This window comes from Abramis brama (genome assembly GCF_963993115.1).
Source record: "Abramis brama genome assembly, chromosome: 22".
NCBI lineage: Eukaryota > Metazoa > Chordata > Actinopteri > Cypriniformes > Leuciscidae > Abramis > Abramis brama.
The window spans coordinates 15,632,840-15,735,215 of NC_139984.1; the positions used below are offsets into that span (position 1 = coordinate 15,632,840).

Below are 102,376 nucleotides of genomic sequence, written 5' to 3' on the forward strand. Positions count from 1 at the left end.
AAGAGTCAAATGGTTACTCAACACAGTCAATAATGCCTCAGAGGTTATCGGACATTTACACAACTCGGGGTCAATAAAGTTGACAGAAGAGTGGTCGTTTATCCACCTGTTTCTGTCATTGAGTCGGAGGAGGTGAATATGGGCCCTTCACAGTTCACACTAAGGAGTGCGGGGTCAGTTGTAACATTGCCAGGTGATCCAATCAGCAACAAGCTACAGTGATGTCACTCACTTTGAAGTCTTTCTCTGCGAAACAGCTGTACATTTTGAAGCCTTAACGTGCTATTGGAATTATCGTAAATATGAGTTTCCTAGTAGGAAATTGGGCATGAACGCCCTCTCAAGTCGTATTTACTGGGAATCTCTGAGAATGGCGGAGAAGAGAACAATTGCTGCTGTGACTGCTATTCTTTATTATCTTTATTTAACATCGACCTTGATGTTAAAGTTGTGCACATGTACATATATGAATAACCACTTGAAGCATATTGTATGTTTTATAGACAGAGAGAGATGAGATTTACAACAAAATGTGAAACAAGTTACAACGGACCCAATCCCCTAACCCAAAAATGCAACATCAAAAGGCCAAAATGTGCTTGTGTTGAAAAATGAACACTTTTCACCAATGAAAAGTGTACAGAAGTTATTTTTCATAATATTGCTGACTCGGTTTATAGCCTAATATTACATAATATTATTATTAATGAGCTACATGCATCATTATTTTGAGGAGCACTTTGTATTTATAATAGTTATAACATTAAGATAGGCCTATGCTGCTTGTATAACACGTAAAGAGTTCGAGATTATTTTTACCACTCTCTTTTAGAGATATTTTAGAGAATTTCTCAACTTTTATTTGATCTCACGTCTGTTATGTCGTTTTCGCGGCTTCCCCATAAACTTTCTTAAAACCCTCCCTTTTCATATTTTGTTACCTTACCGTTGCTAGAAGTAAGTATCTCGGCTAAATCAATGTGCGGACTCCAGCTGGGTGGGCGCCTTTCGGGGGCAGTGGAACTCGAGCGCGAGCAGGAGAGCGCGTCGCTGATTGGATAACAGAGCTGTATAAATTGCCGCAGTGCCGTATTTCTCTATTTCGTGGTGATTTAGTCCAAACCCCAATGCGGTCTGAACAAACTGCCCAGGGCCGTCATACGAGAGAGCCAACGCGCACAGAACCGTCTTATTTACAATGAAGGAGAGAAGAATCAGTCAGCCTTTAGTAATGCGTTGTAAACTGGTTTTAGTAGGAGACGTGCAGTGCGGGAAAACTGCAATGTTGCAAGTCTTGGCCAAAGACTGTTATCCTGAGGTATGTCCTACTCTCTCTCATGTATTCCTTCAGCGGATAATGATGTGTAGGCTATTTCTATAGTAATGCACTTGGATGCTTGCCTATGACATTATGTAACAATATACTGTGAAATATATTACGCTTCTCCTGGATGTTCATTCATCAAGGTGATACTCCATGTGTCTTTCTCATGTGAGTTGTGTGCTGTGCACGTGTTGACGCTGGAAAAAAAAAAAAAATCGACACATTTGCAACAAACCATAACCAAGGATATGGCGTTTTATGCGACATGAACGAATTGGTTTTTATACAAATGTTAAATGATTAAGTCATTATGTAACGTTTTATTTCGTTCCCAACCACACAGACTTACGTCCCAACAGTGTTTGAGAACTACACAGCTGGACTGGATTTAGAGGAGCAGCGCGTGGAGCTCAGTTTATGGGACACGTCAGGTGAGAGAGAGAAGACAGCGGTGATGCTGGTGTGCATAACAGCGCATTTAAACTGATGAACACATTTGCACTCAATCATTTTTGCTAATTAATAAAGTTTTACACATGAGACAGCACTTTTGAGAAATATCGTTAAATGGACCCTAAATTGAAAACAATGTAATCATTTACTCGTTCCAAACCTTCTGTGGAACACAAGATATGCTATTCTGAGAAGAAAAAGAAAAAAAATATCAGTGTTGTTTTGGACCCCATTTACATTCACTGTCTGGACAAGATTAAAATGAATAAAACAATCATAAACCGCTTCACTGTGAAATGGAAGAAAATAGTGTAACCCGAGTCCCTGATTGACTATAAATTGAACTTGTTTTGTTCAGTGATATTTTAATTCAAGGCATCATATGTTGCATTATTAACATCTTTATCCTGTTAATGACTTTCAGTTAGAAAAAAATTCTATTTTAAAGTAGATTCAGAATAGATTTGGATTTGATTTGACTATGTTTTGCTGGATAGCATTACAATAACAAACTTTCAGTTTACAAAATTACTTTCTGTAAATCATCCACATGCATTTGTTTGTGTGCATTCTCGGCTGTTGTGTTGACTGTTATTGGGCTAGTAGGTCAGTCAGACGTTACAGGAAAGACACACCATCAGCACCTGAGCCCTGAGCTAGGGAATGCAAGCAGACATGTGAAGCTGCAGTAAGTGCGCCAGAGGATCTGGCATCTGCTACACCTGAGACCTGTCCTCAGGCGTCAGACGCTGCAATGTGATGCCTTCACCTTCTGTCTGCCTCTGGATCAGACAAGATCTCTGATTTGGTTATTAAAATAACCAGGGCTGTGTATATTTTGTATGTTTTGGAATGTCTCACTGTGACACGCAAAGCCTTTTTGATGACGCTTTTTAGAGTTACAGTCTCTCTGAAGTGGATTACAGAGATCAGCTCCTATTTCAGTGCCTGTGATTCAATATAGTATCAAGGTATTTGGTCAGGGAATGTTTAGTCTGTGTGTTTGCCTGTGTATCTGATTAAGTGTAATCTGTGCCTGTGTATCTTATTAAGATTAGGCTAGTAGTAGAAAGCTGTGGTTCAATGACTGATAGCTATAGCTCTTATCTAGTAAAAAGACATGGAATGTTCTTCTGATAATTCTTCTGTCTAATTTCTTTAGTCTATGTTTGGATTCACAGAGCTTTACGTGAAAAAAGACATATCTTAAAGAGATAGTTCCCCTCAAAAAGAAAACTGTCATCATTTACTCACCGTAAAAAAAAGAACCTATAAACAAAAACAGTTGAAACAATGAAAGTCAATGGGGTCCAAAACAACATTATGGGCGTGAATTAGTGTTTTTTGGGGGGTACTAGTGAACTATTTCTTTAAATAGGATTTAGGTTTCTTCCCTTAAAATTAATATTACTGCTATCATACCAATTATGTACCCAACAATCTATCTGGCTCTAAAGTTCTCTTTTAGTCCCATCTTTACTTCATATATCATTATCTTTCTATTCTACTATCTGCTCGAGTATCACTGGATCTTGTTTTGGATGGATGTGTCATGCCCTCCCCAAATGTCCTTATTTTATAACTGATATTTCAACTGAGATTAATCTTAGCAAGTGTATAGGTTTAATATTTTTAAATCCCATGCTGTCATATTGCATGCCGAGTGAAAAGCGGAGTCCTTTAGGGTCATGTTGCGTGGCACGTTGTGTTACGTGATGCCTGATGGATCTGAATCTGTTAATTGTCATGCCTGACTGCTTGACCGAGTGCCTACTTTTAGGATGAGTGGATGGGACATTGCTTTTCTATAATAGGTGCCTGATTAGGGAGATTATTAGTTTTTCTCTAATTTTGTTGTTTGCTATACAGAACCTCGCAATGTGAGACAACTAAGTTATTTTTTTTTCATTGGTACGAATTTTTTAATTTGTTCACATTAGAAATAGACGGACTTAGCAGCTGATAAAATACAAATTATTGTTATATACAGAACTAATTAATAATTATTGTTTCAATTTAGCTTTTTAAAATAAAACAATAATAAAACAATTTTCATTATTAAAATGTAAATAGTTTATTAGTAGTAGTAGTAGTGGTACTTTGATAATAAACATTATATATTTATATAATTATATATCTTAATCATTTAATTGTTGTGGTCATTAATACTACTAGTAATTATATATACCAGTGTAATATATATATATATATATATATATATATATATATATATATATATATATATATATATATATATATATATATATATATATACACATACAGAGAGAGAGAGAGAGAGAGAGAGAGAGAGAGAGAGAGAACGTGGTTGTGCAAGGCAAGGAGGACTTCCTGTCTCAAGGTATTTCCTGCTATACATTTCATCTTATTATGGAATGTTAAAAACACTCAGATGGAATTTCCCAGTCATATTGACCTGGAACAGTGAAACAATACTGGAAAAACTGTCAAACAAACTACACTGAAAATATATATATATATATTTTGCTGCTTGTTCAAATTACTTCATTAAAATGAGCTAAAGCAACACAGTTGCTATACATTTTGTCTTAACTTAATTTCATTGTGGTCAATCTACTTAAATATATTTATAATTAAATGTTTTTCTGATTTTTTGTTGGGATTACATGAATGATTTTTGTTGAAAATGGGCAGAGGATTTTTAGTTTCCAGCATGCTTTGCATATGGCTGGATCAGGAGAGTAAATGTTAAAATGAAGTGTTATTTTATGTGTTTTTGAGTGAAGGGAAAGACCTGTGAGTGTTTAATGTTTAGTTATGTTTCACATTTAAAAGCGGTTTTATGGTTACCATTGTGCTGAAGAGTAGAGCCTCTGGTTAGGTTGCGAATGGCTGCATGTACAAAGACTATGATGCATGATGCTTTGACCAATGAGCAATAGCTTTACCAATGCCAGTGCAGTAACAAGTATCTTTCTACTTGTGCTACGCTAGTTCAGACAGTCTTTCAATTGTACAATATAACTGAATGTCAAATACAAACAAGTCTTTTCCATTTACTCAATCGAAGACTAAATATATTGGAAACTACTCAATATATTATATATATATAACTGAAATAACAAACATTAACTTTAAACTTTAAAATCAAGATAAATTAATTTAGTGTAACCACTTGCCTTAATTGTTTTTAGTAAAATCAAAAAGCCATTTTTTTAGTGTAACCTCAGACACTGAGTCCAGATCAGAAGAGAAAAGAGTAACTGTAGAGGAACATAAATTTGAGCATGCACAACAACTGACTCAGAATCTTGCATACAGTATAAGATCAGAGCTTGAGAAGACAATCAAACGGCCCCCATCTATTCCCTCATTACGGCAGTTAGGCTTTGTTAATTGTGCACAGCCTTGTTAGGTGGCGACGCACAGGAGGAAACGTTGGCAGAGCGGTAGATGCTCGTGCACCCACACGCAAACACTCATCAGCATACATGCACAAACACACTCTAATCACGACTAATTACAGAAGCTTTAATTGAATTTGCTCATCTGGCTCTCGCTGCTTCAGGCATCTCTTCACACACTCTCCAGATCAAAGAGGTGACGGGCATGAGAGGCTGCTCTCTGGTCTGGTGTGGGCCACTTCTATAGCTCTTATCATTGGAAATTTGATTCAAGAGGAATAAACAGTGTTTTAATTTGTTTTTCAAACAGTCAGCTGTAAAGAGCAATTGCCTCCTAGAACGGATACAGGGAGATGTCCTACCATTGAGGTTTATGTCTGAATAGATCCATGACCCCTCATAGAGAAGATCTGTGACCCAAATATACTGTATATTTTTGGCAGAATAAAATATATTTATGTATTTAATTAAAAAAAATTTATTTACAAAAATATATTTATATATTTAAAACCAATTATATGTGTTAAGTTAATTAGCTATTTCAAAGTATAATTAAACTATAATACAACTCACAGTGATACTCATAAATTCATAATTTTTCAACTTATAAAAAATAAGATATTAAAAAAATATGTAATTGGTTTTAAATATATAAATAATTTAATTATTATTAAAAGCATAATATATTATTTAGAATGACCGCTGTAAATAAAATTCATTCATTTACAGCTGAAATTTCATTAAACAACTTTTCTTTACAGAAATTTATATTAATTGATTTTAAATATATACATATCAATTAATAATAGAATATAATTAATAGTGACAAATTCATCAATAGTCTTTTACTGGAAAAAGATGGTACATGGTAACAAGTTTATGATTGTCAACCTATTTTTACTGATACTTCAGTTGAAACAAACCTCATCTCTGTTTGCAAACTAATTAATTTGACCATGGTGACATTTAAAGCAGTTAAACTGGAATTCATTCGCTACAACGACCTTACTGTTGAGAGCTGTATAGTCTGGTTGAGTGCATAGATTGTGATATCAGGATTGCATGTAGATTCATTGTTTTGTCTAGTCATATCTCTCTTATCTGTCTGCTGGTAAGCCATATACTCTGTCTAAATCTAGTAGGCTGAGTCACTGTCTACATAATACAGCAGTAGTACGTGACCCAGAGAGGCTCACACAACACCCAACATCTGAGCTGAGAGTCCATACTCTAAAAAGCACAAATACATCAATATTGGGTGAAATGTGTCTTTAATGGACTTGCTTTATTTGCTATCGAATAGAGCTATAGTATGGCAGTGTTTTTGTGAGCATCCTTCAATTCCGTTGCCGTAGTTACGAAATGAGATGAGGTTTGCTGTGTGTGGGGGACAGGACCTCCTCGGCAACTCATTCTGTCAATAAAGGAATCTCCGAGATTCGCCCACACACACCTATTACAAGACCTCCCATATGATTGCTATTTGCATTATTATGACCGCCAGATCCCCTCCCTAACATTTAATATTCCATATTTAGTCGCATTTGCTTCTTTCTCACCAGTATAATGTTATTTGATGCTAAGTTTCCATTACTGACGTTTGTTGTGTGGTGTGGCTGCAGGTTCACCATATTATGATAATGTCAGGCCTCTCTGCTACAGTGATGCAGATGCGGTTCTGCTCTGCTTCGACATAAGTCGTCCTGACACCGTCGAAAGCTCTCTGAAAAAGGTGAAGTACATTTTATGACTTCTTAAATTTGAAATATTCCATTTTGTTACTTTTTTTACAGTTAAAATGTGTAAAAATCCTTAAAATAAGATTACAATGCATAAAATATATATTTTTTTAAATGTCACCTTTTTAAGTATAAACGTTTAACAAAAGGTGAAGAAAATCAGTAAAACAAAATGCACTTATTTTAAAGATTAAATTTATCAATACAAAACTTAAAGGGATAGTTCACCCAAAAAAAATGACAAAAACATTTTTCATTTTTGGGTGAACTACTTCATACATAGTTTTGCTTTTCAAGAAAAAAAAAAAAAAACTCATTAAGAATATGATTTTGCAGTATATTAACAGTTCTCTCCCTGCAGTGGAAAGCCGAAATCATGGATTTCTGCCCCAGTACTCGAATAATCCTAGTCGGCTGCAAGACAGACCTGCGTACAGATGTTTGCACACTGATGGAGCTGTCCAATCAGAGACTGACACCCATCTCCCATGAGCAGGTCAGTCAATTGAACCCTCCCTGTGTAAACTAGACTCCTCGCCTCTCTTTTTCCATCTCTGACTGCCTTGTGTCTGTATGTAGGGCACCCTGTTGGCGAAGCAGGTAGGAGCGGAGGTGTACCTGGAGTGCTCTGCTTTCACATCGGAGAAGAGCATCCACAGCGTGTTCCGCTCAGCGGCGCTCACGTGCCTCAACAAACTGCAGCCCCCCATAAAGCAAAGCCCCACCCGCCGGCTCTCCAAACGCCTCCTTCACCTGCCCAGCAAGGCAGAGCTCCTGACCTCCTCCTTCAGCAAGGAGAGAACCAAGAGCTGTTCCATCATGTGAGCCCCACGCGGACCACCCCAGCTCCAGAAAAAGAAACGCATTTTTGCTCTTCGCGAGGGTTGGTTGGGGGGGGTTTGAGAGAAGGGGAGGTCATGACCTTTGATGACCCCTCCCTCTCTCTACACTTGTGTTGTTCTTCTTCCATTCTGACACCCCACCTGCAAACACACTCATCCCTACGACAAAGAGCTGCTGCCATTGTTCAAGGTTTTTGCCTGTTACACATCCTAATGCTAAAGTATCGATTGATTTCCCTTTACATGAACTGCATTTTGTATTAATGATCAATCAATCAGACGAAGAAGGAAATGCAGAGTATATTGCACACTGTTGAATATTTTTGTGGGTAGTCTTATTTGTTGGTGTGCATACATGTATGGGAATGCGGGTTGAGCTGTGAACGTAATTTAATATTTAAGGGAAGAGGATGAGTTTCTGTTACACAGTACGCACTTTAGTGAATATGGATGTGATTGTTGATTGGAAAGTGAGAGGATGATTTAATACAGGTTGGCATTAGTTGCTGTTTCAAAACAGAATTATGCATTGCTTGTACTTGCTGAAGTCTCTGGCACTGATCTACGAAGAATCAAAATATCACTCTATCCTGTTAGAAGTCATGCAAACGTGGGAGGAGCCAAACAAGATTTTATGTCCTCCTGAAAAAGGAGGACAGTGTTATAAATCTGCTAGATGAAGTATCCAATCACATTTGTACAATCCAGATGTATTGGACATGCTCTCTCTCTCTCTCTATCTCATCCCTACTGTAGTCCTTCATGCTCTTTCTGCCCCTAGTGAATGGGTCATAAATCTCAGTCAATGAGGAGAAACCCAGCATTGTCCAGGCCATTTCTATGTATAGAGCAGGAGTTATTGCCACAAAGATCCCTTCCAGATGTTCCAGGCATTCTTTTCAAGAAAACAAAATCTGTCGCTGAAGTAATTTTAGAATTGACATGGGGGATTACTAAGGGACTTTGCTTTCCATCAAAACTGCTTTCCATCAATGTTGCGTAATCAAGAAGACAATTTGAACAGTTAACTTTTCTTCTAAAGTAATCTTAAAATTGCCCCAACACCTAATTCTCAATAACAGGCCTGTAAAGAGTAATGTGGTGACGGTACTGGTTATTCTCTGGGTTGGGCATTAGATTGCATTGTAATTTCAGCGATTCTGATGTATTCGGTTAGATCACTGTCACAGAGGACTCTCCTCTCATCGTAAACCTCATTCTGGTAATCTCTGACTTAAATCCCACAACCCCTGGTTGTGTAATGCTTAATCGTAAAACAACTAAATCCTCACTTTGGGCTTATAAATGGCCAAATAGTAATGAACTGAGAAGTCAGACAAGACAGCATTACGAAAAATCTGACCTCAGAATCAGTGGTCCTACTCAAGTAGTTCATTAAATTTAAAATGATAACATACACTACCGTTTCAAAATTTGGGGTCAGTAAAGGCCAAGTATGTCACTTCTCAGACATTCCAATACCAAACAAACACAGATTAAACACGTTCAATTGGCGAAAGCCAGAGCAGACCAATGCCGACTGTCAGCATCAGTGTGAATTGACCTTAAGAGTTGTTGTTTTTTAAAGAAATCAATATTTTTATTCAGCAAGGATGCATTCAATTGATCAAAAATGACAGTGAAGACAGTAAAGTCACAAAATATTTCTATTTCAAATAAATGCTGTTCTTTTGAACTTTATAATCATCATCAAAGAATCCTGGAAAACCATATCATAGTTTCCACAAAAATAGTCTTCAGCATTGATAATAACAATAAATGTTTCTTAAGCATCAAATCAGCATATTAGGATCGTGTGACACTGAAGACTGGATTTTTAATTGTAATAATATTTTTGATCAAATAAATGCAGCTTTGGTGAGCATAAGAGACCAAAAGTTTACAGAACCTTGGGAACGGTTGTGTGTTTGATGACTTAGTTTTCCTCATTCATTGAACTTAGCTGATTTTCTTGGTGGTTTGTCTAGTTATTATCAGTTGACATTGCCTGAAACATTTCGTCATCTCGATGAAAGCTCTCGCTGGCCTTGAAAATTACACGTCACATTATTGAGCGTTTTGTTTTGCGGGTCTAATAGGTCATTAAGCAGAAATTTGGTCTCAAAAATTACGTTTTTAAATTACTTTTTTTTTTATTAATGTCAACCCAAAATGTTGTGAAAACTCAGTCACTATCTGAAGAATGAATTAAAATACTGTACATAAAAAAAATGGTCTTGCCTTAACTGCACCTCAGAACTACATTAATATATCATTCTCATCTGAAAGGAACTTTAGGAGTCACACATTGACCTGCATCACTTCATGCTACATACCGATCTCTGTTGCTTAGGAACAGACAAGTCAGATAAGCTGGACTATGTCAGAAAAACCACTCAAGAGAAGTTGAGAGAGAGAAAGCTGGTGTAAACAAAGTGAAAATAAGGGCAAGTTTTCTCATTGTAGCATAACAAATGGCGTTTTCATGGCTGTAGTTTATGAGTCATTCAACATACAGACCATCATCTTGATATGAATTTGTTACTGTTGTCTGGTTTAGTAGCACTCTTATATGTTACATGTTTGAAGTGGTGAAACTCCACAATCTTCCTTTTGTTACTTAAGTCTCTGGACGTACATATGTTGTGCATAATCAGTTTTGTACAGCCCTTTAAATGATGTCTGTGAAGCAAACAATTTCAAAACAGACATGATTGTTTGTGCTATGTAATGTGTAACTTATTAATGGTTGATTATTGCTGGTTCTGTTTTATTCTTTAGTTTCAGACAATCTGTTTTATATTGAATATGTTTATTGGTTATTTTCCCTTGTCCTTGGTGTCATGTGTCACTCTTAAATTAATTAAAACCTGGATTTGGTCAGTAAGTTGCACGCATGTTCCCTTCTTTTCAACATTCATTAAGGCAAAACCCTTCATCTAAAGATATTTAGCATCTTCCTGACCTTTTTACATAGGTTAAGACTTGCAGATCCAGTGGCATTACAAAATATGACAAGTTTAACATGTCCAAATAACATGTATTTAGCATGCAAATAAAAATGTTTGGCAGCAGCAGTCTCTATCAAATGAATTTAGCAATCATTAAAAAAAACTGGAAGTCATGGCAATTCATTCAAAAAAGCATGGAAACCCTATTTCCTAAATATTAGGAGAGATTTCAAAACAGACAACCATCCTATTGACAGACTCTTAAATTAGCCATTTATTCAAAACTAGGCCAACAGGTCTAAGAAAAACCAGGAGCAAGTCATGTGGTTCTGCAGGAATAGCAAAGAAACAGCGTAACACTAAATAATGAAGAGGCAGAAACAATAAAAAGATTTCCTGTGTGCATCTTCACATCTAACAGAACATCAGTGAGTGCTGCACACTCACAATCAACAAGCAGACAAGGCTCTGTCTGGAACATATGCTGATATAGTTAGGTAAAAATAGCTTTAGCTAAGTAAACCATATTCCTCAGTCAGTGGCATACACTACTTTTTAATGTTTTTGAAAGTCTTGTGCTCACCAAGGCTGAATTTATTTGATCAAAAAAATCAGTAATAGTGTGAAATAATGTTAAGGAAACGGTTTTCATATATTTTAAACAGTGACATGCAGTGGTGTTCTGACACATTTTCCAGCTTAAATAATAAATAAATAAACATTACTTACACTGTCAAAAAATAAAAAAAACATACCCCATCAAACCCACAGCACGAATTAGGGGGTCTATTAACATCATATTTCGTAATATTGGCATTGTTTTATTTTTGTGCTATAGATTTTTGTCTCATCAAATTTTCTGAGGAGACACTACCTCCTGGAAGGAAGCATTTTAAAATGTAATTTATTCGATGACAAAGCTTAACTACTGATGGACAAACAGAGTGCTAGTATAACATACCAGCTCTTTCAATTAATACATTAGATCCAGACAACCTTGACCAGCCACAGCTTAAAGGCATGACTTTCAAAGGCTATTTCATTCATCATATAGAATATAACCTGAATAAAACAGCAGAGTCTGTTAAGCGTGATTTTAGGAAGAAAGCTTTAAAGGAAAAAGCATCAGGAAGGGAATGCTTATGGAAAGAGCTGCCGCTTCCAGCTGCTTGAAGTCTTCTACACCCCAGAGCTTTAGAGAGAAGAGAGAAGAGAGAGACTGGGGCTGTTTGGGTGGAAAGTAAAGGAATGACAGAATGCCGGCTCATTACAATGACTCACATCAGGCAGAGACCTAGCGAGAGAAACTGGGGAGAAATCAGTAAAGGAGGGAATGAAATGATGGGGGGGAGACTTATTTTCTCCAATTACCATGAGCTGTAGTCTGCCATATAGAGACATGCACACAAACACACACACACAAACACACACACACACACACGCGCAGCCATCAAACCAGCCACCGTGACTCCAGCGCTAACAATGCCATATATCGTCTAGAACCGCTGCAACAATGTGGGATCATAATGACAGGAGAATGTGTGCATTCAGACCTTCAAATGTGCCGTTGTTGTGTTATTTGCCTTCTCACAGTCATATTATCAGAGGAACAATGTTTTAAGGTTCATAAGGGACTTTTAGAGCTGTTTAAATGCAACAAGCTCAGTCAACCCTTGTTGAATCAGTCAGGGTGACTGTCTGTTCACTGGAGCAGAAAGCATGTTTCACACACACAACTGCAGGCCTTGTGGTCTCAGGAGAAATGAATGTACATAATCAGCATATTAAATTTATTCAGATATTAGCATAAACAATGTGAATCCCCTCAACTCACATCATCATAAATTTCTGATTTATATTACTAGCATGCCCTTTCAGAGATGCATGATATATGTGCAGCATATTGGTCATTGGACAATATTGGATATCTATCTATCTATCTATCTATCTATCTATCTATCTATCTATCGAATAATGAATGGTACATGCTCATTTTTACATTTGGATTACTACCATCACCTAATGCTCAAATGATTCATACTTTTTTGTTAGTCAAACTCATTTGATGTAAAATACTTAAAATATAAGAACTCTGACAAAAATAATAATAATAATACTAATCACTTGTATTTTCATCATTTTTCCATGTCACTGGTTAATGGTCACATCATATGCAGGTAAACATAAAGCACTTCATCTTTTTAGGGACTGTTTTTTATTTTAATTTTAAAGTGATTTATTTTATTTAACATTTCATCAACTCACAAACCCCCTACAATTCCCTTACAAACCCCAGTTTGGAAAACCCTGCTTAAAATGATTAAAAAAAAAAAAAAAAGTCCTGTTTTGAAGACCTGTTTTTGTCCAAACAATGAAAGTAAATAGGGTCCAAAACAAACACTGAACAGATACCACTGACTTTTACACATTTTTCAATATATCTTTCTTTGTGTTCAACCAAAGGAAATAAGTCATACAGATTTGCAACAACATGAGCGTGAGTAAATGAGAGATTTTAATACTGTAGTGTTGCAAGTCTCTTGCACAGCTGATTTCTGCTGTGTTGGCAACAGAACAAAATAACCGCACACACGTTCCCTCATACAAGCATCCCTCTCGCACTGCCATAGGCCTTTTCTTCCCAAGGGAGTCCCCAAGGCTGCCCTAAAACCCATGAGGTACGCCCAACCCCCACTATCACTCACTCTTACACATATGTACAGTTTGTCACGGTGAACCCCTAAGGTATGCTGATAATGGATGAGCATATTTGGCTGTTTAATTAGCCAACCGTGCTTTTACGGCATCTGGGTCTCGGGTCCATAGAGAAGGAAGAAGGTGTGGGTTGTGTTTGGACAGGCTAGGATGGCCATGTGTGTCTGGAGTTTAAAACAGCACAGGTTTTTTGCTGGTTACAGCTAAAAATATAGGCAGAAATCTATGTTTTAGTGTAAAAAAAATCTGTCCTATTTTAAGGGCTACAAACTGCCCATATGTCCTATGCTTGGGCTCAGGTGCTTGATTTCGATTGACCTGTGCCTCTGTAAACAAACAATATAAATGTACAAGTTAAATGGTATGCTAAAGCTGTTTTATGAACATAAAGTTGTATGTACTGTACGTTTTAGTCTGGATATGGTACTAAAAGAGATTTATGTTTATTAAGGACAAATTTGAACATACGGAGTCCAGTTATGCGTGAAACTGTAAATAACTAATTAGGTCAGGGTGTATTACACATGCAGTAGTGCCCAGAATCACAGCAGGGTGGGGCAACTTCCCGAAATGCCTGAATATACTGCAATATCATGAAAATATTAGTAACTTGCATAAAGAAAAAAGAAAAAGTGTCTTTATTTGTACTTCCATGATAGAATATGTTTCTTGTAATAACAGGAAGCAAACAATCATTTACAACAATGAAGCCTGATTGCTACTCCATGTGTATAATACGTTATCAATCAAGATCACAGCAACACACAATATGCCAGACAATGAACCGATGATTGAAGATACCGTGTATTTTAAGAAAACTGCTTTTATCGCGCATCATTATCAGCGTGAGCACTAAAGACTTCAAAGTTATAGATTATAGAGAACTTGGAGTTGCTTCAGACTAAAGCAGGGGTACAACAGGGGGTCCGAGGTGGTACTGCAGGGGGTCTGCCAATCACTGTTTGCAAAAACTCATTCTATATAAAAAATAAAATGCAAAAAAACAAAAATGTTAAAAAGTTTTTCATATTATTAACATATTTAATATAATAATATATTTACATTAAATGTAATTCAATTAATAATTGCTGTTAAACGTATTTAAATTATTATTACAAATTATTTAAAATTTTATTTTAATATATTAAAATAAAACATATTGTTTTAATATATTTAATGAGACGTTAAGAAACAAATTGAACTCAGCATATGTAAATATGTACACACACTTAATTTAAATTATATATATATTTCAAAGCCAAGTTAATTGTCTCTCCCATATTTAAATGTATTTAGTAAAAAAAAACAAAAAAAAAAACAGAACATTATCAAGAATAAGACTGTAAACTAAAAATGTTAAATAGCTTTGCAACCTTAGCATCATAAAGTATGTAAATATATTAACATGGTACTATAAATATTTCTATCCACCAAGGTATCCAAAAGGTTGAAGACCCATGGAATAAAGTAAAATTCATAAATATATTCACAATTCATAAAGATATTCAAAGCATTACTGCTAGTTATGTGTAGACTGTTCACAACACACACACACACATCCAGAAAGATCGGTATTGTAGGGCGCTCTTTAAGAGTCTCAAGGTCACACAAAGCCGTAACCAAAATCACCCACAACCTTGAGAGGAGCAAGTATGTGAGAGAGAAAGAAAAGACAGGAGTAGATATGAAAACATGAGTATTCTCTTTGACTTTACAGTGTCAGACAACACATTTACCGCAGAAAGAATGTAGTCATAGCAACAGCAGCGAAGTCTTAGTGCATGAGTGTCTGTGTGTAGGTGTGTATGTGTGCACACACAGATTTACTTTCCAACGGCCTGAAAGAGAAAAATCGCACAAAATGAAAAATTTAACAGATTCAGGTCTCTTTTGAGCACGCGTATATTCTCTGTGTGAAGATGAAAGCGGCAAACAGGTGCTTATCAGGCCAACTAAAACGGTACATTTTAATTAACACCTGTGCCCTGCGTTATCAGTAATCGAAACCGTATCCACGCAACCCTTTCCGTGCGATGACCACGTTTGCAATTCATTTGAATTGAATAAAGACAAGTGATAATGAAGACTGTGTATTATAATACTCCTAGATAGCTTTTGCTGCGTGATGTACCATTAGTAATTGATGTTACCTGTAACTAAAAACTCAAACGGCAGGCATCCTCCTTAGATCATAAGTGTGTCAGAGCAGCATCAACAGTCTGCACCTGTTTTGAAGGAAGTTCTCTTTCTTCCTCAGAAGGAAGGGCTCATAAAGGGAAGCCCAGCTTTGAGATTTTCCACTGAGGGAAAAGTCACTTCCACCCACACACGGAGAACACCACTGCAGGAGGAGGATGTGAACTGAACAATAGAGACTCGCGTGTCGGTGGAGTTCCGTAGTTGAAGCCCTGACATGCTTCACCCTGTCGCCCAGATAACCCTCTCTCTCCCCTCATGCTTCTCCAACAGCCCCTCATCCTGCCCCGCTACAACAGCTATTGTTGTAGGACAGACATTGAGGTCTATTTCTGTCAAAGCTGATCAAGTGAACAAGGTGGTGCCAACCTCATTCTCTTTATCTCTGTGCCAAACAAACACTGAAAAGAGGTTTGCAAGCTGCAATTTCAGTAACATAGGGGAGGATGGGGCTAGTTGTCACAAGGACTGTGTGTCAGTATTAGAAACTATGAGGTTGAGTCAAAATCCAAATGCACAAATGTGTGTTTTCTCTAGTAGAATATTTTATGTGGTTGTGTTTCAAGCACTGTGCGCCATACTTTCTTAAATTACAATAATTTTGTGAATTATACGCTCCAAACTTCTAAAACCTATAGCATTATAAAACCACATTAGCATATATAGGTGAGAGTCAACCATAAAATGAAGGGAGATTTTAACTGAAATCTTGAATTCTCGGGACAAGCATATTTTTTCATATAAATTTCATGTCAGGGCAAGTTGTTAAATGTTTAAAATTATTGTACAAGTTATTAATTACATGGTTACTTTTTACATTACTGTTCAAAAATGTGGGTCGATATAATTTTCTTATTTTTTCAAAGTCTCTTATGCTCACCAAAGCTGCATTTATTTTATTTTAAAAAAACTGTAATATTGTAAAATATTATAACAATTTAAAATAACTGTTTTCTATTGTAATATATTTTAAAATGTAAAATATTCCTGTGATGCAAAGCTGAATTTTCAGCATCATTACTCCAGTCTTCAGTGTCACATGATCCTCCAGAAATCATGATGATTGATACTTAAAAAATTTGATTTGCTTAAAAGTATTAATTTCTTTCAAATAATAATAATCTTACTGACCCAAACTTTTGAACAGTAGTGTATATTTTATTTATTTAGTTTCATAATTGCTTTACTGTTTTAATTTTGTGACAGGTTAACCCATTCAGTATGACAATATGCTCTGCTATTAGGAGATTCTTCAAGAACAGGAAGACATTTATTCAAAGTGCTGAAAATGGATCCGCGAAGGATTACAGGAAAGCCATTTGTTCAGAGAAGAGTATTATGCCTAAAATAGCTTTGACCAGTTGCTACAGGAGGATGTCTCTGTTGAGCCACTCGGGAAGCTGGTAGTAATTAAAATAGAGACTTGCTGACGGAAGTCAAATTCTCTAACATGTATGAGGAACACATAAGCCTTGCTTAACGTGAATGTACTCAATTCAACACTGAATAAAAAGACAGACAGTGAGAGGTGGAAATGAGACTAGTACACTCAGACACAAGTGCTCTCAGTCACACTCTCCCTGTGAGAGCTCTTGTACAAGAGTTCCTGTGAGCCGCACTCCATTAGGATTTACCTTCAGTTACTCACATAAAATACAACATTTCTTTAGAGGTTCTTGAGAGATTAAGAGAAACAAGACCCCACCACCACCCCCTCCCATCTCAAAAACACACATTCCAATATGTTTCAATACATGAGGCCTGAGACAGTGTTTTTTTCTTTCCGTCACAGAATGCCTTCAATTACTGGCACCAGAAAAAGGCCTGGGATAATATTCCTGTTGACGGCACAGTGAAAAATCATACCCACATATGTACACATTTATATTTACACTTCACCTGTTTACTGCGGTGACTGTGGACTCAGCAGATCAGATCAAGCTCTAGCTGCAGAATTATCAATATGCATGCAGTCACTTGACTGTGTGTCGCAGTCTGTGGGAAATTCTGTCCTTGTAAGATAGAGATTCTGAAAGGAAAAGTTGGGGAAAAGGCATTTTAGTGTTTCATGGTTTTATGCCGAATAGAGATGTAAAAAAGGTAGACTGATCTTTTTTATTTTCAAAAGTGAACAATTGTATTACAATACATATTAAATAATATATTAATAGCTGTTTCTTCTTACATTTATTTAAACACAATTCACACTCTCACTATTGTATTTATTTTGTCTGCTAACAATGTCCAGCAGTACATGGATTACGTGAAAATTCGGCCATATATATATATATATATATATATATATATTGTTATATATTGTTATGAAGAGTTCAGATGCAAAAGCCTCTAAGTGCCATCTGTAATTTTCCTCTAGAATGATCATTTTTATCAAGCTCGTATATTTAAGTTCAATAATTTCACTTAAATGGCAATGCAAATTACCTATTAATTGTCATTTAAGTGAAATTACTTAACTTAAATATACAAGCTTTATAAAAAATTATCATTCTAGAAGAAAATTTCAGATGGCACTTAGAGGCTTTTGCATATGAACTCTTCATATATTGTTATATATATTATTAATTTCGACCACATTTAATAGCATTATGTGGTGAAAATTACACTTTAAATAAATTTTTTTGGGGGGAGAGATAGTCAACTCCACTGTTTAGCTAAGGCTAATTTCACAGGTAGCATTTCATTACCCTTAATACACACAATGAAATAATATATTCACCCTTCTTCCATAATTTGTCAACAATAATGACTTGAAATGAATGTCTGGAAATGTAGCACAACAAAAAGCCTATCTATATTCTGTTAACCCCTGATATTTACCTTGATTTTTCTCTGTGTTCTCCACAAATCACGTCTCATTTTTCTCAAGCTCTTCGTTGTCACAGTTTGCTCCCTGGTAACTAGTTAACTAACGTTTTCCACAAAAAAACCTTTACTCTCAAAATTGTTAAGCTCGAGTCTTCGCTTGGTTTGAATCACACATACATTCATCCACAGGTTTATCCTGCTGGAGTTCATCCCAGCCTAACGGCAGGACACCGTAGGCTACAGGTGACCTCTGCCTGCCAGTGCCAGTCCATTGAATCATGATTGAACAACATATAATCATAATAAAACACTGTTATCCGAGCCTTGAGGTGGCAGCAAAGCGAGTAGAAAACAGTAGCTGTGCGCGAGACCAACGAATAAGGACACAGTGCGTCATTTCCTACTTACGTTAATTTTCCCGCGCTGGTTCGTTGTAGGATGAACTCAGCTGTCATTGAGAATCAACAACACTGATAAATTTAAACATGTCAAACGCAGATTATAATCCAGCTTGTTTGCCTGACTTGTTACCGCTGTATTATCGCAGACTCTTCCCGTTTCCACAGTACTATCGCTGGTTAAGTTATGGCGGTGGTAAGTAAATATCCGAGGCATTAACTCAATCTCTTATCACACAACGAGCCATTCACTTTTTTTGTAATTTGTGTAGTACAAAATCGATATATAAATATTTCAGTTTAATCAATATGGCATTTATATTAAATAACAGTATATCTCTTCGTGCTTTATATTCATATTCTACTTAATTTTGCTTCTTGCAGTGTCTAAAAACTACTTCCAGAACCGTGAATTTTCCTTCACGCTAAAAGATGACATTTATGTCAGATATCAGTCCTTCAGCACTCAGAATGAGCTGGAGAAAGAGATGCAGAAAATGGTTCCCTACAAGATTGATATTGGAGCAGTCTACAGCCACAGGGTAATATATAACTCATCATGTTTCTATATTATATTATTTATATATTGTATTGTATGGTATGGAAAGTTGGCATGTCACATCTTTTTGCTAATTATTTTATACTTTTATTATTATGCAAAGTTTTTATGACTAGAAATGAATATTATTTGAAAGACATAATGTAATATTCATACTTCTAAATATATAATAGCATATAAAATAGTACTATAGCTATATAGAGAATATTATTGTGCTATTATATAGTGATATAATATAGTCATTACATTTGTATTAATAATTTCATATTTTAATTAATAGATTGAATGAATATTGAGTTTATTTGCTGTGTGATTACATTTTATAAATTCTCACATTTTTGACTCTTTAAACTACTTCATATTTCTTTTGGAAAATGAAATCCCTTATCAAAGAGATCCTAATTCTCTGTTTCTGATTGACAGCCCAGCCAACACAACGCTGTGAAGTCTGGAACCTTCCAGGCCCTGGAGAAGGAGCTGGTGTTTGACATTGACATGACAGACTATGATGATGTCAGGCGTTGCTGCAGGTATACAGATGCCTTCTCACCTTTCATCCTAATATACGCCTGATGATGCTTATGGAGTAGTGTTTTTAATGGAGTTATTTTGTGCATTTTCTGTTAATATATTCATATTTTTGTTCTTCAGCGCTGCTGATATCTGCTCCAAGTGCTGGACTCTAATGACCATTGCTATCCTTATTCTGGACCGGGCACTTCGGGGTAAAAGGGGACCTCTCATCAACAGAACATTTACAATTTAAAGGGTTAGTTCACCCAAAAATGAAAATTCTGTCAGTAATTACTCACCCTCATGTTGTTCCAACCACGTAAGACCTTCGTTCATCTTCGGAACACAAATTAAGATATTTTTGATGAAATCTGAGAGCTGATCACTTCTCCATAGGCTGCTAGGCGGCCGAAACTTGCTGGCCCAGAAAAGTTATTAAAGAGATCGTTAATATAGTCCAAGTGACTACAGTGGCTCAAGCTTAAGTATATCAAGCGACGAGAATACTTTTTGTGCACAAAAACAAACAAAAATAACGACTTTATTCCACTATTCATTTCCTTCTCTCTGGGCCTCGTAGTGTTTTTGCGCAGCGCGTCTGTGTTACACGTCATCACGCATCACACACATGACCAGCGTCGGCCAATAGTGAGCCTACGTGGTGACGTGTAACAGACGCGCTGCGCAAAAACACTACGTGAACCAACTAGAGGCCCAGAGAGAAGGAAATGAATAGTGGAATAAAGTCGTTATTTTTGTTTGTTTTTGCGCACAGAAAGTATTCTCGTCGCTTGATATACTTAAGATTGAGCCACTGTAGTCACTTGGACTATATTAACGATCTCTTTAATAACTGTTTCTGGGCCAGCAAGTTTCGGCCACCTAGCAGCCTATGGAGAAGTGATCAGCTCTCAGATTTCATCAAAAATATCTTAATTTGTGTTACGAAGATGAACGAAGGTCTTACGCGGTTGGAACAACATGAGGGTGAGTAATTACTGACAGAATTTTCATTTTTGGGTGAACTAACCCTTTAAGTAACATCATAACAGATATACAGATAGATCAAAGTTAACCTGCATTGTGCTGTATGTGTGGTTCAGAGGACTTTGGATTCCATCATCTCCTGTGGGTGTATTCGGGCCGGAGAGGAGTGCATTGCTGGGTTTGTGATGATGCTGCTAGGAAGCTCTCAGTGGCTGCGCGGTCTGCCGTGGCAGAGTATCTCAGTTTAGTCAAGGTATTCAAATATCAGATAGATCATCTTTCTATAAGTTATATCCTTTGTTTACCATATACACGTATCTAGTCCAAAAGCTTGACTTTTTACGCTGTGTTTTAATTAATTGTGTGTCCTGCGCATGTTTCTTTAGGGTGGTGAGGACACCATGAGAAAAGTTGTGCTGTCAGATCCAATCCATCCTTTCATCAAGTAAGGGGAAAAAATGGCCAACCTTCCTAAGTATATATTGTGTCAACATAATTGGTGTGACTGTAGTCTCTCTCTCTTTCTTTGAGGTGTTCTCTGTCTGTGGTGGAGCGCTATTTCCCACAGTACGCCATTGTGGAACAGGACATTTTAGGCAGTAAGGAGAGTGTAGACAAAGTGCTCGCTCTGCTACCTGAAGATATCCTTTCATCCCCAGTAGTGCCGTCACCTTAACAAAATTTCAGTAGTCTGTACCAATACCAGTAGTGTTTATTTCTTTAAGTCTGACTGCACATATCAAAAAGGACCTGACAAGCTTTTGTCAGAAGCAGAAAAACCCAATGGAGCGATGGGAAGAACTCTGCACTCTGGTTGAACACAAAAAGGTAAATACAAATTGGTCGGAAAGCAACACTGAGAGCACCTAATCTCAGGCAAATAAATCTTTCAGCATAAAATGTAGTTCGGTTTCCCATTATTGTTATTTGTTTGTGTTAAGTCGAGTAGTAAGAAGGGTGGTCAGTACTTCGATAAGGAGATCATGTTGCAGTACTGTTACCCTCGCCTGGATGTCAACGTCAGTAAAGGAGTCAACCACTTACTGAAGAGCCCCTTCAGCGTACACCCCAAGACAGGTGAGATCAAACTTCATTTATACAGTACCATTCAAAAGTTCTGGGGTCAGTAGTTATTATCCAGCAAGAATGCCTTACATTGATCAAAAGTCACAGTAAAGACATTTATGTTGCAATAAAATTCATATTAGAATGATTTCTGACGGATCATGTGACACTGAAGACTGGAGGAATGATGCTGAAAATTCAGCTTTGTATCACAGGAATAAATTACATTTAAATTGTTTTAATATTTCACAATTACTGTTTTTTTGCAAATAACAGATAGCATATATTTGATCAAATGTATGGTGAGCATAAGAAGCTTCTTTCAAAAACATTAAAAAAACTTTAGAATGGTAGTGTATATGTTTCTAGTCTTATTTTGCATGAATCATTTTTGTATGTTTTACATTCAAAGCAAAATGGGTTGCAAATGTCGTTACGTGTTGATTTTAAACATCTTAATTCTTTTTGTCTTCAATTTTTTCTTTAGGTCGAATCTCAGTGCCAATAGATTTGAAAGAACTGGACACGTTTGATCCCTTTGAGGTTCCTACGATCAGGTAAATGCTGAATATTATCAGTGTCCATCTTTGCAGGGTAGATCCACATAAAGTTGTGGGACGTGACAACTGCTTTCATATCTCCACCCATCTGTCTCTGTAGTCTGATCTGTGAGGAGCTGGAGAAACCCAGAACAGATGAGGTGGAGGACGAGGACATGAAGGACAAGGAGAATGAACAAGATGCTGGAGAACGACGCAGAATCAGAGGTGAGCAAACATGTATGACTCCGCAGTTCAACTGTTCAAGATTCATCCTCAGTTCTGTGGGCTAAACATGTTTTTGGTTATGTGTAGACTATAAGCGCACCAGCCTGGCCAAGTATGTAAAGGTCTTTGATAATTTTTTGGAGGCAATGACTCGATCTCGGAAAGGAGAGATGCTGAAGAAGAGTGGTGAGTTACAAACCCGCTTATGTTACACATACACTTGATTGGATCCCTAATCCATTTGTAATATAAAGACTGCATGACACATCGAGTCAATTGGATATGTAATTCTGCATGCTCATTTCCTGTTTTTTCATTTCAATTTACTTTTGAGCATTAAATGACAAGTTTGTCTTAAATGCAATCTTCAGCAAATATCAAAAGGATTATTCAGTTTTCATTCTGTTGATTATAATGCAAGTTAATTTGTAGCATTTAGAATGATTGATTTTAGGTTTTGGTGTTAGTGACTGCAGATTACTTCATGAATTACTTCAATTTGATTTATTTTGCAGATCTTCAGAAAGACTTCTAAGACCGATGAGCTGGGACATAACAGCTAATCAGCAGTTTTTCATACAAGTTACATGTTTGTCTGCCAACCATCTGTTTGTGAAGATACAGACACTTTGACTTACAAAACAAGAAGTCAAGTTATGTATGAATTAATATCAGTTATTTCCATGTAATACTGTTCCATTAGTTTTCTAATAAAATGTTTTCACTTGTTTTGTACTTTTCTCAGGATGGTTTAATCTTTCTACAATCTTATTAAAATAACTTTTACAAATCTATTATGTTGCTGTCTGGTTTGGGGAAAAATCAATTACAAAGGAAAGTGGTTCTTCTGAAATTTGAATTTAGAGAAAATAATAAGTGCTGGGTAGCTGAGTACAACACAATCAAGTATGATGTTAATTTAAGCACAAATTTATTCAAAAGCATTTCTTCTGTTATAAAACAACATTGATAGACAAGATACAGTTTTAAAAGCTGTGTGGAAGCAGACTAGACAGCAAAATGTAAATGGCTTGTCTTTGACCAACCATCAGTCTCATTTGGCCATGTCAATTAGACTCTGTAGTGATGTTGGAACCCAGGTTTTCTCGCCTTGGACGAAGACCACTCCACGCTCAATGTAGATGACTATTCTGCCAAAAGTGAACAACTGTTTTCCCATATGCCGTTTGGCTACCAGTGGCATGAAGACGATGCCGTTCTCCTCAGCCTTGGCCTGGACTAGATCTTTAAAGTTGGTAGGTACAGCTGTTGGTACCGCTGCGGTGCCTGGTGGACGTGTGGCAGAATTCTCCACTTCACGGCGCTCAGGCAGAGGCTCGCACTGGAAATCTTTCCTTCTCTCTGTCTGAATCAGATATGCAATGTTCTCTCTTGCTCCAGGTTGCATATACCCACCTGCAACAAAAGACATAGGTGAAGTTGAAGGTAGAATGAGACACCTGTACAAAGCTATGAATATGTTTAGCGGACTTCTAGAATGTGACTGACCTAGTCCAGAGGCAACAGCACGATTCATAATATCAAGGGCCTCGTTGAGTTTTTCTTTGACCAATGGGTGACTGAGCAGATTCTCTGAGAATAAGCTCTTCCAGCCAAGATACCATTTAGTGATCTCCTCATAGTTCGGGTTGTTGCTGAGCCAGGAACACAACACCTGCAACAGGAAACAAAAGAAACTTTTAGTACTTCATTCAGATGTAGGAGTGCCACTTAAACGTAAAATGAAGAACTAATTTTAATTAATAAATAAAAAGTACATAAATAAACTTGTAATTTATAATAAATAAAATATATAACAAAATAATGCATGTGTATGAATTAATGTAGTTCAATGTAACAGTAAAATAATAAATAAAAAGATCACATTTTAAACTTTAAATATTTAAAATATAAAATATTTAATTCATGTTTAAAATGGACAGAGACCCTAAAGGGACATACTGATGAAAAAAAAATATTTCAATGCTTTTGTGTTCTATTGCAAAAGATTTGCATTTCCACGAGAAACTTTGCGTACACTCACAAAACCTTGATGTTCCCCCAAGAAACTTGTGTCCTTTGCGAGTGAACGCAAAGTTTTTAAGGGGAACGCAAAAGCATATTTGACATCATTTTTCCTCCAATCTAATTTTTTTCCTTTACCATGTCCCTTTTGTGATGTTAGTTAGTTAAATGTAACAAAATTAATTTTATTTTCAAATGCAATTTAATTTAATTTTGTAGTATAAATAGTGAGTAGTCTGTTCACACTTAAAATTCCAAAAAGCAAAAGTGTACTTTATTTTTATTTATTTTTATTGCCCAGATGACACACTTCTGTATTCTTTTGACTGATTCTAAAAGACTGTTGGACTGACCTGTAGCCATTTGGGGAAGAAATTCTTATCCAGCAATCCAACCATGGAGGAGACAGAGAGCATCCCCTCCCAGTCCATCACCCAGTTGAACGGCTCCAGCAGTTGCTGATGAGGATTCACCACCAGCTCTCCTAAACATAGAGCTGCAACACAGTAGCAAAACCTTCAGAGACTCCCTCAGACTCCAAAAGTCTGACACTGAAAATCTAGCAGATAAGTGCATACCCAGTTTGGGGACGATATTTTTGACCATGAAGGCCTCCCAGGCCCCAGGTGTGAAGACCTCTCTCCAGGGTTGCAGAATGAGTCTGGCAGAGGAGTCACTGGGGTGCCAGCGCTGCAAAGCATGAGCTAGTTTGCTGCGGATGGGGGCGTACAGCGGCTCAAGACGGGTTTGCATCAGGGGTAGCCAGGGATGAATCCATGAATGGATTGGCACTGTGTCGGTCAGTGGGTTCCAGTTGTCCACCTATCCAAAAACAGACAGAGAAGTTACATTTTGCATGGACAACCATACTTCCGTTTACCAAAAAAGAATTACAGTACGCATTGGTCAACATATTCAGCACAAACCTCTCTCTGTAGTCGTGGGAAAATAAGCTGCTCCAAAACATTGTCCAGAATCCACAGCGGTAATACAGGAGCCCAGCATTCCACACAGTCCACCATGGGCCCCACATTTCTGGGCTGCCACTGAGACACACAGGTCCTCATGACTGGAACCCACACTTCCCATATCAACCTGCACAAAAAACTCCAGCTCAAGTCATCTGCTTCCAGAGACACACCACATACACACTCTCGGAAATAGTTTACCTGTGATAGGCGTCCATGTTAGAAGTGTCTGGTCCACCGTGAAGAGATTGTGTGCTTTCAAGAATGGCCCTCCATTGACCGACTTCCTCTAAACCATCTGAACAGTCCTATAGATAAACAGAGAATGGGCCTCATTTATCAATCTGACGTAGAAACGAGCACAGATCCGAGCGCAGAAATCATCTTACGACAGGGTTCACGTGTGATTTATGAAACATTCGTATGCTGCCAATCCCATCGTACGAATGATAGTACGTTGATAAATGTGGCAGCTGAAAACAATCGTCATTTGAATAGCCTATAATGATTTAGAAGCCTTAAATATCGGTAAGTAAAACGAAACATTTACAAACATAAAAACTATAAACTAGCCTATTTTCCCCTCACTCAACAACAAAATCTTAAAATTTAACAGTATTCAGAACAGAACAAGAATGAAAAAAATTATATATTAAACAACAAAATAAAACAAATTAAGCTATAGTGGCATTCATTATAAACAACATAGGCTAATGGGCTCACCTGTTGCCATATTTGCCATGTAACACTTGGTTGTTAAACTATATATTAATGATTTGATCGTAGCCACCGCTTATGTCCATATTGATAAATGCCAAGTTTTAAGTGGAAATGGCCGTACCCAGTTTTCTGTCGTAAGTTTGTTTCACAAATGAGGCCCAGAGAGTGTAAATGAGTTCAGAGCTTACACACAAGGTGAACACAATAATAAGATCATGAATAAAGAAAGATCTAAGCAGGCATTCCCTGTATATACTTCATATACACTACAGTTCAAAGGTTTGGGGTCGGTACAGTTATTTATTTTAGAAGAAGTCCCTTATGCTCACCAAGGCTGCATCTATTTGATCAAAAATACAGTTAAAACAGCAATATTGTGAAATATTATTACAATTTAAAATAACTGTTTTCTATTTGAATCTATTTTAAAATGTAATTTGATGGAATATTCCTGTGATGGCAAAGGTGAATTTGTCTGAAGGTGACAAGGTGCTTGTCTGAAGTTTAAAATCATTGGTTACCCGTAAGCCAATCACATAACGTTTGGTTATGGCGTGTGTTATGCGCATGCTCAGCCGCATCTAACTTCCACTGTAAACACATATAAGATGCGAAGACAAAACCATCGAGCGAAATACCGGAGTGAACATGGAAGATTATGTGAAGTAAATCTACGCATCCACGGTACAATCAGTGTCTACGTCGTCACGGCTCTCAGCCCGCCCTCTGTTCGTTGATTGGCCGGCTTTTTTCAGGCCGGAGGAAAACGGAAAGCTATTATGCTGTCTCAGACTGAGTACAGAAGCGAAATGAAATTGAGCGGAAGTACGAAGTCTGACGTAGTCAGGCTAATATGCTGCTATGCTGCTTAATAAAAAAAAATTTTTACCTTCAGTGGATCCCAGCTGCGAAGCTTCTCTTTCAATAGAGGATGCACAACAGACACAGCTAGATCTCCCAAACCCAAAGTCTTATACTCCTGATAGAACTCAGTCTGCAGCTGCTGGAAGACCTTCGCACACTCCTGAAGGCTGAGCGCAGAGCTTCCCTCCGTATCGCCTGCTTCAAAGCTCTCCACCAGGTTCATCACCTGCTCTAGCCGACCAAGAGACTCTTCCTCCTCTGCCAGCCGGATCTGCAGGGCGTCACTCTCATGGGTCAGGGTCACCACAGTGTCCTTCTCATGCTGCAGACGTCGTGCACTCTACACACATAACACAAACCAGTCAGGTGAAATAAGCGGACAGGAATTTTTTCAATAAAAAACTGGCTCTATGTATCTGTCATTGACCAAAACAAGAATTTATTATTAAAGGTGCAGTAAGCGATTTCTGAGAAAAGCTGTTGAAAGTGGATCGGACCGAGCAGCACAACACATCTGTAGCCAATCAGCAGTAGGGGGCATTTACACTCATGATGGGGGAGGAGGGAGAGTGAGCAAGAGGGAGATTTGAAGTCTGTAGAAGGAGAGATGGCTGAGAGACATTACAAAAGAGAAAAGGTCAAAGGAATATCACTGGAAAAAAGAAGGTTATGATCAGACAAGAGCTTTAAGACCTGCGTTAATTTGAGAAAATCTTTCCAGCGCTGGAGAGACCTAAGCAGAAAGGCCTGAAAATGGATGCAGAGGTTGCGTTGTTTCACAGAACCAACAGATGCTGTTGTTGTAATGTTAGCTATAGTAACAGGACAGTTGTGAGTGTTGTTTTATCATTGTTTGTCTGGAGCTGGTGTGCCGCTGGTGACTCACAACCAACCCTTGCTTGTATATACACTTGTGTACCGTTCAATGTACATTTGAATCGTTCTTTCTTGTCATTTGATCGTCATCTTCGCTTTATTTTTCCCGAAGCATTATTTTACTTCACTTCAGCTATGATAAAGAGACACCCACTCTTGCATTGCGTGTTTGTGAATTTTGGGGGAGGGATGTGTTTGTTTGGGTTGATTTCAAATATCAACAGTGTTTCTTAGAAATGGCTTACTGCACCTTTAAGTGAATTACGTGATTAAACATAAGTAAAGTATGAAGGGTTAGACTGAATGTCCTACTATGAGAAAAAAATATAGAAAATTATTAATCTTTTTTCTCCTACACTACAGCTCTCAAATTCTGGCACAAAGGAGCACCCAAGTGGTACACCACATGAAATGGACATTTACAAATACTAAAAACGTTTAAAATATTAGGCTAATTATTTATATTGCATACGATTTTATGATTAACATTATATAATTTTAATTTACCTAAATGTTACTTTTTGCTAATTTACTGTCGGTTTAGTGCAGGTGTATGAGTGCTTTACCTGTAGGATGTCTTGCTCTGTGAGCTCAATGAGCAGTTTGAGGTTGTGTTCCAGCTCCGGGAGAGCGAAGCCAGTGCTCTTCTGCTCTCGCGCGCTTACGCTCAAAGGGGCCTCCTCAGGAACACTGTGCTTCTGACTCATATGACTGTAGCTATGATACACCTTCTGCTCTCTGCCCGTCATATCGATCACCTGGAACGCATGAGGGATGCGTTCATTGTTTACTCTGGGATATATTTAAATGGTTATTATGCATTATTCTAATTGTTTTGGGCTCTCACCTTGACCTGAGCAAGTTCTCCAGCAGGTCTGCTCATGCTCTTGTTGGCCAGTTTGCCATGAGCTTTCAGCTCTTCCACAGACTTGTAAGAATATCTGGGCTTTTTCTTTGTCGTTCCCGGGTCTTTACGCCATTGCCCCAACTCTCTCTGAAATTCCTGCAAAGATGGAATGAAGAATAAAAGGAAAATTGAAGCAGTGCTAGTAAAACAGTTTGAGGTTTGTGGACCTACCGTTGAACTGTTTAGTCCGAAGCTTTTGTTTACTGACCAAAAGAGAAAACTATGGAGTTTTCTCCATGCTGTGTTTACAAGTATTGCTTTCATTGAAATCATTGAAATTGCTTATCTGGATATGTGGATCTTTTAAACAACAGTAATGGAGAATTTGACTACTGAGATCAAGAATTTGATAGCAATCAAAACATAATCATGTCATAAAGCCAATAAATTATACTTTTAACATTTTTTTGTAGTTTTGTTTGAATAGTGCAGTTTATGATTTTTAATAAAGTTATACAAATAATAGTATTTTTAATTGTTGTATTTAAAGAATAAAATGCCTGATCCAGGGTGGTGCAGTCACTATCATTAAAATTAAGAGCATTTTTCTAAAATAATACGGCGTCTCAAACTTTTGTATTACACTCACTGTCAGGTTAGGCACTGGTTACTTCGTTATTGCTTATGATTGCCCGTGTGGCTGTGAGCATTTTACATTCGCTTTCGAATTATCAGCAATTCAGGGGCGGCAATTGCTTGAATGGTGGGTTCATTATTATTCTTAATGAAAAACAACAACAAAACAGTACAATGACAAATGATTGCCAAATAGGTGCTTTTACATATTGCTTTGAAACCAAATCTTCCGCCATCGTCTAGCCTAACACTCGTCACGTGATAAATGAATCTGCCTCTTGCTGCTGATTTATGCTGCGACTCTCATTCGGCTCAAGCTGAATTGAGCAGACACGTTCAGTTTTTAATTGTAGTGTCTTTTCTCAAAGTGAACTAAATGATTTTTATTACGATGAAAAAATCTAAATGACAGTGGGGGGCTGTGCCTCTATGGGCAAGTGATGTAATCGTAGTCCGGCTGAACACCGTGTAACACCGGTAACACTGACTTATAAAGGCAAGCCTAGTATATATTGGCCAGACAGCACCAAAACCCACTCGTTTTGTAGTGTAGACTTACTTGCTCCTCCTCTTCCTCAGAGTCTATAACAGGGAAATCCTGCAGGGACTGCTGGGTCCTCTCATTACCATATGCACCAACTGCTCCCTTCCCCTTCCGCAGCTTAGCTTCAATAGGATTCACAATACCTGCAGACAAAGATATTCTCATTATGTAAGCACACAATGCATAACATAATTCACAATACGCTACATACACTAAAAACAGAATACTGTGGTATGAAATTAAGGACTGAAATGTTTTACCCTGAGCATTTTTGCCCAATCCTTTTCCTGGAACGTAACCCATCTTCTGCAGCAGTTTTTGACCAATGCCTCGTGTGTGTTTCTCCCAGGATCCCAGGTCCTGCCCTGTTCTAATACCGCCTGCAAACCTCTGGGATGTCTTAAAGCTCCCACCCTAAAAAGAATTCAAAGACATTTACTATACAGTTCGAAGGTTTGGGGTCAGTAAGATTTTATTGAAAGATATAAATACTTCAGCAAGGACATATTAAATTGATCAAAAGTGACAGTAAAGACATTTATAATGTTACAAAAAATATATACATATAAATGCTGATATAAATGCTGAATAAGAAATGTTTCTTGAGAACCAAATCAAACTTCTGTAGGATCATGTGACTGAAGACTGGAGTAATGGTTGATGAAAATTCAGCTGTACATCACAGAAATAAATCATATTTTAAAATATATCAAAATAGAATAATATTCAACAATATTACTGTATTTTACTGTATTTTTGAACAAATAAATGCAGGCTTGATGAGCATAAAAGACTTCTTTCAAAAACTTTTGAATGGTACTGTATGAAAACATATTTGGACCCAATATTCAAGACAAAGATGCTGTTGTTGTGTAACATTTGTAGGCATCTCAACGTACCGTTTGGAGCTTTTTGGGAACTGCAGTGCGAGGTGGAGGAGGAGGTGCATCTCCACTGTCATTGGAGTCATCTGAACCCTCCTTCTCCACTTTCTCCTCAGCTGCAGTCTTTCGTATGCCACCGCTCACAAAGTTCACAGGAGCTGTATAGTCCTTCGCTCTTGTGTGGATACAAATATCAATACTGAATGCTGAATTTATTATATGACAAATAAAATGATATTCATTCACTACTTAGTCAACAAGGTCTCTAGCAATTTGACAGCTGAAACATTATCAACAACAACATACCTTTTCCCCCCAAAGCTGGGCCGCTCATCATCAGAGTCATGCTCTGCCCAAATCCCATAAGTCGCTTCTTCTTTAGTCTGTCTGTGTCTGCGTCTGTCTGGGTTGAACTCATTGGCCAAGTCCCACTCAGTCACCTCAAACTTTTCAATTTCCACACCATCCTCCTCCTCCTCACCTCTACGCCCATACAAATGGGACATAGACATATCTCTGTTGGGATGAAATAAGAATGTTTAAGGCCAGTGGGTTAACAAACTGAGGAGGAGGAATAACATTAATTAGAGAGTACTAGGAGGGTCATGGAGAAGTTTAGAAAAAAAAGTGTAACAAATGTAAAGATTAATAAAAAAAAAAAATATTGAAATAAATACATAACACAACTAACGTTACCCGTATTATACAGAGTAGAAAAAATTAATATAATAACTATATACTCACCTACTTATAATGTAATATTTAGCCGTATAAATTGAATCATTAAATACATATATGAAAATGTCGAGCTGCCTCTTAAAATTTTAGGATGTGTGTCCCTCGCAAGAGGAAGATGATATTTGGGGGTTCGTGGAGTCTAAACGATTGAAGGCAAAACAGCAGTTTACATAAAGGTGAATCCGAATAATATTTTGACCCTAATATTAGAACGCCACGCAATCGTTATCAAAAAACATTCTGGTTAGTTAGCTTAGCAATGCTATTTATAATGTAAACAAAAACACCTGCCTTCCTTCAAAGCATTTTTGTGACTTTTGTCAAATAAGAAATAAACACATTTGTATAGAAATAACAGACATAACACATTAAAAAATATATATATTTTACCCGAAAATGCGGTTCCTCGGTTCCTCACTGCCAGCAAGAGTGCATCCAAAAGCAACTTCCTGTTGAAGCCGGAAGCAGAGCTGTGACATCAGAGCGACGCAGAGGTCAGAAACCCTCTCTTACAGCCATCTTGGAACCTGTGCCCTGATCTAGTGAGTACTTCTGTGTTACATCTACTGTCATCCAACGTTGCATTCGTGCTTTTGGCCTCTCATTTACTACTTGTATTGATGATTTAGTGTTCCTCTGTACTAAACGGTGAAGATTTCTTTGTTTGACTTCTTTATTGAGGAAATATCTTGATAACAACCGGCAGACTGTTCAAAATGGGGGAGCGAGACGCACCGCAGCTCGCTTTATGCGAGGACTTCAATCGAGTGCTTTGTATCAAACGAAACAGTTAAATCGTGTGAAATGTATTATTATAAACAAATACGGCAATGTTTGTGAGCCGTCTGTAATGGCTAAAATAAGCCGTCTGTAATAGCTAAAATAATTTCCATTGTGTGGGACAGTAATCACTGATTTGAAGGTTGATCTCGCGTTTTAAATCGTTTAAAAACAGAGATACACGTGCTATGATAACATTACTTTATGAATGCTCAACTCGTTTTGTCCACGTTGTTTTGTTTTCGTATGGTTATAAGTTACTCATAAACAACAGCAGCGTGACAGTGCTGCTCTGTTACACACGTGAAATGTGCATCATCACTACACATGCACCTATGAACAAAGTTGTAGGTGTAAAACACCTTGTAAAACAAAGTTTTTATGTCGTTATGATTCTAAATAGGCCATACTATGTATGTGTGTTGATGTACACCGTTTCTGTACAGTGGACTTGTGAAATGTTTTATCATGCAAGTAAGCTCGATGCTTGTGAAATGTGAACAGCTTAATTCAGCTGATAGCAGAGGCCTACAGGAAGAGGCCTGGTGCGCTGCTCTGTTTGAATAGTAAAAGCCTTCTTATTGGCTTTCCTTTTGCAAAGATTATAATGTGCTATATTGTCTCTCATTTCTGTTGCAGTCCAGAATGCCAGGCGAAGCCACAGAAACTGTCCCTGTTACAGAGCAGGAGATGCAGCAGCCCCAGGCTGAGACGGGTTAGTAACTATCTTTAAATGTGCATGTCCGACACTAAAAAAAAGTTGTGTGAGGGGTCCTGGAGCTATATTGTTTTTCATTTTTTAAAATGTAAGGCAGATACTGGAAGGTTGATCAGTCTGTTTAAGGTATTTTTGCACCTGTTTCAGATTTCCTTCATGTTTCTTTTCTGGTAACTACTCTACCAGCTGTTGTAGAGACTTCACAAAGCCAGTTTCTGTCGTTGGAGGGGTGTCATGTTGTTTTGTTGGGTGGGGATGTAGTTTGAGTCAGCTTTTCTCCACCTAGAGGTTTTTAAGTTAATTTGCTTGAGCCTCTCCCTGTATTGCATTATATACACTAGTTTTATAAAAGGGAGAGTTCAGGCAATTTTCATGTTGGTCCAAACCTGTATGACGACATTCTGTGGAACACGAAAGAAGATATTTGTCCCTACAATTAGAGTTAATGCAACTTAAAACAACACTGGAACCATTGGCTTCCATTGTACAGACAAATAAAAAACCCTTTTTTCAAATAAGCCCTTTAAATACCTGCTGTGTATGATTTAAGTCTATAGGCTTGTGATTGGTTATGAGGTATTGACACACAACAATTGTTTTTGAAAAATAAGAGTGATCCAGGACTGCCTTGCCCAACAGTACTGTTTAATATGGTACTTTTTGTTTTGTTTGACATTGAAAGCACATGCATCCTTAAATGTTTTAATGGAATGTGGGCAACGCAACACTGCATGAACGTTTTCCTAACACTTCTTTGAATTTGAGTGATCTCAACCTGAATATTTATACAAAAATTTTAACTTTTTTTTGTGTGTGTTTGAATAGAAAGTATTTTGTTCTTTTTCTGGAGAGATTTATTGTGTTCAGGAATGTATTTGCCAGATCTTCATGAGGAGAACCATGAATACAATGTAAGAAGTCTTATAATGATCCTGATCTTGAGGAACACTGTCTTTTCTGTTCATATCTTGAGTACAAGGTTTTTTAATTTAACAATGGAAATGTTAATTCTTGAATTTATGTAGCAAAATTACATTTTGTAAAGTACACTTGATTAAGCACACGCATCTCGGTCAAATATTTGACAAGTTTAGCCAGTTCAATCACGGGTATGGAACACTATCTCTTGGATGGTACACTGATGGTAAACTGCAGTTATGACAACATGGGGAAGAAATATTATTGCTTGCATCTGTTACAAGGAATAACAGAAGCATCTTTGTCAAGGGGGAGACAAGATAGGTTGAACTAAATATCTCTGTTTTTCACTAGGCAGAATGTGTAGTATTCATGTTATTTCTCCTCAGATTACTAATTCAGGAGCCAAGTATTTAATACATTCTTTGACTGAAGTTCACATATTTCCTGATATCCTGACGGGGGTTGTGCCGATAGACAATATGTTAATGTTGTTATCCAACTAGTATTATCAAATTAAAATTAGGACCTACAATTAATTTGCCTTCCCTAATTTCATAACATCACCACATAACCACACTTGCGACACCGACATATGAGGATTGAGGACTCAATGATAATGTTTGAATTTTGACTACAAAATTGAATTGGAAGGTGATCTATTTACAAATTGTCAAGAGTGCTTCTTATAAAAGACACATCATTATACAGTTGTTGTTTAAGGCAAGGTGAAAATGACAGTTGTCCATTTCGTTTCCATAGCACATTAACAAAACATTTAAAGGCCACTAAAAACTACAAATTAAAAACTACGAACAAAAACAACTACAAATTATTATTTATAATAATATTACTAAAATAATATATGCAAATCAAGGCAGCTTAGAACACCGACTTAAAAGAACACTTGTTTAACAAGAAATATTGATTCTTCTCATTATTTCCCTATCATTAATGTATAATCCACAAGAGAAAGTCAGATGCCAAAAGCTTGGTCAGTTTTTTGTTTTCACTTTCATGGAATAATTAACTGGTTTTAGACACTTTCACCAGCATAATTCTTGTGCAAAGTTTGCAAATTGTATGCATGATATGCGAATGCATGAAATGGCATTTTTCTTCATCACCAACTTGATCTTTGCTTGTGAAATTATTCTAATTTCCCATCATGATAAAACAAAGTGAACAATTAAATGAGCAAATAAAATAGTTTAGTTACTATAGTGTATTTATGTAATAGTGTATCGGCTTTTTTACAGGCTGACGATAGGACTTGGAGTAGGCAATATTATAGTTGCTTTTAACTGGGTGATTGTCCTTTCAGATTTTTAATATTTGTATGTAAGACACTTCATGGTAAATAAATGTGCCTGAGAACAATGTTAATTTAATAAATGTTTTTAGATGTTGTTCATTGCCAGTGCCTGATGGTTCACGCATGTGCAGTTGAGTGGTTTTTACACCTTAAGTCTTAACAAATCTTAACCAGATTTCATGGTGTGTTTGATTTTGCTTTAATAGCCATTGTTTTTGTGGAACAGTTTAACACTTGAACAATTGAAAGCATCCCTTATAACCAGCATGGATGTGACGGTTTTACATCATGCAACTTTTTAATTGCCAAAAAAGTCACTCTAGCATTTTATTTCCATTAGCCACACCTGCTGCTGCGGCCCCTACTCCCTCTCAGGCAAAACCTAAAGAGGGCAAAACTAACCCCAAGCTGTCCTCTTCTCACGCCACCACTCCTAAGCCAGTTCCTGCTGGACGCAGGAAGCGTTCCTCTCTATCTGCCTCATCAAGCTCCCCTACCTCTCCTAAATCTGCCTCTGGCTCACATGCTACCCCTCCATGTTCCCCTTTGGCCTTCCCTCCAGCTGACTCTCCTGTAGCTTTGAAAGCTGAGCAATCTGCTCCCAAGGTGGTAAAGGCTGGTAAACAAGGGAAGCAACAGAAAACGAAGAATTTTAAACCTGCCGAACATGAGCAGGCACCTCCCTCTGCCTCCAAGCCTGCTCAAGAGCCTGCACCAGTGGCAGCTCTGCCATCTCTTGCTGTACCAATTCCAGAGGTAGCAAAACCAGCAGCTGATGCTGATGCTTCCCCTGTCTCTCCCAAAGTTGCTGTGGCTCCTGTGGCCTTTAAAGTGACTTCCAAATCTGCTGTCCCAGCACCCAAGTCATTTTCAGAAGCTGTGGCCAACTGTCCAGCCAAAGTGGCTGAAACCCCCAAGTTTGCCTCTGAAGCTCCAAAAGTAGCAACCCCTGCTGCTTCAGAAGCCAAGACTACTTCACCTTCAAAAGCTGCCGCTAAGACTGGCCCTGCCCAAGTGCCAAATGTGAACCCAGCCACTGATGCTCCATCAAAACCTGCTCCTCGGGTTGTGCCTGCAGAATTTGAGGATGATGATCTCCCACCTCTCTTACCACCTGAGAATCCTTTTGCAATGCCTGCTTTCCCCCCCATGCCACCTAGTGCAATTTCTGTAGTTACCCCAACAGCTCCTAAAGCTGAACCTATCACCTCCAGTAAAGTTGAATCTGGCCCTGCCCCTAAAGCAAAGGTTGCTCCTAAAGCTAAGCCAGTTCCTAAAGTTGAACCTATCCTCACCCCTAAAGGAGTGACTACCCCTGTACAGAAAGCAGCTCCTGCACCTAAAGCTGAGGCTGCCCCTAAGATAGAGGCTGCTCCTGCACCTAAAGCTAAGTCTACCCCTAGCCCTAATGCTGAGCCTGCTCCTGCCGCTAAAGTTAAACCTGTTGCCTCTCCTAAAGCTGAGGGGGTGGCCCCTAAAGTTGAGCCTGCTCCTGCTGTTAAAGTTAAACACGTTGCTGCTCCTAAAGCTGAGGTGGTGGCCCCTAAAGCAGAGTCTGCTCCTACCTCTCAGGTGGAGCCTGCTGCTAAAGTTGAGGCTGCTGCCCCTGCCGTTAAAGTTAAGCCTGCCCCTAAAACTAAGTCTGATCCTAACTTTAAGGTTGAGCCAGCTGCTTCCCCTAAAGTTGAACCTGCACCTGCCCCTAAAGTTGAGGCTGCTGCCCCTTCCCCTAAAGTTAAACCTGTGCCTGCCCCCAAAGTTGAGGCTGCTGCCTCTTCCCCTAAAGTCAAACCTGCGCCTGCCCCTAAAGTTGAGGCTGCTGCCACCAAAGTTAAACCTGTGCCTGCCCCCAAAGTTGAGGCTGCTGCGCCTGCCCCTAAAGTAGAGGCTGCTGCTCCTCTCCCTAAAGTAGAGGCTGCTGCCACCAAAGTTAAACCTGTGCCTGCCCCTAAAGTTGAGGCTGCTGCCCCTCTCCCTAAAGTAGAGGCTGCTGCCACCAAAGTTAAACCTGTGCCTGCCCCCAAAGTTGAGGCTGCTGCCCCTTCCCCTAAGGTAGAGGCTGCTGCACCTGCCCTTAAAGTAGAGGCTGCTGCCACCAAAGTTAAACCTGTGCCTGCCCCCAAAGTTGAGGCTGCTGCGCCTGCCCCTAAAGTAGAGGCTGCTGCCACCAAAGTTAAACCTGTGCCTGCCCCCAAAGTTGAGGCTACTGCCCCTTCCCCTAAAGTCAAACCTGCCCCTTCTCCTAAAGTTGAGGCTACTGCGCCTGCCCCTAAAGTTGAGCCATTCCTTGCCCCTAAAGTTGAGCCAGCACCTGTTCCCAAACCACTTAAAGCCCCATCCATACTGGAACCAGTCATCAAGAACGACAAGGGTATCTCTTTCTGTCTGTCTTTGCTTTCTGCGTTTGTTGTTGTTGCCAAATAATGTTGTCCCCCCATAATGCTTTAGGGTCACATTATCAGTGAAAGTAAGCCTGATAACTCCAGGATCTGAAAATCATCTGTCCTTAGTCTTTGAGTGAAGTTGGATTTTCAGAAAGTAGGAGCATGGGCCAGTAGCTGAATGTTTTTTGAGTTTATCAATATGGATATTGTTCAGCGTTTCCATGTATAACTGGAATTTACTTAATACTTTAAAACACACTGCAAGATAGGATGTAAAGTAAAAGTATTTATTTTGGTAATTTCAACAGTATTCTGGTGAAAATGGGTTCTGTGTGTCTAATGGCAAATCAATGTACTGTATGTTTTAGGGTCTGGCACTGAATCTGACAGTGACGAATCTGTTCCTGATCTTGAGGAGCAGGACTCTGCACAGACACAGACACAGCAGGCACAGGTAATATTATTTTAAACAGCATCCACCTGTAGGGCTGGTCCAAATACCATTTTTTGAGATTCGAGGCTTTGGTAGTAATCAACACTGAATATTCAAAGCTTTTGTAGTAATCAACAGGGGGGGTGGGCTGAACATATTCTTCTCTCTAATATAGGCAGGAATCTCTGTGTGTCTGTTTGCATTTTGATTGTCAAGAACCATTCATCCAATTGCTGCGGACCCAAGGGAGTGCAATATGGACACTCGACACATTCAGAATTAATAAACTACAGAACAGCGCGAGCCAGAAGCGGTGCACCTCACGCGGGCAGGGCTTATATGCTCCGATAACGGACACTGCTCTAGTGATACAAAACACACCGGTCTGTTAAGAGCTATACTTTTAATAAGGTAACTCAACATTTTTCTGACAAACAAATCACTCCCAAATCAGAAATTAGCAGCACAGTAATTACTGACACAGTAAGGTAGGCTATTTAAATAAAAGAACAAAAAATAAATGAATGAACTGTAATAAATAAAGAACACAGTAGCATACTTTCAATAACAGCATCACGCATTGCAATTAACAAACAGTTTAAATAAAATTAAATGAATTCCCTTATATAGAATAAAAAAACTGCAATAGGCTAAATAGAACAAGGTAACATTAGGCTGGCTAACGTTCACTCGTGGGCGATTTTGCTGGGGCATATGACGTTGAGTTTTAACAAGCTCCTATATTTCGCAGTAGATTCATTTAGATTGATGATAACGGGTAAAAAGGCTAATACATTTTTTCAGTTATTCTATTTTGTATTTTGCCAGATTTTTGTGTAAACGTATACAAGCGCGAATGAGAACAGTTTTGAGGAGGTGCTGAAAAAAAAAACTAATATTTGAATCCCAAAATTTAAAATCGAATACCAACCCACCAAACGAATATTTGGGTCCAGCCCTATCTACCAGTAGCATTATTTGCCCTCAGCTTTTTCTCACACCAGTTCTTTTTCAATTGTACATTGGTATGAACTGAAATTGCATTACCTTTCTGTAGCTTGCAGCTGCAGCTGAAATCGATGAGGAACCTGTCAGCAAAGCAAAACAAAGCAGAAGTGAGAAGAAAGCCAGGAAGGTAGGTCATCCTCAAACCAAATTAATCAGATTATAACACCAAATTCAATAAGAAAGCATGCACAGTTATTTAACTGTACCCTTGCTTCACTTTGCCAGGCCATGTCCAAATTGGGGTTGAGACAAGTTGCTGGTGTTACCAGGGTAACCATTCGCAAGTCCAAGAACATTCTCTTTGTCATCACCAAACCAGATGTCTACAAAAGTCCAGCTTCAGATACTTACATTGTCTTTGGTGAGGCCAAGGTAAAGATTAGAAAAAAATTGGTTTCTTGTCTCAGTTTGATGTGCACTCCTTGCTATATCAGCCCTGTTTTGGTTGAAAACTAATTCTACAGGGCAACCTTTCCTGGTTATCTCGGCCTAAGTGACCTCTCAATGATGATTTAAACAGTTTGACTTTCGTTCTTCTGAGTCTGATGAAGCCAAACTTTCTGTCCTGAAAGGGGAAACTTTCACAATGGTGTGAGTAACACAATGAAGCTTACAAAACAAACTAAAATCTGGATTGTTTCTGCTGTTTTAGATTGAAGACCTGTCACAGCAAGCTCAGTTAGCAGCTGCAGAGAAGTTCAAGGTTCAAGGAGAAGCCGTTTCAAACATCCAGGAAAACACACAGACGCCCACAGTACAGGAGGAGAGCGAAGAGGAAGAGGTGTGCATCAACACTGTTGTGATTCTAACACAGATTAATACTGCTTGCACAAAGGTCTTGTGCTGATGTATTCAACAAATGTGAAAAGTAATTGTGTCCTCATTCATTGAGTGATTTGATTTACCATTTACAGGTTGATGAGACCGGAGTGGAGGTCAAGGACATTGAGCTGGTCATGTCACAGGCCAATGTATCGAGGGCGAAGGCTGTGCGTGCACTAAAGAATAACAATAACGACATTGTCAATGCTATTATGGTGAGTTAAACTGATAACGTCTCACTTTATGCAGTTAATTGCATTTTACAATTATGTATTACTATTTCAAAACTCTTCTGTGATGAATTAACATATGACTTTCGTTCTTCTGAATTTGTCGTGAAGCCAGTTCATTTGTCCTGAGAAGAGCTCAGGCTTTAAATGCTGTGTCATAATATGAAGCAGTCTTACTCGATTTATCTTTTTGCCTGTCTTCACAGGAATTGACGATGTAGATGGAGATCAGGGACTGGGTCACAATAAGATGTTGCTGGTTTGATCTACACTATTGTTTGTACAATTTATACCCAAGAGAAATAAAGCAGTGGATTGAAGAAATTATTTGTTGTATTTTGTTTATTTTATACTATTGATGGAAATTTTCATTGTGTGGTGAATTTCTCCAGAGAAGCACAAATCATTATTTGCATTGAGTAAAGGTATGAACTAGCTCCTATCTCTGAGGATGGATCTTTGCTGTGATTAAAGAAAAAGTTCTGGAGTAGCTCTTGTCTTTCTCCTGGAAATCAGTTTATTATACTGTGATTAAAGAAGATGCATGGATTTCTTGGACTATGTGAGTGAAGATCAATATTTTTATATATACATATACATAGTGTGTGTTAATCTGAAGTTAAACCTGCTTCCTGGTTGATTTAAGTCTCAGTTTAGCCCTGGAGTAGCTCGAAGTCTTCCTCCATTACATCATGGTCATCTGTTATGTTCTTCAAAGGTTGCTGGCTTTCAATTATACATCTGAGTAATTCATTCAATTGGCCTGTACCTTTATTTGCAGGACTGCCAGTCTTAAACCTCTCTTCTGGTGTCAGCAGCTTTTTTATTTTTTAAAGGACAAGTTCACTTTTAAAATGAAAATTCTGTCATCATATAATCACCCTCATGTTGTTTCAAACCTGTATGAATTTCTTTCTTCTGCTGAACAGAAAGGAAGATATTTAGAAGAATGTCAGTAACCAGACAGTTTTTGGGTCCCATTGACTTCCATAGTATATTTTTTTCCTACTATGGAAGTCAATGGGACCCAAAAACTGCCTGGTTACTGACATTCTTCTAAATATCTTCCTTTCTGTTCAGCAGAAGAAAGAAATTCATACAGGTTTGAAACAACATGAGGGTGATTATATGATGACAGAATTTTCATTTTAAAAGTGAACTTCTCCTTTAAGGTTTATTTTTATATTCTTCCACAACACTGTATTGAATAACTATTGTAATGTCCACCACAGATTTCTCAAAACAGCTTGGTAATAAGCTGATGATTCAGTCTTGCCTGAAGTTGTTGTATTATTCTGGCATTGTTAATTACAAATAGATTTCCAGGCATTCTTTTTCATTCATCGGCTGATGTGTGCAGTTTTTCTTTGTTTTTTTTTTTATTGAATAATTTTTTCTGCTGCCATTGTTTTCCTTAGATTAGCTTCTCAATTCCAAACAATTTTAAGATTTTATTAATCAGTTTTAGAAAGCCATTAAGACATAAACAACTATTCTAAATGAATGCCTGCTCCTGTCTTTATTTAAACCCTGTCTGGGAAATCGCCCGTAAATGTTTAAAATATTTTATTAATTGTGAGATAAGGTCATAGGTTCATTTTAGTCTTGGTGTATAAATGTCTGAAATTTAGTTTTAGATTTGTACAGTGTGTGTGAGGGACTTTTAGTTTGGAATATCAGCAAGGAGCAGATGTTGTTTGTGATTATCTCACGTGTGCACTGGCGTTTGTTGAATATGGAATATCAAATATCCACAATTACTTTTACGTAGCGAAGAATGTTAAATTATCTCCAGCAACACATGCTTACAAATACTTGGTAAAAAATATATAAAAAAAATCGTAATATCGCGTTACTTGTATGTGTTGTGTAAGTTAAGTTCTTAGCGAATCGGCTAACAGCCATCGGATCCCGGACAGGTCAAATCATAAAGTGCATGAAGGGATTTTAAATGGTGCGTTCTGTCACTCAAATCCATTTATAAGACTGAAATGGCTGTCAGGATGGCTTTGGTTGGAGCTTTACGTTTTGTGGGCTCCAGGACGAGTGTCGTTAGTTCACAGCGACTGCTCTGCTCTCTCGAGAGAGGACGAGGATCATCTGGCAGTGTAAGGGTGAGAAGACTCACTTACTATAGTTTAGCAATGACCTTAGTTTACTGCTGGTCATGCTCACATATTTCTTGTCACTGCGCGTTCTAGTCGTGAATGAATGAATATACCAACACCTAGAGATCTGCCCATCCAGACATCACGAAGCAAGCATGTGTATTAGGCTAATAATCATGTTAATTTTGTGTCATAGGTACTATATGATGGAGAATGCCCAATATGTGTTAAAGAAATTAGCTTTCTTCAGTTTCTTCAGAGAAACAGAGCAGAAAAAGTAGATTTTGTGGACATTTCACTGCCAGAATATGACGGGACAAAATATGGAGTCAGTTATGAGATTGCAATGGAGGAAATGACAGTGATTGATACGAATAACAAGGTGAGTGATCAGTTTTCCTCTTTTATCATGTGAAAAATCTCAATAGCATTGTGTTTCAAAAGTTTTTTTATGCAAGTATTTTGAAGTATTCAGATATTTGTATGGTGTTTAATTTCAATACATGTCATAATACCTGATCAAATATGTGATTATTATCCCTCAATGCTACTGTTTCTCCTGAGGGCAGATTCATCGTGGTGTGCCAGCATTTACAGTCATGTACAGTGCGGTGGGTTTGGGTTGGCTTGGATGGTTCATCTCTCTCCCACTGATCAGGCCTGTAATGGATCGCGCCTACGTGATGTTTGCAAGAAACAGACTGAAGTGGACCGGCAGAGAGGGCTGCATCACTGGACGCTGTGTTAAAAAAGAGACATAAGGGTCAGAGCACTTTAAAAATGGACTCCATGCTATAATATCATGCCAATGGATGTATCATTAAAGGGATACTTCACCTCTGGAAAGATGAATGTGTATTTAAAATGGGTCATTTATGTAGAAGAAATGTGAACTTATTTTTGAATTTGGAGCTTTCTAGACTGAGAAAAGCCAGAAAATGTATTTTTGGCTTATGTGGATGAAAGACAACAACTCCCAGAATGCACTTGCTTCGCTGCCCTAGGAGGCCACTCTCAAGCCATGCCTACCGGTAAGAGAGCGCAGTTAAACAAAAAGGCTAGGCTACTAGTGAGTCTCCGTGACGAGTCTGCCCGGGATTTCGAGATCGCCCAAAATGTCCGGGATTCGGCTTTTGCGTTCTACAGTCGCCATTCATTATGTTTACTGTGGCGAGCAGGACGAGGCTGAGGGCCGTGGGAGAACGGCGCAAGGCCGGTGGCGTGATTACTGATGAGCGGCACCTGTGAGACGCACCGGTCTCGTATCTCTCACGGAGGAGCGGGAATTTTCTTAGCAATGTTAAAACGCACATCAACCGACCACTTGTTTAGCGTTCATGTAAACTTTACATTCAGATTCACCAATCGGAATGAATTCAGTTAGATTGAAACAAAAGGTGTGCATGTAAACAATGAATGGCGACTGCAGAAAGCAAAAGCCGAATCCCGGATATTTTGGACGATCTCGACGGCCGGACCTGTCCGGGAAAAAGAGGATGGTAACCCCTACTACTCAGCTTTCTCCACAGAACAAGAGCCTGCTAGCTTAGCTTCCAAAAAAAGATGGCTGACACTATGTGTGCATTCTGTGAGTGAGATCCCACCCTCTATGGGCAGGTTGAAAACATGCGGGACAGCCCCTACTACTGGCTGTAGTCTTTAGCCTCTGGCCAAAAAATCCTCCGATGACGCAAAATGACGATTTTTGCGTCATCAGAGGAATTTTTCCAGACAAAAAATACATAAATCTCTCATCTCGGGGGGATATGAGGGTGGAAAGCACGGTAATTCGAAAATACTACAGGTTTTCTACTAATACAAAGCTTAATGCTAAATCCTGAAGTATCCCTTTAACACGTTTTGTTACTGTAAAGCTTACTTTTTTGCATCTAATATTTAAAAGAGTCTGAATGTAACTGTAATATCTATATGCACTCAGAACAAATTATCTTTTATTAAGATCTTTAAACTTTAAAAAACAATGTGATATCTGTATATACAATAAATTAGTCAGAGTGTTGACACTCGGAACAACTTTAATGGTGTTTTTTCTAAATTTAGACACCTCCTGACTAGTCATCAAGTGTTGGGATGCAGGAGGACAGATTGTGCTTTAATGAGGAATGGCCAGGGGTTTGGTCAGCACTTCTTTAAACCGACCAATAGGGTTTGAGTAGGGCAGGATTAAAACCCACAACAGAAATCAGTGTAAACACCACAGGAAATAATCCAAGCAATATATGTTTTGGAAGGAAAGTGAGCATTTATTATTCTCCTTGAAGTCAAGTTCAGCAGAAGAGGAGAAAGCAAAAGGTAAGACAAAAGACAAAATACATTTAGTTTGTTTAGGGCTTCAAGACCTACAAGTCACCCTCAAGGTTAAGTCTGGTTTGTTGATTTGGAATTAACTTGACCTTCTGTCTAGGTGAATATAAAATGCTTTTTTATGATGACTAGTTATAATCATTGCTTAAGTTGAACATTTTAAACATTGAAGCCCCTTTAATTTACAGAATAGTCATAATAATAACCATTTCAGTTCATGCTGGTTCACAATGCATCTTAAATGTATTATTAAATGTTAAAACATTAACTAAAATTTTATTAAATGCTGTAAAAGTATTGTTCATTGTTTGTGTAGTTAAGTAATGTTAACAAATGAAACCTTTTAAAGTGTTACCCATTCAAATATGTATTGCTTCTTAATATTATTTATTATGAAAATGTTCCTCATTTCACTATTAGTGCAGTTCTAATTTATGAATATAGGTCTGGGAATAGATGCAAAATTTTGTGTAGCATTTCAATTCTCAGTTATTTATAATATACATAAAGGTCAGCCTTGTCACAAAACATTAACAAACTCTTAATGTTTTACGCGATGAAACAAATTACAAAAGAGAATGCAGTCGTTTGGTCTATTGGTGACTGCCTTTCATTTTAAATAGAGGACTTGTTGATTCCGTGTGACCAAGTCTAAGCACGTGGAAATTGACATGTGGAACTGAATGTACACATCGTGACGCAAAGGCCTGTGCCAGTCCTCAGATCACAACAAAGACAAGTGGCAGTTCTCTTCTGTCTGTCACGTGACAGATAAATATGTACTGGAGGTTCATGGAAGTACTAAATGAGCTGCTGCTCTCACCTATACAGTTGACACTTTGGTGTCCTATTTCACAGTTCTGATTATAGTTAGCCTGTTCTTATTCACAGAATTGCTTGTGTATAACATTCACTCTGCAAAAACCCCTTAAGAGGTTTTTGAATTAAAGGCTTCAGGGATAGTTCACCCAAAAAGGAAAATTAGCCCATGATTTACTCACCCTCAAGTCATCTTAGGTGTATATGCACATTCTTCTTTCACACGAATACAGGCGGAGTTATATATAATAAAAAAAAAATGGCCTGGCTCTTCCAAGCTTTATAATGGCAGTGAATGGCCATTTCTGTTTTGAAGTCCATAAAAGTGCATCCATCCATCATAAAAGTGCTCCACACAGCTCTGGGGTACGGTGGCCGAGAGAGCTCAACGCGCTGCAACTGAAGAAAACACATGCAAATAGAAAAACACCTGCAAATTAAGAAAACATCTTCATCAGTTTCACAACACATGTGTGCTCCAAATACTCACAACACAACCAAATACAGAAACGCGCTGCAAAAGTTCACAACACAAACAAATACAGAAACGCGCTGCAAATAGGACAGAACACAACGGAAATGTTTCCGGGGAACCCAATAAGTGACGGACCCGGCTGGGAAGTGCTTACAGCTGTCTACTTTTATTATTATTTAATTTTTTTGCAAAACATACAGAGATGACACGTTTATGACATACAACTTTGTATACAATATACAAAATGTATTTACAATATGTTCAATGTCATAAGAATACCAAAAAGAACAATGAGCTGAAGACTAAAATAAATAAATAAATAAATAAAAAAAGAGAGAAAAAGAACATGAGAGAAAGACATTAATCTATACATCAGTTACATTGTACACATTTTGTCATGTTATGTTAAAATAAGTTTCATAAGAAATGTTAGAATGCAGCTAGGGTCCAAATATGAGACGGCAAGTTTTAAAGTTGAGACACTCACACACAGATATAACGCATATTTTAAAAACTTTGTTGTATAAAATGTATATTTATTTGCAACAGTTATGTTAACAGCAATAATACTATATTTCTGCCTGGTAAGAACAGCTATTCAGCTGATGGACACGCGCTGCGTTGTCATGGGAACATCCCAGGTGAAAATAATGAGGAAATTACGTTGTCTTTCGTTGCTCCCTTCATCCACATAATGGCACACAAGTGCCCCGCTCCCTCCAAAGTGCCCAATTCAAGGGCTCTGCCGTCTGCCCTTTTAAGAGAGTAGGGCATAGGTAAAGCCAGAGAATGTCTAATAGGAAGAGAATTGGCACTCTCTGCTTACTTCCGGGTTCTGGATTGGTTGCAGTAACACGTCTCTATCCATGCGGGGGCGCTCGCGAGCGAGTGCAGAATGAATGGAGGTCTATGGCGAAAAACCCACAAAATCCACTTTTGTCAGGATATAATTTTTTGTCTAGTAATTTGAATGTTGTATTCGAAAGGAGATGCAAAGAAATTACACATTGCTGGGTGTTAGATTTTTTAGAGTCACTTATTTGGTTTAAAAAGTCTTTTAAAATGTCAATGACGTCAGAATGCTGACGTCATTAGCAGAATGCTAGCGTGTTATGGGCAACAACAACTCAACCTGTAAGAAATCGAAAAGAAATAAGTACTCGTTCATTCAACTTTCGACCTATAACCCATGTTGAACTTGCAAAACCTACAATAAAATCTGAGATTTCTCAACGGCAATCGGGTGAAAGAGACACATTTAGCCGTATAGCCCCATTGACTCCCATTCAGTCTGCACTCGCTCGCGATCACCCCCAGTGGAATTCTAATGGAACTGCAACCAAAATCAATACAATGGGGCTGAATAGGGAGTGCCAAGGCTCTCCGTAGACGGGCTCTGGTAAAGCTCACGAGCAATAAGCACGTCCCAGCCGTCCGTCCGTCACTTATTGGGTTCCCCGGAAACATTTCCGTTGTGTTCTGTCCTATTTGCAGCGCGTTTCTGTATTTGTTTGTGTTGTGAACTTTTGCAGCGCGTTTCTGTATTTGGTTGTGTTGTGAGTATTTGGAGCACACATGTGTTGTGAAACTGATGAAGATGTTTTCTTAATTTGCAGGTGTTTTTTCTATTTGCGTGTGTTTTCTTCAGTTGCAGCGCGTTGAGCTCTCTCGGCCACCGTACTGGGGGGTTAATAAAGGCCTTCTCAAGTGAAGCGATGCGTTTATGTAAGAAAAATATCCAGAGAGAGCTCAACGTGGATATTTTTCTTACATAAACGCATCGCTTCACTTGAGAAGGCCTTTATTAACCCCCCAGTACGGTGGCCGAGAGAGCTCAACGCGCTGCAACTGAAGAAAACACACGCAAATAGAAAGATGTTTTCTTAATTTGCAGGTGTTTTTTCTATTTGCGTGTGTTTTCTTCAGTTGCAGCGCGTTGAGCTCTCTCGGCCACCGTACTGGGGGGTTAATAAAGGCCTTCTCAAGTGAAGCGATGCGTTTATGTAAGAAAAATATCCATATTTAAAACTTTATCAACTAAAATAACTAGCTTCCACTTAAGTGTAAAGCGCAGCTTATGCGAGTAATGCGACGTACTGCTGATATTTACGCCATGACGCACTACGCTACTTCTGGCATCACAAGTTGCGTAAGTTGCGCTTTAGGCGTAAGTGGAATCCGTATGTTCGTTTGGCCGGAAACCCCAGGTGAAAAAGACGTACTATTAAATGCATTAAAATGTACTCGAGTATGTTTTTAGTACAATACAAATATACTATAATGCATTTTTAATACATTTAACAGTATGTCTTTTTCACCTGGGGCTAGTTATTTTACTTTACAAAGTTTTAAATATGGATATTTTTCTTACACAAACACATCGCTTCGCTTCAGAAGGCCTTTATTAACCATAGTCTTCCTAAAGAGGCATTCAAGTTGACTGCCTCTTGTTTTCATAGCATGTAGCTCAGCATTAAACCACGGCGAGGAGTGGGACGGGGAACAGACCTAGTCCTAATTGGAACATGCTCATCTAAAACATCAGCGATAGCAGAATGGTACATATCACGATATCAAATATCTTAGATGGACATGGTGAAATTAAAAACATCAGAAATAGCAGACGAAGCAATAGATGCAGCAAACGTATTAGCATTAATAACAATGATCTTACGATAAGAGATGGTTATATTGTCAATACATTTAGTTGGAGAAATTAATGGAAAATCAAGTGTAATAAGCTTATGATCAGAGATAGGGTTAACCAGACCATTGATGGAGATATCATTCAAACCAGATGTACCCTTTATAACCTTAGAAGATCGTACTGACGACATTGTGAGTTGGTAATTTTAATAGCTACATTATCAATTAGTAAGTCATTACATGCTGTTTGTTTGCTTGGATGGCCATCTAAGAAAATGATTAACATGAGTCATATTTAAAATGGTAAGTATTAATATTTAAAATGATACAGTAAAAATTTAAATAAATTACCTCAATTATTTCAGTGTTTGCACTCAATTCAATGTGCTTGTGTTTTTACTATACATATTTTTTAGCAGTTTTTGTGTTACATGCACACCTTCCTGTCATATCTGACATACCAGAGTAAATTCAAGGTGAGAGATTTATGGATTTATTGAGTCTTTGAAGTAACTTCGCCCTCAGTGATAATGTGAAACAAAAACACACTTGAACACACATACCCATGAAATATGTATATGCAGTTTTGGTAGCGCTTTATTTTACAGTCCTGTCCCCCGTGTACATACCATACATATTATAGTTATTACAATAACTTTATTATATTTCATTCCAGACGTTCCATGATTCTGATTCTGTTGCCAAAGCTCATCCGGTCCTCATTCAGATCATCTGCTTGGACACTGTAGGCACTTCATTGATGGGTTGGTACCTTGACAAAACATAGGTCACTTACCTGGGGTCAAGGCAGCTCTGGTAACTGTGCAAGATGAAGTATCTCCTCACAAACATCAGTAATGTGTCTCACCTTGTCAGGAGTATCGGCTCCTCACCTCAGTCAGCAAGGAGAATTCCTCTCAAATCACATAGATCAATAAAAACTAAGAGACTTTTTGGAGCAGTTAGCCGTAATATGAAATATGAGAATGGATTGGGATGTACCATTTATACTCAACCTCCAGTAGAGAGACATTCAAAGCAGAAGCACCCATTGGAGTTTATCAGAACAGCCGGGCTACTTTTCGGCTGCATTTACTTGGACTGAGATTAGGAGAGTCTTTTAATCGTCTCTCCCAACACATTAACTTGTACTTTAAGCAGAAACGGGTCTCTGTGATAGATTATGGGCACATTGAGTTGATATCTTCAGTGCAGGAACCATTTACCAGAACTCAGAGACGAGTTCAGAGAGAGAGACGCTCTGGAGAGTCCAGAACATTTATGGGGACGCCTTCTATTGAGCAGGTCCATCAAACATCCTCAGATCAACCCTTGACCTCAGCCTATCCTGGACTACAGCTGTTCCACATCAGCTCCTTGGCAAACAGATTTGGGGAGACTTACAACTATGTGGCCAATCACATTAACTCTGTATTCTCTCGAAATCCAGCTGAGCAAATCCATGTGGAGGTATCACCAGATGATGGCTTCAGAAGGTCTAGAAGCAGAAAGCGAAGAGTTATGGGTAACAAAAGTGTTCCTTGTTGGGAAAATGAGCAAACACAGCAAAACATTAGTTTGGGTACAAGACCAGAGATTGATAAGAATGTATCTAGTTCCTGTGAAGAAGGATACCTTCATTTTGCCAGTCACATCAATCGATACTTTGGGGCAAAAGTAGCAGATACTGTTGAGGAATCACCACGTGTTGATCATCAGTTGTCAAAGACTTCAGTCTCACTGGACCCTCTAAACAAAACTAAAGACCCTACTTCACTTCTTCAGCCTAAATCCCCGGGCTTGTTCCACATGAGCAGCCTCGCCACACGCTTTGGGGAAAATTACACTTACATGGCCAACCACATTAATCGGTACTTCAACGGATCTGCAGCTTCAGAGAATGAGGAGGTGGGTAGAGAGCTACACACAGAAGAACGTTACAGAGGTTCATCTGAGGACATGGTGAGCCAGGAAAAACCAGTGCCCTTCTTTGAGTGCCTGTTGAAACCCTCAACTTTACCTGGATTTGTGGGCAGCTACCTGGGAATGGGCTCTAGCAGGCGTAGTGACCATACAACTGTAACAAGGAGCCCAGAGGAAATGCTGGATAAAATGGTGAGTCTTGCAGGACCAGAAATCATAATTTAATCAAACACCTGTACTCAAGCATCTGGGACTCATATGAGTTTCATATGTTCTTTGGCTTTGTGTGAAGACATATAGGACTACTGTTGTAGTTTTTTCAGTCGTCTATATGCCATGGATGCAGGATACATGCCATATCAGTTATCTGCTGATATTAGAGATTTTTTTTTGTCAAGTAAGTTTTATTGGAAGACAATTTAAAACAATTTTTTACAATCTTACAGATGTCTCTTTACCAATAATACAAAAAAAAAAACAATTATAATAATAATAATAATAAAATAATAATAATAATAATAATAATTAATAAAGAAAAGAAGAAGAAAAAATAATAATAAAAAAAGATATTAGAGATTTTTAAACTATTGGTCAATATTAGAAATTAAATTGTTCATGCTGATTTTTTCTATTTAAAAAAAACTAACTAACTAACTCTCATTTAAATCTTTAAAAACATTAATAATTTAATAACACTGTTAAATATAATTGTAGCTAATCTCTAAATTATGAAAAATGCTATATATCGTTTTATTATCAGGTATCAGCAATGACATGAAATAATTTTCAGCCTATCAAATCATATAAATTTTAATATCGGTGCATCCCTTTGCATTTGTCAAAATGTTTTTTTCAAAGTTGTAAATAAAAAAGACATAATAAAAGTATGTTTTACAAGAAAATACTATTTCAGTCTTTTAAAATGTCATGTTTACTTCAATGTGTTACTTGCTGTTTCTTTGTAATAATTTCAGAAATTTACTTGCAATTTCTGAGTGAAAATTATTTTAAAGTAAACATACTACATGTTTATTTAGTGTATCCTGACAGCTTTTGTTTTCTACACTGTATCTAGTCAATGAAATGGATTGAATATAGCAGGAAAGCTGTTTTCTAGGTTTTTAGGAGGAGGAAGGCAGATGAGATGACAAGATTTCTACTGAACAGACTGGAAGAGGCTAGTGTACCGTCATCCATCACTTCTTGTGTGGAGGAACTGAACACTCACCTCATTCAGCACCCAGCATGCAAGGCTGTGGTGTGGCAGGTATACAATACAAGACTCAAATCCATTAAAACCAAAGATAGAACACTATATGTAACTGTAGAAATTTAGATTTTTCAATTCATTTCTTTGATGAAATCTAGGAAAAAACAGCACTGCATCTCCTTAGACGACGCCGGATCTTTTGGATGGATGAAAAACTTCAAGAAGCCATTAGGGAGACTCTTGCTCTGATTGGCTATGTGGATCCAGTCAAAGGTTGTGGGGTCAGAGTGCTTTCCATTGATGGAGGAGGAACCAAGTAGGAAACACCACATTTAGTCAACATGCTCTACAGTTTTTTGCCTGTAAAACTAGATAAATATGATCCAATGTGTCTTCCAAAAAAGCTTTTTAGAGATAATAACATCTGTTTGCAATTTTATGGAATATAACAATTATTAATGGCAATTATTTTTGTCACTCGTATAGAGAAATGTGTTTATGCCAAGATGGCTTTTACTTACAACTGCTTCTTGCATTACAGAGGGTTAGTTCCACTACAAGTGCTAAAACAGCTGGAGGCTCAAACAGGAAAGCGAGTGTATCAACTTTTTGACTATATGTGGAGTCAGCACAGGTAAAAATGCACGACAAGCCTTTATTCTCAAAGTAACACAGAACATATTTACACCACCAATCAAAATGTTTTTTATTTTTTTTAATTAATACTTTTATTCAGCAAGGACAAGGACTTTTATTCAACATTAAACTGATCAAAAGTGACAGTAAATACATTTATAATGTTACAAAAGATTTATTTTTCAAATTAATGCTTGTTTTTTAAACTTCCTCAGAGTCTTGAAAAAAAAATGTATCACGGTTTCCATTAAAATATTAAGCAGAACAACTTTTTTTTAAACATTGATAAAAATCAGAAATGTTTCTTGAGCATCAAATCATCATATTGGAATGATTTCTGAAGGATCATATGACACTGAAGACTGGAGTAATGATGCTGAAAACTCAGTTTTGAATACTCACAGGAATAAATTACATTATAAAATATATTCAAATAAAAAAATTGTTATTTTAAATACTAATATTGTGACATATGGACATATTTTTGATTAAATAAATGCAGCCTTGGTGAGCACAAGAGGCTTACTGACCTCAAACATTTGACCAGCAGTGTACATATAAAGTAAATACTGACTATACTCTGTAATTATGTGTATTATTACATGGCAATATTATTACCATATCTTTTTTATCTCTGTGTTTGATGTACAGGAGCAGTTTTGGCTTTCTTGTTGGGTCTAGCTCATATCTCTTTAGATGAATGTGAAGAGATGTATCATCGTTTTGGGACAGACGTTTTTCGACAAAACCCCCTGGTTGGTACAGTGAAGATGGGCTGGACACACTCCTACTACAACACAGAAACATGGGAGAAGATTTTAAGGTTGGATTTAAACACTCAGTGGAAGTAGAAAACTATACTATATTAATGCCTGCAATGCTTTCTTAACTATTCCCATATGTTCAACATAGGGAGAAGATGGGGGAGAAGATTTTAATTAAAACAGCAAGAGATGAGCTGAGCCCAAAGGTGCATCCAAAATACCGTCTGTCTTTTTCAAACTTACTTTTAAAATCCAGATTTTCATGATCTCCTGACTGCAGATCTCTTCTTACACAGGTGTCTGCTGTAAGTGCCGTAGTGAACTGGGGGAAAAGTCCGAAAGCATTTATCTTCCGCAACTATAACCATGCTCCAGGAAGATTGAGCCGCTATTCCGGAGGATCAGGGTACCGGCTATGGCAGGCTGTCCGCGCCTCATCTGCTGCTCCGGGATATTTCCAGGAGTTCCCTCTCCACGGTGACATACACCAGGTCAGAACAGTCAATTTTAGTCAATTTCAGGACCAAAATATACTTGTATCCAGACCTTTTCCCATTTGTTTTCTCCAGGATGGTGGTCTTATCCTCAATAACCCCTGTGCTCTGGCCGTCCATGAAAGCCGATTACTGTGGCCCAATCAGCACTTCCAGTGTGTGCTGTCACTGGGAACGGGACGCTATGACAACGCTAGAAGAGGGCCTGCAACCTCCACTAGTCTGAGAGCCAAAATCAGCAACCTGATCTGCAGTGCCACTGATACAGAGGGTGAGTCTGGTACCACTATCATTGAATAATTGTACAGTTATTAATATTACATACAATAATTTTACACTTATTATTTGTGCTAAATACACAATTTACAATTATTTAATACTTTAAAAAGTTCTCTTTTGTGTGGAGTACCACCATGAGGATATTTTTCACAGTTATTAATACTACAGAGAATTAATATTCAATCATTAATTGTGCATAATACACAATTTACAATTATTTAGTTTATTTGGATAAAAGCATCTGTTAACTGAATAAATGTACATTTAAATCCTGGAATAATTATTTGTAATTATACAAATAAAGCTAAGAAATATATATTTTCCAGACTACTTACATTTAGCCAGTCAACATGGTGCTCTTTTGTACACACTTGCAAATGCCCTTCACTTTTAAAAAAATCATTTGGATATATTGAGGTGCTGATCTTGTTCATATTGCCATGTTTAGGAGTTCACACTCTGTTGGATGATCTCTTATCACCGAACGTGTATTTTCGCTTTAACCCGATGCTGAGATCAAACGTGACACTGGATGAAAGCAGGCCTGAAGTGCTTCAGCAGCTGCAGAAAGACACACAGCTGTACTTGGACCGGAACCGACCCAAACTGGAACGTCTGTGTGATGTGCTGATGGCAGAGCGCACAGCAATATGGAAAACACGGGACTGGATCGGTGGGAAAGCGTGGGAGCTGCAGCAGCGCTGGGCTTGAGTGGACTTTACTCAGTGCTGACCAGTAATCAGCTGAATGTATTAAAATTTAAAACTACTTACATGTGCATCACAAATTTTATTCTGAAGGGCCATGTTTTATTTTGACAAGTTACAAATCATTGTTAGAGAAGTTACAAATCAAATCAGTATTTCATGTCCAAATATGCAGCCGTGTACACAGCCGTGTTAGAATGAATGTACTGAGAACCTCTGCCATGAAAGCAGATTGCATATGTAAATGTAAATTCTGTATGAATGTCAATATTTAAAGACTTATGTATTTATTTCTTTATTTCTGTTTTTAATTTTTCAGAGGTTTATGTAATTAAATAAAAAATGCACTTTTCTTTGATCAAACTGAAGGGCACACTACTTTGTTTATTTTATATTTCAATAAGATGACAGCACATAACAAATAGTGGAAAGTATAATTAATCATTCAGGTGCTGTTAATGCTTTACCCATAAAGTTAAGACTATAGAAATAATGGGACATTTTAAATATGGATTTACCACTTTGGATATTCTCCACTAGTCCCATTATAAAGGGAATAGAAACAACAGCCATTATATCAAACATGGAGACAGCTTATTTGAGTGTGGCCATTTAGAAGGTAAAGTCACTAATCATCCTGATTTTAGTGATGTTTTTAATGCTTAAATGACCTGAAGAAGCCACATAGTCATCAGTCATGTGACCAGTGGTGACTGGGACATCAGTCAAGAGCGCTGTTTGTTATTTTGGACAGTTGTGTAAAATCTTCCCTCAGAGAAGTTATTTTACTTCAGCCTCTGCTTTGAACAAACTAGTGGACTCCTTTTCTGTCATAATAAGGTTTTTACTGTCATGGCTTAGGAGACGAAACATGGACAAAGAGCACAATGATTATGCTTTTGTAAATTAAAAATAGACTGCAAAGGATCCTCCATTTGTACTGAACACTGAAATATCAATTCAGGTAAGAAAAGACAATTCTATTATTTAGAAATAGACATTAAACTTTTTTGAAAATATAATATTTTTATTATATGTTTTGTATGATATTAGCATACTCTCTTACCAAACCAAAATAAAATACACATTAAGTTTTTATATATTATATAATATATATTATATAATATTTACAATTTTTGTATCTATATAATCTGGCGTTGCTATTTGGGATTGCATTCCACTGAAATATATGACTATATGAATATATGACTGGTTGTAATGTCACTGTCAGATAAACAATGTATGTTTCATTATAATGTCATCACTTGAGCTGGCAGTTGTGAGTCAGCTGCTTCATCTGAATTACTCTTGTCATCCTAGACAGTGTCAACAACGCAGACAGATATAAACTGAATTATGAGTCTTATTGAAGAGACTGTTGGTAGTTATGAACATAAACATCAAGAATTGTGCATGGTAAAAAACAAGCCAAACTATAATTACCCTATTTTTTTTTTATTTTTTTTTTTGCTTTGTGGTAGCAATTAGCATGTACTAAAACAACTGGCTCTTTCATTCATTAAAAATTGGCATTCTTTTACATTTGAAAACAAATTCTGTTTTTATTTTTGCAGTTATACAATTATGTTTAAGATTCAGTATCTCAAAGCAAGTTAACCAGCAGCATCTGTTCTTCCAAACAAGCTGTAGTGCCACTTTAAGGCTGAACTGATAAAAACCCTCAGAGATATTCTGTATGAATAGAGCCAGCTTACTGCGTCCATTGGGACAGAGGTTTCATTGTCCCGTCCATGGAGGAAGCGGTTCATTCAGGCTCAGGTTGTGTGCTGTACAGTTTGGTGCTTGGCACTGCAGCGCTGCTGATGTCATTTGCACCGCTCAGGATACTGAAGCACTGGGGAACATGACCACAATTAGATCATACTTGAGTCTCTGTTCACTTACTGAGCTGACTCAAGAACTTTTTTGTTCTTTCGTGACCCTCAATATCGTATTAGCTCATCTGTGGAGTGTACAGTAAGACCGTACTGGCGTATCAGGCGTCCCTGGATGCCTGAGCTGATGTGGGATGGGAATGTATATCTTAGTGGCTGAGATGCTGTTTCCACCTACATCATCTCTTCTGAGTCCAGATTTGCCTTCTGGGATTTTGCGAGTTCATTCACATTCTGTTTCTGTATTTGACCATGCAACTCACGTTAACAAAGCTTTACACAGTTAAAGTAAAAACATAAAAGAGAATCAAAAAAGCAGTTTTTCACAAGCAGATTTAAATCTCTTTTAGGTGCAGTCACGAGTCGCGTGACCGCATTTTAATTTTCACTCAGAAACAAACATTTCATTCATTGAGTTAGCTTAGTTTTTCATGACCAAACAATGAGGCCCACACATTGATGTCATAATCAAAAAGAATGCAAAATATCTTTCAGCTGAGTTTGGCTATTTATGGACTATGGGCTTTTGCTAATGTAAATATGACAAGATAACAATTATAAGAACAGTTAATAAAATAAAGACTTGTATATTTTATATGTATATATAACTATTACTACAATAAAGCCTTTGCCACTGTAACGAGCACATATGTTTGCAACTATACTGAGAGAGAAAGAGAGAGAGAGAGAGAGAGGGAGAGAGAGAGAGAGGGAGAGAGGGAGAGAGAGGGAGGGAGAGAGGGAGGGAGGGAGAGAGGGAGGGAGGGAGGGAGGGAGGGAGGGAGAGGGGGGGGGTTGGACGTCATTCATGGTTCATGGGTAGAGTGGGCAAATGGATGAAGACAATGAAGAGGGATGTTAGTTGGGGAGGTATACATTTCAGAAAACATCTACTTGGTTTGACATTGTTTTGGACCTTTTTGAATGCAACAACAACAAAACATTTAAGATTGGAATTACATGTTTGGAATATGGGCAATGATGACAGATTAACATTACCATAGTGCGGAAACATGATATAAAAGGTAACAATCTCCAGATGTACCTACTACTACTTGACAAATGTGTACATTTGTGTAATAGCATGTAATTGTTAAACTTTGTTTTTATTTTAGGATTGTGAAATGACCTGCTGAAACAGAAAAAGAAGATTTTGTGAATTCTGGATACTCCACTTCAGTAGGTTACTTTGCATAATTATGTTGCTAGATAAAGATTACGGTGACCTTTACAAATTAACTGTAGCTTGGATTACAAAATATGTAGCTTTACAACTTAAAGCCTAAAGTAGAATGCAGTCAGTAAACAATTCTATTTTACAAGCAGACCCTATGTATTTTTTGCATAGATATCGTACTATTCACGCAAAGGAGTAGAACATTTTCTTGTTTTAGGTCTTTTTGTCTGAGCTATTTAAATAGCTATAATAGCCTATATAAAATATAATATAATAGCCTACTATACTAACATAAAATTCGATATAGCCTAATGAAAACAATCACTGCGTTATACGATAAAAAATATGACAATAAATGTGTTTGTTGTCCTCTTGATGTAACACGAACTTTGACGCAGTAGAATTACGCACAGGATATGCAGGTGCGTGAATGCCAACGAATCACAGTTGCGGAAAGCGGAAGGGGGCGGAGACTTAAAATAATACCAGTGGTCATTTGCATATGAAATGGTTTGGTTTGCCTGCTTCATTTCAATATAAATGCTACAGCATTCAGCGACTAGTGCTTTCATGGTTTAGCATTAACCCCTGCACAACACATACAAAATTATACAAAAGCAGTAGTTATGAAATTACTTCAAACAATATGTTTCAAGACAAGCATATGCTTGTCATATGGATATATGTTGGGCAATATTTGAGTATTTTGGTGCTCTTGTTTTTCCCTGTTGTATTATCACAAGGCGGATGCTGAACACAGCAGAGATGAGAGCTCTGAAGTGTTGGAGGATTCCTGCCATATTTACCATCCTACAGCAAACATGGATTTTAGCAATGGAAATTCCTCCCGAGGGTGAGGAACTGCAATTTTACCTCAATTTTTTTTTTTACTTTGGACCTTGTGACCAAAGGATACAAGGCATTATTTACTACTACATTGTCCTTTTAATTTGTTAAAACATAATATTTTTTATATGTATATCTCCACAGTCAGACAACCTCCAATGATCATTAAAGAGAGTGTTCAAGACCACATAGTAGATCCAGTTGACCCCATTATAGTGGAGTGTGAGGCAACCGGGAACCCACCTCCAGTGTAAGTACCATACTTCAACGTGTCCACACTTCATAATACATGTCATTCATTAGACTGACTTGATTACTTACCTTATAATGATTAGCATTTGTTTGTTTGTGTAAAAGGTGCTAAAATATTGACTGAAAGATTCCAATGTAAAATGTATGCAGTTTTAATGCAAATTCAAATGATTTTGGACAGCTGTGTTAGAGGATGTGTGATTGACAGATAACATGTACTGTACATAGCTTCACATGGACACGTGATGGGGTTTACCTGAATGTGGCACGGGATCCTCAGGTCAGCATGAGGAGGCGTTCTGGCACATTAGAGATTTTCTTCTGGGGTCGCCCTAATGACTATGAGGGAGTCTATCAGTGCACAGCGACTAATGAGTTTGGCTCTGCTCTGTCCAGTCACATCCATCTGCGTGTCTCCAGTAAGCCTTTAAATACCATGCAATTTTTTTATATAAAACAATTAGTCTATAGATTTTTAAACGTGAATGCTTTGTTTAGAGGCCCGTACGTGGTTGAAGGAGTATCTGGAGCCAGTATCAGTGGTGGTTGGACTTCCTCTCATCCTTCCCTGCAATCCCCCAGTAGGCCCTCCAAATCCTGACACCTACTGGCTGAACAGCAGTAAGTATCTGCCTCAGATGTTTTTGATTTGAAAGATATAGGCCCGGTTTCACAGACAGGGCTTAGATTAAGCCAGAATTAGGCCTTAGATTAATTAGTGTATTTAAGTAGCTTTTATAAACATGCCTTAGAAAATAAAATTACTGGTGTGCATCTTGAGACAAAACAATGGCACTGATGCAGTTTAAGATCTGTCAGTCCAAGTTACTTTCAGTTAAAACGGCTCAAACATGCATTTTAGTCTGGGACAGGCTTAAGCCTTGTCTGTGAAACTAGGGGTAAATGATCTAGAGTTACTTCAGTAGCATCAAAATAATACTAGGATGTGCATTTCAAAAGTTGCATTTCAAAGGTTTTGGGTCAGTAAGATTAGGCTTAAGAAATTAATACTTTTTTCAGTAAGGACCCATTAAATTGATCAAAAGTTACAGTAAAGACATTTATAATGTTGCAAAAGATTCCTGTCTCAAATAAATACTGTTCTTTTAAACTTTCTATTCATCAAAGATTCCTGAAAGAAATTATCATAAATTCCACAAAAATATTAAGTGACTGAAAATAATAAGAAACATTTCTTGAGCATCAAATCCAGCATATTAGAATGATTTCTGAAGGATCATTTGACACTGGAGACTGGAGTAATGATGCTGAAAATTCAGCTTTCATCACAGGAATAAATGACATTTTAAAATAGATTCAAATAGAAAAAGTTATTTTAAATTGTAATGATTTTTTTTTTAAATAAAAAAATGTTATTACTGTATTTTTGATCAAATAAATGCAGCCTTTGTCAGCACAAGAACGCCCCCAATATTTTGAACGGTAGTGTGTTTGTATCACCAGTCTTCATTGTAGTTATATTATTAATGTTTGTCTAGCCTTAAATAAGCCTTTAAATACAACCAGTATTTGGTATCCAAGTTCATCTTTATTCCATAGCTATGACACCAATCCGACAGGATCGTCGAGTATCAAAGGCAGAGAATGGAGATCTGTACTTCTCCAGTATCGTAGCAGAAGACGCTCTTACGAACTATGTCTGTGTCGCCCGCTTCCCCTTCACGAACACCATCCAGCAGAAACCGCCCCTCATCCTGCAGGTGCTCACAGGTCTGTGTGAAGAACTATTTTTATTCTGCTTCAGAATTGAGCAAATTTGTTTTAATATTTCTACCTGTGCCTTTTTCTGTGTGTTCAGTTGAGGAAGAACCATGATTAAAACCATCTAACAGTCTAACACATGGTGAGTTAGGACTCTTTCTTATGTTTCTCTTTAGTGTAAACATGCAACAGGACTTTACTGATCCACTAACTAGTCAACAATGCTCTGACCAGATTTGTAAAGTGTGAAGATTTCTGTCAAATGTTTGTGTAGCTCGCATGGCAGCCCACACGCCACCCAAGTTTCTGAAGCCCAAAGGAACTGCCAGCACAAGAATTGCGATGCTAGGGGAAGAACTTATTTTGGAGTGTTTTGCTGCTGGAGTGTGAGTTTTTAAAGTATTTTGATGATATCTCTGTTTTCTGAGAGCAGTTGAATGCAGTTGATTTTTGGATTTCCTTTTGAAATCTGTGCATTTCTGATTCTCTCTTAATGTTGTAGTCCGACTCCCTCCATAAAATGGACTAAAGATTGGGAGGAGATGTCTATGACAGGAAAGAAGTTGGAGAATTTCAATAAGACGCTTCGAATAAAGAAGATCGCCATGGATGATGGAGGAGAATACATCTGCACCGCTTCAAACAGGATGGGCAGCCTGGACCACGTCATCACTGTCTGGGTCAAATGTAGAATACTTCATTACTTGATTTCTATTGTTCATGTCTGTCACTATGTGGCTTCACCCAAAAATGTAAATTCTGTCATTATCTAATCTGTTTTATGATGTTTCAAATCCATATGCTGCCGCTGAAGAATGTTCACGCATTGACAGTTCATAGTGACCACATCTGTCATTGAACAAAAATACATTATTAAAACACCACAATAATAGTCCAAACAACTTGTGCTATATATGTTACATTTTTATGAAGAGATTTGTTATTGATGTGTGAGGTACAGACCAAAATTTAAGTCATTATTCACTGAACATTTACTTAGTAAAATCACTGCTGACCCCATCAAATATGACACCTTTTCCATGCTTCACATCTTATTGGACATTTAAAACATCATCAAACATAAATTATGTTTCACCTCATGCTATATTCACAGTACCACTCAGAATCCTTCAGAAATTATTTAAAATAAAATTAAAAATAACTGTTCAGAATCCTTCAGAAAGGCTTGTTTGATGCTTAAGAAACATCGTTATCAATGTTGAAAACGGTTGTGCTGCTTAATATTTTTGAGGAAACCATGATACATTTTTATCAGGATTCATCGAAGAATAGAAAGTTCAAAAGAACAGCATTTATTTGAAATAGAAATCAGCAACAACTGTAACATACATTTAAAAAAAAAAAATATTATTATCACTTTTGATCAGTTTGGTGAATCCTTACTAAATAAAGGTATTCATTTCTTTAGAATAAAACTTTGGGAAAAAAACCCCAAACGGGAGTATAATTTGAGAATTTCAGCAGAATGGAATATTTTCAGTCAATAACAACTAGTGTATTTATCACACAAATCTATACCATAACAAACATTTCATGTTCCACAAAAAAAAAAAAAAAAAGCATACAGGTTTGAAACAATAAGATGAAAAAATAATGACTACATTTTATTTTCAGTATTCCTTTAAGAATGAGAAAATCGAGATGCACATTCTCAACTCTTTTGCAGCGGTTCCGTTCTGGGTGGAGAAGCCTGAGAGTCTGGTTCTGTCTCGTGATGACAGCGGTAGTATAGTGTGTAGAGCTGATGGTATTCCTCGACCCCAGATACAGTGGCTGGTCAATGGAGAGCCCATCAGTGGTGAGAAAACAGCAGCTTCATTAAGCAAACAGGTGCACTGCAAAGCATTTTAATGCTCACTCTTTCTGTCTTGTCTTCAGATGCTCCTAAGAGTCCAGGCAGGCAGGTTTCAGAAGACACTTTGTTTTTCAACGCCGTGGTTCCAGACAGCGCTGCTGTGTTCCAGTGCAATGCTTCAAACCAGTATGGCTATATCATGGCAAACGCTTTCTTGGCCGTAATGGGTAAGAGCTAGAGGTTGGATTGAAAAACACTTAATTTCTATGCACCATTAGCTTTTAGCTTGCAACTGTGCACTGTTGTCTGCAGATATGAAGCCTCGTCTGCTTGGTCACAGAGATGAACTGGTTAAAACAACAGAAGGCAATAATACTCATTTAGACTGCCCGTATTTCGGCTCTCCTAAACCTGACCTGCGGTGGTAAATATATTGTCTCACTATCATTTATCTTCATTATTTCCTAAAACTTGTCTGTTTTTACCTTTGAATTATCACAAATACAAGGATAAAAACAAAACACATATCTATTGTGATGGTGTGAATGAACAAAATGAGGAGTAACTGCATAAATTATTTCAAAATAAGTGCACATAAAAAGTATCCAATTAATGTGTATATACTGTAGGTCAAAAGGAGGACTAGGCACCTTAGAGGGAAATCGTCACAGGATTCTTCCAAATGGTACATTGGAAATCAGTGACACAAAGCTACAAGATCAGGGAACATATGTGTGTGTTGCAAGCAATGTCATTGGACGAGATGAGAAGGAGGTCCAACTAGAGGTCAAAGGTCAGTCTCTGGAACAGGTGCTGCATTGAAATTTCTGATAAAAATACTTATATTTTAAATGCACTGATTAAATGTCCATTAAATGTATGTGTTAATCCAATAAGCAGATGATTTATAGATGTTTGATTCTGCTTTTTACTTGTATGTATTTGATGTCATGTGTATATATATATCAAGATGATCTGCTTGTTAAAAGATTACATTTATTTTAATTTTATAGAGCCCATTAAAATTGTTCGTGCCCCACGCAATACTATGGTCACAAGAGGGAGTCTGGCTCGCTTTGATTGTAAGATTCAATTAGACCCGACTCTAGACGTTACCGTTACTTGGCTTAAGGACAAGAAGTTCTTGATCTTAGCAAGAAGGTAAACACAATTGAATCTGACCACAATCATGTAGGAAGTGTTATTAATTATTCTATTGGTTTAATGTATCTGACTGCTTTGTGTTCTGTAGGATGACAAAGGATGAGGATTCTCTGAGCATTGCTGATGTGTACAGAAGAGATGAAGGCATCTACACCTGCAGGGTTAAAAGTGAACTGGAGGAGGTCACTGCCTCGGCCAAACTCACTGTGACAGGTACCAGTACATATACTCTCTCTATGCGACCAGTTTAAACATGAGCATATTATTCATGTATACTTTTGCTTTTAGACCGGCCAGACCCGCCCACTGATTTAGAGATATCAGACCCATCAGAGAGGAGCGTTAGACTCACCTGGATTCCAGGACTGAGCAACCACAATCCTATTAAAGGTACATCCACACAAACATAGATGCAAGCAAAAATTCAGAACAATCTAGCCTTACAATGACATGATTTTGAATGAATTTTCTTTCAGAGTACCAGGTTCAATATACTGAAGATCTCCTTGCAGACTATTGGCTGCTGCCGAGCGGCTGGAAGAACCTGACTAGTTACCCAGGCAACTTGAACTCTGTCGTTTTACAGTTAACTCCATTTGTAGAGTACCGATTCCGGGTCATTGCTGTAAATGGCATAGGACCCAGTAAACCCAGCTGGCCATCTGCATACTACCAGACTGGAGGAGCTGGTAGGTCCTCCTTTTTCCATTATATTATATTATATTATATTATATTATATTATATTATATTATATTATATTATATTATATTATATTATATTATATTAATTATATTATATTATATTATATTATATTATATTATATTATTGTTTAACAGTAAAACATATTATGCATTTTATTTGATTCACACCAAACTTTTTCAACATGACGCCAAGACACTGAAGATGCTAAATTGTGAACGGATATTGGATATCTCGAACAGTGTTGCCATGGCAAGGGATTAAAGTAATGTCAAAAAAGGGAAACAGGAAGATTCTCATCTTCATCTTTTAAACAATTAATTATAAACCATTTATTTCTTTATAAAATAATACAAATATTTTTCAATTCAAGAAGTATGTATAAGTTAAAAATAGGCAGATTAGTGCTATCTGGTTGAATTAAAAAAAAATCAAGTCATACACAGTATAACAGCATAGGCAGCATAGGCCTATTTTAAAACAGGGTTGAGAAAACTCTTATTGCAGAAATCATAATGTTCAGACTGATAACAAAATTGTTCAGACATAATCCTTTTATCAGGTATTGCATTTGGATATGTATTTAGACATGATCAAAAACAACTTTCTGTCACAAATTAGATTTTATTTTATTTCTTGTTTAAAATGTTGTTGAATCTTCTGGCTCAACTACCTGGTAAACAGTCTGAGCATTTTATCTCATCTCACTTTCTCTCTCTCTGTGTGTGTGTGTTTGCGTATGTGTGTATGCGTGTGTGTGCATGTGCAGGTGTCAGTTACACTTTTGATGGTTTAGAGTTTAACCCTTTCATTGCTGTGTTCTTTGGCCTGCATTAAAGGATAATCAAATTTTTTAATAAGTTTGATTAACAAAATAAAGGCATAGAACCAGTTTGTAGGGCACTGACAACATAGTTTTGTATAATTATTTTAATTATTAGATTAATAAAAATATAAAAAGACCTTGAGATAAATACTGTACTTATCGCCTTTTTGAGAAAATAATTTTTGAGCTGCAAAAGATAACTTCGCACTCATTTGAAAGTGGTCTATAACATCCTATGACATGAAATTCATCTGAATTTAAATTATCTCATGGATGTGGGTATTATGGTTTGTAGTCATAGTGGTCTACAGTAAATGTGGCATATTCAAACAACTTTGACATAGTCCTGATATTTACCTGGTTTGATTGCATATTGCCCATCATGCACAGTTGCCCTAAAGCCACCGGGTTGGCGGTGGTGCCGGGGATTGGGCCCGTCATCGCTGCTTGCAGCTATATTTTATTCCTGTGATGCAAAGCTGAATTTTCAGCATCATTACTCTAGTCTTCAGTGTCTAATAGTCTAATGATTTGCTGCTCAAGAAACATTTCTTATTATTATCAATGTTGAAAACAATTGTGCTGAACGTATATTATTATATTATAGTAATGTTTTGTGTTGTGCTGTCAAATCGATTAATCGCGATTAATGTCTGTGTATATATATATTATAATTATATATTATATTATATCACATTTATACACATATATTATGTAAACACAAACTTTTATGTTAGATGCGATTAAATATGATTAATCGCGATTAATCGATTTGACAGCACTAGTTTTGTGTCTTTAGTGCCTGATGCCATCCCAAGAAACATCCAAGGACTGGGAAGTGGAGTGTTCAGAAATAACATGGAAATCAGCTGGGAGGTGATGCACTGATGATTGATGGATGTCGATCGTTTTAATCAAAGTTGTTAACTGTGATGTAATCACATGCACGTGATTTATATTAACTGTGATGTTTTTGTTGTGTCTGAAGCCACTGGAGTACAGAGAATGGAATGGGCCGAAACTGGGCTACATGGTTTGGTGGAGACGGAGGGATTCGAGGGAGGAGTGGAAGAACTACACAACATACTGGTGGTGTAGCTGCATCATCTATGACACTGACACCTTCACGCCCTATGAAATTAAAGTTCAGGCCATCAACTTCTTCGGCTATGGCCCAGAATCCCCTGTTGTGATTGGTTACTCTGGGGAGGACCGTAAGTTCACATGTACCACAAGTAAAGGTTTGGTTTAACATGCATAAAAAAGAGATTTTGGTCAGTGTTTTACTCATATTGGGTTTCTCTAACAGGTCCTGTTGCCGCTCCATCTGATCTGAGGGTGTCAGACATTGAAAGCACGACGCTGACAGTCCATTGGGAACCAGTGGCACGAGCCGACATCATGGGTGAAATAAAGGAGTACAAAGTATGGCTTCTTCATTGCACAGGTCCATATAGTAAATGAAATGGGCCGCTGATGGAGCTGTGTTTGGTTTCTCAGGTTTATTACTGGAGAGAGAGCAGTCGACTGCCCTGGCACACTGTGAGCAGGAGGATTAAGACCAAGAGTTTTAAAGCTAATGGACCGCGTCTGTCTGGGACCCTATCTGGTCTTGTCCCGTATAGTAACTACAGGATCTATATTGTAGTGGCCAATAACCGCTTTGAAGGTCCGCCCAGCCACACCATTGAGTTTCAGACACCTGAAGGAGGTATGAAACTCTTCACACAGTTAGCATTATGGCAAATCAAACACATACAGGCATGACTTTATACATGCGTCTCGCTTCCACTCTAGTGCCCACCATTCCCAGGTCGTTCAGGATCATGCACCGGCACTATGACACCATTTACCTGGACTGGGAGGAACCTGCAGAACCCAATGGCATTCTGACTGGGTACATTCTCAAATATCAGACGTGTAAGTGCACTTACATCACGTTGGTGTCCCATGACATTTTTTAAAGCATTAGAGGCACAAATCTTATTTTTTCATGACACCCAAGTTTGGGCTGGGTGCAATTTTTAAAAATGTTTTTAAAGGAAGCATCTTATGCTCACCAAGGCTGCATTCCTGTGATGGTTACTCCAGTGTTCAGTGTCAAATGATCCCTCAGAAATCATTCAAACATGCTGATTTGCTGCTCAAGAAACATTTCTTATTATTATCGATGTTGAAGTTGAAGTTGAGCTGCTTAATATTTTTTAACATGAAAAAAAGAATTCCCTGTTTGCACCAAACACATCTGGTGGCTCTGCTGCCAAAAAGCCCTTTTTTTGTTTCATCTGACCATAGAATCCGGTCCCTTTTGAAGTTCCAGTCGTGTCTGACAACTGAATATGCTGGAGTTATTGAAAGTTATTGGAGTGATTGGAACTTCTTAATTATTGCCCTGATGGTCAAAATGGGGATTTTCAATTCTTTAGCTATTTTCTTATAGCCACTTTCTATTTTGTGATGCTCAACATTCTTTTGATGCACATCAGAACTATATTATTTGGTTTTACTCATTGTGATGGATGATTAAAGAAATTTGGCCTTTGTGTATTCATCATATTTAAACTCCTGTGAAACAAGAAGTCATAGCTAGACAATTTCATGTTCCTAGTCACCCTGGTGTGCTTCAAAAAAGATCAATATTAATGGGAATATACTTCAGAGATATTTTACTCAAAATTCTAATAATTTTGGAGAAAAACATTTGTTTCATAATGGGATTTCCCCCCAACTTTCAATTCTTTTACTTCAATGAAAGGTTAAATTTTTTTTAATGAAAGATCAAAAGGATAAACAATGCAGATTTATTTTTTACAGCTGTTTTTGATCATATTTACCAGGGGTGCCATTAATACTGATCACAACTGTATGTCCCACATTTTGCACTCAAACCCTCCATGTTCCCTAATGTCTTTCCCAAAAAAATTTACCATTCCTTAAAATAAAAACATTTTTTCTGCAACATTTTATTTATTTATTTTATTAATGTTTTAATGTTTGTTTATCACTATAAAGTAACAAAAAGACACAAATCATTTATTTAGCCCTATAATGTAATATTTTTTCTGTAGTGAACATCACTCTGGGGGACAGAATCCAAGTGGAATACATTCCTCCTAACATCACCTACTTCTCTCTGCACCGTTTGGACCGATACACTCGATACAAGTTCTCACTGGCAGCACAAACTGAAGTTGGAGCCGGGGAGGCGTTCACAGAGGAATCACCCAAATTTACTACTGAGGGTAATTTTGCATCTACATAAATAAGATCATTGTTCTGTAAACATACAAAGATTCCTAACATGTCTGCATGATTGCGTGTGTGCATGAACAGAATATACCCGGGAGCAAGTGGACATTGTGACGCAGGGTTGGTTCATTGGCTTAATGTGTGCAGTTGCTCTTCTCGTTCTCATCATGCTCATAGTCTTCTTCATCAAGAGAAGCCGAGGAGGAAAGTACCCAGGTACAATAGAAATTACATGAGACAAGTTACATATATTTATTATAAAGCATTATATATGTGGAAAAACATATTCTTTTGTTTGTTTGTAAGTGCGGGACATGAAGGACTTTGCGCTGGAGCCAATGGATGATCGAGAGAATGGAACGTTTGATTACAGGTGACTGTGTTTGATGAGAAGCTCTATGTAAAATCCCAGGACTTTCTATTTGATTTATAAAAGTGTTAAAAGTTATCTTAAGTTTATTTACTACTTATTTTCAGTAATGCACTGACATGAAAACAGCATGTTAGATACACTAAAGGGTGAAAAATTATTAAATCCAATAAATTACATCATAACATAATCATATTAGCAAAGGTTGATTTGGAATATGTACTGTATACCACAATAATTGTTCCTCAGTTTATAATTCATCACTTCATCCATCAAACTTTTCTCACTTTCTTCATTCCTCCTTTATTTTTTTTATGTCTTTTGCGGTTGGACCGCTGAAGGTCTCTTGAGAGGTATGATACATGTCATACAGAAGTGCTGACCTTTTTAAAATTGTCATATTTGTTTTACAATGAAACTACACATTCTAGTCTAACTATTAAGCTATTTTTTATAAACTGTTTTCACACTACCATTCAAAATGTGGTAAATTGATACTTTTATTCAGCAAGGATGCTTTAAATTGATCAAAAGTATCAGTAAAAACATTTATAAAGTTAGATTTATGTTTTGAAAATAAATTCTGTTCTTTTGAAATTTCTATTTATCAAAGAATCCTTAAAACAAATCTGAATATTAGAATGATTTCTGAAGGATCATGTGGCACCAAAGACTGTTGAAAATTCAGCTTTGCCATCACAGGAATAAATTACATTTTAAAATATATTCAAATAGCTTATCTTATTTGTAATATATATATATATATATATATATATATATATATATATATATATATATATATATATATTACAATATTACTGTTTTTAGTTTTTAATATATTTTTGATCAAATAAATGCAGCCTTAGTGAGCATAAGAGACTTCTTTCGAAAACATGAACAAATCTTACCTGATCCCAAACTTTTGAACAGTAGTGTTTAACAATAGTATTTGTGTTTTATATGTCATGTCTTTGTTTCCATTATATGAATTGTGACTTTTTAACTTCTATATCTACTGCAGGATAACACGAGTGTCCACCATGCCCTATAGCAGACGGTAAGCATCTCTTCAACCTTTGTTTCAAACATTGTTTGGAACAATGGACATCTCCTTACTTTTAAAACTCTCAAATGAATCTCTTCCCGTTTAGTGAGGAGGAAAGTCGACAGGGACGCAGTCAAGGTGTGATCGAGCACATTGACAGGAGAACGAACAGTGACGACAGCCTCATGGAGTATGGTGAGGGGGAAGAGATCGAGTTTAATGAGGACGGCTCCTTCATCGGAGAGTACACTGGTGTCAGTAAGAGGAACATCGACAGGAGCCCGTACCATGACAGCTCTGAGCCAACGTCTCCTGTGGCCATCTACTCTTTTGCTTAGAGCCCATGGTGTCTGATTAAACCATCTTTTACACAGACGGACTAAAGACTCATTTAATCTGTTAAACAGGCTGGAAATAATGATGTATATAGATGTGTTTTAAAAGTAAAACCGTGTTTCTGGGGATTTACAGAAAAAGTGCCAATCAGGTTTGTTTTTCAAATCCACAAATCATGTGAGAGGAAGCCAAGCAAAGATGTCTTGATGTGTTTATCATGTTGATAAGAAGACAGAAAAGAAATGGCTGATGGAAGCTTGCTTCGTTAAACAAACTCATGTTCAGTTTATAAAATAACATTCAGGATCAATTCACACCTATTTACTTAGCATAGACATCTGCTGAAGAGATGTTGAGCATCAAGAACTTCCACAATGCTTTGTTATTTAACCAGTTTGATATCACTGATAGTTGTCACTAATTCTTCTTATGTTTTATTTTCCATAGCACCTTTTTCCTCTGTATTTATCTGTTTGCTGTACTGTAGGTCACATTAATGGACTGCAAACCATTTGTTCTCACACAAAATACAATCTAACCCTCAGCTGCTTATTGGAGTATGATGTAGGCCCCTACGTGATGTTTATTGTATATTTGTTGGAGTCTGGTAAGAGTACTATCATAAGTGTTGTAGTGCTTAAGTTATTAAAATGCATGATGTGAATTAATGAGTTTGTCATAATTACAACAGCATAATTTCACAACAGAAGTTTACAGGACTATCAAGCTCAAAAGGGAGGGAGGGTGGAGGGGGCTGGGCGGTACACAATAAACTTACCATTAAAAGTAGTCTACCTACTTCTGATCAAGTCATATGATAGATGACAAACCAAAATCTATAATCTTGCCCTCAAAAGCTCACATATATCCCACATATGAGTTGGAAACTACATCAAAGTGAGTAAACAATGAATGAATTTTGATATTTTGGTTATCTCTTTTACGCGCCCATTGGGAGGCTGTTATGCCGATATTCTCCACTAGAGGACAGATTGAACTGAGCACGAGCTCCGCTCTAACACAAACATTGATTGACACGCACACAAACCTGTATTTAAACATTGAGAATCCACAGTTCTGTATTGTGTTTCATTATTATAACGTTGTCTAAAAATAACAGCGCAGATAATCTCGAGAATTTAACAAGTACAAGTATTTAATCTCATTCAGTCACATTTTATGTGGTAAACAAAGAACATTGTGTTATTTCCCTTTTAAAAACTGATCAGAACACAGCAGTAACAGAGGGAAGTTCACAATGTGTGAAATATTACAACATACTGTGTCATGACTATTTATCATTTGTTTTATAACGGTTTTAAATAACCTTTGATTCGTTTTGTTCCCCTTTTCCCTCAAAAATAGAGAAACACTTTAAAATCTATTACACAATCCTTCTTTTGTACTTCTTTTGACCTCTGGAGATCAATTCTAACTGTGTCAGAGGCACACAGGATAAATAATGGGTAATACATAATTTCTTGGATAAGTAGCCTGCATAATATATTCAAATTAAAGGAAACAAGTTAAACATATGATATAACATTGTCATTTGGAGGTTTCAACTCTGATGCAAATGTGATAATCCTGTCAGTTTATTGGCTCATAAAGATAAACATAGACATTCCGAGAAAAATCATGATGATGATGACTTCCCTTAAAGTAGATGTAATAAAAAATACATGATATACAGTATTTGCATGATTTATTGTACATGTAAAAAAGGGCCCGATGTCCTGTGCTAATATATGAAAGAATTTTCTTCATTGATTTCTCACCTGTATATTGCATTGCATTCCAATGCATTTGTACACACTGAATTGTGTTGTGTTTTAAGGGTTAAAGAAAATGCCCGGAAAAATAACAGATGAGATACTGCCAGAAAATGATCAGTACTTTTTCCATTTTTTACAGATTTCTTTATTACAGTGTGCTGATATCTATGAAAAATTTCAGTCAGGATTCAGGCCCCATTGGAAACTGCGCTCATAAAAATGACTCACTTCTAACTTCTGACCAAGGTTGCATCTCAAAACTAGTTTTATTTGATCTTAGTGCTGTGCTTGACACTAGATCATGACGTACTCTTAGATCGATTACAAAATTACAGGCAATTCAGGCACAGGCATTAAGGTGGTTTAGATCGTACCTATCAGACTGTTACAATTTTGTTTTTTTAAACAGGAAATTATCCCAAGTTAAAGTAAGTAAATTATGGAGTGCTCCAAGGGTCTGTTTTAGGCCCTCTACTATTTTCAATATACATGCTTCCCTTTGGTAATATTATAAGAAAACATTAGTTTCCACTGTTATGCTGATGATACTCTGTTACATATTTCATCATGACCAGATGAAATCTCTAATTTATCCAAGTTGACAGAATGTGTTACCAATTCTGTAGGCTATCAATTACAAAGTATTACTGACTTATAAGGCCCTAAATGGTTTAGCTCCTGTGTATTTAACTGATCTTCTATCACCCTATAATTCATCACGCTTTTTAATATCACAAAACTCTGGATTTTTGGTGTTACCTAGGATATCTAAGTCCACTAAAGGAGGTTGAGCGTTTCAATATTTGGGTCCTTAACTCTGAAATAGCATGATCCTGATCATGTTTGGGGCAAAACAGGAAATTAAAATCATTAGTCTTGTTTGCACACAACTTGTAGGTCTTTAAAATAAGTTTTCATAAGTAGCTGATAAAACATATAAATGATGGTAAGGTAAAAGTTTGGCATACAAGGTTACTTCCCATCCATATTGTTGTACTGTTGAGCAGGGTAGCCTAACATAGCCTAACCTCTGATATGAGAACCACAATGCTGAAGTAAATGTCAGAGACAGTAAAATGTTAGTCTTTAACTGCTGTTATCACAGCACATGTTGATTCATTATTTATTATAAATAAATAAATACATTTCACATAAATTAATCTAATCTCAAGATATTTATAATATAATTTAAAATATAATTTGGGCCTGGTTTCACAGACAGAGTTTAGATTAAGCCAGGATTAGGCCTTAGTTCAGTTAGGACATTTAAGTAGCTTTTATAAAAATGGCTTAAAAAAAAAAAAAAAAAGACTGATGTGAATCTTAAGACAAAACAATAACACTGACATATTTTATTTACATTTAAAACATTTAGAAAGTATATATTTAAATGTACATTTAGCAGATGCTTTTATGCAAAGTGACATTTAATGATTTACACATTATAATGTTGTATCTTTTACTATACATTATATTAAATGAATGCGCAAACAAATATTGTAGCCTATATCATAATAGTCTCTTCTTCCTGCAAGTTCAGTTTTCACTGTGTTACACTAATCAGGGTATTAGAATAGAATACAAATATAATTTAAAAACAATGTTTTTGAATCTCTACAAATGTGTAGGCTGGGTTTAAATTGGTGAACTTTTATTCTTAATTGGCCATGCAAGTAATCTTGTGACATACAAATGGAATGATGACAAACTTTACAGATCCTTGAAGCCTGAAGAACAGGTCATCAAACAGGACATGCACTGAATAGTTTGAAAGTTATTAACAAAGATTTGCAATTGGAATTAATGGTGCATTACATTGCTGTCTGAAAGTTGTGTGTAGTGAAGGAAAACATCTTCCTCTTTCTTTGCGTTTCAATTGCTTATGTTGCTCTGTTGTAAATCGCTTTGGATAGAAGTGCTAAATGCATGAATGTAAATATAAAGATATTTTACAGTATTTTTTGACTCGCTTTGCAGTGGATGTCATTTTGGATGGACTCAGTGACAGAAGACTGAACATATTCTGAAGGGGCTTGTATCTTGGAAAGGATTGTTCTAATGAGTAATGAAACAAACACTCCTACAATCAAAATGCACAAAACCTAAAGACTGGTATTGTAGAAATGATCGATTTCTTAACCATGTGATGTTTGGCAACATCCAGGACAGATGACAGTGAGCTGCTTTATGTGGAAAGTCCTTTTTTGAAATGTCTGTTTTAGTTAATCATTGTTTTCATGCAGAAGTTCCGTGTTTTGGGGTTAAAAGGAAGTAATATACATGATAAATTCTGCATTTCAGCAATAGCAGACACAGTTTCTTTACTGACTTCAAGTCTTCACTTTATGATGACCAAATTTATTTTTCTAGCTGGTAAGTGATTGTTGCTCTTAGAGAATGCTTTTTAAGAGTTTGAATGTTTGAGTGTTTTATTTGTTAACATTCCATTTGTATCTCTTTTCAGGCTTTTCTCTGGCATTGTGCCACTTTGGTAAGTTTTTTTTATTTATTTGTTGTTTCATTATTAAATATGATATTCAAAACCATGTTTAATAATACTAATAACAATAAGAATTTATCAATTATCCAAACAGCTTGTCTTTTGGGTTGTGGAAATAGTAATAATAAATATTATTATTAGTTCTGTTTTATATTGTTATTAATAATATTTGTGTAATAAATATTTGTGTAGTAATTTTTTTTTTTTTTTTTTTTCAGGACTGGCCTTCCAACTGCTATGCTACTTCACAAACTGGTCTCAGTACAGACCTGACGGTGGCAAGTATCTGCCATCTAATGTGGACCCACATCTGTGCACTCATTTAATTTATGCTTTTTCCATTATTAATCAGGAAAATCAATTGACAACCTTTGAATGGAATGATGAAACTCTCTACAAATCTTTCAATGGACTAAAGGAAAGGTATGTGATATTATCTGATGTTTTGTTTGTGAATATATTTCACATTTTTTATTTATTTTTTTTATTTTTTTTACAGTGAATAATGATACAAATATTTGTCTTGACAGAAACCCCAGCTTGAAAACTCTCTTGGCTGTTGGAGGATGGACCTTCGGCTCAGATCAGTAAGAGTCCAGCTCAAACATTGAATATTGAAGGATGTGTGTCTAGAACAGAACTGTTTATTTAATCTTCATGAGTTTTCCTGCTTTACTCTAGGTTTAGTAGCATGGTGTCCACATCAGAAAACAGGAGTACGTTTATTGAGTCCTCCATCGCATTTCTGAGGACCCATGGCTTTGATGGTCTGGATCTGGACTGGGAGTATCCTGGTGCTCGTGGAAGTCCTCCAGAAGACAAGCAGAGATTCACTCTGCTGTGTAAGGTACTTCATTATTTACAGATTTGTATTCTCTCACACAAATCAATGCTCTTTACAACAAGTTGATAACATGGTTGAATGTTGGAGTAAAAATCAATAAAGATGATAAATAATCAGAGAAAGAATGAGTATGCATGTACGCATATCCAAAAGTCCTGGTGAAAATGCTTATTTTAAATGGGTTAAAAATGGGTAACGCTACAATAAGCTTTCATTTTTTACAATTAGTTAACTACATTAGTTAACTTGAACTAAGGATGTTAATGTTAATTTCAGCAGTAAATACTACATCTGTTAACATTTCAGTTAACATCTGTGAATTAAGAAGAACATAGACATTTTATTAACTAACATTAACAAATGCTTTAAAAATGTATTGCTCGTCTAATGTATTAACCAATGTTAACAAATAATTCCTTATTGGAAAGTGTTACCTAAAACTGTAAATAAAAATAATAAAATATGAGCATAACAAAAACTTGAAAGGAAAATTAATTAAAACATTGTTTTGGATGTATTTGGTTTGTTCCTCTTTTGACAGCAGCACTTGAGCTTCATGAACTCATCAAGTTTGTGTAAAACCTGATGATCATGTTCTCCAGCATGATTGAGATGATCCAGAGGAACATCTGACCGTCTGTACAAAGAATCACATGATCAATGTCACAAATGTACTTGTTTGATTTGTTACCAGGAAATAGTGCAGAATCAGAAACATTTATTTTTGTTTAACATCATGCATATTTATTTAATGTTTTTTTTCAAAATCCTAAAGCTTTCTCCTTTTTCCAGAATTATATTAGATTTTGGATGGCAGATTTTCAATGTGTATTATAATTACATTGAGTTAAAAAATGCATTAATCCACTGCAAATATGTGACTAACAGGAACTCCAGGAAGCTTACCAGGCAGAGAGTGCCGCCACTGGACGCCCCATACTCATGCTCAGCGCTGCAGTGGCTGCTGGGAAAGGAATCATTGATGCTGCTTATGAAATTGCAGAAATGGCCAAGTATGTCTCCTGTTCACTTTTTTTTGTTCACTTTGAATCATGAAATATGTTTAATATGCTTTGGAAAGAATCTCTTAAAATGCCAATCAAATGTATAAATGGGTGATAACTATGAACTCGCTATTTCCCTTTTGTAATGCAGATATTTGGACTTCATTAATGTCATGACCTATGACTTCCATGGCTCATGGGAGACGGTAACTGGGCACAACAGTCCTCTGTACCGTGGCTCTGGAGACACTGGAGACAATATCTATTTAAATACTGTACAAAAGCCTTATATCCTACTGTAAAATTTCTGAAATACACTGCCTTGCCAAAAAAAAAAAAAGTCAAATGCCTATTGATGGAAATAACATCACAACATTTATTTCCATCAAGAGGTGCATCAATTGTTGGTCAAGATCTTGTATTGACAATGCAATAGTCAAGCACTCTGTAAAGTCTCCACCAGCACATCCCAAAGACTTTCAATATATTTAAGGTCTGGTGCCAATTCATGTGTGAAAATCATTCTTCATGCTCCCTCCAAACCATTCTTTCACAATTTTAGCCTGATGAATCTTGACATTGTCTTCCTGGAATATGGCCATGATGTGTCTTCCTACTGGTTTCATTAAGAAATGAAAAGCTAGACACTCCATCAATTAGGGTTAGAAGAACTGTTGTCAAACATACAGTATAACATGCTTGAAACATAATAATCACTACAATAATGATCAAATCATAGATTTTTATTAAGAATTTGTCTGTTTAAATACAAAAACCTTTTTTTTTTGGCTGGGCAGTGTATAACATAATTTATTAATTATACTGGAGTCATTGCAAACACCAAGCAGCTGGAAACGTGCAACAGGAAATAACTGATTCATCATGACAATGTAGGATTTTGCAATGAAATACTGGAGAGATCAAGGTGCTCCTGTGGAGAAGCTGAGGATGGGCTTTGCAACATATGGAAGAACGTTTCGTCTGGCGTCTGCAGCCAGTGGAGTTGGAGCTCCAGCTAGTGGACCTGCCTCAGCTGGACCTTTCACCGCAGAGGACGGATTCTGGTCCTATTATGAGGTCTTATCTTCAAACTATACTCATGCACTTACATCATAGCACAATATTTAATTGTGAAAAATAAGATCAGAAGAGTTATGGACTGATCATCTTCCATCAGATCTGTACTTTCCTTCAAGGAACCACCGTGCAATGGATTGATGATCAGAAAGTTCCTTATGCAACCAAGGATGGGAACTGGGTGGGATTTGACACCAAGGAAAGCTTTACGACTAAGGTGAATATGTCATAAATGTTGGAAATTACATACAATTGAATGCAGTTCTCCTGCTTTCAATAATTAAATCTGGTCTGCTACAGGTGAACTACCTGAAGGAGAACAAGTTCGGTGGAGCTTTCGTCTGGGCTCTGGATCTCGATGACTTTGCAGGACAGTTTTGTGGGCAGGGCAACTACCCTCTTATTGGGCAACTCCGTACACTTCTTGATACTGGTACAGTACATCTCATATTTATAGAAGCCTATTCCCGCCAGACAAAAAAGACAAAAAAAAACATATGTTGGTAAATCATAATTATCACGTGAAAAGTCATAATTATGAGATACTAATTTATAATTATGAGATAAACAGTCAGAATTATGACATAAATGTGTTAAAGTAGGAAATTGATAATCCTACTTATGATTTTTATCTCAATAATTTCAACTAGTTATAATTTCCATTTGTCATAATTTAGATTTTTTTATCTCATTATTATAACTATCTACTGTAGATGTCAACTTTTTGTGATTTCAATTCGAGTTCAATTTCGACTTTTGATCTAATAATTATGCCATAATTTCAACTTTGTCAGACTTAAATTTCAACTTTGTCATACTTCAATTACTCAATTTTAAATTTGTCATGACTTTTGTCATAATTTCAACTGTCATAATTTTGACATTTTATCTCATTATGACATAGCATCTCATCATTTTGACTTTTATATCGTAATTATTACTTTCTATCTAATGATTATAAAGAATAGATAATGAATATTCTGTTCTGCATCACCCTGTCACGGTTTATTTTGCGATAATAACCGACTGACTGTACATTATCCTTTATTGCACGGCTACTCCCCAAATAAAGAAATAATAAATATGTGGGCGTGAAATATTGATTTGAGTTGAAAATGGTTCATAATGCGTCAATATGAGACGCAGATAGATATGGGCCAGAAGGCGCCTCCTAGCGGTCTAACCCTAACCCTACCCCAGACCTAAACCTACCCATAACCGAACAAAGCTCTGTGCGTGTCATATTGACGCTAAAGAGTGCCATGTGCGTTGGATGTAGACGAAATGTCAAAAGCGTCAATATATGACGCCCTAGGATGAGAATGCGTTAGAAATATCAGACCACTGGATGCCATGATTAACCAGTCAGAATCCAGTATTCCAGGGAGCCGTGTAATAAACCAGATTAATAAATGGAAAATTTAAGATAAAACATCAAATTCCAATTTCCTCCTCCAGAGTTTCCATCTCTCCCTCCAAATACAACCGATGTGCTCTCTGGGACCTCAACAACAGCATCCACCACTGCTCTATCTTCTAGACCTCATGTTGTGCCGACAGCTCCCTCAGGAACAGAGTTCTGTGTAGACAAACCGACGGGGGGAATATATGCAAACCCAGCTGACCCAATGACCTTCATTCATTGTGCTAATGGCATGACCTATGTAAAGAGATGCGCTGAAGGGACCGTCTTCAATCCCAACTGCCTGTGCTGTGACTGGCCTAAGAATTAACCTCACGTTATCACGGTTTCACTATTCAGGGCCACTAGTGCCGCAATAATTTCACATTTTATCTTTAAGTATTGTGTTAATGTCTTCAAATTTAACATAGACAGTCAATGATAGAATACTACTTTCGTAAAATATTTAGTTGGGTCTAAAAAAGGGGGCACAGTCTAACTTGTCTGATTAAAACTAACCTGATTAAAAAAACAGCACTTGTCCACTTATTTTACATTAGAGTGTGACTGCACCTCAGCAGCGTGGGTGAAGGTATTCTGTGTGCAGGTTTTTACTTGCGCTTCTAAGTTCAATTAATTTATTAGAATTTAGTTTCAATTTGATTCTAGCTCTGTGTTTAATCTGATTCCAATTTTAATGTATTATAAAATTTTGACTGTTTCTAATTAGGAAATGAAGCCTAGCGCAAGTTTTGCCAGGAAGACTCAATCGTTCTCGTCACTGATTAGCTTCTCATCTATCCAATCATATCTTAATAGCCCAGTATAAAAGGGTGGTACTTACACATGTCTGAGTTCGCAGATGCTGTCGCTTCAACCACCTCCATCCTCCCCAACCACCACCAAGATGGGACCTTTCCTTCTTCCCCCCCAACACCACTATGTTGGGTCCTCCCTTCCATCCTCCCCAACACCTCCAGACGGGCTCTCCCCTCCATCCTGAAGACGTCAGGATGTCTTTTTCCTCCTTCCACCCCACCACCGAAATGATGGCCCCTTTCCTTACTTCGCAGGGGGTGGGCTGCGCCCCTGCCTTCGTCTTCAGGCAGGATATGCAGATTGCATACCCTCGGAATGCGAATTACGGATGGGGCCTACGCCAAAGAACTTGATTGTTTGCTGAGCTCTTAAATAAATGTTTATTGTCACAGTATTAATTCTCCCAAGTCTTTCTGGTAGAACTAATCATAAACACTGATTATGTATTAATTTAGGTATTTGATTATTCTAGGTATCCAATACTTTGAATTATTTGTTCATTGGGGACATGATGTCGCACAGAGTCTCATGTGGGACGGGTCTCCCCCTCGGGTGAAATCATGTTCCAGGAGGAACCGCAATACTGTCATGGTGTGGTGCAGGCAGAAGAAGATGAGGAGACAAAAGTTCAATACAAACATTTACTTATAATAATATCCAACGGGTACAGACAGGCAGAATTTTACACACACCAAAATAGGACTAACTACGAACAAGGACTGACTGAACTGAAGGAACTAAATACAAACACTGATGAACATAATTAACTGAAAACAGGTGACACAGATGATGACGATTAACAGAACAGGTGATACAGAAGAACTAATAAAGGTTGACATGGAAACAGATGAGTATCGGGAAAACAGAACAAAAGACATGTGACTAACACAAACAGAACACAACTGTGACAGTACTCCCCCCTCCCGGTAGGCGTGTCCTCGTGCCGTAGAAGACCAACTGCAGAGGGAGGGGACTCAGGAGGAGGACGAAGAGTAGGTGAGGGCAGACAAAAGGCAAGAGGTACCAGGGTGGAGCAGGCAGTGCTCACGGCCAGGGCGGAGCAGGCATAGCAATCGGCCAGGGCACAGCCGACAGAGGGAGGAGCCATGGTGGAGGCAGGGCTGACAACTCCAGGGGGGCGACTGACAGGGGCGAAACAGGAGGGAGAGGAGACCAGGGTGGAGCCGGAGAGCCGACGAGACAGGGCGATGCAGAGGATCTGGAGGGACTTGGCGACGCAGATGGCTCTAGCGACTGAAGCGCAGACGGGGACCCAGAAGGCTACGGTGGAGACGGAGTAACCGAGAACCAAGGTGGAGCTGGAGGGAGAGAAGAGCTCAACGGAGCCAGACGAGGCGAAGCCAGAGGAGGGTAGTCCCGAGGCGAGGGCAGGGCGAGGAACGATCAAGGCGAAACCGGGGGACGAGGGAGCCTGGTGGAGCTGGTGGACTGATGGGCCATGGTGGAGATGAGGGAGGCAGGAGCCACGGCGGAACCAATGGGCCGACAGGCCGCAGCGGAGTCCGGGTCAAGGAGGTCGGAGTCAGAGGCGGAGACCAGGGATCCACCGACCCTGATGCAGTGGGTGACTGGCAGACCCACGGTGACTCCACCTGTTATGACACCGTCCAGCACTGCCAGGCCTTCATCTAAAACATACTGGAGCTTCACCCCTTGACTCTTCAGGAGCTTCACGATATTGACTGCGCCATGTAAGCCATTCACCTGACATGTAACCGTATAAATAAGTGCATCAAAACAAGTGACTACAAGTCAGTTAACTTGAGACTGACCTCCTCATCATGACCCAAACCAATGTAGAAGCTTCTGCGAGGGGTGTAACCTCGTTCCAGCAGGTATTCCAGCGCCTGAAGGATCCCCTTCAAGAACAAACATTGTTACAGTTAGCTTTAGGCTGGAGTGGACTGATGTGCAATTGTTTGAATGAAGAGCGATGCAGCGTTGATTCACTGTACCATCACAGACTGTTTGTTGTTGATGGTTCCTCGTCCATAAATGAAGCCATTGAGCTCTTGAGCAGAGAAAGGAGGAACGTCCCACCCATCCGCCTCATCGGCCGGCACTACATCAATGTGAGCCAGCAGCATGTACGGCTCCAGATCAGGCTCTCTCCCAGGAACCGTGAATAAGTGGCTGTAGTTTCCCACCAACTCATGTTTGACCAGGCTGGATGATGAGAAGACCTTTGGGAAAACTGAGACAGAAACTTAAATCTTAAAGTCTTAAATAACACTACTTTAGTTTCACTCAGTACAAAACCTAATATTACTAAAAGAAAAGTAGCTACTTTCCATAAATACAGTTTAGTGCTAAACCTTCAGAAAATGCTTGTTTAATTTTTTACATTGTTTTTTTATTTATTTTATATGGGGACCCAGATCCTCTTGGGTCACTCCCAAATTGTGTGATTACATTGTTCTCGAGGAATAAGCATTGAAACACAAAAATTAAATGATTAATGAGTTTGTCAATTATATTGTATTATATTAATCATATAAAGTATTTAATATATTTAAAGTATAAAAAAATAATTACATATTAATGAAATACTAGGTTAAAAGGTCTAATAAAATTAAAATATATTTTTGGTAACTTACATTTCTCATAAATTTCAGGAAAAAAAATGAATTTGATCAATTTTGTCACAACAGCTAAATAAACAGTGTTGAATGGTTGAGCTTATCAAATGCTGTCAAATCTAAAATATGTGTCAACATTTTTTGTTTTAATTAAATTAAGTTAAGAATTACATGATTTTGTCTTGACTGTCAGTTCAGTAGACTGTAAATAATGTAATTTTAAATATTTAGTAGGCTACAGATATATTTTGTTTATTTTCTGCCACATAATAGTTTGTAAAGCATATATAATAGTTCTCACCAAAGTTTTTATGATTTAATAGCTTAAAAAAGATAATAGGGCACAATTAGCAGCAGGTTTCAGTAATCTTGCGTTGACAGCTCTGTTTGATGCTGTTGTGTAAGTTCGCATGTTGTCTCAGTCTCACCCCTCCTCAGCAGCCCGTCAAACTCCTGCAGCGCGCTCGTGTTCATATCAAGCGTGCCGCACAAGCCCTGAAAAGTGAAGCCAAAACGTCTCGATCGCCCCCCGGTGACTGGTCCTAGTATAGGTCATAAGCCCCGCCTCCCCATGTTATTCAACGGGACATGAGACCAACTAAACAATTAAATTACACTTCAAATATCTTTTTACCAAAGGTGGTTTCTTTCATTTGCTGTCGTTTTTATCACGCTGATGTTAGTTCAAGTGTCTGTTTCAAAAATAAGTTGTTTTTTAGTTAGTTACGTGATGCGGTGGTGTAACGTCATGACTGACAGCTGTGATTGACAGGTTCTCTGAGCGAAGTAGTCACTGAAGCACCAACGGACATTTTTTCGGGATCTTCGGAGGACTGAGGAGATTGTATTTACTTTATTTTAACAAGCCTCTTGACGTACTGCAATCAATTTTTAAAAAAGTGTGCAGAATCCTCTCTCCCTGAGTGCATTCTGCGAGAGTGAGGGCGTAGCATTGATTTCGCGGCTTTACTTCCTGCTCACTACTGCGCAGGTCTGGTCCCGAGATCGCTACTGCGCAGACTCAAGTTCCAATATGTCAGCGCCATATCGGGACTCTGGCGGCTTCAGTTCTCATCAATGGAAGAGAGCGAAGGGGCGTCGTCCATCTTTTTTTACAGTCTATGGTTCATATTCGTCGCAGTAAATGACACGGGAATCTATATGGCCGCTATGAAAGTGATGAAAACAAGACATTTGAAACAATTACATTACAATTACATATCGTCGCTGTCGGGCGGAAAACTCGTATGTACAAATTTTGTCAATTTCATTTTTTTTTTTTTTTCAAGTGTTGAAAATAGCTTGAGAGCAAATCTCGTAACTCCATTGGACACTTCAACTGTCTGAGTCGAATCCTCTTAACTCCACCTCTTCTTCACTCTGGGGCGGGAGCTTCCGCGGCATTTTGTCTCCTCAGGATTGAAAGTGCAACGATTAAGAAATCCTCGTCGAGCAACACGTAAAGCAAGCCTTAACTCTGATTTTATCTGTGTTAAACTATGATATCGAGTTATTGATGTATTTTAAATGTCTTATTAACTTATACGTGTGCATTGAAGTTTTAAAATGTATCTAATATAATACTTGAATTGAATTAAATGTTTTGGATACCAGCATTAAATTATTGTTTTTATTATTATTTTACTGACTCGAAGTTGGCACTGTGCATGTAAAATACCCCAAGTAGCAGATTTTATTTATGGGAGAAAAGTGCTGTCTACTGGCGCCAGTAAGCCTATCTTTGCATAACTCTGTCTGTTTTTTAGACAATAACAAGTGAAAATAGTTAGGTTAGATACATTTGTGTAGGCTTGTTTTGTTAAAAATCGATAATGCTTTAGTGCAGAAGGAAGCCCGTGAGCCACGAAGGTAAGTTTGCGTGCAGATTAGGCAAATGTCCACCTATTAGACAGCTTAGTCAGCTCATCGTTTTTTGTTCTGCCTCACTTATAGCTCTTAAACCTTTAAAATGGAGATAAAGGAAGATGTAACCACAGTCGTTAGCTTTGGTTAACTATTGAAGCCTTTTCTCTTGTCAAAAGGCTCAACGCGACCGCCGACTTTGTTTGCGTGCAGCTAGTATTTTGGTATTGCATCACTCATATCTCTTAAACGTTTAAAATGGAGTTTAGTAAGATGTATGTAACCACAATCATTAGATTTGAATAGCTCTTAAACCCTTATCTCTTGTCAAAAGGCTCAACGCGACCTCAGACTTTGATGAACACTGCTGGCAGCAGCGACGTCTGTGTCCGTACCACTCTTATCAATGACAATGTAGCTCGTATCTCCCTTCTCCCAAGTCATAAATCACGTATCTCCGATTAAACATGATTTTGGGGAAATGTTGTGTTAATGTTGGTATACAACAGTATATGATAGCAATATAATACCAACTTTAACGATACAATGTTTAATTACTCAAAAAATATGCAGTTTTTTTAATTTCCTGAAAAATAATGGTTTTGGAGATACGAGGATTCTGCCCGACAGCGACGATATGTAATATCTACAGGCAGCACCCATGTTGACAGCGCATCCCTTATCTCCATTAACTGTATCTATATGTCTACCTGATCTATTTACGTCACGTGACGAGTTGAATGTCAAACTGCGCAAAATGAGCCAATCGTCGAGATAGTTCAGCACCCTGTTGCCTCAGGGGAAAAAGCGCTGCGTCCATGCACTTTGTGAAAGTACGAGGTACTAGGAACCATAGATATCATATAAAGGCTAGATGTCTTAAGGCGGAGTCACTTCCGGCATCACCGGCGGCCATCTTAGGACAGGGCTCTGTGAATTAAGGTGAGTGAGCAGCACGCACACAAATCCTCTTATCTCGCTGAAATCTGGACGGATTTACAAACGGTTTGGTTTCTTACAAACGTTATTAACGTGGCTATAATTCTGAATGCTTAAACATTTTGAACATAATTATTCATATGTATGCAGTATCAGGGCTAGACTGGGACAGAAAATCGGCCCTGGCATTTTGGCCCAGACATGGCCCACTACATGATCATAAACACCACCCATCTTTGCATGCCCTTGAAAATGTTTTTGTTCAACTCCTATTCATAAAAACCACTAATGCCATGTAATGAGAGTTAACAGATGAAATAAGTACAAAATTGTCATTTATTAATACAATTGAACTATACTCCACAGTGATGCATCCAAAAAACAAGCTATAAAAGCTGCATTGGCATAGCAATACCAGTGTTTCTCACAGGATTTTTGGTAAAACTGTTGTGTATGGACCTCAGTCTTTCTAGGGGGGTTTGGGGGCAATTGCTCCCCCTAAGAAAATTGTGTGCATTTTAATGTTAAATTCATCAATCTGGTGCAGTTTGAGGGTTCAAAATTAAAAGCTCCAACCCATATTCAGTGTGCAAATATAACAAAGAAAAAATCAAACCGCTTTTAGTAACAGTGTCTGTCTATATTACTACATAATAATAGTTATATAATATTAATCCCATGACAGTAGCCTAATAGCCATATATTGTAAAACAAATGCACTGAAAAATAAAGAAAACTTTCATAGTTAGTTTTGTACTAATTTCTAAACTTGAAAGAGATAAGCACATGATCTTTTATTTTGACGGAAACTGCATCAAGCTTTTATTTTGGCGGAAAACATGGATAAAAACGCGTCTCATTAAACTTCTAGTAAACTTCTGTAATCGTCAACTATGCAGATGTGGAAATAATGCGTAACTGGGTAATGGGTTCCTACACTCATAGCCAAAGTGTTTTGAAAGTAGTTCTGCTTACCGCGCGCGGACTCTACACTTTCTCATCTCTCCCCTGATCCTCCTCACTATCCTCCTCACTATCCTCCTCATCAGCCACTGGAGCTGATGAAGGTCCTGCTGCTGCAGAAAACATATATATTTTGACACATTTTACAGCGTCTGCTATTTCTATTACACGCTATTTCTCTGCACATTCCATGCGTTTCTTCTCCATCTCTCAGACTATTTTGACAGATACACACTTGACACTGCACGCTAACTCAAAGCCCAAAGGGGGAGGTTTTTAAAGCTGTGATTGGGCCAGCCCAGTGTCAATCAAGAAAAGAACCAATGGGCCGCTGATCTACGCGTTTCATGGGCCGGTCTGTCAGTGGAAAAAAAACTAACGCTTACTTTTTTTTGACCAATGCATTACACCGGCACTAACCCAGCGCCGTCAATTAAACAAAACAAAACGAATGGGCCGCCGATGTACGAGTTTTATGGGCCGTTTAAAAAAAAAAAAAAAAAAGTATGAGATGTATCGGCCCAAAAAGCACGTCGGCCCACCGGGCATTTGCCCGGTATGCCAGATTACCAGTCCAGCCCTGTGCAGTATAATAGCTACATCTCTGACGTTTATAACAAACCAAACCGTTTGAAAATCGGTAGAAAATTGAGCAAGTTATGGTTATTTAAAAGTACATGCACCATGTTATGAGTGAGCGAGCACCCTGTCGTAAGATGGCCGCCGTGTGCGGATGTCGAGCTCCATTGGCCAGCAGCGCGGACGAGACATCTAGCCTTTATATGATATCTATGCTAGGAACAGACTGAACGGTAGAACCGTGTATTGATAAACCTGCCCCTCGAAGGCGAATCTCAAGAATGGCCTGTGATTGGGCGTTATCTGAATGTGAAAGTAAGCATCTTTCAGATCCATTGTAAAAAAAACAATCTCCCGGGGAAACTGCGCGAGGATTTGTTTAGTAGTTATTATTCTGAATGGCCGTCTCATGAGAGCTTTGTTCAGAAGTCTCAGATCTAAAATGGGGCGGGCGCCACCATCCTTCTTTGGTACAAGGAAGTAATGGCTGTAAAACCCTGATCGGCTCTGCATGGGGGGGGACTAATTCTATTGCCCCTTTTGCTAGTAGATTTTGTACTCCGGTGCGAAGCACGTGAGCCACGTTGCTTCTCACCGAGGTCTCGATGACCGCCTGAAACCACGGGGGTCTGCGAACGAATTGGACCTTTGTTGGACCTCGCTTTAGAATGTTCAAAACCCAGTTCGACACTCTGGGGATGGCTTGCCAGGCCTGGGCTCTTGTGGCTAGGGTTTGAATATACATTAGGGCTGGGCCGCCTAGCATGGGGGGACCTAATACCCTTGTGTTATTTTTTGTGCACATTTTCTCTTCTGGGCTGTGACAGGCCCAACACAGAGATAGAGTGACAACTGAGGGAGGGCCGCCTAGTGAAGGGGGACCGATTACCCGGGTGTTGTGTGTGTGAAACATACTTATTTTGTGCTTTATTTGGGTCGCTGTGAAAACAGTGTTTGTTTATAGGGGCATGTGCAGTGCAACGGGCTGAGGAGTTTCGCTGGCTGAGGAGGCGGCGTGCTCTCGTGACGGTTCGAGGCAGAGCTGGAGCGCTTAGGCAGGAAGTGTTTCATAGCTTGTGAAGACTTCTGTGCCTCGTGAATCTCTCAGAAAACCCTATCACAGCCGGTCCAAAGAGACCGGTGCTGGAGATAGGTGAGTCGAGGAAAGCCGTTTTATCCACCTCTTTGATGTCCGTTTAAGGTTCAGCCAAAGGTGGCACTTGAGCACGGTGAGGTTAGCCATACCTCTGCCGATCGCTTGGGCGGTAGCCTTTGTAGCTTGCAGCGCTAGGTCTGTGGCGCTGAGCAGGTCACGGAACGCCTCAGGGTTCGAGCCAGACTGGTCCATTGTCTGGAGAAGCTTGGCCTGAAACAACTGCAACACCGCCATGGTGTGCAGAGCCAATGCAGCCTGACCGGAAGCAGAGAAGGCGCGTCCAGCTAGGGCTGAAGTGTTTCTGCAGGGCTTTGAGGGGTGTACCGCTCTAGATCTCCAGCCAACAGCAGTGGGCGGGCATAGATGGGTGGCGACTGCTTCCTCGAGCGGTGGCAGCTTCTCATTACCTTTTTCCGCTGTGCCGTCAACAGAGTATGACGCACGCCATGACTTAGTGAGTTCATCGTGGACCTCAGGGAAAAAAGTGCCTGAGTGAAAAGGACCTGCGAAGGAGACTGAGATGGAGAAAGCGAGGCACGCGGGGACGTTGCCGGCGTGGGCTCGCTTGTTTCCATGTGCTCGGGCTGCGGCACTTCTTCTTCCGCGGCTGAAGTAATGCCGGAAAGGGAAGTACAGGAGGAGCGATGTCACTAGGGATGTCCCGATCCGATCACGTGATCGGAAATCGGGCCCGATCGCGTGTTTTCAGACTCGATCGGAATCGGACGTTACCTCCCGATCAGGACTCGGATATATATGTATTTATATTCTCATTATTTTTTAACACCTCTATTATGCGGTGACACAGAGTTACGCCGGTTTCACACTGCACGCGTTAGCAGAGCATAAGCAGCGCAGGAGCAGTGCGTATGGTGAGCAGGAGCAGGACACGCGCGTTTTGCTTTCATACTGGCAGCGTTTGTCACGCGCGGCTGAACCGTGGGTTGTGTACAGACAGAGTCTATAATGGATAAGTTGGCATTGCTTTTTTTCGTTTTCAAATACATTTAAGAGAAAAGACTTGTCAAGAAGCTTATTTTATTAATCATTTCATTTATATAACTTTTGGTTCATCTTTGTTTTTATTGTTATGGCAACAAGTTTGTTTTTGGACATTTGTTTTCTTTTTAAATTGCTGTTGGTCATTTGATTGACTGTTTAAAACACAATAGATATCATCAATGCACTTTTTGGATAAAACTGCGGTGTATTTTGGCCATGATCAATGTATTGTCACTTTAATTCAGCAAAAGCGGCGCAGCAAAAATAGACTCGGCGGCGAAACGATCACGGCACTCCTGCTCTGCTCTGCTACGCACTGCCGCGCCACCTCTGCGCGCGGTGTGAATGCTCTAAAGCCTGGTTTAATCTGTTAACATGGGCGGCGAAAAAAATACGCGCTGCACGCTCTGTTTTAACAGTGCAGTGTGAAACCGGCGTAAAAGTTAGGAGTGCAGTTCCTAAAAGCACATTACTGGCTTTGCAAACACTGTGGCACTTTTATTTTTTATTTGTTTACATGCCTACCGGATATTTTAAGTTGAGGTGCTATTTGTTTATATATTAGACTTTTTTTTAATATTTACTGTTGCACTACAGTCCAAAAGTGAAGAATTTATTTATTACTTGATTGTTCAAGCTACCTCACAGAAGTGCTCTGTTTGTTAACAGAGTTGTTGAATGTTAAAATAAGGTAAATTAAATAAAAAATAAGGAACATCCTGGATCTGTTTTTTTCGCTCTTCTTTATTCTTTTTTTTTGCATTATAGAAGTATCGGATCGGGACTCGGTATCGGCAGATACTTAAAATCAAATGACTCGGACTCGGACTCGAGGGCAAAAAAACCTGATCGGGACATCCCTAGATGTCACCATCTCGAAAGAGAGCTAGCCGCGTCCGCAGCGTCGAGATGGTAGAGAGTGCAGCTTCAGCGTGGGCGGGTCCCAGGCACGTGGTGCACTTTGTGTGCCCATCTTCTTCGTGTAGACGTGATCCGCATGAGGTGCATGAGCGAGGTATTTGGAACAACGCTCGCTAATTTTTCTCTTTTATGAAAAGTGTTGCAGCGGCGAACACATCAGTAGCAGTAAAGGATATAAGCATTTTCTCATTTTCACTGTGCAGCTGCACTGCGTTTTAAATTATTAACTTCAATATTTCTTGAGGAAAGGAGTTTCCCCACTGCGTATTAGCTACGCAATACAATGTGACCGTTCTCGAAAGGGAACTCACCGATGTAATTAAAGGGCACGATCGCCCTCTGCTGCTGTGGATTAGAATCACAGGTTAAAGAGCCATAGAGTTCCCTTTTGATGCTGCGCTGCTTAGCGCATTGGGGACGTCTTTAATCGTGACCAGCTGTGAATATAGTGTGTAACACGTCAATAGAATTGACCTGGAGGTATAGCCTCGGGCGGTGACGTCATCGGCACGCTCCCGCTATACGAGGCTATAAATAGATGAGCCACAGGTGCATCATCAGGTCTTTTTTCTTCAGATCACTCTGTGCATGTATTCGTCAAAGAAACTTCTCTTGTTTACCTTGAGGGAGAACTTGCCTCCCCTTTCACCGCGCCTCCACGGACCTCCTCCTCCACTGCAACTGCTGGGGCCGGCTCTACTCTGTACACCTCACTTTTTAATGCTCCTCACGCTAGATGGCCAACATTCACATTCCTATTTAAGAATTAAGGTGTGCTGTGTAGAGGGCCTGAAGAGGTCCTGCACTGTTGCCCCCCACCTCTTTTTAATGCATCTCATATCACACATTCAATCACACAATCAATCAATAGGTAGGGAAATGGGTGGTGCTTGAGGTGGTTCTGAATAAGTTCTACCCCCTGCGCCGCACCTCTTTTAATGCACTTAGACTTCATTTAGACCCCAGAAGACATAACACAGGGATAGTGGGGTGTGTAGATGAGCTGGCCCGTCAGTAGGATAACAACTGATAGCGGGGGCAGGGGAGGGCAGAAGTGGAGAGGGGTTCTGGCACCGAGTGCCTCTGGATTAAGCCCCCGCCAACCCACCAAAAAAATTATTATTTTTTTAAAAAGCAAAAAAAAGACACTTCTCTTATCTCTTTGTTAGGAGTTTCAACTGGCAGTGTGCAGAAATTCTTATTTTCTCTGAAAGTCTTTAGAAAGAGTTTAAAAAAGCAAAAAATCAGTCAACAACAGAGTAAGCGTTGTGTTCCTCCATGCTCCCGTCCCATGTCTGAGCTGGATACACACGATTACTGTTTTGTTTGTTTGGGGGTGGAGCATGCGGCTTTGGCTTTGGAGAAAGGCGAGTGCGAGCATTGTGAACTGTTCAATGTGAAAATGCTGCATGTTCGCCTGGTTCATACAGGGGACGATGATATATATCTTGGGTCTGTGGACTACGAGCAGCCTACCTCTGAGCGTTCCTCTTGCGAAAATAAATCTGTCAAGGAATTGCTCGAGGTGGTTGCTCGCGTGATGGCCAGGTTACAGCTTGACTGGCCACGCGAACAAGAGACCCCCAAACGTAGTAAGCTAGAGGATACGTTTCTGTCCGGTGGCAGGGGGAGGGACCACAACATCTGTCTCTCCCCTTCTTCGAGGACCTCCATGACGAACTAACAAAGTCATGGAGTAAACCATATTCTTCTCATGTCTTTGTGCCTTCGATGTCGACTTTTTGGTGCGAAGTCGCAGGGCTATGTGGAGATGCCGCAGATTGAAGAGCCGCTATCTCTCGCCTGGTCCGGCATCTTCGTTAAAGAGACTTACCCTCCCCATAAAGCCATGTAGAACAACTTCGGCGCTTGTGGGAAAAGCTTATAAAGCTGCAGGCCAGGCTGGTGCTGCGCTGCACACTATGGCAGTGTTACAGGCATACCAGGCTGACCTATTGAAGGATTTGAGTGCAGGCAGTACAATAGATGAGGAAGCGTTCACTGAGCTGCGTAGATCCACAGATCTGTCTCTACGTGCTACCAAGCAAACGGCCCGTGCAATCGGCCATTCAGTGTCGGCGCTGGTTAGCACGGAGAGGCACTTGTGGCTGAACTTAACTGGAATCAAAGATAAAGACCACGTCTTTATGCTAGACTCCCCAGTTTCACCCTCTGGCCTGATTGGCGATTCCGTCAACACAGTCGTCACCAGGTTCAGAGAGGTTAAAAAACATGAGGAAGCTTTTGTCCAGTTGCTTCCTCGCCGCACTCAAGGGGAGGGGCCATCGGCCACCCAACCTCTCCCTGGTCCATCAAAAGCCAGGGAGGTTAAAAAGCAGAGTGTAGCGAACCGTGCTCCCCCTCGCAAGGATTGGGGACCGGCTCGCCGCACTCAGCAGCCTCCCAGGCCAGACCTTAGGACTATCATCATAAAAAGAGGAAGTCCTGATGGTCTGGCACCCAGTCTGGTGGGAGTAGTGGTGTAACAAACACCTGTCAGTTACTTAGCTTTTTTTTTAACTGCAATTACACTCCTCACCACTAGAGGTATTAGTGAGACGTCTATGCCTAGATAAAGAGACAAGTGAGCAGTAGAAGAAATTAGCATGGCTGACCTCCTTGGTCACCTGTCAAACAAAGTGCTGGTTGAGAAACACCCTGTTTCATGCTCAACTAAGGACTTTTCTGTTTGTACTGAATAAATATTTGTGCCAGCTTTGTGGTCCTGGCTGGGATTTTGCTACACTGAGTCCAGCGACAAGGTTTCTGGTTGGATGTAGCTACCTTGAACAGTTGGATTACTGCTATGGACTTACTTTGGTGGGAAATCTGTATGTTTGATGACGGTCAGCAACCGTCGTTCGTTTACCATCAAACCTCCACCATTTGACTTCCTAAAGAGAATTAAGACTTGTATCTGACTCTCATAAATCACCTAAACCGTTTACACCAGTGAACGTTATAAAGACTGTTTCATATATTGCTGGAAACTTCAAATCTTAAACTGCACTATTTACATCTCTTTGTGTACTGGGTGTTTTGGCAATACTATTTGAATGTAGTTTCTTTGTTTTGAATATATTTTGGTGTCTATATATAAAATCACATATTTCATTGCTCTTTTGTGTGCTCTTTGGTTTAAACATATGTTGATGCTTATGACCCTCCCTATTAACAGACTATTAATTAGCATTTACCCAAAGTAGTAACTGTTGGTTATAGTGGGACGGGGCGCGTACAACATCTGACCGCCCCTCCTCGTTACCCCCACATAACCCCTCCATCCCCACCGCCTCTGGTGCTTCAGGGGGCAGCGGTTTCAGCGAAATGTTAGATGTTGCGTTGCTTCCTGCTGTCATCCAGGACACGGAACATCTAACATACCCTCAAAAGGAAGTGTTAAAACTTATAAATTACATAGACGATTGGTTAATACTAGCACAATTGCAAGAGATGGCGCTTCAACACAGAGACATCGTGTTAGCTCATCTAGTTTCTCTAGGGTTGAGACTCCATTCTTTCTCCTGCCCAGAGAATGACTTATCTTGGGATCATTTAGGATTCTATCACGATGCGGGCACAACTGTCTCCCGCTCGAATCGAGACCCTTCGGCATACCATGAGCAAAGTCAGGCTAGGCCAAGATCGCACTGTTCGTCAGTACCAAAAAATGTTAGGTTTCATGGCTTCAGCATCCACGGTGATTTCTCTGGGGCTGTTGCACATGAGACCGTTTCAGTTGTGGCTAAAAGCCTGGGGATTTCATCCAAGGGCCAATTCTCAAAGGCAAATAAAGTTGACGCACCGCGGGCTTCGTACCCTATCTCTGTGGCTCAGACCCCGGTTCCTCGCCTTGGGTCCCACTTTAGGGGCGCCTTGTCGTCGCAGACTCTTAACAACAGACGCCTCCCTGATGAGCTGGGAAGCGGTCTTAAGTGGTCGTCCAGCTCAAGGGGAATGGGAGGGTCATCAGCTCGATTGGCACATCAATTGCCTCGAGCTGATGGCTGTATTTCTGGCCCTGAAATACTTTCTCCCTCAGTTGAGAGGCTGTCATGTCCTAGTGCGGGTGGACAACACAGCGGCAGTCTCTTACATAAATCACCAGGGAGGTCTGCGCTCACGCTATCTGAACAGAATAACGAGGCAGATTTTTATCTGGGCCCATGAGAAGTTCCTGTCACTCAGGGCAGTATACATTCCAGGGCATTTGAATGTAGGAGCGGATTTACTGTCCAGACAGAAATTACCGACGGGGGAATGGAAACTCCACCCAGAGGTAGTCAAACAGATCTGGACCAGATTTTACGAAGCAGAGGTGGACCTCTTCGCCTACTATCAGTCCCCTCTACTTCTCTCTGAGTCACCCAGCCCCCCTGGGTCTGGACGCGATGGCACACACATGGCTCAAAATGCCAAAAAGTCGGAGTTCTAGCCAGAGTTTGCCAACAAAGGTCTTGCCTCTTACTGATAGTGCCGCATTGGCCAAACAAAGTATGGTTCTCAGAGATAATATCTCTACTCGACGGCTTGCCATGTGTGATTCCGGAGAGTAGGGACCTTCTGTCTCAGGCAGAGGGCACGATATTCCATCCTAGGCCCGACCTATGGAACCTTCATGTTTGGCCCCTGATGGGTACCAACTGAGGGACACTGGGCTTTCACATAATGTTATTGAGACCATTCTAAGTGCTAGGGCTTCCTCAACTAGAAAGATTTATGACAGTAAATGGGGTGTCTTTGAAAGGTGGTGCACAGCACATAATGCAGATCCAGTCAACTGCCAGATTGCTTCAGTTCTAGACTTCTTGCAGGAAAAGTTGTCGACAGGCACATGCCCCTCCATTCTCAGGGTTTATGTGGCCACTCTTTCGGCTTGCCACGCCTTGGTGGACGGGGCGCCAGTCGGGAGACATCCCCTGCTCGCTCGCTTCATTCGTGGGGCCAGATGACTGAGGCCACCTGTTAGAACCAAGATCCCTTCATGGTACTTAGCTATAGTCCTCGAGGGTCTGGTTGAGGCCCCCTTTGAACCTCTACTGTGGAGTCAGCGTCTGACAAACTTCTGACCCTAAAGATAGTTTTTCTAATGGCTATAACTTCTTTAAAAAGAATCGGGGATATGCAGTCTCTGTCGATCTCGTCATCCTGCTTAGACTTTGCACCAGGTATGGTGAAAGTGATTTTGCATCCTCATACTGACTACCTGCCTAAGGTTCCTTTCTCGACTGTACATCCGGGCACCCTTGAGGCCTTCTGCCCTCCACCGTTCATAACGCTGGAGCAGGAGAGATCTCACAGACTGTGTCCAGTCCGTGCTCTTCAGGCCTACGTCCACCGCACTAGCCAGTGGTTTAAGTCAGAGCAATTGTTCGTCTGTTATGGGAGCAGTAACAGGGGGGCGGCTGCCACCAAGCAGACCATGTCACATTGGGTCAGGGATGCTATTGCTTTTGCCCATGAGGCGCGCGGTCAAGTTCTGCCAACGGGTCTAAGGGCTCACTCCACCGGGGGGGTCGTCTCCTCTAATGCTCTGGCAAGGGGTGCCCCCTTGCAATTTGTTTGTGATGCGGCAGGCTGGTCCTCTCCACACACATTCATAAGATTTTATAGTTCGGATGTTCATGCCACTCCGGGCTCTCACGTCCTTGAGTCTACATCCCAAGCTAATGTCTGAGGCCTTCTTGTGTTCTTGTGAGCACACCTACACAATCGTACAGACACCTCCAAGCTCGGCGGCATGGGTATTCTCGTTCCCAATGCGCTAAGCAGCGCAGCATTGACTGTAGCTTTTGAAAGGGAACAATCCGGGTTACTTGACTGTAACCCTGTTCCCTGAAAAAGCGGAACGAGATGTTGCGCTGAATTGCCGTGCTGAAGATGTCCCAGGAATGCTCTTCAGAAAAATATCCTGACACCTGTGGCTCATCTATTTATAGCCTTGTGTTGCGGGTGTGCTATATTACCTCCGGGTCAATTCTATTGATGTGTTACACACTATATTCACAGCTGGTCACGATTAAAGATGTTCCCAATGCACTAAGCAGCACAGCATCTCGCTCCGCTTTTTCAGGGAACAGGGTTACAGTCAAGAAACCCGGATTGATTTTAATGTTAATGTTTGCAGTTACACTTTATAATAAGGTTCATTAGTTAACATTAGTAAACTACCTTAGTTAACATGAACTAAGAATGAACAATACTTCTACAGCATTTATTAATCTTAGTTAATATTCAACATTTACTAATACATTATTAAAATCAAAGGTTGTATTTGTTAACATTAGGATAGTTAATGCACTGTGAACTAACATGAATAAACAATGTACAGCTGTATTTAACATGTAGTTCTAACATTAACAAAGATTAACTAATATAGTAACAAATATATTGCTCATTGTTAATTAATGTTAGTTAATACATTAATGTTAACTAATGAACCTTATTGTTACCATGTTTGTTTATATAGCCTATTATAGTAGTTCTCTTACGAGAGGTCTCTCGTACTGCGTTGAAAACGCTAGGGGAAAAACTCTTTTTCACGAAATACTGAAGCAAAAAATTATCCTTTAATTTTGAAATAATGTAAAGCGCATTGCAGCAGCACGCAGCCATGGGCGAGACGGCTCGCTCGCTCATTGGCTGCTCTGCGGCAACTGCATAAGCCTATCGAGCGAGGCCTGTGGTGACGTCAGGCCAATGAGGGCGCTTCGCGCCCTCCTCGCCACTTCCCGCCGAAACGGGCGTGGCTTAGTCCTATAAAAGGAGCTCGAAAAGGCTGATTCACTGATTTTTCATCTCTTCAGCGAAGCTCACGCATCGTTGGATCACGAGAGGAAGCAACGCGTCGTCTGAGAAGCACTTCAGCGGGACGAGTCACTCACGGAAGCTGCTGGCCCACGCCGCCTTCGACTGCCGTTCCTGCTGCGCTTTCCGGCGCCCATATCCTTTTTCTGTTTACTCTCTGTGTGTGTGTGTGTTCGCCCTGCCACATACACTCGTAAAAGAGCTCGCGTCTTTTTCAAGATGCCTTCAAAATGCGGCTCGTGCCGAGCCCCACTCAGCGAGGGAGACCGTCACGTCATCTGTGTCTCCTGCCTGGGTGAAGACCATGCAGCGCTCGCGCTCGCTGACGGCGGCTGCCCTCACTGCGAGCTTATGCCTATGGTGACTCTGAGGACTCGCCTGGCAGTATTCTCCGAGCCTGCATCTCCCGCTGTACTGCCGCGCCGTAAGAAGCGCCGCTCTCAGCGGGTCCCGGAGCCTTCTCCAACCCGACTAAGCTCGCCGGTTCGCCCGCCTGCTTCACCGGTTTCGCCTGGATCACTTCCTGGTGCTCAGCGACCGCTGTCTGCCGCCGCTTCAGCAGAGGAAGCTGATTCTAAAGCCGCGTCGGGGGATGATGACTCGTGCTCTCTGTTAGCCTCGGGCAGTGAAGACTGGGCGAGCTCTGCGGATCTCGCGCTTCCTGCCCATACACCTAACAGAAGAGCTAACATCGAGAGGGAGCTGATGCGTGTACTCTCGCTGGCCGCGGCGAGCCTCGGCCTTGAGTGGTCCGCTCCGGAGCCCCCTTCTCGGACTCGACTGGATGGTAGCTTTCTCCCTGGTGAGCGCACTTCTCCGGAATCCAAGCCTGCCCCCTTTCTTCCTGAGCTTCATGAAGAAGTTGCAAAGGCTTGGAGCGCTCCCTTCTCAGCTCGAACACGTTCGTCTGTCTCACCAGCATTCGCTACGCTAGACGATGCTAAAAACAGAGGCTACCATTCGCTTCCGCCGGTGGAACAGGCGATAGCGACCCATCTTTGCCCGCCCTCTGCTGGACGGCGGACGAAACCGTAAAGAGTGTATTTTCTGGTATTCCGGCCACGGCCGATGGTGCAATAAATGTAGCGCTGATGTCCACTCCTATGTGCCCATCCCTACACACAAGCACAGCCCTTCACACAGGGCGCGCACCCATAAAATCGACTCAGGTCGATCGCGCAAACAACATAGTAAACGTGCCCACTTCCCAGTGCCCACAAACACTATGTCACACATGTCACAGGGTTTCTGTAAAAACGAAACCTGTGCGCGCTCGCTCTGCCCAGGCAGACAGCGCATCCAAAGCAGTAAATGTGCCCGCTTCCCCGTGCCCACACTTACTCACAGACACCATGAGTCCTCCGGGACCCGCTCAGCCCTCCCTCACTCGGTTAAGCACCGTAGTCGGGTTGAGGACGAGCGCTCTGCCCGCTGTGATCAGCGCGCCCCCCGCCCCGAGTCTCGCGGGCATCCCGCCTATGCTGCAGCACACCGAAGCACCTCTGTCGCCCAGCGAACAGAGCGCGCTTCGCATCCAGCCCTTAGCCATCCATGCGGACGCATGGGCAGCGCTTCCAGGGGTTTCGGAATGGGTGCTAGGCATTATAAAGAAAGGCTACTCGCTACAGTTTTATCGACGTCTTCGCCGCTTCACAGCGCGCGTCGAGACTACGGTGAATTCAGAAGTAGCACACCTACTTCGCGCCGAAATATCAAAACTGTTGAGCAAAGGGGCTATAGAGCCTGTGTCTCAGGCTCAAAGCGAAGAGGGGCTGTACAGCAGATATTTTCTGGTTCCCAAGAAAGACGGGGGTTTCAGACCCATACTGGATCTAAGACGGCTGAACAAAGCATTAATGAAACGCAGTTTCAGAATGCTCACGACCAGGAAAATCCTTGCGCAAATTCGCAGAGGAGACTGGTTCATGTCGATAGATCTGAAGGACGCGTATTTTCAAATACAGATAGCGTCGCGTCACAGGCGATACTTGAGGTTCGCTTTCGAGGGCCAGGCATACCAGTATACAGTCCTGCCGTTCGGCTTATCCCTGGCACCCCGTACATTTACGAAGTGCATGGACGCAGCGCTCGCGCCTCTCAGACTCAGAGGCATGCGAGTGCTGAACTATTTGGACGACTGGCTGATTCTAGCTCAATCGCGATCAGAGCTCGTGGAGCACAGGACCATTTTACTCGATCACCTCGAGAATCTTGGTCTCAGAGTCAACTGGACGAAGAGTTCGCTGAACCCCAGTCAAACGACTTCGTTTCTGGGCACAGTTCTGGACTCACAGTCTATGATAGCGCGGCTGTCACCACAGCGCGTGCTAGACATTCAGCGCACGGCGAAACTTTTTCGCTGCGGCGCGACCGTCACGCTCAGGAAATTTCAGAGGATGCTAGGTCTTATGGCCTCAGCATCATCAGTTCTCCAGCTGGGCTTGCTCCGCATGCGCCCTCTGCAGTTCTGGTTGAAAGAGCGGGTACCGCGCAGAGCGTGGGCATCCGGTTGGCTGCGTCTCAGGGTCAATCAGAGCTGTGTGAAAGCTCTAAAGCCCTGGAAGTCGAGCGACTGGTACCAATCAGGTGTAAGCCTGGGGACTTCCTCGAGAGTGTTAGTGGTGTCGACAGACGCCTCCACATCGGGATGGGGAGCGCTGCTCGAGGGCAGAGCGTTTTTCGGCCTGTGGTCAGAACGCGAAAAGCTCCAACATATCAACTGCCTGGAAATGATGGCAGTGGACAACGCGCTGACGCGTTTTCGTCCCCAAATCAAGGACCAACACGTCTTAGTCCGTTCGGACAACATGTCTGTGGTGTCCTATATAAATCGCCAGGGCGGTCTCACATCCTTAAACCTGTACAGGCTGGCGGAACGCCTCCTTTTATGGGCTCAGCGCAACTTGCGCTCGCTGAGAGCAGTGCATGTGCCAGGGATCCAGAATCTGGGTCCAGACAGACTGTCCAGGAACAACATTCCTACGAGCGAATGGTCTCTACACCCGCAAACAGTCCGGCTGTTGTGGGAGAGATTCGGCAGAGCGGAGGTGGACCTGTTCGCGTCCCACGAAAACGCTCACTGCCCCGCGTTCTTTTCCAAGAGGGAGAGCGCGCTGTCCCGAACGTGGCCGCGCTGTCCGCTCTATGCTTTTCCCCCCGTCTCCCTCCTGCCTCAGGTGTTAGAACGGATCAGGGAAACGAAATGCTCAGTGCTGCTCGTAGCGCCGCTCTGGATGAACCAGCCGTGGTTTCCAGTCCTGATGCAGCTAGCAGACACTGCCCCGTGGCCAGTGCCATTGAGGAGGGACCTCCTCTCGCAGGCCAGGGGTTCGATTTGGCATCCTCACCCGGAGTTGTGGTCCCTCCACGTGTGGGCGCTCAACGGGTACCCGCTGATCTCTCAGTAAGGGTGCTAGACACTATCACTCAGGCTAGAGCACCGTCAACCAGACGGCTTTACGCCTCAAAGTGGTCAGTATTCTCCAGCTGGTGCACAGCTCGGGGTTTTTCACCCCTCGATTGTGAGGTGACGGAGGTTCTCTCCTTCCTACAGGAGCTGTTGGATAAGGGCAGAGCCCCTTCCACGCTCAAAGTCTATGTGGCGGCTATTACAGCGTTCTCTGAAACAACGCTTGGTCAGTCATTAGGGAGGAACGATCTAGTCATCCGCTTCCTCAGGGGAGCGAGGAGGCTGAATCCTCCCAGACCTCCTTCAGTCCCTATGTGGGACCTCTCTACAGTTTTGGAGGCCATGAAAGGTGCCCCTTTCGAGCCCATCCAAACGGCTAGCCTCAAACATCTGTCATTCAAGACAGTGTTTCTGTTGGCTCTCGCTTCAGTTAAGCGCGTAGGTGACCTGCACGCGCTCTCGGTGAGCGCGCCGTGCTTAGAGTTTGGGCCAGGTGACTCGAGAGTCATACTCAAACCTAGGCATGGTTATGTGCCAAAATCCCTCAACACACCGTTTCGGGCTCAGGTTATCTCCCTGTCTGCCCTGCCGGTGTCAGACGAGGAAGGGGACTCAAGTTTTCTCTGCCCTGTAAGGACCCTGAGAGCTTATGTGTCTCGCTCTTCTGTCTTTAGACAGACTGAGCAGCTATTTGTCTCGTTCAGTGGACGTTCCAAGGGAATGGCTGTTTCGAAACAAAGCCTGTCCAGATGGATAGTCGATGCTATAGCGCTAGCTTACACTGCCAAGGGTCTTCAATGCCCGTTGGGTGTCAGAGCGCATTCCACGAGAGGCGTTGCCTCATCGTGGGCTTGGTCTAGTGGGATTTCCTTACAAGACATATGTATGGCGGCAGGCTGGGCCTCGCCGTCTACATTTATTAGGTTTTATAACCTAGAGGTCCCCGCTCTACAGGCTAAGCTATTGTCAGTTTAATCAAATCAGTGGTCTGATTAGGTCGCTGAGGCCGCGAGCGCAGTGCGCTACCGGCTATCATTTGGGCAGTATTGCGTAAGACCCACATATTCCCACATTAGTTCAGGCTCCCCGCCTTGTCTATGTGATGTCATGTTACTGCGTCAGTGGACGTCACCATATAAGGGCAGAAGGGTTCCCTTTTCTGTTCCAGGACTCTCTGTGAGTCCCTCTAGTGATTTATGCTTGATAAATCCTGGGTTCCAGGTTTATGGGTGATTAATCACAGTACGCACGGCGTTTTGCACTGGTTCCCCTAGCGTTTTCAACGCAGTACAAGAGACCTCTCGTAAGAGAACGTACTCGGTTACTAACGTAACCTCGGTTCTCTCTAGAAGAGGGAACGAGTACTGCGTTTTCTGGCCGTGCGTACGGTTCACTCTGGTTCGCTTCGGCGATGAATAAAATCAGTGAATCAGCCTTTTCGAGCTCCTTTTATAGGACTAAGCCACGCCCGTTTCGGCGGGAAGTGGCGAGGAGGGCGCGAAGCGCCCTCATTGGCCTGACGTCACCACAGGCCTCGCTCGATAGGCTTATGCAGTTGCCGCAGAGCAGCCAATGAGCGAGCGAGCCGTCTCGCCCATGGCTGCGTGCTGCTGCAATGCGCTTTACATTATTTCAAAATTAAAGGATAATTTTTTGCTTCAGTATTTCGTGAAAAAGAGTTTTTCCCCTAGCGTTTTCAACGCAGTACTCGTTCCCTCTTCTAGAGAGAACCGAGGTTACGTTAGTAACCGAGTACGTTTTTTTTTATATATAGTATTTATATTTTCAATTAAAATTAATTTTAATTTAGTGTGTGTTTTTAATTTTTATTTGTTTAACTTATTTTTATAAGTTTTATAAAAGATTGTAAGATTATTCATTATTCATACTCATATGTAATTCAATTATAGTATAATATGAAACAGTTGCACTGTGTACTACTTTAAACCACAGTCTGTTTATTCTGCAGTAACAGTGAAGTGAAAATATTTCAGAGTCATTTGTAATCTTATCATTTCTTTTTAGATCTGTAGTTTCTTTCAAGGTTACTTTCAAAGCAACCAGGGAAAATATTGACTAGATTTTGGCACAAATGAGAGCAAAGAAACAAAGGTAAAGTACATTTGCCAGGCGCGTGCCAGTAGCGGTTCACAGCCGAGGAGACCGACGTTCTCGTCGGGGCCATAAAAGACAGAGAAGTGACATTGGGGATGGAGAAACCCACCCAAATTAGCTTCAGTTAAACAGGCATATAAAAAATTGGGTAAATGTGTAGGCTAGATTTATGCCTATTTTTTCACATCTTCATGGACACAACAATGATTTCCCTTGTGTAATATTTTTCCTTGTAATAATGTATGGTTTTCTAAAAATAAGAACTGCTGCGTCTGTGTGAAGATGAGATAAGCAAAGTGCACACGCTACATTGATTATGGCCAAGCATGCGCCCTTAAATAGCATATGAATAACATACACAACGCGCCACTGACTTTAGACTAGGTTTTT

The 102,376-nt window shown here is 39.4% G+C and overlaps 8 protein-coding genes and 1 pseudogene across 13 annotated transcripts; 7 read left to right on the forward strand and 2 right to left on the reverse strand.

Moving 5' to 3' along the window:
* The first annotated feature begins 1,016 nt into the window (after positions 1 to 1,016).
* rnd1a (Rho family GTPase 1a) lies at positions 1,017 to 10,628 on the forward strand. Its single transcript, XM_084098445.1, has 5 exons — positions 1,017 to 1,318; positions 1,668 to 1,755; positions 6,783 to 6,892; positions 7,261 to 7,395; positions 7,479 to 10,628. Exons 1-5 carry the CDS (start codon positions 1,199 to 1,201, stop codon positions 7,722 to 7,724), a joined length of 699 nt encoding a protein of 232 aa, XP_083954571.1. The 5' UTR covers positions 1,017 to 1,198; the 3' UTR covers positions 7,725 to 10,628.
* Positions 10,629 to 18,834: 8,206 nt separating this feature from the next.
* On the forward strand, positions 18,835 to 23,453 carry prim1 (DNA primase subunit 1). Its single transcript, XM_084098448.1, has 13 exons — positions 18,835 to 19,023; positions 19,212 to 19,369; positions 19,810 to 19,916; positions 20,038 to 20,111; positions 21,003 to 21,139; positions 21,273 to 21,331; positions 21,418 to 21,527; positions 21,623 to 21,714; positions 21,828 to 21,963; positions 22,439 to 22,508; positions 22,612 to 22,718; positions 22,806 to 22,904; positions 23,234 to 23,453. Exons 1-13 carry the CDS (start codon positions 18,915 to 18,917, stop codon positions 23,251 to 23,253), a joined length of 1,278 nt encoding a protein of 425 aa, XP_083954574.1. The 5' UTR covers positions 18,835 to 18,914; the 3' UTR covers positions 23,254 to 23,453.
* A 179-nt stretch (positions 23,454 to 23,632) lies between these two features.
* tfip11 (tuftelin interacting protein 11) lies at positions 23,633 to 32,314 on the reverse strand. Its single transcript, XM_084098446.1, has 14 exons — positions 32,211 to 32,314; positions 31,389 to 31,598; positions 31,098 to 31,257; positions 30,459 to 30,612; positions 30,214 to 30,341; positions 29,019 to 29,174; positions 28,738 to 28,929; positions 27,321 to 27,635; positions 25,913 to 26,019; positions 25,670 to 25,838; positions 25,322 to 25,565; positions 25,097 to 25,239; positions 24,228 to 24,393; positions 23,633 to 24,134 (listed from the first exon to the last, which is right to left on the reverse strand). Exons 1-14 carry the CDS (start codon positions 32,297 to 32,299, stop codon positions 23,773 to 23,775), a joined length of 2,595 nt encoding a protein of 864 aa, XP_083954572.1. The 5' UTR covers positions 32,300 to 32,314; the 3' UTR covers positions 23,633 to 23,772.
* On the forward strand, positions 32,281 to 40,755 carry naca (nascent polypeptide associated complex subunit alpha). Of its 2 annotated transcripts, XM_084098447.1 has the most exons (8): positions 32,281 to 32,362; positions 33,240 to 33,315; positions 38,304 to 38,389; positions 39,426 to 39,503; positions 39,602 to 39,748; positions 40,029 to 40,157; positions 40,291 to 40,413; positions 40,635 to 40,755. In XM_084098447.1, exons 2-8 carry the CDS (start codon positions 33,246 to 33,248, stop codon positions 40,647 to 40,649), a joined length of 648 nt encoding a protein of 215 aa, XP_083954573.1. In that variant the 5' UTR covers positions 32,281 to 32,362; positions 33,240 to 33,245; the 3' UTR covers positions 40,650 to 40,755. The 2 variants fall into 2 exon arrangements, 1 of the variants encoding a protein (XP_083954573.1); XR_014604104.1 differs by lacking the exons at positions 32,281 to 32,362; positions 33,240 to 33,315 and adding an exon at positions 35,699 to 37,459 and having other exon boundaries at positions 37,506 to 38,389.
* Positions 40,756 to 42,086: 1,331 nt separating this feature from the next.
* On the forward strand, positions 42,087 to 44,571 carry LOC311073785 (uncharacterized protein). 2 transcript variants are annotated; one of them, XM_084099742.1, is made up of 3 exons: positions 42,087 to 42,536; positions 42,733 to 42,918; positions 43,106 to 44,571. In XM_084099742.1, exons 1-3 carry the CDS (start codon positions 42,420 to 42,422, stop codon positions 43,295 to 43,297), a joined length of 495 nt encoding a protein of 164 aa, XP_083955868.1. In that variant the 5' UTR covers positions 42,087 to 42,419; the 3' UTR covers positions 43,298 to 44,571. The 2 variants fall into 2 exon arrangements, with proteins under 2 accessions (XP_083955868.1, XP_083955867.1); XM_084099741.1 differs by having other exon boundaries at positions 42,094 to 42,542.
* Positions 44,572 to 44,737: 166 nt separating this feature from the next.
* LOC311073784 (calcium-independent phospholipase A2-gamma-like) lies at positions 44,738 to 55,180 on the forward strand (annotated as a pseudogene). Its single transcript, XR_014609537.1, has 10 exons — positions 44,738 to 44,849; positions 49,478 to 50,916; positions 51,842 to 51,991; positions 52,093 to 52,250; positions 52,476 to 52,568; positions 53,222 to 53,393; positions 53,483 to 53,540; positions 53,631 to 53,825; positions 53,904 to 54,099; positions 54,556 to 55,180. The product of XR_014609537.1 is annotated as a calcium-independent phospholipase A2-gamma-like (transcript).
* Positions 55,181 to 55,602: 422 nt separating this feature from the next.
* Positions 55,603 to 70,869, forward strand: nfascb (neurofascin homolog (chicken) b). Of its 3 annotated transcripts, none has more exons than XM_084098014.1 (28): positions 55,603 to 55,778; positions 57,825 to 57,888; positions 58,630 to 58,739; positions 58,877 to 58,982; positions 59,213 to 59,403; positions 59,483 to 59,605; positions 60,545 to 60,715; positions 60,981 to 61,092; positions 61,209 to 61,393; positions 62,394 to 62,525; positions 62,606 to 62,749; positions 62,835 to 62,946; positions 63,152 to 63,315; positions 63,536 to 63,683; positions 63,775 to 63,899; positions 63,975 to 64,076; positions 64,163 to 64,375; positions 66,011 to 66,087; positions 66,200 to 66,425; positions 66,521 to 66,636; positions 66,712 to 66,922; positions 67,009 to 67,131; positions 68,280 to 68,453; positions 68,545 to 68,676; positions 68,767 to 68,833; positions 69,172 to 69,183; positions 69,852 to 69,887; positions 69,982 to 70,869. In XM_084098014.1, exons 3-28 carry the CDS (start codon positions 58,634 to 58,636, stop codon positions 70,211 to 70,213), a joined length of 3,540 nt encoding a protein of 1,179 aa, XP_083954140.1. In that variant the 5' UTR covers positions 55,603 to 55,778; positions 57,825 to 57,888; positions 58,630 to 58,633; the 3' UTR covers positions 70,214 to 70,869. The 3 variants fall into 3 exon arrangements, with proteins under 3 accessions (XP_083954140.1, XP_083954139.1, XP_083954141.1); XM_084098013.1 differs by lacking the exon at positions 55,603 to 55,778 and adding an exon at positions 57,596 to 57,734; XM_084098015.1 differs by lacking the exons at positions 55,603 to 55,778; positions 57,825 to 57,888; positions 58,630 to 58,739; ... (1 more) ...; positions 59,213 to 59,403; positions 59,483 to 59,605 and adding an exon at positions 60,804 to 60,848 and having other exon boundaries at positions 60,697 to 60,715.
* Positions 70,870 to 74,115: 3,246 nt separating this feature from the next.
* On the forward strand, positions 74,116 to 80,026 carry LOC311073401 (acidic mammalian chitinase-like). Its single transcript, XM_084099133.1, has 11 exons — positions 74,116 to 74,359; positions 74,451 to 74,477; positions 74,705 to 74,909; positions 75,017 to 75,073; positions 75,168 to 75,333; positions 76,219 to 76,343; positions 76,486 to 76,609; positions 77,229 to 77,411; positions 77,512 to 77,628; positions 77,712 to 77,844; positions 78,870 to 80,026. The coding sequence occupies exons 1-11, from the start codon at positions 74,224 to 74,226 to the stop codon at positions 79,142 to 79,144; spliced, it is 1,548 nt and encodes a 515-aa protein (XP_083955259.1). The 5' UTR covers positions 74,116 to 74,223; the 3' UTR covers positions 79,145 to 80,026.
* Positions 80,027 to 80,884: 858 nt separating this feature from the next.
* Positions 80,885 to 82,853, reverse strand: LOC311073404 (N-fatty-acyl-amino acid synthase/hydrolase PM20D1.2-like). Its single transcript, XM_084099140.1, has 4 exons — positions 82,661 to 82,853; positions 81,609 to 81,847; positions 81,426 to 81,512; positions 80,885 to 81,357 (listed from the first exon to the last, which is right to left on the reverse strand). Exons 1-4 carry the CDS (start codon positions 82,704 to 82,706, stop codon positions 81,037 to 81,039), a joined length of 693 nt encoding a protein of 230 aa, XP_083955266.1. The 5' UTR covers positions 82,707 to 82,853; the 3' UTR covers positions 80,885 to 81,036.
* Between the last annotated feature and the right edge of the window lie 19,523 nt (positions 82,854 to 102,376).

What these genes read in the sequence shown, in the direction of transcription:
- rnd1a (XM_084098445.1), top strand. Translation starts at nt 1,199, where the DNA reads ATGAAGGAGAGAAGAATCAGTCAGCCTTTAGTAATGCGTTGTAAACTG. An exon ending in TCGAAAGCTCTCTGAAAAAG is followed by an intron (nt 6,893 to 7,260) that starts GTGAAGTACATT and finishes CTCTCCCTGCAG; the next exon opens with TGGAAAGCCGAAATCATGGA. An exon ending in CACCCATCTCCCATGAGCAG is followed by an intron (nt 7,396 to 7,478) that starts GTCAGTCAATTG and finishes GTCTGTATGTAG; the next exon opens with GGCACCCTGTTGGCGAAGCA.
- prim1 (XM_084098448.1), top strand. Translation starts at nt 18,915, where the DNA reads ATGTCAAACGCAGATTATAATCCAGCTTGTTTGCCTGACTTGTTACCG. An exon ending in CTCTGGTTGAACACAAAAAG is followed by an intron (nt 21,715 to 21,827) that starts GTAAATACAAAT and finishes GTTTGTGTTAAG; the next exon opens with TCGAGTAGTAAGAAGGGTGG. An exon ending in AGAACGACGCAGAATCAGAG is followed by an intron (nt 22,719 to 22,805) that starts GTGAGCAAACAT and finishes GGTTATGTGTAG; the next exon opens with ACTATAAGCGCACCAGCCTG.
- tfip11 (XM_084098446.1), bottom strand. Translation starts at nt 32,299, where the DNA reads ATGTCACAGCTCTGCTTCCGGCTTCAACAGGAAGTTGCTTTTGGATGC. An exon ending in GAGAACTTGCTCAGGTCAAG is followed by an intron (nt 28,930 to 29,018) that starts GTGAGAGCCCAA and finishes CATGCGTTCCAG; the next exon opens with GTGATCGATATGACGGGCAG. An exon ending in AACATGGACGCCTATCACAG is followed by an intron (nt 25,839 to 25,912) that starts GTAAACTATTTC and finishes TTTTTTGTGCAG; the next exon opens with GTTGATATGGGAAGTGTGGG.
- naca (XM_084098447.1), top strand. Translation starts at nt 33,246, where the DNA reads ATGCCAGGCGAAGCCACAGAAACTGTCCCTGTTACAGAGCAGGAGATG. An exon ending in CACAGACACAGCAGGCACAG is followed by an intron (nt 38,390 to 39,425) that starts GTAATATTATTT and finishes ACCTTTCTGTAG; the next exon opens with CTTGCAGCTGCAGCTGAAAT. An exon ending in GTGAGAAGAAAGCCAGGAAG is followed by an intron (nt 39,504 to 39,601) that starts GTAGGTCATCCT and finishes TCACTTTGCCAG; the next exon opens with GCCATGTCCAAATTGGGGTT.
- LOC311073785 (XM_084099741.1), top strand. Translation starts at nt 42,420, where the DNA reads ATGGCTGTCAGGATGGCTTTGGTTGGAGCTTTACGTTTTGTGGGCTCC. An exon ending in GATCATCTGGCAGTGTAAGG is followed by an intron (nt 42,543 to 42,732) that starts GTGAGAAGACTC and finishes TTTGTGTCATAG; the next exon opens with GTACTATATGATGGAGAATG. An exon ending in TGATTGATACGAATAACAAG is followed by an intron (nt 42,919 to 43,105) that starts GTGAGTGATCAG and finishes TCCTGAGGGCAG; the next exon opens with ATTCATCGTGGTGTGCCAGC.
- nfascb (XM_084098014.1), top strand. Translation starts at nt 58,634, where the DNA reads ATGCTGAACACAGCAGAGATGAGAGCTCTGAAGTGTTGGAGGATTCCT. An exon ending in CAATGGAGAGCCCATCAGTG is followed by an intron (nt 62,526 to 62,605) that starts GTGAGAAAACAG and finishes TCTTGTCTTCAG; the next exon opens with ATGCTCCTAAGAGTCCAGGC. An exon ending in ACCCAAATTTACTACTGAGG is followed by an intron (nt 68,454 to 68,544) that starts GTAATTTTGCAT and finishes GTGCATGAACAG; the next exon opens with AATATACCCGGGAGCAAGTG.
- LOC311073401 (XM_084099133.1), top strand. Translation starts at nt 74,224, where the DNA reads ATGCAGAAGTTCCGTGTTTTGGGGTTAAAAGGAAGTAATATACATGAT. An exon ending in CAAATTTATTTTTCTAGCTG is followed by an intron (nt 74,360 to 74,450) that starts GTAAGTGATTGT and finishes ATCTCTTTTCAG; the next exon opens with GCTTTTCTCTGGCATTGTGC. An exon ending in TGGACCTTCGGCTCAGATCA is followed by an intron (nt 75,074 to 75,167) that starts GTAAGAGTCCAG and finishes GCTTTACTCTAG; the next exon opens with GTTTAGTAGCATGGTGTCCA.
- LOC311073404 (XM_084099140.1), bottom strand. Translation starts at nt 82,706, where the DNA reads ATGAACACGAGCGCGCTGCAGGAGTTTGACGGGCTGCTGAGGAGGG. An exon ending in TGACGGGCTGCTGAGGAGGG is followed by an intron (nt 81,848 to 82,660) that starts GTGAGACTGAGA and finishes TTTCTGTCTCAG; the next exon opens with TTTTCCCAAAGGTCTTCTCA. An exon ending in GTTTGGGTCATGATGAGGAG is followed by an intron (nt 81,358 to 81,425) that starts GTCAGTCTCAAG and finishes GTTACATGTCAG; the next exon opens with GTGAATGGCTTACATGGCGC.